Source organism: Fistularia commersonii, chromosome 17 (assembly GCF_037954325.1).
Source record: "Fistularia commersonii isolate RoL2024-O1a breed Wild chromosome 17, RoL_Fcom_v1.0, whole genome shotgun sequence".
In the NCBI taxonomy this organism is placed as follows: domain Eukaryota; kingdom Metazoa; phylum Chordata; class Actinopteri; order Syngnathiformes; family Fistulariidae; genus Fistularia; species Fistularia commersonii.
Window position 1 is genome coordinate 16,620,008 of NC_141300.1, and position 121,394 is coordinate 16,741,401.

A 121,394-nucleotide genomic window follows, 5' to 3' on the forward strand; every position below is an offset into this window, starting at 1 on the left:
GTTTCTTTACTTCTGTTCCTCACTCTTCTACGCTCTGGACTGTTGAGCCAAAGTTCTTGAAATCCTCCAACTTCTTGATCTCCACTCCCTGTAGACTCACCGTTCCACCAGAGTTCCTCTCATTCACACACATATATTCTATCTAGCCTTGATTCACCTTCCTTCCTCTTTTTTCCAGAGCCTACCTCCCTGTTTAGCAGCACGCTAAAGATATGACACCAATCAACTTGATGCAAAAAGCAAAAAGTGCTTTTTATTAGTGTTATATGACAGCATATTACTGCTGCAGAATTCAACAAACACTGTCTGTCTGAAAACATCTTACTTTTTCCAATAATTTGGTGGAATGGTTGCCTTGGAAGCTGCATTTCTTGGTGTTCAAAGCATTATAAAAATAACCTTGTTGGTTTTGCAGTTTTGCTTGCAAAATATCTGACTACCTGCGTCAGATAAGTCTTTGAATGGCCCATCTTGTTTGGTCACGGAGCGACGATTTAAACTCTAATCTTTCTACACCGCTTTACCTCTGGCTTCTGTAAATAAATATTTAGCTGTCCGTGTCTCATTGTAGACTTCTTTTATTGGCGCGAGCTAGCCGCTAGCATCAAACGTCTCAGTTCACGCAGCCATGTCACGGATCTACATGCTTGCGTCGTAACGTTTAAAAACAAAAGACGGCATTGTTTTCTTTATGAAAGCAACACACTTGTGTGACGTTACTGGAATAAATGTCCCGATTGACCTCACGCCGTGAAATACCTTCAGTTCCTACGGAGCGAAAGCAGCTAACGGACAGAAGGGGGTCTCGCGGCAGAGCGTTAACATTTTGTCCACAATTAGTCAGGAATTAGCTAACGGCGGAAAAAATAGTCCAACATCTGAAAGCTCATGGATTTTATTCCCACCAAGCAGAGCGTGAACGTTATGTCGGCTTCGCTCCCGCCGTCGTCCGTTTCGTCTTCCTCTTCTTCTTCTTCTCCAGCAAATATTTTAATATGTATATCGATAAAGTTCACCCTGCTTGGGAATGAGAACGTCTCCAGATGCCACGAAAACACGATCTTTTCATTTTCGCACGTTGTTCAGACGGCCCGGCCCGCATTATATTTTCAGACCTATATTTTCCGACATGATTATTCTGTTCGTGTCGCGGGGCGGACTCGGGCAGGGAACAACACCACCAAGACTAGCATGTGTGCGGATGTTTTATTTTTAACCATGGGATGCCGGGGTCTTCGCAGGGTCGGGGTCCGATGTTACACCGGCCGGCTGGGTCCGGTCGTAACGGGGGTCGTTGGGCGAAGGGGAAATCCAGGCACCACGGCTAGGTCCGGTCGTGGGGATCCACAGGGTCAGGGTTGTTGGGCAACCGCAATCCCCCGGCACCAGGCAGAGCGTGCCGCTGCCCTTTATAGAGATCTTTATTAGCGGCAGCTGGTCGCTGCTGCAGCTGGCGCCGATTCTTAATTTGACCCAGCCGCGTCTCCTCTCGGTTGCCGAGAGGAGATCGTGACGGTTCGGGAGGAACTCGGACTCGTGAAGCGAAGAAAGCGCCCGAAGTAGGCAGACTTTTCGGTGTTTGTCGGGTAACCTTTTACAGCAAGACGGTTTTTCACCACAGCCGACGTTGGAAAAGTCAAATGTCGGCGCCGCGAGCTGGTTAACATTTCGGTTTCGCTCTTCCGCCCTGAAATTTCTATCTTGTTGCGGCGCTGAGTTTTAACATTCTCTCTGCTTATTTTTCTGCTTTCACAGCTGCTGACGGGTCTTCACTCGGCGAATCACAAGGCCGCAGGCAGAGACAAACAGCCATTCACCCTCTCACTCGCAGGTCATATAGAGGGTTAATATTATAGCGAGTCACAAATGTCAGGGCGCTTGTATTCTGTGTGATTCTGGGGTCGCTGGGAGTTTTGTGAGTTTTGTTTGGGCTGCAATTTTGTTTTTTTTTTTTTTTACCTGGAATTGAGCTGGAACAGTTAGTTTTATTGCAGGCTTGTGGCCAAAAACAGCTATCACTAATTAAACGGATGTTTTACCGTCAACCAGGTTGTTTTCCGTGAATAAAACGGGGAAAATTGTGCCTGGAAGAATGAAAAGAGTGGATGTTGTATGTCTCCGTATGATATTTGATCAAAGTTAAAAGTTGCAGGTCTCTATATGACATGTAAATGAGATTTATGTCTCTATATTATATTGAATGAAAGAGTGAACGGTTGTATTTCTCTATACGGAAAAGAAAAACACACGCACATCCGCTACCCAGTTAGTGATGGTTGGTGAAAGTAGTTTTGAAAAAATCTGCACACCACAACTGCTCCAAAAAGAAAAGCTGATTTACTTTGCATGTAACATGAAGAACTTATTCCCACATGCATGACATTTCGAGCAAAACAGCAAAACATGGGTTCTTTCTCAGACGCTCACCAGAGACGGACACGATGTTCGGTTCTCCAGTAGAAGCATCTGAGGAAAAGACAAATGTTTTATATTACATGTGAAATAAATCATCTTTTCTTTTTGGAGCAATTTAGATGTGCGGATTTTTCAACACGCTACTTGTGTGTCTCTATATGACGTGTGAATAGTTGTAATTCTAACAGTTATAATGTCCAAAAAAAAGGAAATAAATATGAATATAAATATAAATTGAAAGGGAAGACAGAAAAAAAATCCATGAATAAATAGACAGCAGTAAATAAAGAAATACTAGGAGCTGCTGCGACAGGCAAAAAAAATAAAATGTCTCCAAATGACATTAAAATAAGGATATGGATACACTTTATTGATCCCCATTGGGGAAATTCTTTTGTCACAGCAGTGAAACACTATCAATAAATATGAATATAAATATAAATAGACAATTAAAAGATACCATAAGAAATCCACAAATAAATGAGAGAGAACAGTTTCCTCTGGGTTTTCTGGTTTCTTCCCAACGTCCAAAAAATGCAGGTTAATTTGGAAAATAAGTGAATGAATATTTGTTTTTTCTACATATGCGACCGTGCCAGATGAGAAGCGGCAGAAGATGGATGGATGTTTATATGAGATGTGAATGAGAGCGTGAAAAGTTGTCTCTCTTTATATGTGGAATGAATTTCAGGATTGTTCCTCTGCAGTTTTATTTTGATAAAGCCCTGGACCGACAGGCGTCGAGGTGGGGAATTAGAAAAGAAAATGAAAATGTAGATCCGAGACTCCGAGGCGACGAACATGTCCGACGAAACTCACGTGCAGCTATCGCACATCAGTCAGACGCCTTCCGTTTAGTATTCAGGCGACAAAGCAACAGGCGGGAATAAAAATAAAAATAAAAAACCCGAAGCGCTGATTATTCACCCGGCGGACTCATTAACCCGCAGTGCTACCTTGTGTTTACAAATCAGCGCGTGGAGTCGAGCGCCGCAGCTTTTGATCCCGCGGAAACGGGATACATTTAAATAGATAATGAGGATAGATTTTTCTTTTTTTTTTTTTTTAAACTTAAGTTACGTAAATACCGGAATTACGTTTATGTTTGATTGGGCTGCGGGCGTCCAGATGTTTCCTCCGCTGGTGGGCTGCAATGCGTGGATTCTTTGAATAATTTAAATAAACAGATAATCCTTGAGTTTTTCAAGGGAAGTGCATTTTTGATACAGGGAGTGATGTGATTATTAAAAGGATATATTTATTTCACTGTGTTTAGAAAATACATTTTACCCCAGTGGTGCAGTGGTCAGCCTATAGTACATATAATGAACAAATGAATGGATGAATGAATGAACTTTACCCGGGATTTTGTAAGAAATGGTCAATAAAGCAGGTTGTGTTGACGAACTGTCAGACGTCAGCGCGTCGTGGAAAAGATACTGGAGTTACTCAAACTCCCAAATCACCTGGGAGACTTGTTTCAGCACGAGATATGGATTTGAATTCATGTATTCATCATCTGTACCTCTGCAGCCAATCACAGCTGGCATATGTGCAAGGGGCGGGGCTTAACTTTGACCTGTCAATCACAGACATGATCAGCACCCATTAAAGAATAAGAATAAGAATAAGAACAACTTTATTTATCCCGAAGGAAATTGTTGTGCCAGAGTTTCAAGTAAAACATAAAAATAATAAATAATAGTGCAAAGGAGGGTAAATAAGAAATACAAATAAAACTATTAAGTGTCATAAAGTATTTAAGTTGGTGAACTTGTTGAATTTATGTCAAAATCTTCTTTTCTCGGCAACTGGTCTTGAATTTCTTCACTCGAAGACGTTTCTTATCCGAGACGCTTCTTCACGTCTAATGATGCGATGACCATCGGTAGAAACGAGGTTTAAGGGGGATTGTTATGCTAACGGGGCGCTAACGGGAACAAAAGAGCAAGTTTTTGGGATCACAGTGATCCCTCGCTGTAACGCGGTTTACTTTTCACGGTTTCGCTACTTCACGGATTTGCATCGTGCGTTGTGTTCTGCATTCTGATTGGCTAAAAAGTCCCTCCGCTTCTTCTCTACCTGTGCGTCAATAACATTGCAGTTTAATATGTACACGTACGTAAAACAGCTCGCCGAATTTACATTAAGTACGTGCAAATTCTCTTGCAATTTCAAGTTTCTCTAAAACCCATAATGTTGACAAAACGCTCTGGACCGACAAAAGGCAGCGGAAGATGCTATCTATCGCAGATAAAGTTAAACTTCTGGACATGCTAAGGGAAGGTAAAAGCTATGCGGCTGTAGGTCGGCATTACGAAATTAATGAATCTTCCGTTCGTTCCATAAAGAAGGAAGAAAAAAACATATGGACGACAGCAGCGATGTATAATAGAGTATTTAATTGTATAATAATTGTAAAAAAAAAATAAAGGTTTCTACTTCACGGATTTTGCCTATCATGGGTTCTTTTTGGAGCGTAACCCCCATGAAAAACAAGGCTATACTGTACCTGGATTGGAAGGTGGAAAGTTAAACCCAAGGAGTGAAACCTGTTGGATCACATGAACTGAGGCTTTTGATGTTTTCCTGGTTTTTTGGAGGGTGCAGAAGGTCCTGGTCCACGTATGGTCTTGGTTATCGATGGCAACGACGCTATACGTTCGCGAAAGGTTGCCTCTGAAGTCCCCTCCTCTGTTCAGAGATGGTTTCTCTATTTTGACAACGATGGCTTCTTTGACTTGCAGAACAATCCACTTTTCCATTTACACCTTGACCCGCCCAAAACCCTGGCAGAAAACTTCCCACAGGTCATTAAAAATGAAGAACCCTCTCAGATGAAGGGTGAAGCGTCTCAGAGCGAAGAACTCCAAGTCCCCTCGCCGACAAGACAAGAATTCACCTTGACCTGGATGACCGAGAACCTCCGCAGACTTGCTGAACTTCTATGAATATACACTGCTCAAAAACATAAAGGGAACACTCAAAAAACACATCCTAGATCTAAATGAATGAAATATTCTTATGAAATACTTTGCTCTTTACACAGTTGAATGTGCTGACAACAAAATCACACAAAAATGATCAATGGAAATCAATTGTATCAACCCATGGAGGTCTGGATTAGGAATCACACTCAAAATTAAAGTCCAACTTTGATGTAATGTCCTTAAAACAAGTCAAAATGAATCTGTGTTGCTTCCTGAGTGGACACTATGATTTCACACAAGTGGGATTGACTTGGAGTTACATTGTGTTGTTCAAGTGTTCCCTTTATTTTTTTGAGCAGTATATATATATTTGTTCTTGAGAAGAACTCCAGCGCCGGCTTTCAGCTGAGTGACTGCACGTCTTTGTGAGGGAGGAAATTGGGCAAAGAAAAACCTTGACTGCAGGTGAGCCAGATGACCGTTTCCCAATGCAGAACAAGGTTTTGTTGTATAATTCAAATGTTTTTGGGCCGCATCTGTGCTTGGGATTCTGCGAATGCAGCCGCAGAATCCGCCTGAATCCCTAGATCGGGCCCCGACCAACATCGGGATGAAAACGTGGCGGAAAGCGCCGACGATGTTCAGACCCGGTTGTTATTGTTTGTGTATTTTTCCACGTCGTTGTATAATTCATTTTCTTCGGCTGTGATATTTCTGCGTTATTTTCAGTTTCTGTCTCATGCCGTGAGGCTCTAATAACCGCATTGTTGTGGAATCTTCACGGACTGATAGTTTTTTTATTCCTTCCATGTCACCCTACACTTTGTTTACTTTCCACAGAACATCATAATATCACCGCAGTCTCTTTGTGAGGAACTTAATTGGACATAAATTACTCCTTGACTGGCGTCCCCTGTCACATTCAGCGAGATTCTCCGCCCCGGATTAGGTTTATTATCCCCGAAATAAGGCCTCGCCTCATTACACAAGCACAGAAATACAATTTCAGAAAGAACAGACATTTGATCACAACTCATGTTTTTACTATTATCATTACCAGGCTGTAAAGCAGTGCCCTTTTTCCAACAAGTAGTAATAAAGAAAGAAACACTTTTTTTTTTTTTTTTGGTGTTCTTCCACATCTCAGGACGATTTAGAGATTCATGAGAGAAAAAAAAAAAAAGAAGATCTTCGAAAGGGCACAGCTTTCATAGCGGGAATGCAAATGGCTCTCGTGGGAATCGTGCAAAAAATAATTGAGGCCACTGAAAAAATGTTTTACGTCTCCCGGATTCATGAGGTAAATCTCGCGCTGAAAGTTTCTCCGAGCGTTATAGAAACGCCGTCTCGGCATCCGTCTCTGTGCTTGTCGTAGTCCCGGAGGGTATAAGCCTTTTTTTTTCCTTCCCCCTGTCTTATCTCTGTGCGCGAGGCTTTTGAACCGACGTTCCGGTCCAACTTGGAAACTTTTTGTGACAAACAGTTTGCAGTTTTGCGAAATAAATGATTTCACAGGTATGTTTGGGTCGCTCAGCGCCTCCTCAAAAAACACTTCAAAAAGAAGAGAGACGTTGATGCTGAAATCAGTTCATTTGATTGAAGTGTTTGTTAAACGTGGTCTAATTACACCCCGCAGTGAACAAAAAGGAAAAAAAAAAGACAAATTTCCATCGCTGACCATTATTGTTCGATACAATCTCATTGCAAATTGCCTTAATCTGGCTGTAATAGCTGCTTAAGCGCGCACAAATAATTAACACATAGCTTTGCAGAATGTGTAGACGAGGCCCGGCTAATTATTTGAAGCTTCATTTCCGTTCCGCAGATGTGACATCTCCCCCTCGTTGTTGGTTTATTTTTCACGCTTTCGAAGAATGTCGCAACAAATATCCCATGCAGCCATTCTGAGGAGCCCCTCCCTCTCCCCCTTTTCTGCAACGAGCATACATGTCTGGCCCCTCTTTGAATCCCAAAGGGACGCCTAATTACTTGTTGCTTTCGACTGACTGGCAAGTGACCTTGAGATGTCATTCCGCGGCCTTTCTCTGAGGTCTGCTTTCAAACGGGGCCGAGTTGAAATTAATATCCGAGTGAACACAGCATAGATGTTTATCACAAGTCGCTCGCGCTCCTCTAGGTCGCAACCGCTTCCTGTTTTCCCTCTTTGGAAATAACCAGGATTACAGTGGTGAAATGATTTGAGTGATTTTTCTGATGATTCCCCGCCTTTGTAAAGGTCAAGAGTCGAGGATTTATGGTCAAGGAGGAGACTCATTTTCGCCTGCACCTGCAGAGACACCTGGAGAAATTTTTCAATGTTCATGAAGAAAGGTATGCAGATATTACATACGTGCGTGTGCGTGTCCGATGCTTAGTATTGAACGTCCATGTGTGCAAAACACTTCACAATGGAAATTCTAAATATTTCCCGGGTGTTGCGTCAAAGTAGGAAACGAACCTGCCTCGCTACGTTCCCCCCGTGCTGGTTATTAAAAAAAGATAAAGGAAAATAGAGCGAGAACAAAGGGAATATTTACGGGGCTGCATGTTTGTATTACTTTAGCACGCTTTGAAATAAACACTTTGAAAGGAGCTCGGCACCTGGGACTCGTGAAATGTCACGCGAGGTGGCCCAGTGCCATTTAACACACGCCAAAAACGAAACCCGACATGCCTTCGGCGAGCACCTTGCTGCTGATGCAACTCTGGGAACCGGCTGCCAATTTCCAAAGAATGGGTTCTGACATTTGCCGTCTCACTGATAGCAAACTTGATGAGTATGTACACTGAGGCAATTTAATGCTCTGTCACACAAATTTGGCATAATTTATTGTTCACGGGTTCAAGAATCAGGTCTCATTACGCGGCGGATCTTGATTGCAGGTCTCAATGGTTCGGATTCGAAAATTAACATTTTCAGAAATACACAGTTGCAGAAATACACCCTCTGACCATTATCTACGCTGGTAATCCTGCACTCGCGGTTGCAGGAGCCTCTACCAGCTGTGATAAGTTGGGAAGCAGGTTCGCCTCGGACCCGTGACTTGTCGATCACAACGCCACATCTAGAGACGTGCAGCCATTCACTCACTTATCCTCGTCACAGAATGACATATGAGCATTCACTACCTCATTCACGTTCACATCCCCACATCCACGTCCTCTACACAAATACTGTATGTATTTAATTTTTTGTTCACGCGTTCATGCAAAGGTTCACTCTCATTTAAACAGAAGTATTAACCCTTTCATTCAGCTGTCATATGGAGACGAACAACCAACCTCTCTCACTTTCACAAATAGGGACAATTTAGGGTCAGCTGCATGGTTTTGGACAACCGTGGGAAGGTTAATTGGTTAATTGATGAATTGTTTTCCAGCCTGAACACGGATGGACAGTCCTATCTCACGGCAACCGGGGACTCTAATGGGAGCTCTGCCACGAACGCTGAAATTAAACCAAAATTTGGAGTCCTGAGAGCAGCTTCGGGCAATAAAAATCAAGGGACGCTCTCATGCTGCCCCCTGTAGTCTCACACCTGTAACTAGAAATGTGCGTGAAAATCATCCAAATATCAAATCAAGAGCAAACTCTTGCGATATTTATCACCCCTCTGTGTTTGTTCCTAGTCTCGCAATATCTTGAGAAAACTCCTGTTCACCCTGCGACTTCGCAGCTCTTGTTATTGTTGTTGTTGTCGTCACGTTGCCCCTAGCAACCGGTGACGCGTCGGGTCCGTCCTCCAAAGCGGTCCGGCTCCGCGGGTCCGTCCGCATAAACCGTCCGGGTGGAAACAAACGTTCCCGGGCTGTGAGGAAGAAAAAGCGTGGCGGTGCAAGTTTGGAAAGTAAACGCGAAAGTGGTGTTCGGTTTCAATTTAAATGCTCAAAATAGCTGGCGGGGTATTTAAAACGAAAAAGGGACGAAGGGAACGCCCACCGGAGAGCGGGGTTAGCCGTGGTTGCCCCCCCGGCTACGGAGGCGTGACTGACGCCGGCTCACAAGGAACAACCTGTTCTCGGCTCGCCGCGGTCATGGAGGCGCTGGGGGCTTTTCTCAGTCTGAGCCAAGGAAGAGACCGACTTTTAAGGCGAGTTTATTACTTCTATTAGCCGTTAACTCGGGAGGGGGATCCGGCTTCGGACGCCGTGAACCAACGCTCGAGTTTTGCAACGCACGCGCTCCCTTGGAGGGAGGGTTTGTTACTTTTTATTTTTATGATTTTTTTCCTTAAATGTGTCCTTTTAGGGCCACCCAGTACGCCTGTTCGCTTTCCGCGCACTCCCTCCGGGAACACCCGGAGAGCAGGGACGTGGTGGAGAAGTTCCGGAGCCTGGAGGCCAACGTGAGCGCCGGCCGGAAACGTGAGTTGAACGGATGACGCTTTCGGGCCGGAAGTCCACCGTGTCTCGCGCTCTATGTTTCCTGTCGGGTGTTTTTATTTATTGAGTGATTGTTATATCGACGGCCGGAATGCAAAAAGTCTTATCTGCAAATTTTTAGATTTTGGGGTTTTTGCAGCGAATGGTGAGAAATCCCTTTCTTTTGACCTAAATGTCACATGACAAAACTCCCATGTGCACAATGAAGCAGAAAAACGGAGGAAAAAAATCTGCATTGTCAGTGTTAAAATACATGCTATGTATTTTTAAATTATAACATAGAAATATAGTCTGTAAATAAAGTATTCTTGAATATCTTCAGAATGACTATTATTGAATATCTGTGGAAAATTTCATTTCATAACAGCTGCATGTGCAATATTTTTTCATACTCTTGTGCGCTCCTTATCTTTCACCTGGTACTTCAGACCTTAAGACACTTTATAGTCTTGACTTGTTACTTGGACACTTTATAGTTTATTTGTATTTCTTATCCCCCCCCTTTTTTTTACAATTTTTTACAATTTTCTACTATTATTTAATCATTGTTATGTTTTTCTTGTAACTCTGGCACAACAATATCCTTTGGGATAAATAAAGTTGTTCTTATTCTTAGTCTTACAAAGACCATACTATAATCAAATGAAACGTTTTTTTCATTTCCTGAAAAAAGTGTTTTTTTTTCAGATTGGAGGTTTTGCATTCCAGCCATTGTTACACACACACACACACACACACACACACACACACACACACACACACACACACACACATATAATATATATACATATATATGTATATATGTGTATGTATGTGTGTCTCTCTCTCTCTATACATATGTATATATGTATGTAGTATATGTGTATATATGTATGATGTGAGTGAGTGAGTGAGTGAGTGTGTGTGTGTGTGTGCGTACATATATATATATATATATATATATATATATATATATATATATATATAAGAATACACCTTTGTACCAGGGGATTATTTTAGTGATCCAACAGAAAAAGCCAGTATTCGATTCATGTCTGTCGTCTGAAACCACCAACTGTTATTGAAAATGGAATAATAATATTTAGACATTTAATTTCATCCAAAACTTATGTGTTGTAGTGTGTCAGATCAGGTTACAACAATAATTGTTATTTTTAAAAAGACCAACTGATTCACACGATCAAACTTAGTGGTGCTTAATGCATTATGAATTTCCACAATGGGGATCAATAAAATATTATCATATATATATATATATATTGAATGTGTGGGAAATATAATGTAAAGTAAGCATGCAAAAGTAAATTTTCCACTAGTTTGCCAACAATTTATCATTTTACAAAAATACACTGTGATTATTACGTCCACTCGTGCTCAAGCTTGCCATGAAAAAGATCCTGCAAGTGTTACCTGTATAAAACTGACTCTAATCCTGAGGTATTTAAATTAATAAAAAGATCACTGATATCATGTACATGATTTAAAATGAATATAGTTCCTGGTTTAACTGGTACTTTACCAGTCCTTTACCAGTCTGGGGATTTCAAGGTGAATTTCTTGTGGTAAATTTTTCCACAGATTTTTTGCAGATTTATCAGTAATTTCAGGCTCAAAAATGACATACAGATAAGTTTGTGTGAATGTGTGTGTGTGTATTTTTAATTAAAGAGCGTGTGGCGCCGTGCAGCAACAAGCCACTTATATATCACATCACTACCCATCGTACGCCCGTCCTTATCTTCTAGCATAAGTGTGGTAATGACCTGTGCCACTTATTCTAACAACCTCAAAAACTCTCATTATCTCACAGAAATCTTTTCTTTACAACCAGAGGGAGTGGGGTTGTTATCCCTTTGAGTTTTGACCCTTGACACGTCTATCGCCAAGACACATGAGCTCATACGGCGCTGCCTTAAAGCACGGCCGGGCAGTAGAGTCTGTCTTGATGCTGTCGCAGCCGATCAGGTCACAGAAGTAGGTCAGACTCTGCTGGAGCAACACTTAATTTTCTCCTCTGAGGAAATGCAGCCACGGGGTGCTCCTGGTCATTGCAGATAAAATATACAGAGGGGTGTCACTCTTAAAAGAAAAAAAAAAAAAAGGGGAAAAAAATTATATATATACATATATTTTTTTTTTCACCTTTATATATATATATATATATATGTACACACATGTATATTATATACATATTATATATACACACATCTATATATATATATATACACACATCTATAAACATACAGTATATATATACACATAAATGCTACATATATTCTTAACTTTTTTTATAATTTAACTTTATTTTTATTTATTTATTTTGATCTTCACAGTTTTTTTTTTTTTTTTTATTTGCTAATTTATTCATTATTTTTATATAAAGTTCTGTTTCGAGTGTTTGATTCTCCACATGAATTCATCCAAAAAAATAATGCGATTCTGATTCTGAAAACTCACTTGCTACAGCAACTTGCGGTTGACGTGCGCGGGTGTGTCGAGCAAGCCCAGAAAGCCGGACATGAGCGTATTTTTGGGGAAACGAGACGGGAAAATAACGAGATCGACATGTATTTTCAGTCTTATTAGGCCGCTGACATGTTGTTTTGGCATCTCACACAGTCAAACTGCTGTTCTAATTGCGTATTTTCTCCCTCCTTTGTCAGTGTTCAGGCTGGGAAATACAATAAATTCCATTGAGGCTGCTAAGCGAACCATGAAACTGTCGGACCGAGTGCTGTGCCTGAGCCTGACCGTGGCCCACATCAACCGCGCCCTCTACTTTATCTGTGACAATGTGCTTTGGGCTAGAAATGTCTGCCTCGTCCGCGGCATCGACAAGGAACGGTGGAGCACCACCGCCACCCGGTGTTACCTCCTGTCGCTCGTAATGAACCTGACCAGGGATGCGTACGTTATCGGCCAGCTGATGGCGCAGCGGGCCGGGGACCGGCGCTTCAGACAGGAGGCGGAGTCCCATCTCGGGGAGAGCGCCGACGTAGCCGAAGTCGTCTGTCCGCCGCTCGACGTTTTTCTGTTTCTGCTGCTGGACAGCCTGAAATCGCACCCGGCCGTCGCCCTGGATACGGTGAAGAACATCTGCGATCTGTTCCAGCCTTTAGACCGGCTGGGGATCTACGAGTCGAACCCCGGGGTGGTTGGGTTCTGCGGCCTCCTGTCCTCATTGCTGGGGATTCTAACCCTCGTCCGACCCAAGTTAAAACTGAAACCGTGAAAAGGCCGGTGCGAAAGCAGCGTGGCGTCGACCGCCGGACACTAATCTAGGTGTTTTCGGGGGCCGTGCAAAACTTCCGTGCAAACTTCGAGCGGTTACGAAAAAGGGACGAACCCTCAAATTCACGTAGGAGCAAATCGGACGTTACTTAACCGGGCTTTCGGTCGTCGCGCCGACCTTTTCAGGGACGAGTCGCAGTCATGTGACCTTACGACATGCGTGTGTGTTGATTCAAGAAAATTAACAAGTAATGGAATACTAATGAAAAGGGTTAATATTTTAACAGTAATCAACTGTATGCACAGTTAGAAATATCAGCTAGAGTCCTGAAATAGTTGTACCTCTCGGGGGAGGAGGGTGTTTGTATTTCTCTATCTCGGTGAAAGAGATCATTGATGGGCGGCCGGTACGGGACAGAGACGTCTCAGAACGTCTTCTTTTTTTATCCTAGATAATTATTTACAGCCTCTTCTCAGAACGTAACCTGGGTGGGGTTAGATCACTGATTTACACCATTTGTAAAATCGCTAATCTTAGTTTTGCAACAATAGCGTTTTAAGCACTTTTGATAGAAATTTTTTTTTTTTTTTTTTTTCCAGTTGTGTCTGGAAAAACTATCATCTTGGTGACAGAGAGGGCTGTGTTACATTTTCATTTTGCTTAATTTTAAAGAATAAAACTTGAAATATGTGGCTAATAAAGTCAACATGTCTTATTTGAAGAGCAGACTCCTCCGAGCACACGGATCGACCTGTTGATTATTCAAACAAGAATAACTTGACATGTCCAGTTTGCGTATCTGTCATTCAAACTACCCGCTTTTTTAGGTAAATGACGGCGCCATCCCTTTGAGAACGGAGATACTTATTTAACAATGTGTCCAACAATTCCATATTCATGTTTTGAAAGTGCAAAGCAAGTACTGTCATTCACTTGATCAAGACGCTTCCACTGCCCTCTAGTGGTACCATTTGGAACAAGAGCTTTTATTTTCATTTTGAATGAGACAACAATACCGATGTTTTTTTTTTTTGCTGTTATTGTCGTGACGATTCCGGCAGAGCGCCCGCCGTCTTGTCATGGGAGCGAGCAAAAAAAAAAAAAAAATTGCAAAAAAAATGTCGAGTCTTCCCTTTCGCCACACGTTTGTATTGTACTGTGTAAAGAATGGGCCAACTGTGCAGCGATGAATCCCATATTTGGAAAAAAAAAAACAAACAAAAAATGAACAAACAGAGAGAAATAAATAATAACATTTGTTCTCCTTGGTAGAACGATCGTAGCCGACGACGACGTGTTTGATTTCACATTTGCGATTCTCCGATATTGACCGAGCCCCTGCATACCGAAGCCACACGGATAGATTGAAACCTGCTCGGACGCAGGAAAAGTTCAAGGAGCGTGACATATTCCAGAAAAACAACAAAATTTGATATGTCCTTGCCCATCACCAGGCTTCTGATATCACCCTTATAATTAAAAGTAAAAATTAGGAACAAAGTATTTTGACTAGTGGCAACAGTGTGAAACTACTTATTTTATTTTTTTTATATTGTTTTTTTTTTTTTTCCCCTCACTTCCCTTCCAGTGGGCCGATGCCCGGGGCGTGCAGGGAGTCCCTGCCGTCGGGTTCGAGAAGGCACCTCCGGTTGTGGCTCACTGGAAAACCCAATAGCACTTAGGACGCGCACACACTCGCCCCGATACTCGTCTCACAGAGAATCACACACTCGCTGATAGCATTTAGCCGCATTAATTTTAGCGCTGCGTCGATTTGCTTTTTTTTTTTTTTTTTTTTTTGTGATATCGGTCCGACGGACGTTCGCACCTTAATATTTAGTGCTGTGAAGAAAAAAAATAATTAAAAATAAATTATCTCAAACAGACTTTACAGTTCGTTTAAATTACAAATCATCTGTTTATATCCATCGATATCCAGTTCCAGCACAACAAGAATACTGACTTGTTTTATCTATTGTTTGTTAGCTTAGCCGCCCGTCTGCGGATGATGTTGCAAGCGCCGAGACGCTGGTCTTTTTTTTTCCTGGGAACGCCAGCTTAACGTGCGACAGTAAGGCCGTCGGTTATTAGCGTGCCGTGAAAATTTACCGTTTTCTCAACTCGGCGGGGGACGGACGGCGGACGAGCTCCCGCCGCGGTTCATCCAACAGCGAACAAGTGGGAAGAAAAAACAAACAGGAAGAAAGAGAAGAAAAAAAAAAAGCACAGATCAGGCGATGCAAGCGCTACCCGGTAGCTACAGATGACCTTTCAATACTTCGAATGGCACAGGTCGAAACTGATAGCGCTCCGGAAAGGGGCTTCCGGTATCTTGAAAATGTTTGATGTGTGTGTTTTCGTGTGTGAACGCGTTAAGGCAAACATTAGCTTCGATTCCCAGTTTTAAACCTGCTTGGAAAAAGCGAGAGAGGGAACGCGGTGGTTCTGTAGATGTTCCAGCCTGGGTACAGGAACTACCCATCGTCCAGCGGCGCGTCACGTTTTTCACACTGGTTTGACCCGATTGACCCTCGGGAGAAGCTTCTGTCCCGGCAGCGTTTAAAACACAACAAAAAGTTGACGTTCGGCGGAACGCCGCGTGGATTCCCCGGCGTTCGGCTCCGTTGAGGACGTTCCCGAAAGCCAGAAGAACATCGTCCGACAGAGGAACCCCTTCCCCCCCCCCCTCGCTCCCGTCACAGGATTTAACAGAAAGGCAATTGGCGGTAGGCTACGTGTGGGCGGAGTCTACTTCCGAGAATCGCAGAGGGCGCGGCGGTCGGCATTTCTCAGAAATGAAACCGGGTCACGGCGGAAAGATTCCCGGTTCGCGAACGCTTCACAATCAGCCGGTCAAAGGAACCGCCGCTCCGGTTTGCTACCTGTGTTTGTGATCCACCAGGATGATCCTCTGTGGGTCAGTTAAGGCCTACGGACTTTTATGAGTGATACAAATGTTCGCGGGGGGCCGTCGTCGGCTGACAAAATAACCGGATTTCTTTAAATCTCAAATAGATCCCTGCAGCATCTTTCCCCCCTTTTATGATTGTACCAACAATTTAATACTCGCCGACCTCGAGTTCGGCATGGAGATGAAATCAGGAAGAAAGGGTGGCACCCCAACCCAAACCCCAACCCACCCCAAAAACAAAAATTTCTCTCACCCGTTCATCCGGCTGTTTCTTTTTTTCCTTTCTTTTTTTTTTTTTCTAACCGCAGAACGGCGAACAAAACAGCGATATTTAGAACGGCGGCGTCTGATCACGAGTCAGTGGTCTCGCCCCCCCCCCCCCCCGCCGCCTCCTTCCAGGGCTCCGCTAAGGAGTAAAGTGATTGAGCGACGGCGGGACCCCGCTGGGCAGTCTTTGGGTCCCGCTGCGAGTCTTTTGGTCGGTTCTGAACAGGCTCCGCCCCCTGCCGGCGGGTCAGGAGGAGAGTTCCTGCGCTCTGTCGTAATCCGTGATCAGGCCTTTGATATGCGACAGTTTCTGATGGAGGTACTGGCAACGCTTCTTTTCTTCCCGGTAGCCGGGAAACTTCTGGAAAAGATGAGAAAATGTACAAATGAGCCCCCGGCGGGATATTTACTTTTCTCCAGGACTCTTGTGATCGTGGGACACGTTTTGAGTTTGCTGTTTCCCGACAGTTACATGTATTCGTACGTAAGAATCAGTTAATAATATACTGCTCAAAAAAATAAAGGGAACACTTGAACAACACAATGTAACTCCAAGTCAATCCCACTTGTGTGAAATCATAGTGTCCACTCAGGAAGCAACACACATTCATTTGGACTTGTTTTAAGGACATTACATCAAAGTTGGATCAGCCTGGAGTTTGTTTTTACACTTTCATTTTGAGTGTGATTCCTAATCCAGACCTCCATGGGTTGATACAATTGATTTCCATGGATCATTTTTGTGTGATTTTGTTGTCAGCACATTCAACTGTGTAAAGAGCAAAGAATTTCATAAGAATATTTCATTCATTTAGATCTAGGATGTGTTTTTTAAGTGTTCCCTTTATTTTTTTGAGCAGTGTATAAGTAAAGCATCGACTCTACCTTCGTTCACGGCACGAGGAATAACATTTCATTTTCTTATATATTGAGGTCAACGGTTTGAAGAGTAAACACCCGTTAAAGTGTTGTTTTTAGACACTTTTGCACTTTTTACAGATCCATAGAAACTTATGTGACGTAGGTGATAGAATTTATAAGCCGTGGCTTTAACTTAATGCTACTTGCGGACTCCGGAGCGCCATTTTTCAAAACTATCGTTGTCACCGGTCAGCTGTTTTCTTCCGACAATAATGGACGGCGAGTAAAGGTCCAAGTTACGCAACCGAGGGGCTTCCAACATTTTGACCAAAATAAACAGCGGGGTTCTTCCCGAGGCGGTTCTCGGTCATCCGGGTGAATTCTTGTCGAAATCTTCTTTTCTTGGCAACAGAAATCCAAGTCCGGTTGCCAAGACGAGAAGGTTTCAACATGTCAACCTATGTGTTGGTTCATGGTCCTTGCGGTGGTTTGTTTTTGATTATGGCGCTTAAAATACACGTGACACCGGTCCCTTGATGCAAAACTACAAGGTTCCCGTGGACGAGGAACCTTGTTAGGTCCGTTACTGTTCTTAGAACTTCTCTGTTCGAAAAGCAGCTACAGTGCAAAAAGGCCAGAGCGCGGTGGAGCAAAGTGTTTAGCAAAGAAGAAATGATCCTTACTTTCTTATACTTTCGGTATTTTTGTAGAATTTGGTCTTCCATAAGCTGTGAAGATTGTAAAAACGAGAAAAGAGAGAAATTAAATAAACCGTCGACGGGATTGGCCGGCTGCGTCGGTGGGGGGAAGGGGGTTCGGGCGGCACCTTGTACTCCTGCGTTCCCGGCGAGAGGGTGTTGATCTTGGAGCCCAGCTGAACAAACATCTCGGTGATGGCCCCGATGCGGTCGTGCAGAGCCCTGTACTCGTCGTACTCCGAGCAGAAGTCGTCGTTGTACTGCTGACGCTGCTCCAGTGCTGTAATGGGGCTGTATTTTCTGAGAAAAAAGGGGAAAAGAAAAACAACCACGCCTGTGAAAGGGTGTCGTTTTCCCGACCCTCCAGTCGGCGGCGCTGCAGGGCAGTTATTCGCCCGCCACGCCGAGCTGCCGCGTGGACCAGATGTAAAACTGGAAGACACAGGAATTGTTTTCCAAGGCGTTTTTTTTTTTTTTTTTTTTTTTTCCCGGAATATTTTCTCGACGCTCATCGAGCCGTGTGTTTTTTACTTCCTTCTATTTATGTGAAGGTTCTGCAGCAGAATCCGAAGCCCTTCCATCACTGAACTCGCACGTGGACCCTGCAGGAAGAAGACCTTTCGGGAACCTGCGGATGCGACTATCGCAAAAAGAAAAACAAAAATACGTGAAAGTCTTACATTAGATAGTCCGGCAGGTCCTCTTCCGCCGTCCGATTGACGGCCGTTTTTTCCTCGTCGTGGTCTGCAGGACACACACACACACACACACACACACAATGTTAAAAACAGGTGAAAGCAATCCGTCACCGTGGACATCATATCAAGGCCGGTGGCGTCGTTTATCACGGCGAGCGATAAAAGACGCGATACTGGGGAGTTTGGGAGGGCGACCGCGTGACCCGACCGTAGGTCACCGAGCTGCTCTGCTGTCAATCATCAACCGAAGCGACGAGCCGGTGGCCAGGGAGTGTGTTACAGTCATAAGAAGAATGTGTCCGGACATAAAAAAAAACGAGTAAAAATCCAAATTCGGTCTTTACGGGTTTCCGCAGAGGGAGTTGTAACTCAACCGGGAAAAGGGGAAAAATGCGTTCTCCTCTCTCGCCGTCCCGGTAAACACTATCGAAAGATTTACGGTCCGTCTGGCATTTACCTTTCAGATTTTCCTGGTTCTGCTTCAGGTCCGGACTGGTCTCGATCCAGTCCGCCTTCCGACGCTCCCGCTCCTTCTCTTTGTGCTTTTTGGACCGCTTCTTTTTGTGCTGGCCGTTAGCGAGCTGCGGGTCGGCGCACGGCGGGGCGTCGGAGCGCTGGGGCTCGGGAGCGACGGCGGCGGGAGGCGGCTCCGTCCTCTCCGGCTTGGGGACGGCGGACGCGTCGTGGCACTCCGTCAGGTGATTGGCGGTTTTGTCGAACTCCGTTTTGACGTGCGGGCCGGGGTTCCCGTGATCGAACAGTCTCTGTTTTTTGGGCGTCTGACAGCTGGACGGGTCGGAAGGCAGCGAGCGTTTCTGCGGGGAAACGGAGAGAACAATGTTTTTGGCGGCGCTCCCGCTTTCGGATATCATCCGAGTGCACCTTCGACAGGAGCAAATGTTTGCTTCGCTTTTAAAAACAGGCGAAACGGGTAGCGGGACGCCGCGCACGTGCCAGATAGGGAAAAACTCCGCGGCGGCACGTTGTCTCTCCAAAGAGCCGACGATATATCGCCGAAAGGAATGTTGTCGCGTCGTAAAAAAAGGATTCGCTCATGACGTCGAGCCCAAATAGCGCACGGAGGAAAGTCGTTCCGACTTACCGCGGGGAGGCTCTTGGCGGGACTGAGCTGCGAGGGCGAATCCCCCGGAGCTTTGTGGAAGGAATGGTTGGCCTGGGGACTCTTGAGCTGGACGCCGTGGAGGGGCTGCAGTTTCCTGGAGACGGACGGACGGAGAAAACAGCGTCGTCAGCCGGGAAGAAGACGAGGCGGCGGACGTGCGGTCGGTCATCGCTGGTTTTGACGTGCGCAAAAAAAAAATGGCGGATTCTTGTTTTGGAAGGCCGTGCTCGTTTTGCGCGTCTCCCCTCCACGCCGATAAGATCTCCACGCGGCGGCGGGAGCCAGAACAATGGCGGAGGGTTTAATCTCGGCGGGACCGAGCCCTCGCCGCGCGTTTAATCTGCTTCCTACAGCTCCTTCCTCACACAGGCGCTTCTGCAACACACACACACACACACACACGCGTCCTCCCTCAGCCCTCGGGGTCAATTTCCAAATTAAGTTTTCAGCCGTTTTTAAATTTAGATTAAGTAATAATTAGCGCTCTGCCAACAAACGCGTGTGTTTTTACTGGGAAAATCCTGCGTGGCTCGCGTGTTTACTGGCGGGGGGAGGAAGCGTGCAAGGGGGCGGAGCTAAGGGTGGAGGGGGCGGGGCTAGGGTAGGCGCCCGGAGAAAACCGCCCCGAACCTTCCATGCTAATGCTATTTGGCGACGGGAGGGGGGAAGGGGGAATATTTTCCTCCCGTGCTTTGAACTGCAGTCCAGAGAGCCGAGAGAGAAAGACAGGCTCGGCTTTCCGCGTGATCACAGAAACACCGGCGCGCTAATGCAGCCGCTCGCAGCCGCGCCAGCGCCGTCACAACGCATCCGTCAGCCGGGCCTTTTTTCCCCCGCGCCGCCTGCCAAAGCACGCCGACCCGGGAGAACTTTGGAGAAACACGTCGGAAATACGCTCGCCCGAGCGCCCGCCGGCTGGGCGGACCAGGCGCTCGGGACGGTTAGCGCCAGTTAGCGCCAGTTAGCGCCGTCGCCAGATCGGGGTCGATTTCAACAGATGGTATTTTCTCATCTAAATCGCAGCTTCGCCATATTAGCCGACATGTTGAGTTGAAACGCCACCGACCTGATGAGGAGCCGGTGGACGAGCTGCTTCTCCTCCTCCACGTAGCCCGGCCAGTCCTTCTGGACGTGCCTGTAGAGCTCGTCCTTCAGAGAATAGCTGTGGTCCTTGGGGTTCTGCTTCGCGACCTGAAAGCGTCGACAGACGAGACCCGCTATCAGTAGAGCCGCAGAGCTGGGGGGGGGGGGGGGTCGGGGAGCCTTTCGGGAACCTTCGCAGCCCGGAGGGGTCGAGATTATTTTTTTTCTACTCCAAACAGTTTCACCCCGCCCCTGCGCCACCAGATCCTGCAGATACGACCCCCACAAACCCCCTCCCCACCTTCCTTGAATCAGCCGCTTTCAATTCTCGGGCTTTAGACGCCCCACCCCTCGCCTATCAAAACACAATCTTCCCCAAAGATAATTTAGGCGCAGCTCTAATTACAGTTACCACTGGAAGCACTGGCTCCGCTTAGCGATTAGCATGGGACACCCAAACACTGCACAGGACATAAGCCCAAAATACACCTACTGGTATTTCGCCGCCGTAGTTTACACGGTCTTTTCTCGGTGGTGTAATTCAAAAATGTCTGCCGTTAAAACCAGTTTATTGAGCGACTCCAACCCGCTTACTTAGCATTTGAGCGTGCGCCGTCTTGCTAGCCGGTGTTTTCGCTCGCTCACCTCATCCAGCACCGAGGTCAGGTCGGTCTTATCCTTGGGACCGGCCCGTTCCCGCTCCAGCCACAGCAGCAGCTCGGGTTTCCGGTAGGGTTTTAAGGCCAGGAGGTGAATGACGCGGTCCCTCAGGGGCCTGTGCGCCGCCGCGCCGGGAACCAGGCTCCTCTTGTTATTCGGGGACTGCTTGCTGCCGCCGTCGGAGCTCGACGCCGGACCCTGCTTCCTCTGGACCTTCACGCACTTGCCTACGACGGAAGCGCAGAGACACATCGCCGTGGTTTCAGGCCAGGATAGATAAAGACCTGGTAGAAGAAGCGACCGCGTGAAAAGTCCAGAATTCCAAAATATCGACCGTATCTCGTAAACAGCCGCGTCTCCCGGTTTGTGTATGCAAAGCACGTCCCGAAGTTATTTTTCAGACCAGACCCGAGCCGGACCGCGAGCCCGATAAATATTCATTTCTTCTCGGAACACCTACCACGTCCCGCGATCTGCTGTATGCGAAAAAAGCAATTTACATACATAAAGGCAGCAACGTGCGAGAAACGGCTCACACAGGATCCTTCTTCTCACGCCAACGCAAAGGTCGTCGGACCCGGGAGAGCCGTGCCTATAGATATCTACGGGCCGTAATCTCATTACCGCTTTAAGCCATACTTTGGAGGTTGCTACAGGTCGGAGACGGCACTCTGGCGGCGTACGAACCGAAGGGAAGGTGCAGAACTCGGACGTGGATTCCGGTCAACTATTTGTGGTTTGGACAAGATAACGGACCGTCTGGTTTTCATCGCTCTCTCTTGGAAAGATGTGCAAAGTACTCGGAGTCGTTGGTTCATTCATTATGTATCGCGCTTATCCCGCGTTCAGGGTCGCGGCGGGGCGGAAGCTCGTCCGCCGCCATCGGGCGAGAGGCCGAGACATTCAGCCGTGCACACGTCGTACAGAGAAATACAAACATTCGCTCTTATTCACGTGAAATACAGACATACGAGGCGTTCCGCCGTTCACCCTCTCCTATATAAACATAAAACTAGTCGTTCCAGTCATTCACGTCACATGTATACGTAAATTCCGTCATGGAGACGCACCTCGGCTCTCGCTCGTACTTTCGTTTTCTCGCCCGGAGACGCGGACTCGCCCTGGTTCAGAAGTCTGCGGTGAACCTCCTGCATGTTTTTAAACTTTGCGAGGAGCCCCATGCAGACACGGGGGCTACCGAGTCCTGCGGCTCCCGACGGAGAGCCTCTCGTGCCCCCATCTAACCTGTAGCTTTCGACAACAAGCGACGACTCGACCCAGATTTTTGACGATTCTTGGGAGTTAATGCGGCCTCTCAGAAGTCTGGAACCTCCCGAGGCGGATTGTGAAGATAGTTATTGTGACAGCAACGTCTCCGGCATGATAACCGGCGTGCTGTGCAGTTAGAATTTCGCCGTCGGCGACACAAAATGAACCGCGGCCACGACCCGGGTCGGGATTCTTCAAACGCCAGGTGGTCGAGAGTTTTTCGGAATACCGTCTCGCCGCTCTTCTTCTTCTTTTTCTCCCTCATCCGAACTTTTAAATCATACATTATTATCTTAATTGTGTACATTTTTTTCCCTGCGCTGGAACCTCTAATTTGGACTGGATGGATGGACATTACCGTGCCATAAAAAGACACTCGACCGCCGCAAAACAACCGCCCTCCGCTGCGAACGCCACATATCACGATCCCTTTTACCCCCCACTCCACCCCCGCCGTGTCCGAGAGCCGGGGACGGATCGGATAGCCTCTAATTTCGGTTTCCTAATAAGGTTCCCTCAAGCGGGTTCGAGCGCTCGCCGGCGCATCTTTGTCGGATACATTACACTTTCGGAGTTTGTTTGTTTTTATTCTCGCCGGAAACGCGGAAAAAACCCGTAAGCGGCGATCCCGCCGTCGTGCCGCCGCCACGGATATCCATTAAATTTTTCGACGCCAACGAAAAAAAAAAAAGGTCAGCGGAGACTTGTTAGCGCGTACTCCCGGACAGCTAAATGACATTAGCGCGCTAGCAGGTGAGCGTCACATCATGACTTTCGGAGTTTGTTTGTTTTTATTCTCGCCGGAAACGCGGACAAAACCCGTAAGCGGCGATCCCGCCGTCGTGCCGCCGCCACGGATATCCATTAATGTGTTCAAATCCGGCCTTGAGGCGCTGCTCGGCAAGGACGATACTTGAACGATACTTCCATTATCTCGTCAGGCCGAAGCAAATTCAATCCCGGCGACTTTAATTACATTTTTCGACACCGACGAAAAAAAAGGTCAGCGGAGACTTGTTAGCGCGTACTCCCGGACAGCTAAATGACATTAGCGCGCTAGCAGGTGAGCGTCACATCATGACGTCCGACGATTATTGGGGGGTTGAAATGCCGACGCCGGTGGCGGCGGCGGCTCACTTACTCGGCCCCGGTTTTATCTCGATGGCCGAGCGGCTCCAGATGTCCTTCTCCACCTGAGACATTCGCTCCCGCGTCGCCTGGTACGAGTCGTCGGTGGCGCAAACGGTGATCTTGTCCTGGATGCTGCCCTGGGCCTCCAGGTGATCCCTGCCCTCCCTGTGGGGGAGAACGGATGAGGACGCGTCGGGATTCCCGTCGGCTGACGCTTAGAAGCTCCAACACCCAGCTGACAGGATAACACGCAAATTCGTAAAGCGGTAAATTATTTTTTAGAGCGCCCGTCTTCGGAACCGAACATTCCTGGTTGGATTCCCGGCTCCTCCGAGCGTGTCGAAGTGTTTTTGATCTAACTGCCCCCCTGGAGCTCACGGTTCATCCAGGACGGTTCCATGCAAAGAAGGAATTTCCCCACAAGAGATTAATAACGTAAAAATTATTATTATTAAAAAGAACAATAGAAAATAATAAATAATGTGCACCCGTTTCTGGGGAGTAAAAGGCTAATTTGGGGCAAAATTACCCTGATTTATTTTCCTTTTTTTTAAATTTATTTTGGTCTCCTTTAATTTTTCATTTCTATTTTGGAAAATAAGGCTACAGAAACACCATCGAATACAGATTAAAAACAACCTACTGCTCACGGTTCCGTCCGTGGTGGGTAAATTTCAGAAAACGAATTTCCCCGCGAGGGATTAATAAGATATAAACTATTATAATTGTAGATAAATAGCTCCAACAAAAGCAAATAAAACACTCCCGAGCAGTTAAAGCAGCGCTAACGTCTGATTTAACCTTTGACCCCGCACTGCGCTCGGTCTCAACTCGTACGTGCCGCGACCGGGAGGCCGGAAACAGCGCGGCGCGTACTTACCCGGAGACGTACTGATGCACGCAGTCGAAGCTGGACTGCGGCTTGTCTTTGCTGTCGCTGGACAGGTAGAAGGAGAAGACCCGGAATCCATCGGGGGACTCGGGCGCCGGCGCCGGGATCTTTATGTACTACACGGAGAAAAAAAAAATGGACGCAATTAGAGAATAACTTGAAAATAGCTGCTGTAACGGGACATTTAAACTCCCACTTCCTTTCTCATAAAAATGTTTGCTGGATCCCCATCCCATAATAACCCCACCCTCAGAACTGCAGAGAGAGAAATCTCCGCTCGCCGCTTCTTCAATAAACTTGGCCTCAATAACACCGGCTGAAACGACGCGCTCCCTCCCAAAAGGTCAGGGACGGCGACCCGTCGCCCGTCGCCAGAGGGGTTCAGCCTGAAAGGCGACACAAAACAATAGTACGGTGGACAGCTTTTTATTTCCCCCTCTCTCTTCACCCTCCCCGTCATCTGCCGCCAACGGCTCCCTAGCAACGGACGGCTCCGGGTTGCCCGGTTACGTAAAAAAATGACCCGAAAACCCACTTCCAGTAAAAGGGAGCCGTTCGACGCGGGAAGTCGTTAACCGACAGGTAACGCGTTTTTTTGAAAAAGCCAACCGGGGCGCCGGAACCGCATCTGTGGTTCTACCTCCTAGAAGGGAGGGCGTTTTTTTTTTTTTGGGGGGGGGGGTCGGCTGGCCTAGATTCAGGGGACGCCCGGCGATCGTTCTCCCGCCTCGTGCGAAACGCAACCTCGGCTTTTCCTCAACCTCGTCGACACGCCGAATCCCGAAAACGAAAAAACAAACAGGAAGCGATCAGATGGACGCCGACCCTATGTGGCGATCGGTTATAAGTGATTGATTATGAGCTGACAGGCCGGGAGCCCCTGGCAGATGTGGCGGGCAGCAGGACTATAGCTGCCACAAATGCCCAGTCATGCAGCAAAGCCATAAGCAGTTTTTTTTTTTTTTTTTTCTTCAGCAGAGAACCAATGAGCGTCTCCTCTAGCGACACCCCTCCTCCTCCTCCTGAAACCCAACGCATGCCATTCACCCCACCCCCATCTGCCCCGCTACCCCCCCGCCTTCTTCCCCCCGTGTCAACACAAAACGGCAGAGCGGCCCACAAGGCCGCGGACATTCGAGACACACAGCTGACCATTAATTCTGACCTATTTACGTCTCCGCCGGCGCACACTGAGCGCAGACCTGCGTACGTTCGCCCCGGGATCGGCGCTAATTAAAAACCAATCCACCGTGAAGCCATCGGAGCCGGGAGGGAGAGACGAGTCCCGGCGTCTTATTGCTTTAAGAGAGCGACGCTCGACCGACGTCGGAGGCAACAAGTCCGCCCGGGGAAGTTGAGATCTCTATTCTTTTTTTTTTTGAACATTTATTATAACAGGTTCCTTAATAGAGTCACACACATTCTTACAAAACCTCATAACAAGATACACATTATACAATATTCTTTATAGGTCACTTATTTCCTCACTAGCAAGCGAAAAATAGAATAAAAAAAACAACAACAACAACAAAAAAAACACAAAAATAAACAAAAAACAAAAAACAAAACAAAAAAAAACAGAAAAACAGACAAACAAAAAAAAAAAAAACAAAAAAAAAACATCTAACTCAAATAGAGTCAGATAGTCAAATAGAGATAATATCTTCAACTCTCTAAATATTTTTTAATGGGTGCCCATTTGTCAAGATATAGGTCTGTCTGAAGTGGTAAGTTTGCTGTAATGCGTTCCATGCAGTTTACATCCTTAAGCCTCTGACGCCGCTGGTCCAGTAGGTTTGTGGGGTTTGAGCCAGTTTACTGGGATCATTTTATGTGCAATTAATAGAAGAACTCTAAGCGAAAACACCTGGTTTTTCCTTAAATCGCTCGTTGATGCTGCACCCATAATAAATCGCTGTGGATCAATGGGTCTGTTTAATTTTAAAATCTCACTTATTTGTTTTTTTTACCTCTTCCCAGAATTTCATCAGTTTAGGGCAGTCCCCAAAAAAATGTGGGAAAAGTCCCCCGTTATGCCACAGCCCCTCCTACACAGGGGAGAACAATTATTATCATAAGAAGCTATTATCAAGGGAGTTTTAAAATCCCTTATTCTTAACTTCCAGCTGAACTCCCTCCATGTTGGGCTGCTTAAACATTTTTGCCAGGGCAGATCTCTATTCTGCGCAGAGGAACGGCCCCGTACGTGCACAAACATGGCTTTCTCAAAGAGCCAACATAGCGCGATGTTTAGCATAGCAATAGCGCCACCATGTTCCACCCCCGGGCCCCTTCATGCAGCGTGAGGGTCCCTTTAGCCGCCGCGTTTTATTTCCCTGTCACTGCCCCCCTTCAACTATGCCAACGTGCACACTTCACATTCTAATTCTAATCAATGTCGCTAGGGTCAGACAGTTTAGAGGTCGCCCCCCGCCTCACACACACACACACACACACACACACATGTTTTTTTATTCCCGGCTTCCTTCTACGGCTTCATAACCATATGTCATTTAACTCGTGAGCTGCCGGTTCCTGCCGGCGCCCACGTGCTTTAGCTCCTCGCTAATAACTCTCAAAACAATCCCATCTTGACCCTTTTACGAGACAAATGTTGCGACGCAGTCGAACTCATCCCGCGTCGGATCGGAACGTCAAACGGTCAACTGATCAACGAATTAATAACCAATCATCAGTACACATATAATCACTTTATGAATTTTATTGATAAAATAATAAATAATAAAATAATAAACAATAAATAATACAATGATAAATAATAAAAGTAAAATAATAAATAATACAAAATAAATAATTAAAATAAAATAATAAATAATAAATAATAAAATAATAAATAATAAAATAATAAATAAATGTATTTATCCCCATGGGGAAATTCTGCAATTAACCCTCCACGGATGAACCATGAGCAACAGGCTACCAGCGTCGGGGGAGCAGTTGGGAGTTCAGTGCGTTTTTCAACAACACTTCGACACGCTCGGAGGAATGTTCGCTTCCAGAGATGATTCCTCTACCTCCTGCGCCACACTGCCCTATTATTATTATTATTTAATGATTACATTAATATTACTATCATGATGATGCCAATGAACACAACAATAACAACGGTTGCATGTCATCTCTTTGTTTAACAGCTATTTAACCGCACTGAGATTATTATTTTTGAGCAATTCTTGCATAATTCGAATTATAAACAGGTTTCGCCCAAAAGCGTCCGTCGGATGTTGGTCGAGCCCTACCAACCAGCCCACTGATCCAATAACCATACTAACTATCATGTAAATCACCCGCTTGTCAACAACGCAGCGGTTCAACAACATCGAACGACGTGCCTGTTGTTCGGACTGCCTGTATCCAAATATTGAATTAACCGCTTGATATGAAATGCCATTTGTCGTGAGAGAGCGATCAGGTGGACGTCAGCGATGTTGAACATCTAACCCAGGACTTTTTATTAGTAAACAAAGAAGCCCTGACGCTCAGCAAGCCGAGGGCAGACGTACAACAGCGCTATCTCTGGCAAAACAATTAGCCTTTACAGGAAGTTTTAGTCTCTCCAACCCCCCAGCCGACAGCAGTCGTTCTCATTTGCGATGGTCACGATAGGGCCGGTCACGCTTGGTTATCCCGGATGTGGTGAGTTGGAGAGCTGGATGGCTGGATGGATCAGGAACACTCGTTTTTGCTTTTTAGCAACACAAGCAAGCCGCCGGTCCGATGACGCCGAAGCCGATCGAAATGTGCCGGTTAACCTCGGACGGCTCGCTAACATTTACGGGCGAATGAAAGTTGGGGAGGCCGGAAACAAGTTTTGCCTGGTGACGCCAAGCTAGGCTACGTTACGCTGAGCTAACGCCACCCCGGTACTATCATCTGCACACGGGCCGTAAATAAGAATCGATTAAGTTAAGATACAAGACCATTTATAAACTCGTCTTTGTTTTATTAGCCAGCCGATGAAGTCGCCGGTGAAATTGGCAAACAAAAAGGAGCGGAAACACACTCCTTTTTGGTATTTCTGTGGTACTGGTTTTGGTACCGTCACTCCTCGCCAAGTCAGCTTTTGTCACCTCAACGCTCGCAATCCTACTTTCCCGGCCAGCCACGGCCCGGTGTCACCGCGCAATTCTCGAAATCTAGTTTCCTTCGTCTCGCTTCCTTGTCGGTAAACTAGCAGCAGGTTGATGACCCACATTCTGTCTAATTTTAGCGCTATAGGAAGTAATTAAAGACAATAACCCAACAGGTGATTAGGTTGCTAGACAGTAAAAACAGGAAGTCGAAGTTTCCCCTGCGTCACACCTTCTCATCGGGTTCTTGAGAATGTTTTCCATCCTGAATACTTCTACATGCTCAGGGTTGTCGTTATGCGCCGCAAATACTAAAATGCTCCAAGTTCCGGCTAACATTTCCGCGGCTTGTCTGACGTCAGCGCCGACCCCGGCGGGATCGGTGGCTTTCGCAACTTTGCGCCGGCTGGTTCGCCGGCTGGTTCACCGCTCCGGCCCCCGCTGTCGGTCCGGAAGGAGGCGAGGATACTTATGGAGATGCTGAGTCACACACACAAACACGCACACACCTCCGTCTGAGAAAAAAAAAAAAAAAACTCCCCAGGCTGCGTGAATGGGTATTTTTCCTCCCTTTTTTTTTTTTTTTTTTTTTTTTTTTTTTTGAGGGAATAAAACCTCGATCACAATTGCAAAGGGAGGTCAAACGCGGTGATACACAAACATGAAGAACCAGACGCTGAATCACCGCGCTAGAAACGTAAATAGGATGAGTCACGGAAAGTACACGCAGCACTCATAAGGTTTAGACGTCTTGCGTGAGGAAAACATGGACGCGACATTCGAAGGACCGGAAGCATCGGCTGTTATTTAAACAGAAAAGCTCAAAATACGAGCCTCCTCTCGCGGGAACCTTTTTAATTTTGCATTCTCACCGGCAAGAAATGGACCATGATGGGGACCAAAGCGTCTGCGAGGTGCATCTTCGTTAATTTTTTTTTTTAACTCATGACATGAAATAGTAACAGAAATGTCAGAGTGAGAAAACAAAACAAAAAAAATCCAAAAAAAAATCTAACAGTCCAAAACTCTTGGAGTCAAACCTTACTATATAAGTAAAGACAAGGCAGGTGCCCATTGTTTAGTATAGACCAGGGGTCGGCAACCCGCGGCTCTTTCATCTTTACACTGCGGCTCCGAGTGGCTTGGGAAAATAAATATAAATATTTGTGTTAATTCCCTTTTTTAGTTTTTAGTTCTAAGTTGGAAGATTATTGTGATCTTGAAATATTAAATAAAATTATATTTATTATTTTTCGCCGCTCAAAATAAACGTCACACTCGCGGAAGCCGGTAAACCCGCCAGCCCGTAAAGTCCCGATTTGCAGATGCTGTGCGCAGAAGTTCAGGGGCAGAAGTCCCATAAACCAGGTAAAATAGATATTTATCAAGATATTTTGCAAATATTTATTTTTTATTGTTTACTGACACAGTGGTTTTTTTTCCCGATTTATTTTTAAAATTCAGGTCAAGGCTCCGCTACACGCTCTGAAAGCACTAAGGTTTAATTTTCTCTGTAATACTTTGTGAATTTCAGAAGCAACACACGACACACTTATTTATACAAAGTGTAAAGGTAATAAAAATCAACATATACGGTGGTACCTTTTTTTTTTTATTTTAGACATCAAAAAGTAATTGCGGCTCCCAGTGTTTTCTTTTCAGAGGAAACCGGGTCCAAATGGCTCTTTGGGTGTTCCGGGTTGCCGACCCCTGGTCTAGATAGACTTCTGAAGTCTTAACATTTATGTAATTGGTCCATCTGGATCCACTTTTTGGATCCATACATTACGCGAGGTGCATCTTGAGCGCCACAGCAGTTCGCTTACTCCAAACTCATTTTGGTCAACAAGGGTTACTACCCTCCTGCGTCGTAGCAGGCGAAGGGAGGTCGAACTTAGACCTCTTCGTCGTCCCATTTCTCAGCTGACTGGTGACCGCGATCGTTTTCAAAAGGTGCTCCGCGCTCTGCGTGAAGTATCTGCTGGTGGACGTGGCTTATGAGATCCAGCATGAGTCACATGAATTCTTGCAAGAGTGTAAAAAGACCGTTGTTTCAGAGTTGGAGCTCAAATAGTTCACGGAGCTGCGCTCTCTGCTTTCTCAATGCAGCAAGAAACAGCCTCATTCCTGAAAAGTTCCTAGGAACTGCAAAAAGTTCCAATGAAGCTACAAGCACTTTCTCCAAATCCTCAATCTGTGTCTCGCAATTGAAATAAACCTCTACTTTTTTCATACGTTTTGAGAAGTGCAGCTTCTACAACGATGCGGTTAATTTATGGATTTTATTTTATGGTAGCTTCCTGACGCTAACAATGTCACAGTGAACAAATGAAACTGTTTTTGCAACCCGCTTGCATTTAAGATAATTCTTCAGATCAGCTATTGTGAAAAAGACAAGCAGAAATCTATTTGAAAAGCGACTGTCTCAGAAAATTAGAATATTGTGATAAAGTTCTTTATCTTCTGTAATGCAATTAAAAAAACAAACATTACTTTTTCATGATATTCTAATATTTTGAGATAGGATTTTTGAGTTTTCTTGAGATGTAAGCCATAATCAGCAATATTAAAATAATAAAAAGCTTGCAATATTTCAGTTTATTTGTAATGAATCCAGAATGTGTGACATTTTTGTTTTTGTAATTGCACTACAGAAGACAAAGAACTTTATCACAACACTCTAATTTTCTGAGACAGTCCTGTAGAGCTGCTGCACGGAAGTTCGGCATCTGTTGTGAAAAAAGCATTTATCGGTAGTTGGTAGATGTTAGCATCATGATGTTATGATGTTAGCATCATTTATTTAATAATAAATAAACAAATGGGAAAAAAGCATTTATGTTACGTATTGGTAGTTGGTAGATGTTAGCATCATGATGTTAGCATCATTTATTTAATAATAAATAAACAAATGGGAAAAAAGCATTTATGTTACGTATTGGTAGTTGGTAGATGTTAGCATCATGATGTTAGCATCATTTATTTAATAATAAATAAATAAATGGGAAAGAAAGCATTTACGTCACGTATCGGTAGTTGGTAGATGTTAGCATCATGATGTTATGATGTTAGCATCATTTATTTAATAATAAATAAATAAATGGAAAAAAAGCATTTACGTCACGTATCGGTAGTTGGTAGATGTTAGCATCATGATGTTAGCATCATTTATTTAATAATAAATAAATATGGGAAAAAAAAAGCATTTATGTAACATTTCGGTAGTTGGTAGATGTTAGCATCATGATGTTATGACGTTAGCATCATTTACTTAACAATAAATAAATAAATGGGAAAAAAGCGTTTACGTTACATATCGGTCGTTGGTAGACGTTAGCATCATTTATTTAATGAAATGTTTTCAATAAAATCTTTCCTGTACCATCTTGCGTTAATATCTGGTGTTTCAACGGGGACACCTGCGGCTTCTAGACAAGTGCGGCTTATTTATGTACAATTTCTTTTTTCCTTTAAAAATTTAAAAAGGTGCACTCTATAGTGCAGAATTGACGGTAAATAGGGCAGAAAAAAACGCTGCGTACAATCACAACATCCGGACAGGTCAGCGACCAGCCACCGGCCTCACCCACTTTCTGCTTTGAATCAACCCTTGAGTACTTTTATTATTTATCCGACGTGTTTCCGCCGTGACCGGCAACCACACATGGCTTCCGACTTAATGTTGACATCCGAGAGCCGCCACCGTCGAGTGTGTTGCGCTGGCGTGTGTGTCCGTGTGCGATAGGATCAGCCGGAGACCCCGGCAAAGCCGAATTCCAGCACGAACAGGATTCGGTTTCCTCGTCGACTTAGATTGCGGTCGATTACGCGACGGTTTCGGCCAAAGTGCAACCATATGATTCCAGATGAAGGAGCGGGATAACTTTAGCCTGCCGTAGCGCTCGCTGGGATTCACTCCCAGATGACCGGGGAAATTCGGAAAAAGGCTGCAGGTGCGAGAAGGAGCGAGAATGTTGCACTTTGACAGGCTGAGCCGCTAAATGGCCAAAACATTGATACCTTGATTCACGAGTTTAATTCCTTCCATGACTCAATTTGCTTGTTTATCAAATTGAATTTCGTCATTGAAATGAATTAAAATGCTATTAATCCGTTCCAGCCCCCTGGGTTCTGTTGCTTGCTTTTAAATAAGAAAAATACACCTGATAAAATAAAGAAAAAAAAATATTTTTTTGTTATTGTATCCACCTTGAAAAGCAAACAAAGTTGGGGGGATTTATTTGACGCTTTAACTTCTTCACTTACTACACACATGAATTGCTAAATGTTATTTCATCATTAAATTTTATTTAGCAATAGAGTAAACCCTGCTCCTCTTTTTAGAATAAAAAAAATTTAAATATTAATTAAAAATGTTCAAACCGTCCCCGACCGGCTTCAACTGTCCCTTCCGATTCCTCGTCCGTTGACATGCCGCACATAATCGCCGTAAAAGTCTCTCCGTCACCGTATTTCACCGACAACAACTTCTCGGTCTCTTCCACGACACGCAATCATGTTTTTCCAACATTTTTCATGCACTTCATGGCCAAAGACTTCGACATGTAACACAAAACGAACAGTATTTCGGGAAACTCGTAAGTTGAGGTTCGGTCGTCCACTGTCACAGGTGTGCACTGAAAAATCATGCATGACAAAACGCATGGTCTGATAATGTCCTTATAAAACGCATTTTTAAAAGTGCTCATGTTGGATGAGGTCAAAACCCCAGCGTTCCTCGCTATTTTAGCAAAATAGCTTTGCTAGTTGTGTTTTTTTCTCCGCACGCTAAACATCTGCAAGGAAAGTCGAGACGTCCGGTGGGTAGAAGGCGAGTAAGCCGAGGCGCCCGCTTCCCTTCGGTTCTGGTATTTGACACGGCCGCGACTCGCCGCGACCGTCCCGGCGTCCGTGTGCCGACGACGGCCGCCATTGTCTCCTCATCCGGGGCCGCTCAGCCGCCGCTGCACGCCTTTTGTTCTAGCGTCTTCCCCCCACGGTGGCCCGTCGGGCCCCGGCCTGGATTATTCATGAACAGCGGGGACGTGTGGCTATGTCACTGGGGGTAAAGGGAGGGATTTGGGGTTTGTTTATATATGTGTGTGTGTGTGTGTGTGTGTGTGTGTGTGTTGGGATGGCGGTGGAGGAGGAGCGGGGCTGCTTTCCAACGCCTCCTGGTAAGTCCACCAGGGACCGTCTTCCTTTCGGAATGCGCCTCGTTACTCAGCAGAGGGGGTTGTGGGTGGGGAAGAGGGGGGATGAGCAAGTGTATGAGCGCCTGATCCCCCCCCCGCCCGCCAGCCCCCTCACACTGGTGTGTGATCGCACTCGCGTTGTGCACGCCAAGTTTAGTTAGCGCTTTGCTAGACGTGTAGCTTTGCCCCTCGCGGCCTTGGGACGGCCCCACTTTAGGCTCACGTTTTTTGTTTTATTCCGCCTTTCCGTCCAAGACGCGCTCCCGGCAGCAAACCCCAGGTGGATGCGGCGGCTCCTCGATCGGCGCGAGGGGGGTTGGTAGAGGCAACACAAGGAAAGTGAAAGAAGACGAAGAAGAAGAGAAGGAGGAGGAGGAGGAGGGGGATGGGGGACGGACGAGAGGAACGGCGAGGATGTGGGGATGGGCAACTGTCGAGCCCACCCTTCCACCCCTCCACCCTTCCAACCCTCCACCCTTCCAACCCTCCACCCTTCCACCGCCACCCCGCCCCCCGCTCTCCCCCGAGGTGCTGCCTGTTATGCCAAGAAAAGCAGTGGCTGATCTGTCAACCTCAACAAACACACTCAAGCTACGCCTCCTTTTTTTTTTTTTTTTTTAAATGGTATACAACTTTGCCCTTGAATTAAAAGGAAAGTACCATTTTTTTACATTTTTTTTAAAGTATGCAACTTCACCCTTAAATTAAACGGAAAGTACCATTTTTTTTAAGAATGCAAATTAATTAAACAGAATTAAACAGAAAGTACCATTTTTTTACAATATTTTTTTAAGTATGCACCTTCGCCCTTGAATTAAACGGAAAGTACCATTTTTTTTACAATTTTTTTTAAAGTATGCAACTTCGCCCTTGAATAAAATGGAAAGCACCATTTTTTTACTTTTTTTTTAAGTATGCAACTTCACCCTTGAAATAAACAGAAAATACAATTTTTTTACAATTTTTTTTTTAAGTATGCAACTTCGCCCTTGAATTAAACAGAAAGTACCAGTTTTTTACATTTTTTTTTTAAGTATGCAACTTCGCCCTTAAATTAAACGGAAAGTACCATTTTTTTAACATTTTTTTTAAAGGATGCAACTTTGCCCTTGAATTAAACGGAAAGTACCAATTTTTTTACAATTTTTTTCTTTTTTTTTTAAAGTATGCAACTTCTCCCTTGAAATAAATGGAAAGTACCATTTTTTTACATTTTTTTTTTTAAGTACGCAGCTTTGCCCTTGAATTAAACAGAAAGTACCATTTTTTTACCTTCTTTTTTTTTTTTTCGGAAAGTCGATACCAAACAACAAAAGCACTCGCCAAATTGTAATTTCCTGTCAATGGATTCCATTCATTGAAGGTCCTAACTGGCGTGATGATGATGGGTGGGGGGGCTTGAAGATCACTGATTCACCCCCCCCCCCCACGGTTGATAGTCCTTTCCCACAAATCATTCGGAGAGCCGCACAGCACTCCCATTACCGGACGCCCCCCCCCTCCGCCATGCAGGAGGCGGTCAGTAATCCTTTAACAATTCACAGATTGTGTGTGTCAGAAAGCATTCCCCTGCCCGATTAACTTGCTGCTGGTGGTGCTGTGGACTCAGAGAGAGCGCGGAAAATCCAGAAGATACGTGGCGGCGTGGAAAAATGTGCTGGAATTGCCAAACGCACGGGAGATAAAGGTGCAGGCAGAGCTCCGGCGTCCCCCCCGCCTCCTCTCCGGGGTTTTAAAAACCCCCTCCTGTAAACAAACGCGGCGGCCCGGCGTGCTCACGCCGTTGCGAAATCACCCGCGGTCCTGTTTCGCCGCATTTTTGAATGAAAAAATAAAGAGTCCGAAGCCTCCGAAATATTCTCCGTCGTTGCCGACAGAGGTCTCTTTTTACCCGGGTGACCTTTCGGAAGGTGAACGTTGCGTAATCCTGGCATTTTTGTGTTTCCCAAAAAAAAAAAAAGAAGGTGCGGTTTCAAGGTTTCAAAAGCCTCTTCGACGTGGAGCCCGTCTGTAAATCATCTTAATGATATCTGCACTGGATCCCGTCCAGCTGTCTAGACGAGGGTTACTTCTCAGGGGTTATGTAACAGCGAGCTGAAATTAAAAGGCCCTTTTGCACAAACAGAATAAAAAAATGTGTCATATTACAAAAGTCCTCCGCGTTTGCGTATCTGTCCGGACAAAGTAGTTCACGCCGTCGAGATAAACGCAGTTATTAGTCTCGACGCACCTCCGTGCGAGTACGCTTGATGCAAAAACATATTTGTCTGAAATAAAGTGTTATGCAGATGATGTTGTGATCTGCGCATGGAGGGCTGGAGGTTTGACCTGGGAGGTAAGGGACGCATGCGTGGGAATCAGAAGGTCCGGAGCGTTAGATGTTCAGGAGGTCGAGCCAGATTGAGATGCTTTGGATGTGGACAGAGGAGAGATGGAGAGGTTTGGAACTGCAAGGCAGGAGGTTCTAGAGGAGGACCAGGGAGGAGATTTATGGATGGAGAAGAAGAAGATGTAGAAGGCTGTTGCAACTGCAGAGGGGAGCAGCGAAGGAAAGGACGCTTCTTCCAGTGCGTATCCATCAAACCATCATCTCCACGGGGCGATGGAGATATGGAAGTTTGCGGACGTGATTCGCTTCAACAGCGGATTCGAATATTATTAATATTAATATTTTTTCCACCTGCAGCATCCACTTCCTGGATGTTGTATTTTTGCTTTGCTAACGGGGAAAACATAGTGCTGCTAGCATGTCAGCGCACTGCTGCTGCACGCACTGGCTAGCCGGCTAATACCATTGATTCCTGTGCTCCATAAACCACACACACACACACACACACACACACACACACCAGGTGCCATAAAAATACAGCCCCAGTCATTCTGGCTTTCTTGGAAACCTCTTGCACATGGAGTGAAAAAAAAATAAACACGCTGTACGATCCGCCGCCTCGGCGTAAAAACACCGGGGGGGGGGGGGGGGCTTTTTCCTCTTAACACATCTGGATGAATAGATTGGCGTGTGCCCTTTCAGGAAGATGTGGGACAAACCCCCACCGCCGCCGCCGCGGGTCCACCGGGAGAGGACAGCTCTAGAAACCGCATTCCTGTTATTGTTATTCTAATTAGCTTGAAGGGAGGAAGGGTGGGTGGGTGGAGGGAAGTGGTGATGCGCCTACGTGAACGCACGGCAGAAGCCGAGCTGGGGCGGGTCGGCGTGGGGTTCGAGTCGGAGAGGCCCCTGGCGTCACGGGGTAAATGGGATAGTATGCAGGAGGGGCCGCAGGGGGCTGGGCCTTCAGAGAGGGTCTCTCTAAAGATGGATTCGCCTTGTCAAACTGCAGCCAACGGGTGCACAAGAGCATACAAGTCACCTTTTACAGTTCTCAGAACCTTTCCAGGAACCAGGCTGTTTCTCCTCAGATTTGGCCAGCGTAGGACCTCCATCTTAGCCCATACTCCGAGGCTTCCGCAGGAACTCATGTGAGATAGCTACTCGGCCATTGGTGGAACTCATAAGTCGGCAAACCAGATACTTCTTGTTTGCTACAAGAAGTATCTTGGTTGCTCCAAGTTGCTCCACGTCCCGTGTTGAAAAAAACTATCGCGGTCACCCGTCAGCTGTTTTCTTGTGACAAAACGGAAAGCGTTCAGGAACGGACCGACGAAGAGGACCGAGTTCTTCCACCCTACTAGGCCACAGAGATGGTTGTAAACATATTTTCACAAAATGTGTATGATTTGTATGGAGTACGCTCACGGCGAGGTCATCCAGGACGTCCGCCTTTGTGGAAATCTATCATCTCACATCTAAAGACTAGTTTTTAAGAGTTTTGAGTCTCAACCTAGTCTAAGACCGTGACTCTTACCGGGTCACTATTTACAAGACGACAATTAGATTCTTTCTGCATTTTTTTCCCCGCCATGCAATGTTTTCACCGGGTATTTGCAGCGCCTCCGCCATGTCACTCCACTGCTTTTCCTTCTCCTCTTGTGAGAGATGACAACGTAGAAGCCGGCCAGCTCCACCATCCACTCCTTTCCAGACGCTCCAGACGTACTTCGACGTTACCGTTCATCCATACCATCGTCACTGATTGTTTGTCTACCGGATTTCCTGTTTCCACTTTTGTTAAAACCCGTCTTTTGGGTGTTGATTGTGTTACGTCACCTGAAAGACTCGTGACGATATCAAACACGTGTGTTGCTGTCGTAAGCAAATCCACCTTCTACTTAGCGGTCGAGATGACGGGAGCGCGATGCGACTCCAGAAAAACCTCCATGACTTTCAGTTTTTAGTCTTCGACCCTGAGAATCATTGGTCGTAAGCCCAGCATTGGTTGCACGTCTCGGACCTCAATGCCTGCGAGGTCGGTGGCTCGTTCCAGAGGGCTTTTCAGGAGCTGGCTAACAACGGCGAAGCGGCGCAGGGAGAAGATAAAAACAACCCGACTGATTATCCATGGTTATTATTCCCTCCGTGGTGGCGTCGCTTTCCACGTCTTCTTCCTCTGCGGGGGTTTGTTTTTAATTTTAGTGCCTCAGGTCCAGGTTGCTGTCCTACCCTGCTCCCTTCCTGTCTGTCCAGAAGCAAAACTTAAAGGCTCCCGTCAGGAGAGACCAGTTGCTGGAACCAAAACTAGCGCCGGATAGTTCTTAGAAGGACGGACGGGTCACGGAGGCGTCCGATTAAATGAGAATAACGCGTGGCGCCGCTTTTCTTTTTCCTCCTCGTCCTCTGGGTGAAGGCGGCGCCCGCGAACAGGCGGTGCAGCCGGCGCCGGACGGAGGGGGGAAGAAGCACTAGGATGTCAAATTCCTGGCCATGGGAACGCAGACCGACACTCAAATATATTCCTTAATCCTCCGGGATGATTTCAAAGTAATCCACAATCTAATTCTGTCGACTTTCACCAAGCTTCTCTCTCGCTCTCTCTCTCGCCGCCACCCCCGTTTCCTTAGCGTTGCGTCACATTCGCCGTTTTTGTTTCTGTCTCTCCGTCTATATCTGGTCGCTATCGATCAAAACCGTCATGTTCTCTCGAACCCCGAGCTGAAAAAGGGGGTTTGACCGGATTTACAGGCAGGGCTCCTGTTATAATTTCCGAATCTGACCGTCTGAGGCCCCGGCAGGCCGGCGTCTTCGCGTCGCGTGATTACAAGGCTGGCGGAGGATTTACAGCGCCGAGGGCTGCGCGCCGCAGGGTCGGAGAGAAAGGCCAGCGGGAAACCTCAGCGTGCTATTTCTCGCCGGGAGCCTCCCACCCCCTCGGTGCCGTCGTTTTTTTTTTTTTGAAGAATTCCTCTGGTTTCCGCGGGGAGGAAGCGCGACGGCGGCCTTCTCACGTGCCGCGCGTGACCTCTTGAACCCCTCTAGAAGACACCAACTGGAACCCGTGATCGGCGGAGGTTCTGGGGTTGCATCCAAGCGATGCTGCACCTTCAACCCCTTTCAAATCGCAGACACAGATACTGCTCATCCTCGCAGCCTCTCCTTGGATGCCAGACTGCCACGTCCCCCCCCCCGTCCCCCCCCGCGGACGGCTTAATCCCCACCGCCACCGATGACTGCAGCTCCCTCATTAATACCCAATCGTCCGGGCCGGGAGGGGAGGGATTTTTTTTTTCGTGTGGGGGTGAGTTGAATTCCGCAAAGCAATTTGAATATGTAATGCGCCAGCTGAGATATAATCACCAAATCCCATTCGGCGATTAAAGCGCACTTAAATTGCACTCACTTAACATTGCTCCGCTGAACGACTCCTCCGAGCGGGTTTAATCCGACGCTCTTCTCCCAGACCCTTCCAGCCCCCATCTTTACATGCGCGGGATCGCGTTTTCAACATTCGAGTGTTTCTTGTCGCACGTACGGCGTGGAAACCCTCTACTTTGCCGTCCACTGTGCTTTTGGGTAAACATTCTTATGAATATGAACGATCGATTTAAAAAAAAAAAAAAAAAGAAATCAGTACTCCCTCGCCACTACTGTATATCAGATCTTTTTTTTTCCTTTCAAGAGACAACAGGCGGTGGGGGTTCCCGGGGTTCGCCGGCTTCCCTCCCTCCCCCCTCCCGCCGCTAACAAAGCCTCCCCAGTTGCGAGCCTGACCCAGTAACCTGGCTTGCAGCCTGGGGGTTGCAGCGCGGCCCCCGTCTCGGGGCTTCCAGGACCCGCGTCAAGCGCACAGGGCCGCCATTTGTGCGCCGGGCAGTCGCTCCTGTCAGCTCCTCCCGTTGGGAGGGTTGGGGGATTAAGAGTTACTTCTTTTTTAGACCCGGGGCCTGCGGCGGGGTGGATGCTGGATGTGTGGTGTGGCGAGCTGGACGCTGGCCGTTCGCAGGAATGTCCTCTCGCTTGTTTTACCGAGTCTTTCCGCGTATCGTTCACCCCGGTGTCCGCCGGGGCGAACGTTTGTTTGAGGAGACGAAACGGGCCAAAACAAAGCGGTTACATCATGTTCACTTTTCATATTATCAGGGCGCGTTTTCAAAACAAAGCACCCTGCCTTTTGCAAATCGCCTTCGGACGTTCCGACTCGGAAAAACGCCGGCGGACGTCAAACCTTTTCACCGAGCGAGAACGCAAACACACTCGTCGGTTCATCCGTTCATTCATGCATTCATTCATTACCCTGCACTCGGGGTCGGGGGATGCTGGAGCCGATCCCAGCTGTCATCGGGCGAGAAGTTCAGCGGGTGCTGCTCGAGCACTGGGACGTACATGGAGACGTGCAACCATTCACCTTTTCATTTACGTCATATTATGCAACCATTCACCCTTTCATGGACATCATATTATGCAAACATTCACCCTTTCATTCACGTCATATAGACATGCAACCATTCACCTTCTCATTTACATCATATTATACAACCATTCATCCTCTCATTTACATCTTATTATAAAACCATTCACCCTTTCATTTACACCATATTATACAACCATTCACCCTTTCATTCACGTCATATTACGCAACATTCACCCTCTCATTCACATCATATAGACATGCAACCATTCACCCTTTCATTTACATCATATTATACAACCATTCATCCTCTCATTTACATCATATTATGCAACCATTCACCCTTTCATCCACATCATATTATACAACCATTCACCCTTTCATTCACGTCATATAGACATGCAACCATTCACCTTCTCATTTACATCATATTATACAACCATTCATCCTCTCATTTACATCTTATTATAAAACCATTCACCCTTTCATTCAGGTCATATTATACAACCATTCACCCTTTCATTCACGTCATATAGACATGCAACCATTCACCTTCTCATTTACATCATATTATACAACCATTCATCCTCTCATTTACATCTTATTATACAACCATTCACCCTTTCATGTGCATCATATTATACAACCATTCACTCTTTCATCCACATCATATAGACATGCAGCCATTCACCCTTTCATTTTACATTAGACGAGATTAGATTCAACTGTATTGTTACGACGCATGGAAGGATGTGAAGTAACTAAATGCAGTTAGCATCTAATCAGAAGTGCGTATGTACAGAATGTGCCGTTTTTACAGATAAATGCAGTATTAATGAGAATGTGCCGTATATGTGCCGAATGTGCCAGGATCAATCAATCAATGCAATTTTTTTTTTACAGCAAATGCATGTAGAGGTGGATGATTATGTGCAGATTATGTACAAATTGGTAGTGATTAGCATGATTTAACAGCTGGAACTATAAATGTGCAGATGTCTTATGCAGTAACTTCCAATTTACACATCATACAGACGTTCAGCTCTTCATCTTCTTATTCACATCATATTATACAACCATTCTCCCTGTCATTTACACATCATATAGACATCCAAGCTTTCACCCCGTCATCACGTTATAAAGAGACATACAACCGTTCACTCGTCTTTTACGGATACATTCATTCACCCTCTCATCGACCAAAGCCCACCGACGGCTCGAAAAGCAAAAAGATGCCAGGTTTCATGAGTGAATTGAACAACCGGTACAGAAACAGTTCTTCACATGCCGTGATTTTACCCGTCTGACCCACTGGACTACAGATTTTACTAATTTGTCCGCTAAGCTAAAATGAGTTTGACGCCCCGCCGCATACAGTGTGTGTCTCCCGTGCAGAGCTGAGGTCGCCCACCCGCGGGTGTTTGACCCCTCTGATGCGGCTTTTGAAAATAATTAAGAACTATTTCATTCAAACGGATTGTTATTCTAGTACGTTCGTTTTTAAAATGTAATTCTGAATTTGAAGAGGATGGCGATCCTGTAACATTTAAATAAAACGTGGTAAAATATTTTCGTCGCTCTTTCCGCACGCGTCAGCACATAAAGAGAGGACGCCTTTTTTGGTTTGCTACGATGGATAAATAATATTTTTATATTTATATTATTATATTTAATTGACATATATATTCATAGATAGACATTGAGTACTTTGCTTAAAAGTAACGTTCAACCCAATGTCTTTTTTTCTGAGTTCAAAATATGTTTTTACTTACATTTTCTCTGCAGTTGTTCATTGATTTTTAAAAATGCAACACATATTTTGTTTATACATAGCATAAAAGCAAAAAAAAAAAAAAAGGAAAATGTGGCGTGCATTCATTTTAAATTTCAAAAGACGTACAACTGTTCACCTTCTCATTCACACATTATATCGACAGACAACAGTTCACTTGAATTCACGTCATTTAAAGATCCATCCATTCCTGATGTAAAATAAATGTAACTTCTCTCAACGTTAAATAACTAATTTAAATCCAAAATGTTGACCATGTTGTTGTTGCTGCTATTTATTCGTAGATGTCTTGCTATCTTCCGTCTTCTGTCTCTCTACTTATATTTATATGCATATTTATTTTCCTTTTTCTTATTTGTTGACATCGTAACTGTTGCTGCTGTGACAAAGGAATTCCCCCAATAAGTTTATCTCATAAGATAAAATATGTCATATCTTATCTTATATCTATATCTTATTTTATCTTATATGCATTTCTTGAATCAGCCTTCCATCCACATCCACTTTTCTCTCCCTGGACATTTAATATTTATGTATTTGTCGCATTGAAGTGGATGCGCTGCGATCTAACGGTGGGATTTCGTCACTTCGTACGATCGGCACGAATTGTGCAAAATGTAGTTTATGGTCAACGCACGCGTCTGACGGAGAATCGGAAATAACACAGCGGGTCACCTTGTGGTTTCCACATGTGGTTTCGACATACAAGCGTTCACCCTCTCATTCACAAGTCTCAAAGGACCTCCTGGCTGTTTTTGGACTTTAGCAACAAACCGGTCCTGCAAACCAACCAGGGACTTTCTCGCTCGGTTAGTTACGGATCTTCACTTTGAAAGCTGAATCGTTCGGGTTGAACCAACGTCGGGGTCACCTCACACACCCGTAGCTCTCGGCGCCCCCCCGAGGGCGAATGGAGCGTAGCGTAGCGTAGCGTAGCATAGCATAGCAATGGGTTCCCCAGACGCGACAGAAAGCGAACGCGGCTCTTACCCCCTGGCTCCCCTTGAAGCAGATGACGGGCTGGTTGGACAGGGACGCCTGCGGGAGAGAAGGGAGACAAGAGTGTGTCAGGACGGCGGGTACAAACTCCCCCTTCGACGTGGACGCGTCTGCTCGCCTTCGTATCTCCGTATCTTCAAGTCAGTTCAAGGGTTTGCTACTAATCTTCAGCGGGGGTGATTAATCAGTCTGCAGGCTCCAGAAAAACTTTGCTGGTATGGGTTGTTTGAGCGCACAGGGGATGTGTGTGTGTGTGTGTGTGTGTGTGTGTGTGTAGGGGGGGCACTTCAGCTGATTTTTCCTCTAAATGATTAAATGAGTAAAGGCTACAACGAACCCCCGAGGGCACAGCCAGCTCCTTCTGAAACCAATTATATTTCCTTAAAAAGGCGAAGCTGCGAAAGACGGCGCTGCCATCCCGACTCAAGTAACGTCCCGACGATTTTTTTTTTTTTTTTCTTATTTCTTCTCCCCGCTCCACTGATAAAGAAATATTAGAATCATAAAAAAAAAAAAGTCTTCTTCGCCGGGATCCAGACGGCGATCTGTTGAAGCAAACTGGTGATTGACAGCGCTCTTAATCTATTATTAACGAGCCCTGCCTCTTTAAGGCCGTTGTTCTGATTTGCTTCGCCGGCGTCTTTTTTTTTTTAATTTTTAATGAAACAATGCTTTTCAAAGATTGTTTGTGACACGATACAAGCACCCCCCTCCCCCTCCCTCGGGGCGAGAAAGAGAAAACTTGTTCGGGGTCAAAAGCGTCGGCTTGACCTCCACGCCGCCGCCGAGGGGAGCCACGATGTTCCTTATGAGAAACGAAAAGATGAAATATTTATCAGCGGCAGCAGAGGCGCCCTTCATAATAGAGCGGTAAATGTTGGCGGTCTTGAAGGATGGGGGTCCACGCGGAAAACCCTTTCCGCAAAATACCCACTCGTCAGCGCGTGAAACCTTACCTGCAAAAGGCAGGGAAAAGTAATCCCGTCTGAATAACTCCATTGTTTCCACATAAACATCACCCCAGATGTTGTTAATGGATTATAACGGCTTTATGACACAGTAATAAATGATTAATTAGTTGTAGTAGGGTCTTAGCGTTGCACTATGGGATTATAAATATTGGGATTAAGATATAAAGAAAAAAGATGCGCTGCATCGAGTCGTTTTGCTGTTTGTTTAACGGCAAACTCAAAAAAGGGGAAAGTAAACAAAGCGATTCACCCCCGAGCCATGGGAGGTGAGAATAATCATATCTCACCATTAGTCATCTTTCACACCAACTCGTGAGTCACCTGCGGTATTACGCTTTTATTGCAATTTTCTGTATCGTATTTTCTTGCTAATTATGCACGCCCTCAACAACAACGTTATTTTTTTTAAAGGATTCATTGGAAAACCCTGTTGTTTCTAGTGTGAACGTCACAGCCGCTTTGACCCGCGTGGATATTAAAAGTATTTTTCAAAATTGAGTGCAAATGCGGTAAGAAAACAACGATAAACGTGTGAGCGGGTCTTCTTTTTCGAAGGTCCGGGGCTCCTGAGGACAGAGTTCTGCCAGAGCCACGCTGGGAGTCCAGCGGTCTGAAACTTGTTTTATTTTTATTTTATTTATTTATTTTACTTTTTTTTTTTTTCCCCCTCAGGACAGTCTTTTGACTCTGGAAAAAAAAAAAAAACTTTGCAGTAAAACTGCTCCTGTCTGAAGAAAGCTGTCAGGCTGTGTGTGTGTGTGTGTGTGTGTGTGTGTGTGTGTGCCCCGATGGAGTTTTACTCCGCTTCACACACCGCTGAGCCCTGGAGCCCGACTGCCGTCCAGCCGCGGAACAACAATACACAAGAACCGGGCGGAGGTCCCTCCGGGGACCCGGCGAGGACCCACCGGGAACCGGGGGACCCGAAAGCGGACCCACCGACCCCCCCGCGTCCGGGTCTGCTTCCGGTGCCGCCGCCAACACGCAGAAAAACAGATCCGTTTTGTTTTGACGGCTGTGTGTGCGCGCTTGTGCGTGTGCGTGCGTGTATCTAGTGTGTGTGTGTGTGTGTGTGTGTGTGTGTGTGTGTGTGTGTGTGGTGGGGGTCAACAAAAATGAACCTTCAGCTCCAGCCATTACTGCGTCTTATGGGAAGCTCCGCTTCAATAGTAATAATAATAACAATAATAATAATAATATCAAAAGGCAATAATAAACTAATAATAATAATAATAATACATAAAACACCCATTTTTTCAAAGTAACCACCGCTCCGGGCTTAAACGGACCGAGTTTTTTGTTTTGTTTTTATTCCGGGACCCGGAAGTGGCGCTTTAAATCCACCCGCGGCTCCACAATAACAAACAAACAAATAAAAACAAACAAACAAACAAACAAACAAACAAACGACAACGATGGACTCGTCGGTTTGCAACTTTTGGATCATCGTTTGTTTGCTTGGGTTTGCAGGACGCGCGCACACGCACAGTTTCAAAACAAGATCTGCCCCCCCCCCCCCCCCCCCATCCCCACCCCCACGCTCGAAAACAAATTTCACGGGTGGGGGTGAGCTCTGTGTGTGTGTGTGTACGTGCGTGTGTGATCGTCTACCGAAATCCCTTCATTCATCACCGTCCATTGAAGTGCGTGTTAGGATTATTTTCTAATTAATTATATAAAATCCATAATAAATTTGATTTTTTTACACTTGTTTTCTTTCTTTTACTCCTTTTATAGCAACAACCGAGTTTTCCTGGATTTTCCTTTTTTTTTAACAGTTCCCGGAGTTGGGAGGCTGAGAAAAGGAAATACACACACACACACACACACACGTATACACATATACCCATACACATCCACACGCACGGCGTGCACAAAGTTGCGCGTCCTCACCTTGAGGTTCTGGTAGGCCTCCAGGGTCCGGATGGCGGTGTCGGTGAGTTTGACGTGGAAGAGCGTGGGCTTCGGGCGGCTGCGGTGTGCGCGTCCACAGCGGAGCCCGTAGCGCCGCTCCTGCCTCAGCGCTGCCATTTCCACGACTGGACGGCTGAGCGCGACAGCCTCCACCCACGTCACGGAGCGGAGGGGGCGGGGCCTGGACGCGCATGCACGCTCTCTCTCTCCCTCACACACACACACACACACTTCATTTTTTTTCTTTTATTATTTTTTTTTAATTGTCACCGATAATTATTATTATTTTTTTTATTTCTGAGAATGAGTCTGAGAATGAGAAAAAGCTTTTTTTTATTTTTTATTTTTATTATTATTATTTTTATTTTTTTATTGAACACAGATAGCCTAAACAAATATACATATGTACAAATAAACATGGCGAGGTAGAATCGAATGTCAATGAAACAACTGGGGATGAGGAAGCAAAGGATAGAAGTTAAAGTTACAATTTATAGTTTATTGTTTATTTTTATTTCTAATTCTGCCTTTTTCCTTTTATTATTTATTACTGTTATATTTTCTGTAACTCTGGCACAAGAATTTCCTTCGGGATTAATAAAGTTGTTCTTATCTTATCTTATCTTATCTTAACATTGTTAAAGGTTTGTGAGAAATGTTTAATGCTGGACGAAACAAAAATAGAAAAAAAAAATTAAGTTAATAAAGAGATAAATGAAATTAAAATTAAAAAAAACTGCAAGGGGATTATAACATGTATGTAACTTGGTGTTTCACAAGGAGTCTTAGACATCAAACTGTATATTTTTTGTTTTTTGGATTTTTACACGAGTTTTTATGGAATTCAAAATAGTTTATAAAGAACGTAAAATTGGGGAAAACACTTTTGCATTTTGTTTTTGTGAATGAAGAACTTGGCCAGGCGTAAAATAACATTGACACATACTTCATCTCATTGTTGCTTAAAAGTAAACCAAATGTTGTGTCATCTTTTGAGAAGCAAACTGGTGACGATGGAAAATTGTCTTTAACCCATTTTTGAGTTTTAGCCCAAAAGCCCTGTACTTTTAAAGTCACACACTTTAAGTTTCAGGTACTTTTTTTCTCCACTCCTTTTCCGGGTCACGTCGCCGAATTTCCAGGCAGGATTTATTTGCTCGGATTTATTTCTGACCCAGTTTCTCGTAAATGCGTTTTTATTTTAATTACGCCGACGTGCAAACTAATGAAAACGTGGTGAGATAATAATATTAAGTTATTATTACTATTTTTAGTCAGAATCAGAATTGCTGTATTCGCCTAGTCATTCTGCAAGTACAAGGAATTCGGTTTGATTGATGGAGCTAAATTGACATATGATATATAACAGGCATTAAATAAGTGAAAATAATTGTGAATTATGAATAATTGTGATCATTGTACTATTACGATGATCACAATTATTATTCTCAGCAACCCCCAAATCACACAGAAAATAAGCATTAACATAAACATTAACATTTGTGACTCGTTACTTTATCATTATAAGTATTATTGGCCTCTTGTTACCGTTATTAGCATTATTAGAAGTAGCAGTAGCCGCAGCCTCAGGCGACCCCTGAAGGGAAAAGCCCAAAGGAAAAGAAGTAGTAGCCTATATTTATTACTATCATTTTCATCCTAATTATTATTAGTTGTATTGTTGTTTCAGCTGTTACACAATATTAAAAATATATAATTATTATAATGTAAAAATGCATGTGTACCTTCAGGCTACTGTGCAATGTTGCAAAATCACTACTATTATTGTTGTTATTAGTATTAGTAGTAGCAGCGGTAGTAGAAGTACCTGTTGAAGTAGCAGTCGTAGTAGTTGTAGTAGTATTATCTATGATAAATTTATATATAATCATAGTAATTCAATTGATACAATATTTCTACAGTTTGTACAGTTCGTACTCCTTCTAATACTAATAATAATAATTATAAATGTTTTTCAATTCGCTGGATCTGCAGACTAATGAATGATATGGCAAGATGTTGATAACTATTATCAACTTTCAAATTATTTTTTATCTTAAGTAAATGTACAGTCATTCTAAATAAATGACTACTGCTACTACTTCCCTACCACTCCTGTTTGTACCACTACACAACTACTACTACTTTATTTGCAAATCATTTTCAACCTATATTCAGTTGAATACACTCCAAAGATGAGATATTTAATGTTTAAACTGATAAAAGTTTTTTTTTTGCAATTATTTATTCATTTTGAATGGAGGAGCCGAGAGCCTATGGAGAGCCAAAGTCCATTAATTAAAAGAATAATAACAATAATAATAATATTAATAAATAAAAACAAATTGCATGACCTAGATGAATACCATGTCATTCACGAGTTGACGGGTGCACATAAAAATGATTTTTATTATTAATAGAAATAGCAGGACAAGTATTCATAATCATCAAAGTAATATAGTTTATTGCATATGGATTTAATTATAAATAATCATTTTGCTGTACATGCCATACAGAAGTCTACAAATTCCAATTCCAATGCAGTTGGAAAAAACAAATGCAATTCATTTTCAACCAATATTCAGTTGAATACACTCCAAAGACAAGATATGAAATGTTTAAACTGTTAAATTATAATGTTTTTTTGCAAATATTCACTCATTTTCTATTTGACGCCTGCAACACATTCCGAAAAAAGCTGTGACAGAGGTATTTTTACATCACCTTTCCTTCGAGAAACAAGCTTTCTCACTCCTGCTTCATGTACAGCTTCAGTTGCAGAATGTGGTTTGGCATTGTCTTGCTGAAATAAGATAAGATAAACATTATTGATCCCTCTGTCACAGCAGCGTAAGAGTTATATTATCAATAAATAAGAATTTATTATAAAAAGAGAGAGAATTAGAAGACAACAAAAGACATCCACAAATAAATAGATAGCAGAACAAACAACAACAACAACAACAACAACATCAAGGATAAGAATGGACAATAGAATGGAAAATATGGTGACAAGGATGGGAACATAAACAGAGTGGCAATAAACAATGATAAAAATAAATAAAAAGAAGCTGGATGCGAATGGGCCGAAACCAACAAGGGTGAAAATAGACGCCGCTTGTATCTTTCAGCATTAAGCTCACAGACGTGCACAGACACATTACATTACATTACATTACATTACATTTGGCAGACGCTTTTATCCAAAGCGACTTACAATAGAGGACATAAGGACTGCAAATACACTTGCAAATACAAGATGCACAGGAAATATACAGAACAGTAAGCTTGGGTTTGTTTTTTTTTTGACAAAGACATACACAAACGTGTACACACACACACACACACACACACTGCATAGACACACCCAAACCCAACACAGCCTTCTGAACTTTGCGCTGATAACAATCCGGACGGTCCTTTTCCTCTTTGGAGGACATGACGTCCATTATTTCCAAAAACAAATGTAAACGTAGACTCGTCAGACCGCAGCAGAGACGGCTTCAGATGAGCCGGCGGCGCTTCCGGAAGTTGTTGATGTTTTTATTTTATTTTCTTGTTTACACAAAGATGCCGGTTTTTAATGCCGGACCGTCCGAGGGATTCGGCGTTGGTTTTCAGCCTCGCCGCTCGTGCACAGAGATTTCTCATCTTTTGCCAGTATTATGGACTGCAGATGATGAAAACACTAAGTTCGTCGCACTTGCACGTTGAGAAATGTCGTTCTTGAACTTTCACGTGGTAACTTTGCTTGTGAACAACCGAGCCTTTTGAGGATGCTCCTTTTATACCCAATTCACCCGTTAAATATTCCAAACAGGTGCTTTTTGAGCTTTCCTCAACTTCCCCGGTCTTTTGTCGCTTCTGTCACAGCTTTTTTAGGAACGTGTTGCAGGCATCAAATTCAAAATGAGTGAATATTTGCAGGAAAACATTACAATGTACCAGTTTGAGCATTTCATATCTTGTCTTTGGAGTGCATTCAGCTGAATATTGGTTGAAAATGATTTGCAAATCATTGTATTCTGTTTTATATTTTTCCAACTTCATTGGAATTGGGGTTTGTAGACTTCTGTATGGCAGGTCAAGATTAGTATTTTAACTATAATGATTATCATCAGCAGCGGCAGCAACTTTCTAATGATTATTCATGATAAATCAATATACATACAATAACGGTGATCACATCACTGCTATTACTAATAATAGCTTTTTAAAAACGACGCACTTGCAGACTACCGTCCGAAGTGATTATTTATAATTAAATCCATATGCAATTCCATAAATTATTACTTTTATGAGTATGAGTAGCTACTATATCTGTTAATAATAAGAATGACTTTTTTATGTATACCTGTCGACTCGCTAATGACATGGTATTCATCTAGGTCTTGCAATTTCTTTTTATTTATTATTATTATTATTCTTTTAATTAATGGCTGTGGCTCTCCATTGGCTCTGGGCTCCTCCAGTCTGCATGGTTAGCATTTTGCACGTCAGTATAGGTGTGTCTTCGTGTGTGTGTGTGTGTGTGTGAACAGGTGAACAGGAGCAGCGGAAATACCTGCAAGCACTATATAAGCTCTATTTCTATTTGCATATACAGCACCAAACAACACTCTTTCCAGTAAGATAACTGACAGAAATCCAATATGGATTTATGCGCAATGGCGTCTGCTGACCTTTGGCTAGCCTAGCGCTAACTGTTAGCTTTTTCAAAAATAAAGGTGAAAAAAAATCTGTGTACCTGCAGAATAATATGTGAATAATCTATGTATGGCAGGTTTTTATCATCGCTGTTTTTATTATTATTATTGTTGCTTTTTCTGTTCCTTCATGCTATCACGCTATGAACTATGACGATGCTACGATCTTGGGTTGAGCAAATATATAATAATATACATATATAATGTCATAAAAACACAGTTGATGTCAAAAATGCGGATGTTTTCGTCCCGAGCTCAGCTGTGGATGTCTGTGTCGCACCGAGGTTTGAGAAAAATCTGCACACCAAAAATAAAGATAATTTATTTAATTTATAGTACAAAAAACATATTCTTGCATGACGTTTTGAGCAAACAGAGGATATGTGTTACCAAACATGTTATTGTGGCGCCATTTTTAAAGGAAATTTTTCTTTTTGCACCTCTTGTTCGATATCATGCCATATTAACATTTTAACATTGTGAGATTATCTTCACCATTTTTCGAGACCAGACCCTCGACATGGACACTTTTCACATCTGTACAGATATGGAAACCAAAATATTCTTAATCGTGTGGTTTCAGCGTTATAAACGATATAAAATATTGAATATTTTCATGGGAACCAGCACGCGTCTCCAACTGGGCAGCTTGTTTTTTCCTTTTTCTATCCCGATGTCTGGTGTTATTATCAGATGGATGTTTTTAAAAAAAACAAATAAATAATAATTCTAAAAAAGCAATATAAAATACCATGGCAGTTCCCCAGACCCAATGGCGTCTTTTCACAACCTGGATCTTCCGTCTTGCGTCCTGCTCCGCTAACAAAGACGGATCCGGGTTCAAGATAAGATAAGATAAGACAAGATAAGAACAACTTTATTTATCCCGAAGGAAATTGTTGTGCCAGAGTTTCAAGCAAAAACATAACAATAATAGATAATAGTAACCACCAAGCGGACGGCATTTAAACGCATCGCGGCCGTCCGGGGCAGCGCCTCTTAACTTAATTAAGGTCACGTTGCTGGATGACAAATCGGAAAACGAGGAGCGGAGAGCCGCCGTCGAACCCAGCCCAGGTCCACGCATGCCGCAGATGTTTCTGCAGCCGTGTCACAGAGGCTCAACCTGCTGGTCCACCAGGCTGAGGAATTTATTTTTCTATTTTTTTTTTTTTTTTTAAGTCGTGAAAAGCGAAGAGGCCGAATATTTACTTTGTGAAGCGTTTATTCGATTTATTTTATTTTTTTGTGAAAACCTCACTGTGGTATGAAAATCCGTTGTTGACGAGGCGAAGATAAAAAAAAAAAACAACAATATTAAAAAAAAAATCTCAAATGCAAATCTCTGGAAGTCAGATTAAGCCGGATCTCAGGAAGAATAAACTCCTGATTCGTGCGTTTTCACTTTCAGTTCCCAAGAGAACAGCCTTTTTTTTTTTTTTTTTTTTACCCCAAATAAAATAAAGATTAAAAAGTTCACACCGGAGGATCTGTGACTCAATCGGCTGTTTTACCTTCATAAATTTCACTTAATGGAAAAGTGTAGCGACGGGCGAAAAGTGAAAATAAAAACCGCGAGCGTCGTCGATTGCATTCACGGAAAGCGCGTTCTGGGGCACGACAGTGAAGTCATTAAGAAGCTTACAGACGTTCTGGCAGATTAGGTTTTTCTCTTCTAATCCGTCAGATTACCGCCGCACAGCCCTGCTGCCCGAGAGCGCTTTGTCGGGCGGCGCACTTTCTTTACGTTGATCATTTTTTTTATGTTGTCGTTCTCGCGGTTTGCCGTCGCCGGATCGCGTAGAGCGGGGTTGTTGGTGAGGCGGCGGAGGGGTCAGAGTTCACCGGAGCTGCCGGGACGGCGGCGGTTGAAGGCGGGCTGATGAAGCCGGTGTTCAGGGACGCGTTCCCGGTTGGAATTAATGAAACACCGCCGGGATTTTTCTGATTATTGCATCATGGGCCAGTTCCGGTGTTTCCGCTCGGCGTGAGGTGGAGCAGGTCGGTCGACGGCGCCGTGACCGCGGGTCTCGCCCGCCGCTCTCCGCAGGGAAATGAAGACGTCTTGCGAGGAGCCCGAGAAGCTCCCGTCGGGAGGGGAAGCCCTCGGAGGCGCGGGGCAGGAGCCGCCGCCCGGCGGTGAAAACGACGGGACCAAGGAACACAGGAAGCTGAGGAAGACCAACAGCTGGAAGATGGTGCGGTTCCAGGATCCGTCGGAGGAAGACGACGTTCCCGAGCGAGACAGCTCGGCCGAGAGCCTCTTCCCGGATCACGCCACCGAGGAGTGGACCAGGTCCGGCTTCCAGGAGCTCTTCGCCAAGGAGGACTGGCAGGACCTCACAGGTGGGTCTGAGCGAGTCGGGACTGTCTGTCGATGAGGTCCAGAATCAGGGCTTCGCTAACCCTGGAGCAGCTTAAGCTAATCCCGCCTTCCACCAGTTTTTTCCTGATTTTTTAAAATGATTTTTTCCGATTTCCTGTCATTTTATGCCCCTTTTTTTATCAAGCCGTTGTGATTTATCTTGATAATTACGACCGATAGTCGCGACCCCTGCCGGTCACGGTGAAATTCGTCGCATTTCATCTCGGCGCGGGTGTTCCGGCGGCGCTAATAAAACGCGAGCGAACCGATAAGCGCCGCTTTTCACGAGAGCCTTCTCACGAAAGAGCAAAACGTGATCGGAGGAGATTGAGGTCGGCGTGTTCGATAGCGGTTTTTCCGATCGCCGAACAGACGGCGGATTAACCCTCCGCCCTTCCCGGTGACCTTCCCCGCTCTCCCGCACGCAGAGGACCGGCTGCTGAGGAAGAAGGCGCTGGAGGCCGGCGTCCCGGACACCCCGCGCCCCCGCTGGGGCCAGGAGGTGGCGGTCAAGATGCAGTGCGTCCTGGAGGACCGAACCGTGGCGGAGAAGGACCGCAAGCTGGTCTTCGTCATCGGAGAGGGAGACGTGAACCAGGTTTTCACCCGACGCCGTCCGCCGGGGTTTCGCCGCCCGCCGAACGTGGAAGTAACGCGCGGTGTGTGTCGTCCGCAGGCTCTGGAGGAGTGTGTCCTGTCCATGCAGAGGGCCGAGGTCACGTTGCTGCTGGCGGATTCGCGGTACGCTTATGGACTTCTGGGAAGGTAGGGGGATTTTTTTACCGTTATTTCGACGGCTCTGATTTCGTTTATTCACGCGAGTGATATCAGGCCGGTACCTGTTGCCGTGGCGGCGGCCTGGTTATCCAGCGGAGCGAGGTTAATGAACCGTAAACAGGAGCAGATGGCTTCCTCCTAACGCCGTTCAGACGCAGCCAATCAGGGCGGGGTTGGGAGCCTCTCGGCCAATGGGAGGCCTCCTCTCACGGCCAATGGGTAAGCTTATAACCGTAATGCACTAAAGAGCCAGTAAACACAGGTGAGATTGGCGCGATGGCGATGAAAATCTTTGTTTGAAATGGCATGTTTACTTTAGATAAGGTTACCGTGTGAAAGCTGACGCGGCGGCCCGTGGCAGCGGATGAATGATTCAAGTTGTGGAGGATAAAAAAAATGAAAAAGCCAAACCCAATCGTGAGTGATCTAATCGGTCGATTAGAAACTACCGATAACCTGCGGAATATATCGATTTCTTTAACTTCCGGATAAGCAAATATCAGTTGTAGCGCGGCGTGTAGCGCTGGCATCTCACCACCAGAAGGTTCCCGGTTCAATTCCGACAGAAGAGCTTTTCTTTTTGGGTTCTCCACGTTCTCCCGCGAACTCAAAGAAACCAGCGGCTTTGAAACAAGAGGCGAAAGTCGATGGACTCGTAGGTTTTTTTTTCCGAGAAAACAAAAGCAAAAGAAGAACCTGTCCTCACACCCAGCGAGGCTGCGTGGCATTCAAGGATCAGGAAGAAAAAAATGAGTCAACGTCTGAACGCCACGGCCGGGTCACGCTCTGAACCGCCGCCATTTTCGTTCTTGTCGTGAGACCGTATTGTGAACGCCCTGTGCATCATCGTGTGTGTGTGTGTGTGTGTGTGTGTGTGTGGGGCGGAGGCGGCGGGAGTTCGGTTAATGATTGTTTTGATGCGGCTGATTAGGCCTGTGTGCCGCCGAGCCAAATTGAAGGCTGACAATCAGGGCGCCGTGCCTCGGCTTATTCGCCGCATTTTATATTTTACTCCCGACTCATTTCGTTATTCGTCGAGACGAGTCGGAGATGGCGCCAAAGAAACGCGGCGTTCACGCGACAATTCCTGCGGTCCAAACTTAGAGGAGCATCCGGAGAGTTTCAAACCTGCCTGTTAGGACGTGATTCCAAAACAGTGTGAAAAAATACAAAAAAAAAAACAGCAATGTGAGCAAATATGAGGAGTTAGCGCTTCCACCTCACAGCAAGAAGGTCCCTGATTGGATCCTGACGACGCCAGGAGGTCGACTGGAGATCCTGTCTTGTCCGGACTTGAGCGAGAGGGCGAATAACAGATAAATAACAGAAAACTCTGGAACGTCGGCTCCCTCCGTGTAAAATGCGTCGACCGCCTCGTCCGCCGCCGCCGCCGAGAAGTAGCGCTGTCGTCAGCAGGTCATTATCTGAGCGCCGGAACACCTTCAACTCCTCCGAACCCGAGGCCAATCCGTAGCGTGTTATATCCGCCATGGAAACGGAGCGGGGACCTCCTCGGCGTTGGCCAGCCGTCAGCGGCCGTAAACAGGAGCCGTGGCGGCGGCATACTTTTACTCAACACGCAAAATACTGCGACGCCTCAGCGGGGAGGGGGGTAATTAGACCGCCGGGACGTGACGTCTCTAAAAATACCCCGGAGTGAAAAGAAGGTGTTTTCCCTCGTGGTTTGGAACACATGTGTGTGATTTTTTTTTTTTTTTTTTTTTTTTTCCCCCGACGGCCAATCAGGATCCAGTCTCCGGAAGCCGGCGAATGTTTACAATCTTTCTGTGAATATATATTTATTAGCGACCGTAATGCTACTTGTTTTACACGCTTTTCGGTTAATTTATGTATTTTTTGGGGCTAACGAGCTTCATGCTACCAACACATTTAGCCTCGTCCGATTAGCGTGAAATTCCGATGCCGTTCAATTCCGACATTGAAGAGGCCGACTTCGCCATAGAAAACGGATGGACTTCTCCTTCTGTTATTTATTATTAATAAGCTGTTCAGAAAAAATCATTTCCAGTCCGTTTTTGTGGATGTTAAAGCTATGTTTTTAATTAAAAGTAAAAAAAAAAATGTTTCTGTGTTCCTCATGTTACAACATGGACACTTATGGCTTGTAGACGAGTGCAGCCTCTGTATGTACACAAATTTATTTAAGAATAAGAATAAGAACAACTTTATTTATCCCGGAGGAAATTGCTGTGCCAGAGTTTCAAGTAAAACATGATAATAATAAATAATAGCAGGAAATTGTATGAACAGTATAAAAAAGGGGGGAGAATAAGAAATACAAATAAAACTATAAAGTGTCTAAGTGACGAGTCAAGGCTATAAAGTGTCTTAAGGTCTTTAGTACCAGGTGAAAGATAAGGAGTGCACAAGAGTATGAAAAAATATTGCACATGCAGCTGTTATGAAATGAAATATTGCACAGTTACGAATATATAAACAGATAAATTATTACGATTTACTGTGAGTGGGTGAGATTTTTTTTTTTTATGGTTTAAGATTTTGAGATTCCCCGCGTCCGAAGGGAGAGGAATTAAAAAGTCCTCTGACAGGATATGCTTATTTTTAACCGGTGCGTCTTATATTCAGATGCGCTCAATAGTACGGAAAATACGTTAGCATGAGAAAGCCGTCAAACCCTGATAATCGCACGCCAAACACCCTTTTTTAACGGAGTTGCCGCGGCAACCGTCATTCTCAGGCTCTCGGGGAAGGAAAGGAAAGAAGTTGAACAGTGCGGGAGTTGGAGGGGTCGGGATCCCCTCGGTGTGATTACGGGGGCGAAAGGCCGTGACCATTGGCTCGCATCGGGGAAGGGGCACGTCCAATCAGGAGAGAGCTCGTGAACACCTGACCGGGGAGGTCACGGCCTGCGGGTGGGCGGCGGCGTGGCCGGATTTGACGCTGACCCGTTTGGACGTAAAGGTTAAAAGTGACTCTGCGTTTTGTTTTTGTTTTTGGTTTCGTTTTGCTTTTACATAATCGTGGCGACGCGTCCTTCGGCGAGGACATGAACGCGCTTCGCCGTCGCTCATCGGGACAGAGGCGTCCATTCACCGCCCCCGAAATATCAGGAAATAAGCGATTAAATCGAATTATTTTCTTTCAAAAGAGGGAGGCCCGGTCGGAGAATCTCCGGCAACCAAAAGAGACAACAATGGCATGCCTATTAAAAAAAAATCCGCCGGTAGAAACGTCTGCACATTAAATCCAATTTTCTCTCGTCGTCGCAAACGACGTTTCCATCCGGCTGGAATGTCATCAGATTACAGAAGGGAGGAGGAGAAACCAGGACGCCGTTTTTATCTGCCGATCGACCCGCACGCCGTCGCCGTAAATAAAACCTTCAATCGGGCGCAGATGTTGTTTTCGCCGCCAAACCCCCCTGGACTCGGAGCCGGCGGACTCCTCCGCAGACTCTGAGGGGAAAACCATTACCGACTCTCCACGAAGCCGCGAACTCTCTTTTTATTTTTTTCCTCGGCGAGAGGCCCGGAGCCCTCATCCAGCCAAGAATGCAGGTGCAAAAAAGGTATCGGCGGCATTTCTCAGCGCAGGCACGCAGAACGGGCCGAGGGGACGGCGGGACGCGTGATCCTTTCGAGCCGCCGATTGCGAATATCTGATAAGCAGATGGTCGTGCGTGAGTTTCCCCTCTTTCTCTCAGGCTCTTATCGCCCGGCGTCACGTGACACTGGCCAGAATCGCCACTTCTGCTTTTTTTTTTTTTTTCTTTTTTTTTTTTTTTTTTAGGCAGGTAAAGCATTGCACGACTGATTTAAAAAAAAAAAAAAAAAAGGTTGTTGTGATGTCCGGTCGGTGAGCGGGGGCGGCGGCGGCGGGGGGGGGGGGGGGTTCCCCTGTGTCGCCGTGGAAACCCATCGGCGTGACCTTTGAGACGCCTCGCCGTGGAAAACACAATGATGACACTGGACATCCCCTCCCTCCCCGGGCGCTACCAGCTCTTTTGTGAGCGACGCCAACGAGATGCTCATTTCTGTGTGTGTGTGTGTGTGTGTGTGTGTGCGCGTGACAAATGCATTCCCAGTTTGTCATCAAGAGCGGATTACAGCAGCTGACGAAAGCTGAACTTTTGGCTGCGTGGTCATGTGACACAAACAAGTTTGACTCTCTTTCCCAGAACACACACACACACACACACACACACGCAGCACGCTGCAGGCCGAGGCCACACCCAGGCCTCACGCTGCACGAGCATGCCCACAAGTACCAACATTAGCCGCACGCTCCAGATAAGATCGGACGAGTCACGCGCTTTGCTTTTTTGTCGCCAACTCCGCCCGACGCCTTCGGGAGAAATCGAAAGCGAAGACGAAAGAGAAAAGCTTGGTTTGTTGTTTGCGGCGTTCGGGCCGCGCATGTGAACCTTCAACCCCTCCTCCACACACACACACACACCCACACACACACATCTAATCTCCCTGGATATTTACCTTTATCCTCCTGTGAGCGGGCTTATCTGTAATGGACGCAGCTGCGGGTGTAACGCAGCACTACCATCGGTTACAACTTCTGGTTTTCCATGAGCGGGGGAGTGGAGGGAAGGGAAGGGCATTTCGCCGGGCAGGAAATCTCTCTCCGGGTCTGAGCTGTGCTTTTCACCGCAGCAAGACAGCCTTTGGAGAAACGTGGATCTTGTGCCGTTTGAATTTTCAGTGTCCTGTTGAGTTTTTAGAGTTTTGGTTTTTCCCATATCGCCCTCTCTCTCCTCGGCAGTTCAGAGCGTTAGCCATCTCGCGCCGACCGCAAACCGCTCCCGTCGGCTTCTACCTGGATCTCGGACGTGAACGTGTTAAAAAAAAAAAAAAAAAAAACAGGAAGGAAAAAGAAAAAGGAAAAATGGGGGTAATAATCATTGAATGAGTTGATGTTTTTTTCATGGAGGCTCACCAGGTTTGTTAGCGTCGCTAAACGTCTGTTTATGGATTCTGTTTATTGATGAAAAAGAAAGAATGGAGGTTTTTTTACAATTTCCTCGCCGGGTTTTGCCGATGTCGCCGGAGAGTTGGTGTCTTTAAGCTGCCACAAAGAGAAAGACTGTTCTTTCTAGGAACGAGGTACGGGGTTCTGCACGGGTCAGATCCTGTGCCTGTTTCAAATCGACTTTCGTCGCTACGCGGACACTATGCTATGCTACGCTACCCTTAGCTTCATTTGCCTTCAACCCACGGATGGATCGCAGGCACATAAACCCGGTGCCTGTCGCAGAGACGAAGATGTTGAGGTTCTCTTCGGGGGTGACCAGGACAGATCGGATCAGGAATGAGTCCGTCAGAGGAACGGCACATGGTAGATGTTTTGGAGAGAAGGTCAGAGAAGCCAGACTGAGATGGTTGGGTCATAAACAGGGAATATATCTGTAGACGGATGCTTGTGGAAGAGCAAAGGGAAGATTTATGGAGGTGGTGAGAGAAGATATGAAGGTAGTTGTTGTGAGAGAGGAGGATCCAGAGAACAGGGTTAGATGGAGAAGGTTGGTTTGCTGTGTTGACCCCTGAAGGGCCCAAAGGAGAAGAAGAAGAAGAAGAAGATAACCATTACATGCTATATTTAGGCAATTTCGAGGGTTTCATAGCATCATTTGCTAGCCGTTCACTGCAAATCCTGCATGGCGGGCACGGAGGTTGTGTATCACCTGTTGCAATGAACCCATAACTTTGGTCGGAATCTTGATACTTTCTTTTAAACGCAGCTTTTCTTTTTGCCGGCAGTCTGCAACGTTTCTATTGTCTCATTTATTGCAAGGGCTAGCTTGTGCTAGCTGATGTGTGAAATGGCGCGACAGAGTTCAGTAAGGCGAAGGCGGAAACAGTTTTTCAAAATAAGATTGGGAGGGTCTAATGAAGGTCTTGTACCAAGAAGGATTTTCTTTGCCGACCGGTACCGTTGCCATGGAAACCTTCAACCCTCTCATTCACACGTCTTGGCAATTAAGAATCTCCAATGAATTTTTGGCATATTTTGGATTGTAGGGGGAGAACCCCAAGAAAACCTATATTTATTGTCACCATTGTTGTTATTATAATTTTTTATAATTTTTTTATTTTTTATTTTTATTTTTCTTGTTTGGAGTTTTATCTACTGCTTCCGTACTGTCTTTAATTTAATCACATTTGCACCTGATTTAGTTTATCTACTGTTTTTTAATCTGTTATGCCAATTGTACTTGCTTTTAGTTCTATCCACCCCCTTGTACTTTTTAATTTTTAATCTCATTTTTTACTTGTTTGGAGTTTTATCTACTGCTTCCGTACTGTCTTTAATTTAATCTCATTTTCACCTATTTTTAGTTTATCTCCTGTTTTTTATTTTGATCTCATTTTATTGTTGTCCTGTGCTCTGCTTTGCTTGTAAACTTGTCGACCCTGAAAATGAGGGAGACCTCAGTGGTCTTACAAGTATAAATAACGGTTATTATATTATTATTATTATTATTATTATCACTATCGAAGCAACTTATAGCACAATAGCACAGCTTGAAGCTTGTAAGTTGCCGAAAGCGATGCGCAGCATCCACGTCGGCAGCGACCGTCACGGCGAGCGTCACGCTGCCGCCGTGACGCGGTAATCGTTCACCCGTCCGCGCCCGACTATTGTCGCAGTTCTCCAGCGCGAGAGCGCAATGAATCAGCCCTAATGATTGTTTTACGTCGCCGACTTGAACCAAATCGAGTTTGCCACTGTGAAAACAAACGCTCCTCCCCGTTAAAGATCATCTCGGGAAACCTAAAAATACCTCGCCGGAGGGATTGCGTCGATCTGCATTGGAAATCTGTGGCGGCTATCTCGGCCTTTACCTCCCGCGTGTGCGGAAAACAACAATAACCCGCCGCTGAAAACACGTCCGCCGAGACGCGACGTCGCCCGGTGTTTGACAGCCCGCCTGCAGAGCGCGAGGGACGCACGAGTGAAATCCACGTGAGGCCGGCGTTCCTGACCCGCCGCCGTCTGTAAGAATCACCCGCTCCGCTGAGACGGCGCCGGGCCGGGGAGGACGTCAGCGTTTCCTTTTTTTTTTTCCTTTTTATAATTTATAATTCATGGAATAAAATATGAGAACAGCTGGATCATTTTGAAAGCCGGCGTGTTTCACAGGTGTCGGCGCAGATTGAGGCGGTCCTTCCGGAATTCGCAACAGGTCGCCGGCGTCCAGCGGTCGGACAGATGCGTGTCACCCGTTTCACAATCGACGGCCAAATCGGTCGCGTTCGACAAGCGACTCCAAAGAAATACTTGTGGCCGAGCTCGAACCTTCACAAAAGCCAGATAGAATTTTTTGGAGACGTTTATTTTATTTCCATGTTGCCTGATAGCAACACGGATGTGTGACATTTCCGTGTAGAGCAGGTCTGGACGACAACATTTGACTGATTGACAGAAACCCGACATTTCCCCATGAGCAAGCGAGGAAGCTCGACTTTTTCCTCGGACGGCCTTCTGCCTGAAAGAGAGAGAGTCAGAAGGATGGAAAGGAAGAATGTGATGAGATTTGGGAGTGACAGGCACAAATAATCTCATACTAATGAGTCATTTCTGGACTATTGGGCGCACCTGAATATAAGCCGCACCGGCTCAAAGGGGTTTGGCTTGTTGTCTCTCTTATTCTTGGCTGTCCCAGCCCGCCCATTTCCTGCCTATTTTTATTTATTCTATTCATTGCTATTTATTTCTGTCACTATATTGTTGTTTAGTTCTAGTTATGTATTTTTCACCCTCACTGTCCCTCGATGTTGCTCATTGTCATCCCTGATCTTGTTGATTTATTCTTGTTGTTTTTTTTTTATCTTGCTATCTTCTGTCTTCTGCCTTCTATTTATATTTATATTTATATTTATATTTATATTTATATTTATATTTATATTTATATTTATATTTATATTTATATTCATATTTATATTTATATTTATTTCCTTTTTCGGTCATAACTGTTATACTGCTATGACAAAGGAATTTCCCCTCTGGGGATCAATAAAGTACATCTTAAATAACTAAATCAATCGATCTGTACACATTTAGGTCGCAGGTATAGGCCACAGGTGTCCACGTTGTAACATGAGATATTTACACGGACTCATTGTTTGTTTTACTTTTAATTAAAGACAAAGCGGTAACATCCACAAATGCGTACTGGAAATGCTTTTTCCGAACAGTGGCCGTAACACGGCTGATGAAAAAGAATAATAATTTTTTATTCCCGCTTTGTCCTCCTCCAGCTTCTTCCGTGTCAGAACGGAATAGCCTCGGAATTTCATGAAAATTTCACTGGTCCGACATGATGAGGCTAAATCTTTTTTGAAGCGTGTTAGCCGCGAAAAAATCTATAAATTAGCTGCGTTGTTGTTTAAGCTGCACAGTGAAAGAAGTAGCAGTACAATACTATTAATAGTGCTAATAGCTACATGCTAATAGCTGGCATGACCCTGGTGGACGCATGGCAGGACCTACAGGAGGTAAAACCCCATCGGGTGAAGACAGGAGCTGACGATTGTTCATCGATTAAGAGCAAGAGAAGTGAGAGAAGTGCATCATGGGATATCCCTCAGCAGAGTTAGTCTACGGCAGCGTGACGAGGGGCTAGCACAGCGCTAAGGTGAAGCCTCCACAAAAACAAAGGTTTTAAGCCTCTTCTTCAACAGAGAGAGGTTCTCCTCCAAAGCAAGAGCTCCGAATCAGCTAGCATAATAATCCTCACCTTGCCTTTCAAAAGAAATCAGCTTTCACCTCCTACTCAGGCTCTGCCTTCTGCCTCGGCTCTTCTGAATTCGACAATCCGCATTTCTGGATAAGCTTCAATGAAATGCATTCAGTCTCGGCCGCGATTGGTCGATTGGTCACCCGTCACGCCGACGGACAATTTGGTGTCTTCGGTGTTCCTGCCGGTTGTGTTTGGACGTTCGCAGGACGACGGGTAACGCAATTAGCGCATGACTTCACTTAGCGGTCTTCACTTTGGCGTGTTCTGGACTCTCGGGTTCAATCGCAGCCTCTTTCAGCTCACGGAAGCCGTTCCTGGCCCTCCTTCAATCCCAGGACCATCAGGTCGCACTTATCATTCTTGGCTCGGAGAATTCCCGTCGTAACAGCGGTAGCGGCGCGGAGGGCAAAGGACTAAAGCTTCCTTATGGCGCGTCTTCAGCCAGGCTGTCCAGCGACAACAGGCGCCGAGCGATCGAAGAACCGCCGTTTGATCATTTGTATCTCCGGCAAACTAGAAGCAGATGGGACGAGCGATTGGCGAGCTTTTACTCGCTGACACGTCGCCATTTGTCGGGAGCGCCACGTTCTGGAGCCCGATAAATCCGTCAGGACCGGAAAGCGGCCAAGATTATCTCACCGCCGAGATACCGGTTTCAATGCGCCGATGAACGGCGAGAATACGAGGCGCCGAAACGTCCCGTAAACTGCGCTCGCGTCTCAGAATGCTTTTCTCTGAACGCGCTTCGAGCCCGGCAGGGGGAACCACATCTTTTATTTTCTTACATTTGGCTCCAGGAAGGCCTGGTCCTGGATGTCGAACAGATGTTTTATTTCAGCCGGGAACTGGCCGACGTTCATCCAGAGTCAGCGTTGCATCAATGTCAGCTATGCGGAGTCCGTGCGAAACCGGATTATTTTGGTTACTTCACCAAAAGCTAACGAAATAGCCGCGTCGGCTGTTGTAATAACACTTCCGAGGACATCTATGTCGGCGTTGGACGTCCTGGCTTTTCATCGTGGTCACCCCAAATTATACTTACTGTCACCCCGACGTCCTCGGTGGGCTGAGGGTTTCCCCTTCGCATGTTGCGGTGGTTAGCGCTCCCGCCTCGCAGCCAGAGGGTCCGTGGTTGGATTCCACCACGGGAGGTCTTTTCTGCGTGGAGGCTCCACGTTCACCCACGAGTCTTCGCGGTTTCCCTCCAGGTTCGTACATGTGTGAATAGATCGGGCCAGATAAGCAGAGGCAGAGGAAAGATTCCTGTCAAATGTTTTATTACCAGAAAACCCAGATCAAACTGTCACCACATCCCAAAAACAAAACTCGCTTAGATATAAACAACCACGCGGAGGGCGTAAACACACCGAGCAAATTCAAACACTCAAAAATAACTAATGAAAACAAAGCAAACCTACTGGACGGAGCTACATATAGGAGGTGGTCAGCACCTTTACCACGGACTCCACAAGCACGGACGACGATGTAACAGTGACGTATAAAGGGATCGAACGTGGCCGCCTCCGTCATCCTCATGACGCGCGACATGTTAGACCCGACCCAATTACCGGGCCGGAACACAACAAACGCTCCCTTTATCCTCGACGGCACCCGATGGGACCCGTCAGCAGCAGGGAACATCATGAAAAGCGAAGCACCTCCGACCCGTATGCTCCGTTCCGCCGTTCTGCAAAACGAATTGACTCATACAAAGATGCTAAGGCGGGAGAAAGCGTGCGGTCCGTCCACAAGTGGTTGGATGTCTCTATTTGACTTGTGAGAGAGTGAATGGTTGCAACTCCCTGTGCAGAAAGAGTGAATCGCTGTTTATACGTGAATGAGAGGGTGAATGTTGCGTGTCTTTATGACGTGTGAATGAGAAGGTGTTTCTAAATGGGATTGACAGGCGTCAGATCCGGGGTGAACCTCGACTCTCACCGGGTGACAACCGGGATATCCTCCGGCGCTCCTGCAAGCCCGACGTGTTGCGGGGACATTGCAACTTTCTAACGGGTTGTCTTCTTCGTGCACGTCGGTGGTGGAAACCTCAACTCCAGTTTCCGGTTTTCCGGAACAAACGCACGCCGTGGCTGCCGGAGTGCAGACTGGCAGCGTCCTCCTGAGAAAACAACCCTGTCTGTGGAGGGATTTGAGGTGACGGGGTGCTGTCCTGGAGCGGGGGGGGGTGTGTGTGTGTGTGTGTGTGTGTGTGCACGAGTGCGTGCGTGCTTGCGCGCGCGCACGCATGTCTGTGTGTGTGTGTGTGCATGTGCATGCGTACGTGTGCGTGCCTGAACGAGAGACTGCAGACGTGGAGTGTGACTCATCTCGCCTCAGACGTCAGCGCTCCATCATCAGTCATTTGCACAACACACACACACACACACACACACACACACACACAATAGGGGCTTCCAGAATATTCCACTCTAAATGAATGACTGGCAGACTCCCACTGACATCCTCCCGGCAGAATCAAAATCAGATGTGCAGATTTGAAGCTTAAGGGATTAACTCGGCGGATCTCATTGTAATGAAACAATCTCGGCCGTTTGACGGCGCTGATGGGATTAGTTACACTCTGGTAATTTATAATATTGTCATTCCAGATGGTGAAGGACAACATAAGCGAGCCCGGCGTGGAAACAGAGTCTTTCTGTTCGTTTTTTTTTTTTTTTTTTTTTTTTTTGCGCCGCTGGTCCTCGTCGCTCCCCTTAACAGCTCAGGGCACGACTGGATGTCGCACCTCGCCGTCCTCGTCCTCCTCGACTTAATAAGTCGTGGGTTCAGAGTGTCGCTATTGATCGGCGAGCAGAGCCGCCCACCGACGAGAGGAAGCCGCGGTTTCGTCTGCGAGATAACACACTCGGCGAGGAACCAGCGTGACGGAGGGGTGATAAAGATTTTTTTTTTTTGCAACTTCGCCGACGCGACAGAGGCCGCACATGAAAGGTGCATCTCCTTTCATAATCAGCGAGGCCCTGCCGCCGCCGCCGCCGCCGCCGCTTGTTGTTTGTTAGTTGCCAGATGATACCCAGTAAACGCTGACATTTTCCACCGGGACTTTATCTGGTTTCGCCACATGCCTGTGTGACAGCTCGGACTCAGAAGGCAAATTAATTTGCGATCGGTATCTGCGTATGACATTTATTCCCCCCTCCAGATCGTCATCGGAAATAACCTGCGGAGGTGGCGGCGAGGAGGGACGGCCGCCGGGCTGAATCACGATCAAAACGCCGCTGACCCCCCGCGGTCTTTGACCCCGAACGCGATTTCTCTTTATTCTTTTCACGTGCGAAATGCTAACCGGTGGAACTTTACTTTCAAGCGGCAGCCGCTGCGAGGAGGAGGAGGGCCGGGTCCAAGAGTCCACCCTGAACCGGAAATGAATCCTCATTTTAACGGCGCGGCGATACAATCTCGCATTTATGTTTCGCCTTTACTCGGCTGGGAATCCTTCATTCATTCATTCATTTATTATCTTACCGCTTATCTTGCACAAAGGGCAGTGACATTCGGTTGGTTCACGGCTGGTGAGGCACTGACTTCATCACGAACAGATTTACAAACATATGAACCCTACAGATTATTTTATTCACCATTTGATTGGCTGCAGTTAACAGGTTATGTTAAAAATCTAATTTCAGCTTTCTTCACGCATACAAACTGTAGCGCCCAAAAACATCACATTTAATGTAAAAAAAAGTTATTATGGTTTTAAGTCCACGCAAATCCAAATCTAGAAAATTGTCTAATATGCAATCCTCCAGGAAAAAATCGGACTTGCTAACTCACTGTATTCTGCGACCGAGGAGTCGCAACAAGAATCCCCGAAACGTGAGCGCCCTCTACCATGAGGCAGGAGAACTGCGTGCCTCACTTAGTGGCTCTTCGAAGCCGTTTTATGATCACTCAAAACAAGAAACACGTAGCACTCATACAGTTGTTGATAAAAAACATGGAACACATTGGAAATGTAGTTCAAATAGTGTTAAAACCGTGTAAAAGTGACATACGGAGAGACAGCAATACGGTCAGAGCATGCCAGCAGTCAGTCATCACTTCGCCATCTGTGTTGAGGCTCAACAGTCTGCAGCCTCACCGCACGACTCTTCTCAGTATTTGAACAGGAAGTGTGAAAATCCAGCGATTTGAAATAACATTATTATATGTTATATTATGATAATAATATCTGATAATATGGTAATAATGTGTGTTGTATGTAGCTCAGTGTTAGATTGCATGCATCGCATGTATGAAGTCCTGGGTTCAACCCTGGCATCTCCACTGTAAGTCGCGTCGGATAAAAGCGTCTGCCAAATGACCGTATTGTAATGATCTAAAACTGGTTAAATTAAAAATACCTTTATACTGTAAATCATAGATAAATATAACTATTTCATTCTTTTTTTTTGTTGTACATTTTTTTTCTTTCCAAGATGGGCAAGTGAGGCAACGGCCTCCCCTGCCTCCACCTCACTGACTCAGGGTCATTGAGAAGCATGCAACCATGCACCCTCTCTTTTGCATGTCATTTCGAGACATCTAACCATCATACAAGCATTGACTGGTTTGCACGAAACCTGTGAACTGGTGAGAACATGCAAGCTCCATGCAGAATCAGGGACCTTTTTTGCTGTGAGCCGGACGCGCTAACCGCTAACGGGAGCTGCTACCCCGGGCTAGAAGGCTCCTCTCGCCCACGCTCTGCCCCCAGCCAATGAAAACATTTTAAAAAACAAAGCTTTGAACTTTTCGGGAGAATTATTCCTCCGGATGAGTTCGAGGATCAAAAAACCGGGCTGAGATTTCAGTTTGTTGCATAAGATGGAATCCAACTCTCCTCGTCCTCGTCTCGGATTCAGGCTCTGTCAAACAACGTCATTCATTCAATTTGTATTTCAAGCTTTTCCCCGCCGGGATGTGGAAGAGACGGCATTAGATAGCACATAATATGTTAGATTACGAAAGGAGAAGATTCGACATTGGGAGTCCTCGGAGACAGCTAATCGATTTAGCCTTTGGCTAAAAAAGCACATTAGCTAACCTACATTGACCCTAAAATAATGACCCTAAATTGACCAGATGTGTGAGTGAGTGTGTGAATGTTGTGAATATACACACAGATGTGTGTGTGTGTATATATATATATATATATATACACACACGTATATTATATATATCAACGTATACATATACATACATGTATATATACCTGTGAGCATGTGTATGTGTGTATATACATATATATGTATGTATATTCACACATACATACAGGCATGTACACATGGCTATATATATGTATATAATGTATATATATATGTGTGTATATTTTCAAATTTAAAAACGTATAGTTTTTTTCATATGTGTACACACACATATACAGATGTATGTATGTATATATATATATATATATATAGCCAGAGAGCCAGAGAGGGGGAGAGAGAGAGAGTGAGAGAGAGATCCTAAATTGTCCAGATGTGTGAATGAGTGAGTGTATTTCTGGGTCTATATGTATGTATGTGTGTGTTTAAATATATATATTGATTATATAGTTTTATATATATAACTTTATAGTTATATATAGTCATAGTTAAGTTATATTCTTATTAAGTTATATATACGTAACTATGTATACATAGACACGTATATATAGATACGTACAAACATGTTTGTGTGTATATTTCAAATGTATATATATATATATATATATATATATATACAGGTGTTTATACACACACACACATATATATACATATATATAGAGAGAGACATTGAAGAGACCCTAAGATGTTGAATGAATGAGTGAGTGTGTGCTTGTAAGTGTGTATGTATATTTACTATATATATATAATATATAGGCTTGTAAATATATATGTATATATATAAACCCCAAATTGCCCATATATGTGAAAAATATATTAGAAAAATAAAAATTACTTTTTCATGATAGTCTAATATTTTTGAGATAGGATTTTTGAGTTTTCTTATGTCAGCCATAATCAGCAATATTAAAATAATGATAGGCTTGAAATACTTCAATTGATTTGTAATTAATCCAGAATGTATGACATTTTTATTTTTTTGTCATTGCATTACAGAAGATAAAGAACTTTATCAAAATATTCCAATTTTCTGAGACAGTCCTGTATATAAGTCTTATATATTAGTAAGTGTCTATATGTATGTATGTATGTATGTGTGTTTGGGTATACATATACTGTATACATATTTATACATATATGGACACATGTATATGTTTGTACGTGTAAATTATTTTATGTGTGTGTACACATATTCATGTGTTTATATATATAGTTACACACACACATATATATAAATATATATATAAAATATATATATAAAGACACATAAATATGTTTGTATGTATATGTTTTTAAGTGTATATTTATACATGTTTTTATAGATATAAACATACACAGGCATATATCCACATGCACAAGAATATATATATATATATATATTCACACGTACGTCTTATGTTTTCTATAAATATGCGATTGTATAAATTTTCATATATTACAAAATATGTTCACGTTTTGATATTTTTATATCACGCGTATGTACATACGTAAATATATATATCTATATATATATATATATATACATACACACATAAATATGAGTTTGTGTATATATATATATATATATATATATATATATATATATATATATAAAGACCCTAAAATAACCAGACCTTTGAGTGAGCTATTGAATGGTCGGATGTTTATAAATCAAACGTGTGAATGGAGATGAGATGAGAACAACTTTATTTATCCCGAAGGAAATTGTTGAAATGTCCTTGTTGAATGGAGCTTTGTCTTTATAGAGTTAATGTTGTGATGTTGTGTCCACGTGTGGGCTTCTGATTGGCTGGTAACCAGTATAGTTATAGGCTGAAAAAGAACCAATGAATGAATGAATACCTGTACGTATAAATATAGCATAAATATATTTACACACACACACACTTGTGTATATATAATATACACACATATATATATATTTACACACACACGTGTATATATGTATGTACGTATATATTTGTTCTATTTATACATATATATGTATGTATATATACATATCTATATATATGAATATAAATATATGCAAGTTTTATATACATATTTATGCGTATATATTTTCATTATATATGTATATATATATATATATACACCTCTTTGTATACATATACATGCATATATATACATATGTGTATATACTCTCACATCCATCTATCTGCCTAGCGATCCATCTATTCATACACAACATATCAGTTTATCTATCCATCTCCCTCTCTCTACATATATATAAATATAGATATATATATAAAACTTTCATTCTATAAATGTCTTGCACGGGCTCTGATTTATCAAGGTTTTCGTAAAAAGCCAGCAGCTGGTCGCTCGCCTGCGGTGTAAGATTGGATTCATTTGCTGCAGATTCCAGCGGGATCCCGCGGAGCCGCCGAGCTGCGTCCGATCCCGCCGGCCCGATTCCATTCCTCCAGGCAAGAGTGGGGGAATGAAACCAAACGGACGCTCTTGGTTCGCCCATCTATAAGGGGGAGGCTGTTGTTGGTGTAAATTAGGCGTGGTGGCAGCCGGCAAGTGAAAAACAGCTGTGACGTCTCACCAGCGCCCGGGATTAGAGCTAAGCTCCTTTGCGCGGCTGCGCCGGTGTGGCGCCTGCCCAGGAGTCAAAACACACACACACACACACACACACACAGGACTGACACCGGCAGCAAACCCCTTTTCATGGCTTTAAAAAAAAAACAAAAAAAAAAAAAAACAGACACACAACCAAAAACAAACAACCTCCCAAATCCTCTTACACGAGAAACGATCACACAGGCTGCACATCACATTTATTACGGTGTATTAGTGTACTATCTGAGGGTTGTAACCATAGAAACCGGCATGAAGTGCATCATCCCTGGCCTTTCCATCATCTAGAGTGGGGAGCGTGACGTCAAAGTGAGCGCTGTTTTTCCCTCTGAGGGTTTTTTTTTTTCTTCTTTCATTGAGCGCGCCGATGGGTCCGTGTGCCCCCCCGCCGCCGCCAACCCACCTGAACAAAGACGTCTGCAGGGAGAGAGCGTATGAATTAAATCCATCGCAAACAGGAGGAGAACAGCGGTCCTCTCCGTTTTTATTGCTTCTAATCCAACGTGTCTCAGACAAACAGGCTGTTATGACACGTACATTCATTCGCTCATTATCTAGACGGCTTATCCCGCACTCGCCGTCATCGGGCGAGAGGCCGGGTGCAGCCGAAATAGACATAAAACTATTCACTCACTCGTTCATTTATAGACAAACAACCATAAGCTCTTCATTCAGATGCATCGAGCCGTTCGATACGTGTCAAATGGCGACACGCAACCATTCATTCAACTATTCATCCATCCAAAGCGACTTACAAAAATTGCAATTCAATATCCGAAGTAGTTGTTATTCACGATACCAACTAAATGAGTGTGACATAACACATTACACGCTTATGACCACTTGTACAAACAGATATATTACAAAATTCTAATGTAATAACATTAATGTGATAAATACTGACTATTAATGAATAGAAATGCTGGAACATAATAGCGAGGGAAGAATAGCGGCTGAATAAAGATGATGGCGATGATGTATTTTTGTTTTTCTGACCGGTTCCGCCGTTCCAAAACGCTGGTTTTTAAACATTTCAGCGTAAAATTAGGTGACGATCGGCAAAACGTCATATGCTAATAAAGTCATTGATGTCATATCAAGGGATTGATAAAACATAAAAATGTAAATATTACATTAAAAAAAAAAAGCAGATGGCTTTTTCCTGCTGAGCAGGAAGTTGAGGTCAAAGCACCTTTTTTTTTTGTTTGGTTCGGTTTTGTTTACACGCGAAACATCTCATGCATCGTTTCCAAGGATTTAAGGTAAAACGGGTAAAGTGTCAAGACAAGTTTATCACACACGCATTACTTGATAAATCCTCATCGTGCTGAAACGCTCGTGTTCGTCTCAAGACCAGAGTTGCAGGTCGATGTTTCGCCTGTATCTCCTCTCGGGGCTAATAAGACCCCGGGGGCCCGTTGGCCGCAGTAGCACGCCGGCGTGGCGCTAATCACAGATGACCCGAGTGACACCGTAAACCCGGCGGATCTGTCAGCGCGCTGCGCGCTCGGATTACACTCCACAGGTCGCCTGCTGCTTTTTTTTTTGTTTTTTTTTTTTTCTCCACACACACACACACACACACACTGACAACAACAGAGGTTTTAACACAATTGTTGTGAGCGTTAGTTACCGCGCTACGCCTCCCGCCTCGGGAAGACAATAAGCTGCCGGATTTTCAAACGTGCCGAGCGGGAGGCGACGAGCACGTGCGACTCTCCCGCTCGCTTTGCAGCCTGACTCTTAAAAAAACAAAAAAAAAATAAAATAAAAGCATTTAGTTTGTGAAGTTTGTGAAGTTTGTACAGGTGAGATGACTCATCCGAGCAGCCGTGACCTTTGCGAGCGAGGAGCTGCAACGTGGGCGCTTTGGGTTGTCACGATAAAATAATCTACATCTATGAACTTCAAAAAAAAAAAAAAAGAAAAAAACGCCTGTAATTATCCTTTTTAAATGTGTCATAAGAACCCCACGCCTACGTATTTCTTGAAAATTCAAAAACAATATAGTGAATTATATATAAAGTTGAATCAGAAAATGGTTTTGAAGTCATGCCAGTTCCAACTTAATGTTTAACTAGGAATCCCCTGTGGGCCTATTCATCATTCCTCTGACTCACCTAAATTAAATAAAGGATAAATAAACACAAACTAAAGACGCTTGTGGGTTTGGATTTGGCACGCTGACAGAGAACGACTCCAGATCAATATTTGAATCGAAGAGAAAAGATGTCGCTACCTGCCCGCGCGCTCGGCCGCCCGGCGTTTGCGGTAAAGCGCCCAGATGCGGGTCGTGGTTGTAGCGGTTGTTTTGTTGTTGTTGTTGCTACAGCACATATGAGGGTGTGTTACTGCCTTTGGCAGACGGAGGCAGTAAAATGGAGGGGAGGACAGGAAGTTATGCGCGTTATGAGCGGGACCCCGGACCCAAAGCGAGCACGTCTGAATGCGAGCGCGCCGGCTTTATGTCTTTTTTCCACTTTTTAAGCGATGGCCTGTTGCGTCGGCTGCTAATGAACAGGAAGCCGAGGCGATTACGGGCCGCCCCGGAGGGCTCTGACTCGCTTTCATGACGCCCGCGCACGCGACACGTGTTGGATTCGCGGCCTTCCGCTGGTCTGTTTCCTGTCGGTTCCCCTCGAACCCCGCGCCCCTCGCTGCGGGACATTCAGAAGCGACGGGAGAGCAGGAAAGGCTTTCTGAATCAATTGAGTCACTGAGTCCAGCACCTATTTTCTGAGTTGGACAACCTTCTTAGCTATTGAGTGATTTGTTTGTGAAGTTACTGAGCGACTTGTTCATTTCGCCGGTGAGGAGGGATCCTCCGAGCTACTAAGTGATTCGTTTGTTGAGTTACTGAGTGAGTCGTTCGTTTTGCGAGCGAGGAGAGGTTTTCAGTAGAGATTTGTTCATTGAGTTGGTGAGTGAGTCGTTCATTCTGCGAGTGGGGATGGCTACTGTGAGCTACTGGGAGATTCGGTCATTGAGTTACTGAGGGAGTCGTTCACTTTGCGAGTTAGGTGGGTTATGATCTCCTGGGTGATTCGTTCATTGAATTAGTGAGTGAGTCGTTTGTTTTGCAAGTGGGATGCTGCTGTGAGCTACTGGGAGATTCGGTCATTGAGTTACTGAGGGAGTCGTTCGTTTTGCGAGTTAGGAGGGCTATTATGATCTCCTGGGTGAGTCGTTCATTGAATTAGCGAGTGAGTCGTTCGTTTTGCAAGTGGGATGCTGCTGTGAGGTACTGAGGGATTTTGTCAGAGTTACTGAAGGAGTCTTTCGATTTTGTGAGAAAGGAGGGCTTCTGAATTACTGAGTAAGTCACTGACGTACTCAATGTATTGAGTTGCTGAGTGGGTAAATTGTTTTGTGATTTAGGAGGGGTACTATGATCTACCGGTGACTCATTCATTGAGTTAGATAGTGAGTCGTTCGATTTGCGAGTGGGGAAGGCTACTGAGGGAAAGGCTAATGCGAGTTGAAACAAGAAACCAGAACAGCTGCTCTGAAATACACTGGTATACTTGATATACAAATGCAGTCACACAATAGTGACATGTTTTGTCTCTTAGCTCGCAGCAGCAGCAGCAGCAGCAGCAGGAGGGACGAGGAGTCATGACTCATGAGTCGGTCAACTGACTCGGGTTTTGGACAATTTGTTGACGACTGGCAGGTCGCTAGTTCAGAGCCCCAAAAGCCAGCCGCCGGGGGGGGAACTCACGCCTCTGCGCTTTCACTTTTGCAAGCTGGTACATATTTTGCTGACAACACGTGCGCGAAAGCCAGCGAACGCTGCTGCGCTCATTTCACGTGAATAATTCAAACACCCAAAAGATTCCTCTCTACGGCAACAAGAGGTACAACTCGTGAGCGTCGACCTGGCACTTTTCCTATCTGTGAACTTTGAGATGACAAACAGGCGTAACGGCCCCCGAGGCTGAGTTTTCCCCGCGCGACGAAGACGCCACCGCTTTCACGTTAAAAAAAAAAAAAAAAAAAAAAAAACCCAATCACGGATTGGAAGTGTGGCGGCTCGGGGTGACTGTCGGGCACTGCCGGCGGGACACGGTGTTATTATAGCTGTACGTGCTCGCGGTTGCATAACACGCAGCTTTCAGAATATTGCGTAACAATTCCAGATAACAGCAGGGAAAGTGTGTAAAGACCCGCGACCCGTTCAGGTCGGCCACGCTGTCTCTCAGTTTAGATAACGGCCGGCGTTCCCCGGTGCAATGCGAGGCATGCGCCGCTCATTCTTCATGAAAGCGTCGACTGTCTGCGTTTCCCGGCGCCCCTTAAACGCCTCTCACACAAGCTCCGCTGACGGCCTTCTGATACTTCGGGCTCCGAAACCGCCCCTGAGTTCGCCAGGGATCCCCAGGGATGCTGGTTTGACGCCGCAGGTTTCCAGAGAGTGCGGGTGAAAAAGGGTAAAACGATACCGCCGGCTGACACCGGACCCCGGGAGGCTGCCGGTTCTCCCCGGCTGACAATAACCGTGTCACCAATCCGGCCCGTCTGAATAATTCAATCAGTCGCCGGCCGGCGCAACTTCTATTTATACCGCTCTACAAAAAAATAAGGCCAGGAGGTGGCAGCACATTGGGAGGGAAGGGTTGTATGTCTCTAGATCAGGGGTGTCACAGACGGCCACATGTAACTGTATAAATGAAGCCAAATGTGATATAAAATAAATGTAACTCCTCCTTCCTGTTAAATAACTCTGAATTTATTACTCAGTCAAATCCAAAATGTTGCATTTCTTGAAACAGCCTTCCATCTGCATCAACTTTTCTTTCCCTGCGCATTTCGGGATGATTTGTATTTCTCAATTCCACTTGTTGATGTGGCTACACTACCAGCTAATGGCGGGACGCCGTCACTTAGCGGGTCACATGATCGGCATGAAACGTCGTTTCTGCACGTGTTTGACTTATTTCAAGACACTCGAGACATTCTTGCGGGCCACAGAAAATGACATAATGGGCCACTTTTGGCCCGCGGACCTTGAGTTTGACACATGTGCTCGATATCAGTGGTCGCCAACCTTTTTATGGCCGCGGGGAAAGGGGGCGGTACGCGTAGATTGTTTATATTGCGACTATAATAATAAACGTGAATCCACTGTGTGGATTCGCCTTTTCCCCGTTTGAAAAGAAACTTTCCGTCCGACGTCTGTTTTTTACTCATGTCGCTAGCTGTGGGTTACGTTACATTCGGCGCCCAAGAGACCGAGATGTAACCGAGAGATTCAGGTCATTTTTCAAATAGATTGTTTAGACTCAGATAATAAATCCAATGGAAATAATTGATAATTTCTTGTGCCAATTGATCCACGGACAAGTGCCAGTCCATGGATCGGGTGACCCCTGATCTACAGGACTGTCTCCGAAAATTCGAATATTGTGATAAAGTTCTTTATCTTTTGTAATGCAATTAAAAAAACAAAAATTACTTTTTCGTGACATTCTAATATTTTGAGATAGAATTTTGGAGTTGTCTTATGATTTGAGCTATAATAAGCAATATTAAAATAATAAAAGGCTTGCACTATTTCAGTTGATCTGTAATGAACCCAGAATGTATGACATTGTTGATTTTATAATTGCATTACAGAAGATAAAGAACTTTATCTCGATATTCTAATTTTCGGAGACAGTCCTGTATATGATGTGAATGAGAGCGTGAATGCTAACATGTCTATATAAGCGGCTCCCCACCACCAGGATAAACCAACAAGAAAATAAATGAATATTTGTAACATTCAGCGAAATCTACAAGGTAATCCTGGTGTCAACAGCGACTCGTATAAGCATATTAAATAAATCTCTGGCGAAAACAACGATAAGAGACAGTGTACACTAAATACGGTGCAGTAACAGCGTAATAATGCAGAATCCTCTGTAGGATCGGGGCTGAGGGTGTTATTTTCTGTCTGGAGTGGATTTACGCCATCGTTCTGCCTGCGTGGAAAAGCAGGGCGACTTTAATTTTGAAATACAGATATAAGGGTTTAACATGCCCATCCGATCCCGGATGCCTTAACAGAGGCGGCCGATTCGGACGAGTCCCGAGGCTCAGATTAAAAATTGCGAATTCCTAAAACAAGTCTGTCCGGCCCCGACGCGGCCGACGCGTCCCGGCGTGGATCATCTCTAATCCACGGCGACCGAGTCGACCCCCAGTATCAACCTCTGAGTCACGTCTTTCTTTTCAAACGAGTCCTGATGCATCTTATTCAGATTTTCAAGTGACTCGAAAATCTCAATGAGATTCACCTCTTGAGTAACTTGCCTTGTCGTGATGGGAGCCAAATAATTAAAATCCAGACGCCCCCCCCCTCCCCCCCCCCCACTCTTTAATAAGCCCAACACAGGCTTGTACAAGTTTCAAATTCTTGCCTGCTAAAAATCGAGCCGTTCTTAAAGGTGAGGAACTTCTCCTCTAGCCAGGGTTTCATCTCGGCACCATGGGATCGTCGCCTGCAGGTTGTTGCCACACCTGTTTGCGCAGCCCAACGTTTCAGATCTGGTTGTTGCATTACGCCTTTCACTGCTGCGGGCAGTAACAGCCTCCCCAAGACCAACGAGTTCGGTCTTGATATTGTAACTTTGAGAAATTATCTAGAAATCGCGGGCGGGGATCCATCAGCCGTAAAACGGTTACATTACTACGGAGGTTACGAAGACTGAAACTCTCCCACCGACCTATTGGATGGAAACGACTTTATCGGAAGGGTCGGACTTGGATCGGGTTCCGATCTCATTGAATAGCGAAGGCGATTATTCACTTCATCAACATCCCGTTGGTAATAAACTCACGAGTTAGTGTTTTTTTGCACTATAAGGCACACTTAAAATCTCAAAAATCGTCAAAAATGTATGAATTCTTGTTGTGCTGACTGACGTCCGACCAATTTTATGTGTCGCTCTGCGCTCAAATTAAATCTGTCCAAATGTTTCAGTGCGACTTTGGTAAGCGATCAAGCCGCTCCGCTTGATTGGTTGTCGGAGCGTTCCCACCTGACGCAGGGACGTCGTATGAAAGCGGGTCCTTGGTTGAATATGGGTTGCAACGTCAGACAGTTAGATAACTAATCATGTCGTGCTGGAATACAACTCACACTAACTTCAGGTGTCCGCTATCGCTGGCAAACATAAACCAATCAGAGAACGGTACGTAATGCGCTTAACTCAACCACTTTTTGCAATAGCAGTATGGACTGCGCTTTAACACAATATTAGCATACATTTGTGTTTACGAGGACCTGCAAAGATGGCGCCTGTCAAGAGACTTGCTTACAAAGCAGAATTCAAATTCAAGGCTATCAGTCCCGCAGTGGACGATGGGAACAGAGCAGAAGAATTCAACATTAATGAATCAATGGTACGAAAGTGGAGGAAGCGAGCGGGTGAAGTGCGCTAAGAAGAACAAACAGTTTTCCAGGGAACAAAACGAGACGAATGAGGTGAATAAACTTTAACTAAACTGTTTTTTTTCGCATTAAATACCGTATTTTTGAAATCATGCGGTTCATAACGTGGTGCGCCTTATGTATGAAAATCATCCCATTCATTGATATGGTGAAACAAGTCACCTGGTTCCCCGAAGACTCTAAATTGTCCGTAGGTGCGAACCAGAGTGAACACTTCGGGTGTTTTAAAATGCGTCCCGGTGATTGACGCCAGGTTAAGCCCCGCCTCTCGCCCCAGGGACAGACGGGATTGGCCGCAGCCAAAACGCCCAGGGTTTCCACACAGAGCACGGATGTCACCGCTTGTGGCGATATTTCAATTTCAAAACGTTCAAGCATCACACCCTCCTCTCTCTCCGCGCAAGGTATCAGGTTCACAAAGGCTCACAAAAGATATTCAAGAAATGACTTGAGGAAAAAAAAGGGAGCTTCCATCAGAACACGCTCTTTGCACGCGTGAGGTGGGAAAATGTCACACTCATGTTTGCCGTGTCTCTGCCAAAGAGATCGCAGCCGAGGGGGGTGTTTGCAGGCCGACTTTATTATATTTAACTAGGGGAAAGCAGGAGCGGTGGGGACGCAAAGCGATTAAAATAATAATAAAAAAAAGGGTTCATATCTGTGCTTACCGAGCCGTGTTTGTCCATGAAGCTGAAATATCAGAACAGAAATATCGAAAAGGAAACAATATTTGATTTGATGCTTCAGTTTCCTACAAAGTCAGCGCTGAAGAACTAGTGTTACAATACTCGCTTACAGATATTAGCGCGTGTTAGCCCAAACATGCTAATGTCATCCTTGTTTTTATTTTCCTGTAAGAGACTCCGTTTGTTCTCAGGGAGCCCGATATTCCTGCCTGGACTCCTCTGCTTTACCAACTCCAGCTGCTGGACATCAGGGACAAACCGGACCCGCTGATGCTGCCCATGGCCGACCGCATCCGCATCGGCAACCAGAAGCGCGAGCGAGGGAACTTCCTCTTCCAGCGGGAGGAATACAGCATGGCCGCCAGAGCGTACCGCACGGCTCTGGATGTGCTGACCACCCGCGGCGCAGGTAAAAAAAAAAAAAACACCGCCGGCAAGGTCACGAATGCTCACAAACAAACCCTAGAAAATGGAAATATGACGCCGGTCTCAAGCCAGAATGATGTAACCGTCTAAGATATCCTTTCCAACCCGACGACTTTGCTAATTGCGGTATCAGGATGCAGAGCTGCCGCAGTCTGAGCGCGCACATAATTTCCTTAATTGTTTTGCATAATCATAGCTAATCAACTTTGGTATTATTTCCGCCGCCCCTAATGGCGTTAATTGTTGATGAGGCATAAACGGGGGCCGGAGAGGCCAACGCTAGCAAGTCAAGTTGAAAACACCAACCGCCTCGTAATGCGTCAATGAAGGCCGGGGAGCTGGACGGCGAACGAGGAGACGAGTTCATCGGGGCATCGCAATCACATCATTAGCCCGGGAGAAGGCGTTACTTAGAACTTGAAATAAGGACTTTATGTAATAAATACAGTCGGCAACACGTGCCGTCTGTCTGGCACTGCAACTGGAGGTTGAGGAAAGAGGAAGATTGTCCCTGCTGCGTCAGCGGGAGAAGGTCCCGGGTTCGGTTCCGATGGATTCCCTACCCTTTAAATACAGGCAGCGGGTTCTTTGGAGACTAAATTGAGTGTGTGATTGATAGACGGCGACCGGTTGGACTCGTGCCATTGACAGGTGAGGTGTCGAGGTCAAGCTCCGCCCCTCCCAGCCCTGTATATGATGAACAAAGTGTAATATTTACATTTTGATTGACATTTTTTATTTTGATTAACCGGTTTGATTTTCCCTGAAGTCCCTCGCCGTAATATTACATTACATTGCATTCGGCAGACGCTTTCAAAACCACCTCAGGAACAGGTCCAGCATATCTGACCGAAGTGATAAGACCTTATGTTCCCGGCAGAGAGCTGCGTTCCTCTAATACAAACCTACTAGCAGGACCTTCTGCTCGCTCTAAGCGATCTCAGGCAAAACTGTTCTCAGTTCTACTACCTCAGTGGTGGAACAAACTTCCGGAAGCAACCAGACTAGCATCATCTCTCTCAACCCTCAAGAAACAGGTAAAAACTTTTCTCTTTCAGGACTTTTTACTGCACTGATGCCCCAGATCAGGTTAGGCAGCAAGTTAGGCTATGCAGTGTGTGTGTGTGTACATATGTGTATATCTTTGTCTAAAAAAAAAACAAAAAAAACTCACTAACCCCAGCTTACTGTTCTGTATATTTCCTGTGCATTGTGTATTTGCAAGTGTATTTGCAGTCCTTATGTCCTCTATTGTAAGTCGCTTTGGATAAAAGCGTCTGCAAAATGCAATGTAATGTAATGTAATGTAGTTTTATTTAATATTAGTTTTATTTTTTTATATTTTAAAGTTTCAAGAGCCTGCTTAAAACAAGAATCATTCATTTGAGATCAATAAAAAATAAATCATTTTATCTTGAGATAAAAGGTCCAAGGCGGTGTGTTTGTGTGTGTGTGTTTCCATCCCTTCAGACGGTGCTGAGGGCAGTGTGGTGGCGGAGGAGGAGGAAGTGCGCGACTACAGAGTGAAATGTTTAAATAACCTGGCCACCACTCATCTCAAACTGGAGCAGTTCACGGAGGCGCTGCAGACCAGCCGGGACGTCCTGGCCCTGGAGCCCAACAACGTCAAGGCCCTTTTCAGGGCGGGAAAGGTGAGGGCGGCGCCGACGCTGCGGTGTCACGTGACCCCGAGCTGCCACCTGGATAATGATGCATTTGTTCCAAACTGGGATGACGTTCAACCAATGTTGACAAACAAACAGTGGCTTCCGTTTCTGTTTTAATTTTGGCCTCCTTCATCTGGGCCTTCGCTCTCCTGCAGCTCCTGTCGGACGCGAGCGAGTACAAAGAGGCCATGGAGCTGCTGAAGAAGGCCCTGAAACTGGAGCCTGCCACCAAGGTGAACAACCAATCCCGAAAAACAATCGCTCAAAATTCTGGTTTTCTAAAAACAGGATCGTGCGTGCTGGAATCAGAAAAAAAAGGCGGATTCCGACTTCAATCTCAAATATTTAGAGCGAACAAAGACTAAATTAGGCGTCACTCAATGATTTTACTCAAAGTGCTGAGGATATCAGTCGAGTGCCACCTGGTGGAAACCAGAAATGGCACTTTTTATATCCTCTTCCTGGCAGGTCCACCACATCCGCCTTCAACCCTAAAGAGATAATGCCGATACTGATACAGCGACGCGTCATGTTTGCTGTTCACGCTCATAAAAGCAGACGTCGAAGCCGTGCAGCTCCCGAGGCCAGAGGAGAAGCAAAGCCCGTCCCGTTTGTGGCGTTTTGTTTATTACTCGGCGACGGCTCTGGCGAATCGTTTTGAATCTGGCGGTCTGCAGATGTGACCGCAGTGCTCGGGGTCGCCCGGAAAGCACGATAAAAATAACACGGGCCGGAGCTAAATATTGTCGCCCCCGAAGCCTTGTGCTGCGAAGGAGGCGAAAACGCGAGCAGGGGAAAAAAAAAACAAGACGGCGTCACCCTGATCCGTTACTACGCCGACGCTGTGCAATTACTACTCTGAGCTCATCAAAGCAAAGAAAGCAATAAATGTTATTTTAGCGGCGTAAAGTCCAGGCTTGAAAGCGGGAGGGATTCTGATGTGTGTGTTGTAAACAGCTGATGGAAACGTCTCCGGTTTCCCGGTATTACAGTGACCAGACCTCGAGGGCACGTCGCCACTGTCGCAAACACTGGAGGACCCGTCTGGTCTAGACAAAACCAAAATATCCCCTGCTTTGGTAATTACACCCTTGTCTGAACGCTGGTCTGAACCAAAAAAATAAATAAATGAATAAAAAACAGGGGAGGAGTTATTGCACTGCTGACTGTCTGCGGCGGGGAAAACAGAAAAACACAAAAGCATGCCGTCGAGGCGCGCTGAGCACGATAACAAAGTCGTGTATCAATTATTTTCACGCATTTCCTCAAAAGTTACAGCCTCCACCGCTCGCGTTTTTTTTACGCAACGGCAGTCATGGCCTCCGTTGTGGGGACAGAAACGCACAGGAGGAAGAAAGGGAAAAGAAAACACCTCCACCTGCTGCAGACGAGCGTCAGTCTTTCAGACCTCTGCTCTCACCTGCTGGACATTCTCTATATTACAGCTAGAAAAGCTGTTAAAAGCGAATCCAAAATCCACTAACCCCTGCTCTGCATCTCTTGTCGGTGAAGGCCATTCACGTGGAGTTGTCTAAGCTGGTGAAAAGGCAGTCGGGAGGCAAAGACACCCAAGAGTGGAGCGCGAAACCCGCGGAGACGCTCGGAGACGCGGCTCCCTTTCTGCTTCCGTCCAAGACGCCGCCTGTAAGCATAGATTTGCGGAAACCTGCCGGCTCGGATGGGGTTCTCACCTCTCCTCGGATAACCAGTCTTTGAATCGCCGCAGGGGATCGCCTGGAAGCTCATCCTCGGCGCGCTGCTGGTGGCGCTGGGCAGCTTGGTGACGTCGCTGGTTCTGACCGCCAGAAACTGATCGGCGGCGGACGACAGAGAGCGGCGGCGAGTTCCCACCCGGTCGAGTAACACGTCCTTCCCGCCTGAGAGGCCGGCGGGATTTTAAAGGGATCCGGGTTCACGGCGCAAGTATTGGCGGGTTTCCGCCGATGTGTGTGTCAGAAGCGACGGCCGACTCGTCGTGCAGGAGTCTGTTTCTGCCAATTTATTTGTTTGTTTTTTTTTTAAAAAAGAAAGACAACAAAGTGCAAAGGTGAGACTTTCTGCTGGAAATACAAAACATTGGATTGGCGCTAATTGTAAAACTGCTAATAAAATATACATCTTTTATACAAAAAGCAATTCTGCTCTACTGTAGCGCCTCTAGTCTGGATTACAAGCAGATGATGGTTTTTGTCCGTTTATTAAACAGTAAACATTATTTGACTGCAACTGCGGAGTCACTGTCCTTCATTCAGCCCGTGAAATAACTTTACCACCACATAAATATAAAATCTAACGTACCGATGTTTGCAGGCATTTACGCACCGTTCAGTTAATAAAAATAAATCACATTTTATTCAGGATTTGAAAGTGTAAGGATTAAATATGTTGAAAACCGAAGCACGATTTAAAAACTATCACCAGAATAGAAAAAACAAAAAAATCCTTCATTGCTTAAAAGGAGAGATTTCCGCCTTCCTCCCTCCTCTAGAGTCCACAGCATCCGTTCTTCTGGTTGCTCTTCGACAGCCTGACCCGAGAACCCGACTGCCGCCTCAATTTGACGTTCTTCTTAACTTCCCTGTGAAACGAGGCATCGACGAGAATAAGAACGGTCCGGAGGGTTTTCGGGAGAACCCCCGCCCCGCCCCCCTCTGCGCCGCCTACCTCGCCAGGTGAAGCACGGCCTCCACCACGTTGGTTCCCTCTCTGGCGCTGGTTTCGCAGAACAGGGCGCCGTACGTCTACAAATAAAGGGTTTTACCCGGCTGCCCGTCGGAAGCCGGACCGGATCACGCGTGACGACGACGCACCTTGGCGAGCTTCTCCCCGTGCGAAGCGCTGACGCAGCTGTCCTCCGGCACCTCGCCACGCAGGTCCACCTTGTTGCCGATGACACACATGGGGATTTTCTCCTCGGTGGAGTCCTTCACCCAGAAACAGAGGTGGCGTTCGGACCTACAGTGTGAGCTTTGGGGGAGGAGGGGAGAGAGAACGTCTACAGATACCTGAATCTGGTCCACCCACTCCCTGACGTTGAGGAAGCTGCTCTCCGAAGTCACGTCGTACAGGAGTAAAACTCCGTGGGCTTTGCGGAAATAAGACCTGGCGATGCTGCGAAACCTGCAGGGAAGAGGAGTAGATTAGGAAGCCTTCCCGCTGCTGCCGCCACGTCCTGGAAAAGCTCAGTGTGAGTTAGACTGTTACCTCTCCTGTCCGGCCGTGTCCCATATCTGGAGGCTGGTCTTCTCTCCGTCCACAAGCATCCGCTTGATTTGGAAATCCACGCCTTGCGATTAAAATGAAAAGGATTTACATTTCCAGGTGTGTGTGTGTGTGTGTATTATGCAAGGTTTGTATCACCCACCCAGCGTCGTCTGGATGTCTCCTTTGAACTCATTGAGCGTCAGCCTCAGCAGGAAGCTGGACTTCCCCGACCCGGCGTCTCCAGCGAGGACCAGGCGGTACATCGGCGCCGGCTCCTCGTCCTCCTCGATGTCGGCCTCTGACGGCTTCGCGGGACGGAAGGACGGACACGAAACCCACGTCATAAAGAAATCGTTCTTTTTGCCGGACACGTGGCTGAATACGGCCAAAATGTAACCAGGTGCTGAGTCATGACTCAGTTTCCATGGAAACAGGCGACAGCACCTCTACTAATTAAGTCGTGTGTCTGACAGCTTCACATCGGTCAAGATAAAGGCGAGGGAGAGAGCCAGAATAATAAAAAAATCTTTCAAAACCAAATAATACGCTGCCGTAAGTGACGCGACTCCCTCTTCGGAGGTCACGTGACCAACCGGCTGATCTACAGGATAGCAGAGGACAGTTTCACATCTTTACTTTTGTGGAAAAGGCAGACAGACGTCTTCGCAGGGACGACGCGAAGGAACTTCTTCTGCTCGGGGTCACAGAGATCGCCGCCTCGGATTTGACTTCCGATATCTGTCACGGATGAGAAACAAAAAAGGATATAAAAAGGACGGAGCTCGGTCGCACGTTGGCATTTTTTAATCGGATCCACGATCGGACCTCCAGCTCGGACGGCGCGCAGGAGTAGCTGAGGTGAAGGGTTTCGGCGGAGCCCCTGCTGTCGTCGCTGTCGTAGTTGCTGCCGAAGTCCTCGGTGGTGTCCATGGCCAGGGAGACCCCGCTGTCCAGGTACCGATCGGCCCAGGACGCCACGTGGGAGTAGGTGGCCTTGCTGGAGCAACGACAGGCACGCTGGCTTTATCTGCGGCGGCTGAATCCCTCAGAGGCCTGCGGAGAGTCACTCACCCGAGGTGGTTGAGCGTGCTCTGCCGGAGAGGCTTCATCCTCCGGGCTGGAATTTCACTCCGGGGAGACGGCTGCTGTGCACACCGGAGACACTAAACCTCAGCACGGTCGACGAGTGAGCGAGTCAGTCCCCGCTTCAATCAGGGCCACGCAGGAGACCTACCCGCCTCTTCGCCGCCACCGCTTCGGTCGCCAAAGCCGAGCGCAGCCCGTCATTACTGTCATACAGCTTCTTGTTCATGTCCCTGAATCAAGCGGGGGTGGAGATACAAGACAAACGTCAGGTCCGTTCAAGTCCGGGCCGAATAAAAGCACGTACGGGGTTTTCGTCCGCCGGAAGAATATTTGACCTTTTGTAAATTTTTGAGAGGAAGCCGACGAACGGTACAAGTTCATTGATTCTTCTGACCGTGAAATCTGAACAAATTCAAAACGGGCCGCTTTCGCTTGCAGGCGCTCGAAAAGCAAAAACTAAATTGACTCGAGAACTTGACGAAACCGCGGGATTCCGGAAATCGTGAAGATAGCAGTAGAACCGAGCAGTTTCGCCACACAGCTGGAGGTGCAGCTCGACTGAAAGGAAACTTCCTCTTGTCCCGCTTGCAACAAACTCTGCTGACGGTCTTAAATATCTGGGCCATGATTTCTGCAAACTCACTCTCTGAGATTAAGTTTCTGGTTCTCTGCACACCAAAGACCTCGTCATACGTTCATTACCTCCATCGCGGGTTCAGTTCCAACCAGGAGACCAACATCAGTCTGCTGACTGACTGCTGACGGCGGCCGGCTAACAGGAGCCTGAACTACTTACACATGACACATCTAAATGAAATATTATAATTAGCTGCAAGTCAGACTTACTGGAGGACCTGAATCTGGTTGGAGTAGGACTGGTACTCCAGAGCCATCGTCCTCAGCTCCTCTTCCTCTCTGTGGAAGAACAAGAAGCTCATTAGGGACTGTATTTTGGACATCATGTTGTCGGCAGGGTGTGATCTTCGCAACCGCGTGTCACCTTTGGTGCTGAGCTTTCTGGTCGGCGTACATGTTCTTCAGCCTGTCCATCTCGGTCTGCAGGACGGAGAAGTCTGTCTGGGCTTCTAGCAACGACACCTGCAGCCGCTCGTTCTCCTGAGGCGAGAATTCGAACGCCCGACTCTCGGAGCAAAGTGTGTAAATTACAAATAAAGAAAAAAAAAAAAAAATTGAACAAACCTGCATGAGGTTGGACATCTGTTGGTTCAATCTCGTCACCTCCTCCCTCGCGTGGTTGAACTCAAAATCCTCTTGGCTCTTGGGAAAAAGAAAGAAATGCATTTCTTCATCTGTTTAAATCAAACAATATTTTTTCAGCATTTTTTGCAACAAGGTTTAAGCTGCTGCTTAAACCATTCAAGAAAATGAATATCACCAATTAAACAATAGAGGGTTCAATGGGAGTGGTATTGTTGTAACACACAAGATGAACCAACAAAAAAATAAAAATTTCCTCTGTAATTTCGTTTAGGCTGGATATTGTTTTCGTGCCTTCAATGATTTTACAAGATGCTTCTAAATATCAGGTGATGGTTCAAGCCGGTCCCTTTGGTGCAGCTACAGATCTATTATCGCTCTAACCTGCTGCTGGAAACATCACTTCAGCTGTTATTCTGAGGTGCTTCCGTTCATCCGTTCATCCGTTCATCCGTTCATCCGTTCATCCACGGACCCTTCAGGTACTTTATCTGCACCCAACACTGATCTCACTTTGGTTGTCAATCAAACGTCACCAGGTCAAGTTCTGCTTCCTGTCTCTTTATGGTTTTGTTTTTTCCCCCCCGACTGTTTTGACAAATGACTTTTGCGGTGGTGATTTTATTTATTAGCTCAGCAGCCAGCACAGTACGATAAAGCCTTATTCACAGTATCGGATTTCAGATCTAACTGTATATTTGAGAGAAGCTGAGAAGCTAAATGTGATTCACGCATGTGCATCCTCTCAGCCACTGTTGGGTGAAAACGGTAGTTGTAACTCGTCCCGCCCGTAGAAATTCATCGCTCGAAAATGTGAAAATATCCGTCTGGTGCGCCACAGGGTTTCCCAAGTTATTAAGCCGGGGCGCCACACGAAGGCTTTTATGGCGCCTTTCGGGTCCTGCGGCTTTTTCCTTCCCTCTCCACTTTCATAGTGAGAGGAAATATTCGACGCTGTCTTAGCGGTCGGTCGGCACTAGGTGGAGGGCGAACAGCTGAAGAAGAAGAAGAACCTTTAGAAGTCTGTCCACGGTGGTGTGCAAGTCGGCCACCTCGTTCTCATGCTTGGCCTGCATTTTAGACATAGTTCGCTCCATTTTCTTCCGTTCCTGCAAACACGAAACCAGAGCGGTCACAGGTGCCTGCTGGCCCGGGCCTTGAAAAGAGGCTTTCATCTGGTTTTACAGAGGCGCTCTGTGCGGCACCTCACCACAAATATACAGGTAGCTCACAAGAGGCACTGAAAACATGCAAGTCTAGGGACAGAATGTGTCTCTTGGCCGTGCATTCAACTGATCCGCAGCAGGTCATGAGGAATTTCCGCAAAAGCCAGCGATTCAGAGTTCCGCCTCAAACGCTCACCTCGGCCCTCACCAGCTCCTCCGTTCTGCAGACCCTGCGTTGCATGTCGTCCTCCATTTCGGCCAGCTGACTGCTATTCATGTCCTCGACTCTGTTTGGACACAAATACGTGCTCGGCGTCTTTTTCGGCAGCCTCGACAGAGCCAGTTCGAGGGGAACTCTCCGAAATGAATATCGGGGGCGGGTTAGGATGCGCCCGGCGGCGGCGGATCAAATCTGACCGCGGTGCCCTCGGACACGCCGGAGCGCCACATTCCACGGTGTGTTTACCCTGGCGTGCATATTCTTCACTAAAGTGTGTTCCAAATATTTCAGATGGTGGTGTATTTCACAGGGTCATCACAATATGAGAGTATCATGTTTAAGTGTGATTTAAAAAAAGAGACGGTTCACGCACAGGCAATTCTTCCTACTTCCTTGAACATGGAATGTTACCTTTGTCTGCCTCGTCGCTGCTAAAGCATAGAAATCAGGTTCGACGGACCGTATCTTCCTTCATGAAAAGGCTGCAGTTTGGTAGTTTGGTAGTTTTACATCGACATCCGCATATTTAAAAACACATTGTCGAGTTCTTTTTGTAGAATTTACTGTTCCCTGTTTTTGGCCCGACTGTCACAGAATAAAAGTTAAGTTATAGCTTGAATGTAAAAGTATGTGAACGAAAGACTTCTCTCACACTTTTCAAAGGTCTCTTAAAAGTTAAACCCGCCTTCTGTGATCTCCTTCTAAGACGGGAAGTTCAGCAAAACTCCATTACTAAAAAAAATAAAATAATAATAAAAAAATCCAGTCGCAAAATGGGAATAGAGATATTTTTAATTTAAAAAAAAAAAGGATGGGCGGCGCAGCGGTTAGCACTTCCGCCTCGCAGCAAGAAGGTTTAATCCCGACTTTGTGTGTGGAGTTTGTAGTTCTCCTTTGTGTCTGCGTGGCTTTCCTCTGGGAAACTCCAGTTTTCTCTCACAGTCCAAAAAAACATTGGAGACCCTAAATAATGACTGAGGATAAACGGATGTTTGTCTCACATGTGATCAACCGATCACAATAGAGACTGAATGAATAACTTAAAGCATGACATGGTCATTGCATTTGTATTTACATTATCTTTCTAAAAATTCCCACGTAGCACATGTTCTTGCGCGGTGACAGAGAAAGAGTATAGCGGGTTTAAAAGTTCCTGTTTGACCTGCTTTTGTCAGCTGGACTCCCTTCTTATAGGCGAATGGTATCTCAGGGACGCCGCGCACATAGATCTGCGGTCAGGCCGACATTGGATATCAATAGATAATCAATTGGTGAATGTGTCGAGATCAATAAATCCAGGGTTTCTCAACCATAGCACTGTTTTCAGGCCACACGAGGGCAGCGGTGGGCAACCCTCTGCAATTTTTCAAGTTTTTTTAATTATTCTACATTTTCTGTTAAGTTCTGTTTTTCTTCTATAACGGCAATGGAGTTTATCCTCCCCCTCTCTTGCTCTTTTAAAATGTTTTTCATGCCTAATTGATGCCTTTTACCTGATTTTTTCTTGACATGTCAGTCTCCTAACAAAGGTGGTACATTAAAAGTTTTAATGCACTGTTTATGCAAGAATCATGCCTGCTGTGCACACAAACTAGAATATTACGATTAAAGATAATCACAAGAAAGAGAACAGAGTGTTTCTCTTCTCATACGTCCCAAGGTGAATTCTATCCCGTGTTCTGCAACTGCATTCCAAATTTCAGGATACGTCTCACCATTTTTAAGTGCTTGTATTGTTAGACGATATTTAGGAAATAAATACATTGCCCAGCCCCTGAGTAAAACTCAAAATAAATATTCAAGAAATATTCAAATATTCTTTGCTCGTATTCATAAGTTTTAGCTTCTACATCCTTGGAAAGATAATAAGAGAAGAAAAAATGACGCCGGTATTTGATCTTACCGTTTGAGATTCGTCTCCAGCTTTTCACACTCTAGCCTGTTGTCTAGGCTTTGACTGATGAGTGACTGGATTATTTCCTCATACTGCTGGAGGAGCTGCATGTTTGCAGAGGAGTGAATGGCCTGGTAAAGGTCAGACAGCTGCTCTCTGAGACTGTGGACGGAGAACAAATAGTCACAAAACCTGTACGTCCTTGCCTTAAAAACAAAATAGTTCATGAGCTGAATTTGTAAAAAGTCTTTTTAAAAATTCTCAATTACAGTTAATGGTGCTGGATAAAAGCAATGATTTACAAAAGGATAGAAAAATTAAAAAAAAAAAAAAAAAAAAAAAAAAACATTGGGGAATTTTAAAAGAATTTCTGGACGGTCTTTCCTTGATGATGATGCCGTGTTTCTTTTTCTCATTTTGCAATACATATATATGTATATACATATACATATATATATTTTTTTTTCCCCCTAAAGCCTAGTTGAATGCAAAATGGTCACAAATATCACCTCTAAAGTCAAGACATTCAAAGAATCTATTAGTATCCTGATTAAACAAACATGAGGCTTAAGCAACTTTACTTTTTTTGGCCCAAAAAACCCTCAAAAAGTGAAGAATAACAAAACAGCACGAACATACTGAAAATCATTGTATTACATTATAATGAGAATTATATACTTAATAAGATCCGTGTTATTTGAGTGACATACCTTCATAGCAACGAGGCGCTCCAGTGCCCCCTAGCGGTCAAACGTGGTATGACAGGCCAGTGTGGGCTTCTGCCGGCATTATGTTCTAATACTATTCCATATTGTCTCTCTCAGACGAGCAGAACTTAAAATTAAATATTTTTTTTTTTAATTTTGCGTTAAGTTTGTCAAGTGACTGGGAAGTGTGCGGGAAGCCGCATGAAAAAAACAAAATTACTTGGCGACACCGCCCCGGCAGCCGGCTACTTAAAATATATATATATAAAAAAAAAAGATCTATGTATTTTATTTACCTCTCCGAAAATAGGGACTCCGCTTCCATCCTGGCGCAGAAATCCCCTGAGAGACCGTTGTGGTTGGCGGACGAACCGGCCCCGAAGGCGGTGAAGTCCATGTTCTCCGAGACCTCCCGGAACCTGGAGGAGAACTTGCTATAGTCGATGAAACCGTCCCCGTCCGCGTCGAACTCGTCGAACAAAGTTTGGACCTGGGTCTCCGGGACGCCGAGCTCCCGACAGACCACGGTGAAGTCCTCGAATTCAATCATACCGGATTTGTTGGCGTCACAAGCGGAAAACAACCTACGGAGGCCGGTTCGATCCATAACTTTTACGTTGTTTTGTATCTTTTTTTCCAGGGAGACAAAAAGGCACTATTCAACAGGAGAAAAGTGTAACGGTTGAGGTGTTCCGGTATCACTGCGCCCCGTAGCAAATGAGAATCGTCAATTGGGCCTCGCGCGCCTTTGGGAGCCGCTGATTGGTCGAGAGTTCCGTGCTGGTGGGCTTCACCCGCATCCCACCTGGAGCCACACGGGAGCGACTGAGTATGCGCAGTAGCAGATGCGGAAGTACTACTCGTGAGCGTCATGAGAAGTTTGTGTTTGCTTTCTAGGTGTGTGAAGTGTTTATCACACACACCTGCGGTGTGTGCAAACTGTTTCGGACTCCACCTCTAAACACACACACACACACACTGCAGGAAATCGGTAGACGTGAAAGTACAAAATCTGTTCGAGCTTTATTTGGAAAAAAAAAGGAGAAAAAAATTAAAGTGCTTTTTATGTACAATACAAAAAGGAAAACAACAAAATACAGTGATGTATGATACAAAAAATTACAATTCAACATTTTTTTTACACTGGCAGCTGAATTTACAAAATATTTTGACACCTTTTTTTTTCATTTTTTTTTTTTTTTCAAATTTACATGTGAGCGACTTGCACTGTCACAAATAGAAGGCCTGACTATAGTGGTTCATCTGAGAGGGCAGACAACAATACTTCCACTGTAGTATTCGAAGTACAAGCAGATTAGGCTCAAATGAAATGTAGATCTGTTCCTACCTTTTTTTCTTCTTTTTTTTCTTTTTTTACCAAGTCAACACCATTGTATTTTTCACTTGACCGGAAACAGCCCATTTTATCTGCTTGGAATAACAGTCAGAAGCGTAAATATTCTCCACTGTATGGTGCTGCAGTGCCATTTACAAAAAAAAAAAAAAGATTTAAAAAAAAAAAATAAAAATCTACGCTCGTCTTTGCTTGATATACGAGAATGAGCCAGTGGTTATTTGTGTGCTACACTTCAAGAATAAATTTTTCAGTCCCTGAAGCCACTGTAACAAAAATAAAACATGGGCACATACCGTGCAATGCTGACAGTATTATATCACATGAATTCACCCCTTGTTTTGGGAACGTGGCCCCTCCTGTCACATCTACAGTACTTCACCGACACCCCAGCCCTGTCACCTGGTTTGTTTATTTACCCCCATGAGGCACATCTATTATCAATTATTGATTCAGAAGGCATGTGATCCACGTCAATTAAAGGCAGATTTGATATCAGATCCACGACCTGCGTCAGGCTAAGGCTTTTCCCCCCTGCGTCCTGTGCAAATTCTGCGCAATCTGAGACAAACAGATTTTATTTTTTTCCCCCCGCCATTTGTGAAGTGTTGCCATGGCTTTTTGTGTGTGTGTGTGTGTGTTTTTGTTTCTCTCGTGAGACGTCGCAAAAACAAAAACGCGGATCTCGAGATATGAGTTTGCGCTCAGGAAAAGATAAAGACTCACCGGTTTCAAGAGACATGTGAGAATGAAAGTTATTGCTCGTATGGTCGCGTTTTTGAAACCGTTTTGAACGCCCATCTGGTATTCAATCATGTATAAGTCAAGCATATTCAGACGCGTTACTAGAAATCAGGTCACGAGTAGATTCACCCCCCCGGGGTTAAAAGAATAACTGAAAAATGTCTGTCAAAACGTTTGGCCGTGTATTTATTTTTATTTTCTAATTCTCCCCGTCTGCAGTCGACGATCGACGCCATCGTACAGCGTCCCGTCCCCACCCCTCTTTTATTCTTGTGATTGCTCAGAGACGCATCAGGATGGCAGAGGCCCCCCCCCACCCCTTTGCATACATAACAGTTAGTGGAATAAGAGCAAGTGTGTTGAACGAGCGTGTTTGCGGTGCCTGTGGTAAAAGCGCCAACACCTTTTGTGCTTACTCAGACCGGAGGTGAGGTTCCCCCCCAACGCCCTCCGCCCTGCATTCACTTCACTTCACATTATGTGCGTTGCATAGACTGCCTAACCTCATGAGAAACAGTGTGAGAACACCTGGAATGGGCTTAAATTCCCTTTGTCACATTTGGTGAATGGAGCTCCTGGCAGAAGCCGGGCTCCCAGAGAAATATTGTTTTCATTCACTAATAATACAAAAAAAATACATATCTATCTGTGTCAGTCTTTAGTTATGATAATATAATATTCTGTTTTTTTTGTTTTTGTTTTTGGTGTGTAGTGATTGAGGTGTTTGAGAGTTTCTACAAGTTTATATATATTTTTTGGATGTGGTGATATTTGTGTTTTTTCTTCATAAATAGCGAATCCCGAAACCGCAGCGCGGGCCCTCTCAGAAATGCCGCCCCGGTCCAAGTTACGTCCGGGGTCCAAACGGCGACAGAAGAAAATAGTAGTTGATCGCGAACGGAGTCTCGCTCCAGAAGGTGGCCGGGAACTCCCGCTCCGGCGTCGGTGTGTGTTCTGGTGTGTTTGTTTGCCTTGCTACAGTACAGTACGTAGTGCATAGCCTCAGTGAGGACAGGATGATAACAGATAACGAAAAAAAAAACAAAAAAAAAACCACTTTCAGCTCCAAAGCATCACCTCTGAGTTAAAAAATGGACGGATCGAGAGGCGGCGCGTTGAGATTCGATCCCAAAAAACGCCACGCAAGCAGACACCTTCGCGAGGGAGTCAGATTTCAGCCGCCAAATCTGACGGAAATGTTCATTTGAAGAACCCGTTCCGCTCGGGGCAGATTCATTGAAAGTAACACAATTATTTTTTTTGAAACGTTTGTCCCGGCGAAGGCCCGCGCTCACAGAGTGACCCTCTATTTACATTCGGTTCCTGAAAGCACCGAAGGTCCGTGATGGAGGCAAACCGGGTGCGCGTGACGGGGGACACGTGGAGAGAAAAAGTACATGGAACCACAGGAACAGAACGAAAAAGAAAAAGTGCAAAAATCTGTGTGATGAAACGTCCCGCGCGCGTCTCGGAGCGCCTTTCCCGTCCGTCCGGAAAACGAGTCTCCTCGCGTCGGCTTCACACGATGGAGTCCTTGATCTCCGACCCCAGTCGCACCCGTGGCCGCGGGCACGTGGGCGAGATCTCCACGTGGCTGTCCTTCAAGTTCAGAGGCCTCTTCTCCGATTCGGAGAAGCTCTTGCCGTTGTCAGGCGACGGGCACTCGTGCGGCGGAGTGCTGCAGATGTAGTTGTCGTTGAGGGTCTGATAGCCCTTGTGGTCCGACGCCGGCGGCGCCACCGTGCTGCCGTTCAGCGGCAGGTTCTCGGCCGGCTTCGCGGCCATCCGGGGCTTCTTCTGCTGCATGTTGGGGCACTCGCCGTCCTTCAGCATGGACTTCATGTGGTCGCGGTTCCTGTACACCACGAACAGCGAGAAGACCACCAGGGAGAAGGCCAGCAGGGAGCACACCACGATCAGCTCGTTCCAGTACGTCTTGGTGTTGACCTGCGGGGAGCGAGCCTCGCCGGGCAGGATGACAAACTCGTCCTGGGAGATGAGCGGCGTGCGCGGGCGGCCCGTCAGCGTGCTGCTCTCCTGCTTGGCCTCGCCCCTCACGCAGTAGTTGGCGAGCAGCTGTCTGAAGCCCTCCTCCACCGACCAGCACTCGTAGGTCTCCTGCCTGTCGGCCTGAGCGACAACCACCAGCCCCCCCTCGGGGCTGGGGTAGTGGAAATGACCCGCGCTCTCGCTGAACTCCCACCGCCGCTCTGCCAAATTGGAGCGCAGCTTACAGGGCAGCACTTTGAACGTGTTGGCCGGGATAACAATCGCCTGGCACGGTGAAATACCTGCGGACGGAGAGCGTTTAGTCATACGGTGCGGGAATAAACAGACCGGGCGTCCGTTAAAGCTCTGCGGAAAATACGAGCGTGCCGGATCCGTGCGATACATCGACCCCTTTCATGGTTTGACGGTTGTTTCGGATGTTTTTTCCAGCTTTAACTTTACGGCTGAACGGAACAAATTGAAGAAAAGCGAGTTACAATTGTGATTCGTCCGTGTATTTATTATCTGTGCTGCACGTGGGGGTGCTTTGAGCCTATCCCTGCTGTCATCGGGCGAGAGGAGGGGTTCACCCAGGACGGGATCCAACCCGCTGTCGGAATTGAACCTTCGTCAAAGCGCTAACGGAAAACACCTCGTTCGAAAATTGTAATCTGCCAGAACAACCCGTGCACGACGGAGGGAGAGGAATTCACTCACGTGCGGCGGGGGGCTTAGCGAACCGCGGGCTGACGGCCTTGTTGCAAATGGCCGACGTGTCCGCCTCGTCCACGTCCTGCTGCAACGCACTGCAACACATATTTCATCAGAGACCCGACTTCGACCCGTCATCACAGAAACGCCCACCGGGACGGTTGACGTGGATACGCACTTGCCGGCTTTGGTCCGTCTGACGTCGACGCACTGCCTCCCGTTCCAGGCGCAGTACGGGTCCCTGGAGAGGACGCACTCCCCGCAGCTCTGATAGTTAGTGCAGTTCGCCAGCGGGACCTCCACCAGCTCGGAATAAGAAGAAACGTACAGCCGGCCCTGCGGAGGAGGGACGGCAAAAGGGGAGGGATCTGAGTTCGTGTCGGTTCAGAAGGAATTTGCGGCGCTAAACAAAGCGGGGCGGCGGAAAAAAGACAGAACATGGATTCGGGACGTGTCACAATTCCAGCTGCCGAAGCCCCCCGGAGAAAGTCGGGTGTAATTAGTTCCTGTAACACGAGTTCTCCTTTAGGCTGCGACGCTTCACGGCCCGTAGAATCTCTAAACTGCCAATAAAAACGCATTTAGCCCGTTATCGCTCCTCGGCGGGAGACTTCGACGGCAGGCGGCGGCTCACGTTTGCCGAGTCCAGTTCCATGTGCAGCACCGGCCGGGCGTTCGGGAAGAGGACCATCTCCTCGATGATGTGCATCTTGTTCTTAACGTTCAGCGCTTTGTGAAGACGTCCGTCGTCTGGAACGGGCAGGGCAACGTTGAAATATGACGAAACGCTGGCGCGTGTGTGTGTGTGTGTGTGTTCGTCTACCTGTCCCGATGAACAGCACGTCGTAGGTTTTGCCCGCGGCGCGCACGTGGTGGACGGCGATCTGCGTGTAGCGGATGTTGCGTTTCAGCAGGAGGGGCTCGCTGCGCAGCATGCCGTCCATCAGGAAGTGATCTTTGACGAAGTTCAGCACCCTGTCGGGCATGTGGCGCGACGACAGGACGCCCCGACTCCTCACCGCGTTGGTGATGCACTGCGGAGGCGGACGGCAGACTCGTCACGGCTCCGCGTTTTCTTTATTCGTGCTTTTCCGTGAATCGAGCGGTGACGCCGGTGCTCCAGCAGAGGGCGGCACGCCGGTACTCACCGCACCGGGCCGAGGCTCCGGGACCGGGTGGTTGTACGTGTACCACTGCTGCGTTTCCCTGTTGACCTCCCGGTAGCGGCCGTTGAAGGCCTCCTCCACCTGGTCCATGGTGAAGGAACAGACGGCAGAACTTCCCGAAGCTCCCTTGTACCTTTTTTTAATGAGAAAAAAAAACAACAAAAACTCAACAAATCAGCAGCGTAGATTGATCCCTTTCTCCGCACTCGGTGTCCGTGACAAAATAAAGGGCCAAATAAATCAATATAATAACACCTTACAAAAGCAGCTGTTTCACCCGGACGCCAAAACCCAGTCCGACTAGAAATAAATGTAATTTCACGCTCGATAAATAGAAGTAGCATCTGTGGCGAGCTGTAACTGAACACAAATCATTTTATTTTCCTTTTTTATTTGTAGTTGCAACTGCATCAACTGAGGGGACCAATAAGCAGAAACGAAAGGGTATCTTCTGCGCTTTTGATCCTAAATCACATCTATTTTTCAGATTGGTTTATTCATCGCTCCAGAAATCTTGACACTTTACTCGCGCCCTGTTTAGCTCTCGTCCGACATAGAAAAGTGATTTTTTCCAGCGCTCGTCTGCCAGGACATTTATGGCAACAACAACTCCCCGATGCGACAGAAAGTGATCTAACATTTTTCCTGCGTGGGAGAGAAAAGAGCTGCGGGTCGCCGTTGTTTTTATAATCCGCCATTCACCAGAGCTCTGGTAGAGGAAAATAGTTGAAATCAATTTTCCAGAACCAAAGTGACGGATCCATTTCAAGTGTGCCACATCTGGACTTCTAAATCTCCGCGAAGGTAAACACGACGTCTCACCACTGGGAGGTGAAGACCCCGTAGAAGATGGTGTTCCTCCAGTCCTCGGGGCTGGGCGTCAGGACGAACATGTCCTGGATGATGTTGAAGGGGAAGCCGTCGTCGGGGAGCGAGCACAAGAGCTGGGCCTTCAGGAAAGTGGTCCACTTCTTCTGCAGGACCCTCTCGCCGCCGAGGTCTCCCTGCGACACGGGACGGCGTGAAAAGAGACCGTTATCCTGTCCTGACAACCCAGACCGCGACGCGATAAGATCCGAGCGGCTTTTAAAAGGCATGGAATAATAACGGGCGCCGCGTGGTTTAAATAACCGCGTGCGGGGAAATGAGGTTACGTCTGCTGGCTTTCGCGACCCGGAAAAGTATGTCGCGTAAAAGGTGAGGTGGTTTGGCGTGACTGAAAAGCATCGACCTTCAATGGCTAAACTGTAATGAGCGAATCGGCCGTGCCCGTGACACAGATACATCCCGCGGCGGCGGCGGCGGCGGTGGCGGCGGCGGGCTTCTGGGTCACTGAGACTAAATAGATCACCACAGCTGGCTCAGATAATGACGCGGCGCTTCGGGGCGTCTTTTTAAGATGAAAAGAAATTTGAAAAAAAAAAAAGGATGCGTTTTGGCACGATCTGCGGTCCAGCAGTTCGACCCGCGACCTCCTCGATATGCTAGCCGATTCGGAGGTCGCGGGATATTAAATCCCGAGCGTCACTACGAATGCCAAATACCTGTACGGCCTTTTAAACCCGCCAATCACGAGGATTTAGCGTTACCATGGATACACATGGAGCGATGAAGTGCTACAAGATAGCCTCTCTTGGTTATTCAAACGAAGCCTAGCGCTACCACTTAGCCCGGCGTGCTCGCACACGCAGGCAGAATTTCTTCTGATTTTTTTTCTTTTTTTCCGCAGGCCGAGTTAAAAGCCTGATCCCCTCAAACAGTCGGTTTCGGCGCGACCAGCTTAAGACACTCCTCCGTGCAGAAACCTGTTCTGCAGCGAAACCAAGAATAAGCGTCCCGCTAAGACGGATCTGACTTGGGAGAATAAAAGAACAGGGACGTCTGGAAAGCGTCGACTGCGCCGAATAACGCGTGTTAACATTTTAAAGAGAAGCAGGGGGACGGAGGAATAACAAGGATGTTATTCGTGAACACGTCGACCCATGTAGATAAAAACCATACACAGAGCATTCCTGCAACGTAGATCCCTCCCTACCTCAAATGACTTCGGCGTAATCAAAGCGAATGCACCGCGTTCATTAAATCCTTGTCGGTGCATCTGTTCTGGAAGGCCGCTCCAAAAGCGACACGCAGTCACGGCTCCCCTTTTTTCCCGGGCAAGAGAACAATCCCCGTCGCCGAGAACAAATGCGCGCTTTAGGCAAAATGTCTTTTATCATCCCCGCAGTTAGCCGCCCGATGAGGTGGAACTTTGCGCGCTTTAGAGCTGAATAAATAACAAACGGCGAAGGGGAGACGGGATCAAACCTGAGAGGGGACTCGCGGAAATCACACAGCCCTCCGAGCATCCCCGAAACATCGCTTTGTCATGTTTTATTCTTTGCAAATGTGTTTTTTTTTTTTTTTTTTTTTGAAAGGGAGCGGGGGATGGTGGGTATCAACCACCGACACATGAACCAAAGCCAGGCTCCCCGTCGTCACAGCTGCCATCTGGCACCATGAAAACATGAAATAGTGCTTACATGGAAGTGGATAAATAAAAATGCAGGGAGTGTCGGGAGCACGAGAGCGGCCCTGTGAGTCACGGCTGGGGCCGCAAACAACTTTGGATCTGACTCACACACACACACACACACACACACATAGACACACCGTGGGCGGCGTCTTTCCTTATCTGACAGCTGGGTGGCGGTCATGATAAGAAAAGTTAAAAAAATTCTATCCCTATGCAGGAAAAAAAATGCACATTTTTAGGCGTGGACGGGTTTGAAAAGGAAAAATTGTCTCTCGGCCGTCCCCAGGGGAGTCGTCATGTCCTCCCCGAGGTGAAGTCTCCGGGGGCGGCGGCGGTAAACCGCGTTTTTTGTTTGCGCGGAAACAAGCGGCGGTTTGATTTTTTTTTTGCACTGCGTAGAGAGATCTAAAAAAATAAATGAAAATGATGACTGCTGTGTTCGGGATGAGCTGTTCTAAATACACTACAACTGGTACGACGAATTTAAAATCATTTTCCTCTCCTATGAAGCCCCAAATGCCCAGGTGCCAGCAATTCATTTTTATTTTAGAAATGCTCAAAACCATTTGGGGTAAACTCATGATTAGCGCTTGGCTAACCCATTGCTAGCCTGCTGAGGGATCCCATGATTTCATGTCGACCTGAGTTGAATTTCTTCGGAATTGAAGAAGCCTCTGGGATGAGGCGCGAAACGTGATTCGAGCGAAGAAATTAAAGCCCGGTGGCGAAGACGAGAAGATTTCGACATTCGATTTTCGATTCACCACGACCCGCATGACTGAGAAGCTCCTCGATGTATTTCTCTCATTCCACATCCCATCTGCACTCAGTCCCTTCTTCAATCAATGCTAGTAACAAAATGCTAGTTTTCTCCCAAGTCCTCGATTCTAAGAGAGGCGTGGCTTGATCGACTGCAGCGGTCCAGCCAGTCGCTTGCCTTTGTTTCTTTTATGAATATTAACGCTATTATTGTATCAGGCCAGCTATTAGCAGGTAGCTGCTAGCGCTACTGTTATCATTAGCGTGAGATCACTGGTGCCTGTTGCTCCCAACCCATTTGAGCTCGGATCTGTCCAAGAGCGCTTTGTATTTGGTTTCTGTGATCATGTTTCAGAGTGCAGTCCAGACCTGCTCCGCACGGAAAGTGTCATCGGACAGTTTGGCAACAAATAACAACCCATCCTCGCTCCCAAAGCGTCCACCGCCCGACGAGATGTTAAACTTCCCTGAGCGCAGAGCGTCTTGATTTTTTTTTTTTACGCCACCCCTAGGAAGGGGAAAACGTTTCGCCGCAACAACTTTAAATAGTATCATTTAACTCTAAAATTGTTCTATGTCCACCTTTGCACAACATCGTATCCATCGTATCAACCTGCAACTAAGAATAATTTTATTTACATTTATGAACATAACCATGCTTGATGGTTTACTGGAGTAACTTTCACAAAGCAGGATGATTGTTGGCAATATTCGGCACGTTTTTCACTGAAAAACTTCATCAGCTTATCAGCGTATTAGGGGTGTAATGTCTTTAATTCATTTGGCTTATTATTACATTATTAGACACAGTAAACACACCGGTCACCGCGAAGCGAGGTGCCACGTATGCTTCGTCGTATTTCCTCGTCTTGGCTATCGGGTGATTTTCCTTTGTCTCATTATCTAAGTCTCTCACCGCCTTTCTTATCGTCCCCGTTAAATATTTTTCCATGGTGTCTCTTCAGGGTTTGTTCACTGTGCTTCATATTTCCTGCTCCGTGCTGTGTGTACAAAATAAAACCTTACATTTTTTACATAATTTTTCCTGTAATTCATGAAATTATTTGATTTTATCATTTGAAATTATTTACTTTTAAATTAATCAAGCGATTAATTTATTAATGGATGAGATTAATTCGATTAATCGTCAAGGTTTTTTCGAAAAGTCAAGTTGAATTTTCTCAAATAAATGGCCGAAACTAATTTCAGTGTTATCGGATGATACGAACTCCGCTTTCATTTAGGTTAGGTTTAGAAATAGATACATGTTAGATAAATGTTAATGTAGACATGACACTCCAGGTTCGTTGAAAAAAACGACGAGGATTGGTTGCCGATGCGGAGGATCGTCTAATTTCGGACGTCAGTGGAGAAGCGGGATTTCTCATTCATGACAGAAATATGTGGAAAATCCTAACTCCTCTTATATTTAGGTTTGCTTTAGAAAAAGCTCCTCCTATTGATGTAGACATGATGCTCCAGGTTTGACAAAAAAAGCACTGTCTGTATGTCACGCTAAGGGAACCTTCACATTTCGTCAGCCGGTTGACGCATCGGGAGTGTGGACGGGTTCCAAATAAATAAAATCGGATTATTTCGAGTCGGTTCCTGGCTATTTTTACCGTTTACCTTTAAAGCTTCACTCACCTTGCAAACGCGAGCGATGCGGGACACCACGGTGTTGTCAAAGAAATCAAACTCCTTCCCCGCTTCGCTGAAGAAGAAGTAAATCTTATCGTCGTCGCCCATGAGGTTGCCCCTGGGCAGGCTCTCCTGGATGTAGGCCGAGCCGACGAAAGCCGGGTCTGAAGGGGGGAAACAAAAAAAAACAAAAAAAAAAACAAACGCGAACAAGACGGTGCGTGTGAGAATCTCTTCCCTGACGTGAAGAAGATGAAGTTAATCCCGAAAAAACTTTCAAGTGAATCCCGACGCCGTCGCGGCAGACTTGACACTGATTAAGGTGAGCTACGGAAAAATAAACAGGAACTCCGCGGAAAAGACGCGACAGCCGTCGCGCTCTGGCGGCAGCTCAATACCTTGAAGCCAGTTCAGTGAGTTTTCTGTTTTTAGAGAAGTTCCCTGGCTCAGGCTCTTGTAAATGATGGGTTCATTTCCTTGGAAATTACTGACGGTGCCAGTGTACAGCACTCCATCTGCAAGAGAACGAGACGGAGCGGCGTAATCACATTGTTCACCGCAAGGGAGAAAGAGGGCTTCTGCGTCACATAAAAAAATATGGATAATAAAAGCCAGATGCGACGTCTCTTTTATCTTCACCCGACCTGTATTATACACCGTATTTTCCGGACTATTGAGCGCACCTGAATATAAGTCGTAAAATTAAAACGCCGCAAAAAGACGGGTAAAAATCAACTAGGAAATCTATGTGCTCTATCTATCTATAGGCCACAGGTGTCCATGTTGTAACATGAGATATTTACACTGAAACATCTTTAAACTTTTAATAAAACTCATACCGGTAACATCCACAAAAACGTACTGAAAATGCTTCTTTAACACAAGGAAAAGTCCATCCATTCGTTTTCTATCCCCGCTTCGTCCTACTCCAGGTGATCGCTGTCTTTTAAAAAATATATTAAATTCGTTTTCTTCACAGTCGGAATTGAATGGCCTCGGAATTAGCTCCCTGATAAATCCAAAAAATTAGCCGCAGTGTTCAAAGTGTTTTAAAAAAGTAGCGCCTTACAGTCCGGAAATGACGGTAATCATCAATATAATTCCACAGGGTTTCTTTTGATTGGAAATTATGTCAACAAAGCCGGCGGCCATTTTGGGACCTACCAGCAATGATGGCGGTGGACTTGTACTCGGGGTTGTAGGGACAGCGGCTGCGTCCGTCTTCTGCAACCATCTCGCCAGATTCGCTCCGGACGAAGGTGAAGTCAGCAATTTTCTAAAAAAAAAAAAAAAAAAAAGTCACAAACACACACCGTATATCTACTAAAAGCCAGCCTGTAACCTGCTGTCGGTCCACCCCGCTGCGACAAGGTGCAATTTTGGCTGAAGATGAAGCCTGAAAATGTGCTTAAAACCTTTCCTTTTTAAAAATGCTAATAGTTAGCAGATAACCTAGCTCTTGGAAACGCTGCCATAAGCTCTCTTTGCTGACGGATATCCCATCATGCCCTACTTTCCCTTCACCGATACATAACAGTAACCTCAAATATTTAAGCTATTGTTTCATCATGTTAGCTATTAGCGCTACCTTTATCATTAATATATGATTATTTGCGCCTTTTCCTACTAACCACCCCTTCTCTCTCCCATCATACGCTACTTTTCCTTCACCAATACATAATAGTAACCTCAAATATTTAAGCTATTGTTTCATCATGTTAGCTATTAGCTCTACCTTTATCATTAATATATGATTAAGAATAAGAATAAGAACAACTTTATGTATCCCGAAGGAAATTGTTGTGCTAGTTTCAAGTAAAACATAACAATAATAAATAATAGTAGGAAGGAGGGAGAATAAGAAATACAAATTCAACTATAAAGTGTCGATTATTTGTGCCTTTTCCTACTAACCACCCCTTCTCTCTCCCATCATGCACTACTTTCACTTCACCGATACATAACAGTAACCTCAAATATTTAAGCTATTGTTTCATCATGTTAGCTATTAGCGCTACCTTTATCATTAGTATATGATCATTTGATTCTTTTCCTTCTAACCACCCCTCTCTCTCCCATCATGCACTACTTGCCCTTCACCAATACATAACAGTAACCTCAAATATTTTAGCTATTGTTTCATCATGTTAGCTATTAGCACTACCTTTATATAATCATTTGCGCCTTTTCCTTCTAACCACACCCTCTTCTCTTTCGCTCTCTATTTCTACGCCAACCCGTTGAGGCAGAAGGACGCCCACATCGAGTTCGGATCGGTGAAAGTTTCCTCTCTTGCCCGTGGCAGGGGATCGTCGAAAAGACCGTGGTTCCGACCTGCTCTACGTGGAAAGTGTCATCGGACAAATGTGTTGTGATTTGGCGCCACATAAATAAAATGTGACTCGACTTGAGATCTGGATGGCACGAGGGAGGCCTCCGACGTACACCGAGGAGAGGACTGGAAACTTGCTCGCACAGAAAATCCAATTACATGCATTAAACGATTTGATCCATTTCCCCCCATCGCCACGGGGGGATAATAAAATAATGCTAATTAAATCGCTTCTATGAGTCGCAGCCGGGGCGGCGGAGCGAACCCGGAGAGGAAAAAGCACCAGATTGCTGTGGTTGTTTCGCAGCGACGTGATAAATAAACATTACGCACGTGTCCCGGCACTTTCGTCCTTGCCGGCCAATAAGCGCAGAAATTTCTCAAATCCTCTTAGAAACTGCTCTCAGCAGGTCGTCGCGACGGATGTACATACTTACTATGTAAGCACAGATGGGGCTGAAGGCGTACGTCCCGCAAACATACAAATGAGTGCTATTTAGGCGTAGCAGAATCTTGATGTAGTTCAAGCAGTCCCTCTGTAACGGAAACACAACGTGATGAAACGAGTCAACAAGCGGCGTTAGCTTTAAAGCTAAAAAGAAAAGAAATCTAAATGTGTTTGATGAGTGTATCGAGAAACATGAGCAGAAACTGGCTCGATTTGTTTTTATTCTGATGTTGTCTTTCTGGATGGCGAGTCCTAAGTTTGATCGGCTGAATTGATCTGCAGCGCCGGCGCAAAGATCCAATCCCGCCAGTGGGTCGGTCTATTTGTCCTGACGAGGACTCCACCCGCTTGTATTAGCAAACATTAGCATCCCGCACGCGCACAAAAGCTAACATTAGCGACCCGCGCACGCACAAGGCTAACATTAGTGACCTGCGTGCGCACAAGGCTAACATTAGTGACCCGCGGGCACACAAAGCTAAAATTAGCGACTTGCGCGCACACAAAGCTAACATCAGCGACCCGCGCGCACACAAACATAACATTAGCGACCCACGCGCGCACAAAGCTAACATTAGCGTTGAGATGGTAGGGAAGGGTGGAGGTGCTGAGCCATAGGCCAACTCCTTCAACATTTTGGTTTATACGTACACTTTATACTACAAATAAAAGTGCGATTAACATGTGCTTTTATAGTAATCTTCCCTGGAATTCATTAATCATTTGCTTTTATTATTCGAAATGATTTACTTTTAAATTAATCTGATGATTAATTTATTAATAGATTAGATTAACTCGATTAATTCATTAATTTCTTTTGAAAAGTCGTGCTGAATTTTCTCAAATAACCAAAAGTAATTCCATTGTTATCGAATGAGTGTCAAACGTTAAACATCCTGCGACTGCTCTCCGCATACGAGACGGACATTCGCGCAGTTCGCGAGGTTCCACGCTGCACAGAACGCCGTGAAAAATGGAAATCGGAGGGAGGAAAAGGTCATTGGAAAGGTAAAGAGGAAAGAAAAAGGAACATCCATTGTTGTGAGATGGAAAGTTACATTTGGACAGGAAATTTCTAAAACGCTCTGCCCATTTCCAAAGTTCCTTGCAATAATAGTCGCACGTGTGTGTGTTTGTGTGTGTGTGTGTGTCGCCTCTTCACCTGCAGATCTTTCCCTTTAAAGCTGCACTCGTCCCTCTTGTTGTCCGGAGTGGTCCAAGTGAGCTGCGGGAGGGCGGAAACAGAATCAAATCAGGAGGCTGATCATGGAACCCGAGGTAACCCGTCATTCCCCGATTGCGACGCTCTCACGTTTCTCTGAAGCTTCGCCGAGCTGATATCGGTGAGGTTGAGGGCGAAAAGCGCCTCCCGGGCGCCCACGTACAGCATGTTGTCCTCTCTGCTGAGCAGGACGGCGGTGTAGTTGAAGACCCTGCCGGTGGAGAAGCTCCTGGTGGTCCTCTCCCTGGCGTCTTTGCGGGAACGAGAGACAGAGGTGACGTTTTCAAATGGCGATCACATGGTGCGTTCTGGACGCCGAACGGGGTTTTACATGCAGGAAAGACCCTTCATCGTGCAAACGACTAGGTTTCGCGCATAAAATCACGGAGCATGATATCCTGAAAGGCCAGCGACTTCTTACTAGTTATGAACTTCACCCGGTCAGCGTGAAATCCTGGGGTAGCGTTATCTTAGCAACCCGCTTTTCAGACAAGGAGGGATTCCAACGCTCGGGACTTTTCACTTTCATATCGCACTTTACTGACGTGAGAATCAAAACACGGCGTTAGCGGCAACCCGCGGAATTCTGCCGCGACGACAAACGACACAAAACCGAGTCACGACACGGCTGAAACGCGTGAAATGTGATTTTTGAACAGATCGCTATCGTTTTATGACATCACTTTTGCACAAACACGTGTGTTTGCACGGGTGGATCAACTCTCTGAATGTGTCGGGACGTTGCAGCAAAGAACACCGAGTGTCGGGGGTCAGAAAAAGGAAAAGAGAATTCCTCGGATTTCTCCGAAACGCAAGCGAGCGGTTTTGTTCCAAAACACATTAACACCTCCCGACCGGAGCCACGGGTTAAATCATCAACTCTCCTAATCGCCGCTTGAGAATCCTGAGCGTATCTCGGCTCGGCGGCAGCCCGGAGGCCTTCTTCTCCGCTGGCCGCCGCGCTGACGGCTCGCCTTAATTGCGTGCCAGCGTAAACAGAAGCGGGGAGCTGATGGAAACTTGAAATGACTGGAGCTTCAGGATGGAGAACTTCTGCTCCCCGCAAATGCGAGCGGAGAGAAAGAAGCTGGAAAGAAGCGACGCAGAGGGTCGGTCCTCCGACGTTGTTTATTTCTAAGATGGGATTTCGCATCTGCCAAAATATCGCTCTGGTGTGATTCATGCACCGAGCGCCGCTCTCATACTGCAAATCTTCCAGGCCAGGTGGGCTTACGCTGCAAAACACATCTCGTGCAGTAAATCCCATGCAGGTTCCCTTGTCGAAAGTTTTATATTCAAATCATTTGCATCTTTAATAGAAAACATGACATCACGCTGCACATGTACTAATTCTAGCATTTTGTGAGTGAAGGGCTGACTTTTTGGGAGGCGTTTAAACGACACAACCTTGATTTTTTTGTCTTCTATTATACATTCATTTGTTATCTACTCCACTTATCCTGCAGTAGGGGTTGCCGGGATGTCGGAACCCATCCACGCTGTCGTTGGGCGACGTGGAACAACCCCTCGCTCATACGTCCGGGAACCCACGCAGACACTCGGAGAACGTGCACGCTCCCTGTCGGACCTTCTGACTGTCCTTTAAGCATTATCTCGTCTCTACGTGGCAAAACCTAAAAAAAAAAAAAAATCGAAAGGCTTCTCCGCAAAGCCTATTGTATGACGGTTTTACAAAATAACACACTCGAACCGAGATCATTCCCTTCCCTGCACCTCCCCGGAAATTCAGAGCACCCTTCCATCGGGGAAAAGCGTCCCCCTCCCCCAACCTCCGCCATCTGCCTGAAATACTTTCCATACGGCCCCTTGACAAAAATAGAAAATTCAGTTTCACTTCCAATCTGTAAGGCCGACCCAAACGAAACCAAGACGGATCGAGAACCCCCGTTTTCCGCGACCCCGGGACGCCCAGAACCCCGGGAATCAAACCCCGGATTCGGCCGGTAATGATTCCAAATCGCTTCTTGACGTGAAACTTGATGAAAGTAGAAGAAAGCGCCGTTCACTTCCTCAGACTTGTGACAAGCAGGTCAGGATGCAGAAGAGACGCCCGGCAACACGGGCGACCTGATGTAACCTCACCTCCAGAGGTAGACAGACTTCCTTTCCACGGGGAAAACCACGCGCTAATAGCGTCCCATCGCCACGGCAACGGAGAGAGAGCCTTTATTACAGTTAAATCTGTCCGTGAAAGCGCGAGAGGCTGCACCGACCCGGCGGGGCCGTCGTCCCTCCTCCCCTTTTCACTGTCATTACAGGATAAATGCTGCGCGGCAGTACCCCGCCCCCCCCCCCCCCCCGACCCGCCCGACACCCCGCAATTAAACACGGCGACAGACCCCGAGGCCGCAGCCTCCACCGTGACGGCGGCTCGCTGGGATTTTCGCCAGAGAAGGATATCTGCGCAATTATTCCCCCGGCGTGCTCGGCCTCCGTCGGGGCCCCCGGTTCGGTATCACGGCGCGTTTGCGGCGGCGCTACGTTTAGCGGCTCGGGAAGCGCCGATTGTCTTCCGCTACGGAGGTATCGGTTGATACGTCGTCCCCTCCGAGGGGCGGCTAATTGTTAAATGCTCTATAAACGGATTAGTGAACGGATCGCGGAGGCGAGAAGTCGCAAAGAGGCTTTTTGCTTTTTTTTTTTTTTTCCCCGCCAGCCGTGGCGGCTCAGCCGTGGATTTGGGGTTTGCGAAGAACTGGCTCGGATTCCCCCCTCTTGGCGCGGGAAACACCACGGAGACTCACGGGAGGGTGTTAAAGTGGGATTGTTGAAAAAAATTACAGGAAGCTGCAAGTGGAATACGCGCGGGTTCCTTCCAATACCTCGACTTACAAGCGCCCCGACTCGTGAGTTGTCGAGATACGACCCGTCGCTCGGGTTCATGAAGCGATGTTTAAAAAGGTGTGTCGCCCGGCGCTGGGCAGCCCAGAGGAAATAGTGGTAAAAACAAGCTAGGAGTGCGTAGAAGTTGTTGGTGGTGAGATACTGTGACCGGGAGAGACTTTCACATTTGGTGTTGCAGAAGTCCGAAGAGTTATTTAAAGCCGGTCGAGGACGGTTTGATCGTTTTTAAAAAGAGGAGCCGTGTTTAACCATATGTTTAACCATAACGTGTAGCAGCGGGTGCAGGTAACATTTAGCGGTTCATCATAGCATTAAGTGTTTAGCGAGTAAGTGAGGTTAAGCCACAGAGCACCAAATGAAAAAATCAGCATACCTTCAATAAAACCAATTAAGCCCTTTAAATTCTCTTCTATTTTCTATTAGTTTCATAATGTTATTTATGAAGTCCATTTTTCCCATTTTAAACGTTACAAAACTGTGGGGATGCGACGGATTAATAGCGTTTTTCATTCATTTCAATGGGGACATGAAATTTGATGTACAACTCGGTCACTTGCAGAATTAAAGTCGTGAGTCAAGTTTCCTCTAAAATCTATTTGAGCGGATTTGCAGTGTTGCCTCACAGCAAAAAGGTTCCCAATTCTGACCTTCCCGTGTTCTCCTGCGTGGATTCTCTCCAGGTTCTCCATCGCCCTCCATCACTATGATTGACAGGTGACCCTTCCGACACGTCAAATATCAGCCATGAATGTCTATACCCTGTATTTTGATCATATGTCTTCATGTCAACAAGGATTCTAGATGCATATGATGCCAATTTCTATTTATTTCTATTTTTATTTTCCTTTTTTGTTCTGAATTTTATTTGATTTTTATTTCTTTTTTTTTTTTTATTTTCATTTCATTTTCTTTTTATTTTACCGTTGTCACCTTTATTGTTTACATTTTTATTGTTTCTTTTAAATCTGTATTTCATGTATATGAACACATCTGTATGGCGTCCTTGAGTGTCGAGGAAGGCGCCTTAAATAAAATGTATTATTATTATAACTTTATTAAATGACAAAGGAGGTGGGACATGGGGTTATGCGTCAATGATCCAGGAATAACAAAGAAGTCATTTGAGCACTCAAACTTGCAGCGTTTCGGTCAGTAATGCATAAATATTACAAATTACTTTTAGACGTTCCTGTAAAAAGGCAGTTGCCGAACCTCAGTTTGCTGAAAATACAAAGACATAAAAGTTTTACAATAGTCGCCCGCTCGATCGCAGGTGCGCGTCTTCAGTTCAGTCGCTTTGCGATCATTTGAGCCGACGTTGACGTTGCCAACGACAACGGGCTCTGACACAGTGCTGAGACCGCAGAAGCAGGCTATAAAAACTTCTGGAGGTCAAACGCCGTGCACGCAGTTACCCACAAACTAATTTGCGTATCCCTCTTGAACTCGCCGTAACCTCCGGCTGCGCGTACGCCGCAGTCTCCTGAAGAATCCCCGCTATTGTTGTTTGACCGTCTGAGGTGGATTCCTGAGGGGCCGCCGGCGGGGGGGGGGAAGAGCGGCCCCAGAAATGCGTCGGCGGATCGGGGAGACGGGACGGGTCAGAAGAAGCACTTAAGAGCCGCCGATATCTGCCGGAGCGGCGGGGACCGATTGTCGGAAACGCCTGCCGAGCGGCCGTCGCTCCCGAAGAAGAGCAAACATGCTGTTTTATACACACCGCAGAAGTTCCTCTTTATGCTATAAAGAACAGATGGCCGCTTGCGTTCAAGTGCGCCACCGGACTGAAGGATTTATTCTCCCGCTGTACCAATATTAAAACCGTTATGATCCGAAAACTACATATGGCCTGTCCATGTGACCGTAAGACATGTGGCTCACGACAGTAACAATTTAAAAAGGTTACTTTGAGCCTCAACAAGCAACCGTGAAAGACCACTACTAACAATAATAATAATACATGGGATTTATATAGCGCTTTTCATGACACTCAACGACGCTTCACAAGTAAAAACAAAAGGAACGGAACATACACAGAGTTATTGGGAAGAAGTCCATAATTGCAGAGTGTGGCGATGAGCGCCAGTCCAGGGACGAGCTGGAGGAGCTTCGCCGGTGTGCAGCTGAGTGTCGTGCTGCTGTGAGGAGGCAAGTGTTGGATCTGGATGTCGGAGATGGATTTTTGGTGGAGGGAGAAATGATGGAGCAGGAGGAGCGAGAAGATTTCGGCCGATGGAAATGCCGTCTTGCTAGGCGCCATCGGGATCCGGAGTTTCGGGAGGCTAGCCGGCTAGCTAGCCAGCCTGCTCAGGTCGCCGTCGGGATCTGGAGTTTTGAGAGGCTAGCTAGCCAGCCGGCCGGCTCAGGTCGGCAAGCTAGTTTGGTAGCTTGCTGGAGATTGTCCAGGTGAGCCTTTGTCTTCGGTTTGGTTGATTGGTTGGAGAGCGGGAAGCGGCAGCCAAATGCGCCAGCGTCCTCCCGCCCGCCATCTTGCCAAAAATACTCACGAGTACCTTCACGGAGAAGCAAAGGTTCGGACGAAAAGGACGTTTGGACGCTTTGGGTTTGACAACGACATGTCGACCTTTGAGTAGAGTTTTGGACGCGGCGACAGAATATCGTCGGTTCGAGAGACGGCAGTTCGATCGGTAACAAAGAGGGGCGTCTTCGTCGGTTCCTGAGCTTCTCGGCGGATCGACCCCCGGCAGCCGTAAGCCGTACCAGATCGTTGCCATTATTATGTAATTAAGAGTCATTTCTGCAAATGACGCCGCTAAATGGGCCCAAATACTCGCCTCGGCCGGCCCGCTAATCTATTTGCAGGGAGAATTAATTACACCAGGCTTAAGCACTTTTTGCAGCCGGCTTCCAGAGGGGTCTGCGCCCGAAGAGGACGCGACGATAATTAAGAGGCTGGGAACTTCCCCGCCGGAAAGGAACCGCGGCGTAATCGCCGAGATCCTATGCGGATTCAATCGTCGCCTTTATCGGGTCTGAGGGCATCTCGACTTCACTTAGACGCCCGTTCCTCATTTACAGCGAGAGGTAGAATGTTGATGAGCAGCACCGAACGGTGCCGGTCACCGCTTGCGAGTTTGCGAGAAGAAAAACGACCGTGTCTTTTTATTGAGGTCAAGAACGAGCGCAACTCATGACGGGGTACATCGTGATGCCCCACTTCTGGTCGTGGACGGCCGGGGGGAGAAAAGGTGCGGTCGCTAAATGGGATGATGGATGGGAGTTTATCAAACGCATCCATTGGTCGCTGTCAGCGAAGAGCAGGATTAAGAAGGAGTGTCGATCGTCAGAGTTCTGGGTACGTTCCTGAATGTTCTCTTCCTGTAGACCCCAGATCGCGATAAACAAGCTCGGGCGGTGATCCCGTACTTCTGAGTCGATTTGGCTTCAGGCGGCGCAAAAACATACTTGGGTGCCGTTTATCGATGAAATGAGACGGTTTGGAGTCAGACGTGGAGTTTAGATTTTAGTGGCTGCTTTTGCTGAGAGTGCAAAATAATATTTTGGGAGGGAAATAATCTGCCTTTTGTGTGCGCGCAAACTATCTGGTTTCCTCGCCGGGCTCGACAGCGTTTCTCTGGCTCTCTCTTTACAGCCGCCTGTGCTCGACCCGACCTGGGGTTACAATAGCCGCTTTCACTCTCTAGGAACTTTTAAAGGTCCCTAGAAGCTTTTCGGGAACTCGAGCATTTCCTCACGCATTAAGACAACATAGGAACTGGTCCCAAAGTTCTGGTCCCACGGTTTCATAGGAACTCATAGGACGGAGGTGTTCGGTGCTTCTAGTGGACCACAGAGCGCCTTTTTAAAAACTATCCTGATCAGCGGTTGGTTGTTTTCGAGTGAGAAATGCTCCGACAAAGACCGTCCAAGCTCTTCTGGGCTGAAGGACTCGCAGAGGAGCATCAACTTTTTGGCCATAAATAAGCGCAGCGTTCGCTAAGGCCAAGCAGCGCAGAAGATAAGCTAACTCTCGGCACGCAGAACATGAGCGCTGTGGCGACCTTGGTCTCATCATGTTGTCCACGTCGTTTTCCTCTTCTTCTCTGAGGTTTGACGCTCATGTCACACCGGTGCCGACCATGGTTCCTTACTCCCTTTGCTAACGCGAAACCAAAAGGTTCCTCCTTGAGTCCAATTTTAACCGTTCATTTCTAAGACCTTTTCCGTCCAAAGCGGCAAATCTGACAATTCTATTCAATCACTGACTTGGGTAGACTCATCCCAATTGCTTGATCAGGCTGCTTCTCGCGCAATGCAGGGGAACCAAATAATGAAATTAGCGAAATGAGTTGCCGTTGTCCAAGATAGTGCTGCTAGCTAGCCTATTGGTGCTTTTCCACTCCACAGTTTCGGCAAGACTTGACTCTGTGTGTCCATCAGGGTAGATAACCGGTATCCTTTCCTTTCTTTGCAGCCCCTCGTGTGAGGTCCCAAACGAGCCGATGCTAAAACTCAAAACTTTCGAGAGCACTTCATGTTAGCATAGCCGCTCCACGGCTACAAGCACAATTCGACTGCCACCGTTTCAATTCTGCTGCCTTACCAAGTCCCAAATCTTCAGCTTATTGAGTAAGAAGCGGCCAATCGGGACGAGGCTCCGCAAGTCAGCGGCTGGCTGGAATTGTGGAGGATTTTAATAGTGTGCCAAAGTTGGGAGGGCTGAGCTGGGAGCAAAATCACCGGGGACGTGGAGCGGGTTGACAGGAGAGAGCGAGCGCGCACAAAACCGAATTCTGCTAACAAAATGCACAAATTTACGGACTTTAAGTATAACTCGGCAAGCTAAGAAGAGAGATACAAATACAACTCCGTGCTTGGATGCCGTGTTGGACACAGCTGGTCGCAGAGAGATATGATATCGCCATCAGTAAGAACGTGAGCTAGCGGATGATGTCGCCAGGTGCGTTGCTAATCATTGCATTTGTGCAGTTAATTTTACCACATGTACGCAACTCACGATCCGCTCTCCCATAATTTAAGAATTCCAGTCTCAAGCCACGGCTGATTATAGTCCGTCCATATCGCCGCATCGCCCTGCCCTTTAAAACACCATTTAGATGCCGGCGAGAGTCAAACTGCTTTCGTATCTTTATCACCGCTACTGTGCTACATCTCCTTCAAAAATATAGGCCATATTGGAGCACCGCGTAAATGATCCAGAGGAGCTAATAGAAGCTACCGCCGGACGGGGTAATTGTGTTGAAGATATAACCTGGGAGCATCTGGAATACATTTATACAACACGCCCAGAGGTTTCCATTTCAACGGGAGTCTCGTGAGGCGAGCCGTGCACCCGCCGCCCGCATGGGGAACTCCTCCGGTCCGGTCCCGTTTACCAGATAACTCATCCGCCATACCTCGCCGTTGCTTCGGTGGCAGGAAAACGAAGAAGAGAAAAGCTGGAAGCGCTCCGGGGGGGGCGGAGGAGGAGCGCGAAGCCTCGAAAGAGATCCAGTCGGTGATTAGATTGATCGCGGAGGACTCTGCTTTTGTACAAGTGTCGGGCCGCTGCACACGTGGAAGCTAATCCATTGGTATTTTCGCACTTGTGATTTTTTTCCCCCCTGCATAACAGCGTTTTCTAGAGTCCAACAACTACATTAGTCAATATCTGAGAAGAGTTCTAGAAAGTCAGGCTCGTATTGGGTTCCAGGAACTAACCTTTTATTTTTGCATTCTCGCAGAATAAGCGTCTGCGACGTTCACGCCACAAACTCTGCTCCCACAGCGTTCGCGTTCTGCATGTTAGGAATAATAACCCTGGATTATCAAGTGAGTTTTTATCTTTATCTTATCCTGCACCGCTTTCCTCCATATGAGGAACCTCATTGTTTGCTGACCCTGAGCTTATTTTGACCAAATTTAAATGTTCTGCCGCAAGCCGCATTTGTCTCTCTAGTTAAATTTATATCCATATTTATTTTACTTTTTCTCGTATTTGACATGAGTGTGACGCTGCTGTAACTAAGTAATTTCCCTGATGGGGATCGATAAAATTGACCCTTCTGAGGAGTAGGAAGCCAGAAGAGCTTGGACTTCTTGGTCGGTCCGTTTCTCAGGTTCTGTGAGAAAACAGTGACCATGATTGTTTTTTTAAAAGTGGCGTCCCACGGATCGCAAGATGAAGTATCTGGTCATGGACTTATGAGTTCCACCAATCACCACGTACTTAGGAGTTCCTAAGAGTTCCTGTGGAATCATAAAAACGGTTCCAGGAGCTGCAAAAAGTTCCTCCTTTGCAAAATGAGTCCCGTCCTGCGTGCGTCTCCAGAGCTTTGGATATTTCCACCAGGACAGTGAAATCTCAGAGCTCTACCTTCCGCCCTGTGCAAGTGACTGAAGCTGGAAATACAACTGTCATTCCTGGTTTCCGTAGAAAGCTCTTTTTCTTTCTTTCTTTCTTTCTTTCCACCCCTGCCTCGAAACTCAAAATAACACTTAATCCTCTCTGCGCGCTCTTGGATGTGTTCGCCTGCAATCCAGCTCTGGTTCGGCAATTTCCTGGCACGAAGCTCCTTTGCGTGAAGTTCATTTTCCAAAAAATAACAAAACAAAACAAAAATGAAAAATCCTTGGGTTTTCCAACCAAGAACCTAAGGATTTATGAAAAAGAAAAAAGCAGTGTAAAACTTGATGCAACAGCACCTTAGCGCTCCTTAAAAATCAATCATTTCTACCTCGGCATAACTTGTCGTTCTCTGTGACAAATTATTTGTCATTTTTTGTACTTTTGCACCCTGCTTCTTAGAGTAACGCTATTTGAATGTGAAAGTATGACAGTATTGACAATAAAGCTGATGTTGCCTTTTGACTTAACATCTTTTCTGTATTTCCTGCATTGTCAAACGTTTCACGTGCCAAAACAGACCAAAACAGACGTGTTTCTACATCACCGAGGGCGTCTTTCCGAGCATCCGGGCCACGAGATCCGACCGAATGATGGGCGGATTTCATGCGTAAACTTTACGCATGCAAATGCAAACATTTGGGTTGGTCTTTTACGGTAACTACAAATAACATGCAATGTATATGCATTTTTGTTTTTACCGCAGCCCGGCTGAATTAGCCACTCGCAACCGAGTGTATCTTCAGCTGCGGAAGTGAACGCTGAGGGAAATGAAACCTGCTCTCGCACCTTCGGCGAGTTCCCTTTCCGTCCATATTTATGTCATTTGAATAACCTCAGAATTGCTGTTTAAAACTTTAATTATAAAAAACCATCTTGCCAAACTGTCGGACCATTTTATGACAGCTTGTGTGGGAGTGATTTGCTATCTGGTGTGTGTGTGTGTGTGTGTGTACTGTAAGTTGAGAGAGGCCAGGCTATAAAATGACATCCCATGCTATGAAATATCAAGGAAAATGTGACCGGGTATGGAACACATCAAGAGTTTGGCACTGAAATAAAGTATCCATTCATTCCGGGACGTGTGGAGCTTAACAATCCTCCGCTGAAATAGTTCTCCGGCGAAGATAAAACCAGCCCCATCTCCATTTGGTAATAATTTAATCATCCGGCGTGATGCGGCGTCGCTAAAATTACCAATGACCGGGCTGGGCTGCGCTCCCGTGCACTTCAGGGACTCGCCGTGACCCTTCGCGACCCCGTCCTGGATGCAAATTTGACCCGACGGGACCGATAGGCTACCTCGGCGCTGAAGAAGAGCACCAGGTGATTTATGTCCGGACAGACGGGGAGGCGGCGGCGGAGTTTTTCGAGGAGTGCGGCCATCGGTGATCTGCCGCCCTCCCGCCCCCACAGACCCGGCAGGGGTGCCCACATTTCTGGATTACGGAGCGCGGGTATTAGCGCATCTTACAACCTGCCGCGCTTAAATCCCCCGTGTTAAGACCGCGGACAAATACGCCTCGGGGTGAAAACCGTGAAAATAAAACGCCGTCGAGACCATTTTCGCTAGGATATCTATATCGTCACTATCGGTCATACAAGTCCTGCAACTAGGAAAGCTTTGCAGGTATACTTTTTGGCATGTCGGCTGTTCGGCTATGTAGCCGTAATAAAATGCGGTTATCTCACTTGCCTGCGATGCCATTCTGAATTACTTAGGAGTTGTTGAATCAACCGGCGGAGACATAGCACCTTTTGAATAGTTAATAAAGCATCAGCCGCCGCCGCCTCCCTCGTGCCCGTGGGCACGGCCTCTAAATAATAGCACGACTGTCCACAAACGCCAGGTCTTAGAGGAGATCAACAGGCAAAGACTGGCAGCGTAAACGGCTTAAAGGTGTGTCTTTAAATAGTGTTCAACATGTTAAGCCATTCGGCATGGCCCGCATTAGAGGCTGGAACAAAGGAGGAGAGGGGTGGGGGGAGGAAAAAAAAAAAAAAAAAACAGATGCGGGCTCTACTCCCCTGAACCCATGATCCGTCCTGATATGTGCATAATGAGAACCAGACAAGTGTTCGCACCGTAACACATACAAATCCCCATTCATTATTCATGGAAGATTACCCTCTTCATTAAGGCGGAGGAGCAAGAGGGAGGGCTCCAGGTCTGCAGGAAAAATAAAAAAAAAAAAAAAAAGATGTAAGCGCCGGGGGTCCGGGGCTCGCCTGCGAGGCTGAGCTAACCGGCGAGCTAACCGGCGTTTAAATGGGACAAAGGCGACAAGAAACAATGAGCAGACCGGGCGGTTTCTGCTGAGTAAAGTTCAGGTCCCCCCGGTGCGGCGGCTCTGCGTTTTTGCCGCGATGCCGTCGACGCAAAGTGACAAAGCCCCTCTTTCCGCGGGAGGCTGGGAAATGTCAGCGAGGCAGAAAAAAAAAAAAAAAAAGGAAAAAAATACCCAGGCCGGATGACTTCTGTCGCCGGGTCTCGTTTAACCTTCAGAGACAGGACGGAGCACGCGAAGCCACCGAGAGGCGAGGCTGGAGGAAACTGGATGCAGGACAAAACTCGAGGAGAGGCGACAACTCACGATTGGGTTCAATCGGTAACACGAGGCTGGCACTGCGGGACGTATACTTTCTACAGAAACAGTCTACAAGATTTCTTTGTTTCTGTTGCACCGACCGCAAAATGCTAAATTAAACCGGCCTGTTTCTGCTTTGTTTCTGCAGATCAGCGACCGCCATTTCACCGGCTTCCCCGCGCATCTCCCCCCTCTGGATTTTCAGGACTTCGGGGGATCTTCTTCTTCTTCTTCTTCTTCTTCTTCTTCTTCTTCTTCTTCTTCTTCTTCTTTCGGCTTTTCCCTTCAGGTGTTTCCACAGCGAGTCAACTTTCTCCATCTCACCCTATTCTCTGTATCTTCCTCTCTCACACCAACTACCTTCATATCTTCTCTCACTACGTCCATAAATCTTCTCTTTGGTCTTCCTCCAGACCTCCTGCCTGGCAGCTCCAATTCCAGCATCCGTCTACCAATATATTCTCTATCCCTCCTCTGTCCATGACCCAACCATCTCAGTCTGGCTTCTCTGACCTTCTCTCCAAAACATCTAACATGTGCTGTTCCTCTGATAGACTCATTCCTGATCCTCTCCATCCTGGTCACTCCCAAAGAGAACCTCAACATCTTCATCTCTGCCACCTCTAGTTCTGCCTGCTGTCTTTTGGTCATTGGAACAGTTTCTAGTCCAAACATCATCGCTGGTCTCACCACTGTCTTGTACACCTTTCCTTTTAATATGGCTGAAAGTCTTCTATCTCTTGGTACCCCTGACACTTTTCTCCAGCCATTCCAACCTGCTTGGACCATCTCTTCACCTTTTTTCCACACTCTCCGTTGCTCTGAACTGTTGACCCTAAGTACCTGAAATCCATACGGACGGGAAACGACGTTGAAAACGCGCCGATCGGAGTATAATCGAGGTGACTGAGAAAGCTGTCAAAATAGATTGGTTAAAAAAAAAAAACAAGCGGCAGCATAGTTTTATGGTTCACGATGAAGCAACTCTGATTATCTGACAACAAACAACCCAAAAGGAAAGTCAGCGTTTGCACAGAAGCAGCCCGGTCGGCTTTTGCATCTTCTGCGAAGGGAGTCGGCACTGGATCTCAAAACAAATCTCCCTCTCAAGAGAACGCCGGTCCTCTCAGCGACCGATTGATGCCGCTTGTTGTGAAACGCTCCGCTACGGAGGGCCGGCGGGGGCCGCTGGTTTTGTTAGCGCTGGCAGGTGAGAGAGATTACCTGTTGCTATCGCGGCTCTACATGAGAGAACATGCAAGCTCAGGCTGGAACGAGCGTCTGGCTGGTTCTGAAAAGAAACCCCCTCCGCAACTGGTAATTTGATCGACCGTGAACGCGCCGGGTCACCGACACGGCCTCCGGGGAGGCGGCGGCGAAACCAAATCACTCGTGGTTTAATTACCGAAAGCTCGCCGCGATCCCGTTAACAACCCGCGTCTTTCATTTTCCATAATAAAGCAGGCTAAGTGTTTTAATACAATCGCTGCCGCTCGGGACAAATAATGCTAATTCGGCAACAGCCGCGACGGATTCAAAGTTCCTGAAGCAGTTGCAGCGTTGCTAAATTAGCTACACTCAGATTGTTCGAGTCCTTGCTAATGGTCTGGTTAGCGATTTGAAGCTCTGCCGGCATGTGTGTGTGTGTGTGTGTGTGTGCAATCTGGCTTTGAAACCGCAAGGTGTGAAAGCGCTGTGTAAGTTGAGGCCGTTTCCCATTTGTCTCCAGGAAACACATAAATACACGGCGCCTCGTGAATATTTCAGACGGACCCGTGCGTTTCGCTATGACAACCTCTGCGGCGGCGCAACCCATCCCGCCGCGGAGTCGCGTTTGAAGAATTCATAGCGGAAGCAAACACATTTTCACCGATCTGAATCCTGCTCGAGAGGCTTTGACATGAAGACTGAATGGTTGAGACGTTCGACGAGGACGCTTCTATTCTGACTGAAATGACCGTGAAGTGAGGAATATATACGATCAATAAAATGCTCTTGAATGCATTCTCGAATACCAAGAAGTGCATTTTAGCCGCGTGGAACGCAGACTGCCGACAGACTGGATGGCGAAAGCCATTGTAGGAGCTTTTTGGGTGAACGGCGATGTTCGGTGGAACTCGAAGCGTTAAACGGCACGACGAAACTGTAAGTCATCCTTCATATGTGCAATAGTTCCATTGTTTTCTGTGCAATAAATGTAAAAATGACTACATGTTATCATATACGTGTACTTGTAAATAAGAATAAGAATAAGAACAACTTTATTAATCCCGAAGGAAATTGCTGTGCCAGAGTTACAGAAAATATAACAGTAATAAATAATAAAAGAAAAGGCAGAATTAGAAATAAAAATCAACTATAAAGTGTCTCAGTGAAACTATAAAGTGTCTTAGTAAACAGTGATAAAACGATAAGTGTCTTAGTAACAAGTGAGGTAAGGAGTGCACAATAGTATGATAGAAGGGAAAATTGTAGTGTAGCTCTTATGAGATGAGATGAAATATTGCACAGTTTCTGAATATTGCACAGTGAAATGGAATATTGCACAGTTTTTGTTTTTTTTAGGTTAAAGATAGGTTTTTATGGTTGCCGGCGGCTGACACGTGTATATATGTTACATATATTTTTAGATATTTTTACATACATTTAACTTAATTTTTATTCATTTATTTCCTGTTCTTTTTATTTTATTTTTATTATGCACAATTTTATTCTTCATTTCTACTTTGATTCTCCCCCACTTGACTCTGTAGCAGGAGCTGCTTTCACCAAAAAGGCAATTTCCCCCTGAAGGATTAATAAAGTATTCTGATTGTGATTGTGATTTCTGGCCCGCGACGCCACAGAGGGGGTTCCAGGGCTCGCAGAGGGACGTAAACATCTTGGCCAAGAGAAGTCTGGGGGGGGTTCTTCACGCAAAAAGGCAGCAGAGAAGATAGAAACACTTCAATCCATCTGATAGTCCGCGATTATTATTACCCGCCATCGCTGTGGCAACTTTTCTGTCCGAAAGCGGCTAATATCATCATTCAGAGGTCACACAAAGCTAGCGTGAACCCGCTTCGCTGGGACGAAATAAAGCAGCGGGGATTTGCAGGATTCTAGTTCAGTGGTTCTTAACCTGGGTTCGATCGAACCCCTGGGGTTCGGCGGGTCAGTCTCAGGGGTTCGGCGGAGGTCAAGACACACATTGGTGATGACATCACTGGCCGCAGGTGATCACGCTACATAGCTCGGCCTATCCAGGGATTTTGCCGCGCTCAGTTGTAGTAACTTGTGACTGTCGCGATGGTACGTCATGTGATTTCTTTCTTAATATCTTAATCCCTTCATATTAATTATGTCGGGCAAAAAAAGAAAGCGGTCGGAAGAATACGCACAATACGGATTCACATGTATGACGGAACGTGATTGGAATCGATGTCCTAACTGCATGATTTGCAAAGACAAGATGAGCAATTCCAGTCCAGCACCGGCAAAACTAAGGAAAGGCTTCCTTCAGCTGCATGGAGATGGGAGCTACAAGAACATAGCGCTTGCTGAATTCAAGGTGAAGGGAGCCAGATTCCATGAAAAGGCTCCTCTGCCTGTTCTTTGTACCCATCGACGAAACGATCCTCCATCCAATAAAGAAGGGTTCGGTGAATGTAAAACAGGTGGGGTTCAGTACCTCCGACAAGGTTAAGAACCACTGGTCTAGTTGAAACCCAATGAGATGCGTGACAATAAACCGCAACGATACATAAATGATATAAAAACACTGCAATAAATGGCGATCAAGCGAGGCGGGACTTACTGAAGGCGAAGGAGAGGCGCGGGGTGACGTCGCTCTCCGCCGCCGCCGCAATCTGAAAGCAACAGAGGAGAAGAGCGGTGCAGGCTGGGAGGCAGAGCCAGGCCATCGTCCACATGCCTCCTCTGAACCGGCAGCCGACTTGCAGGAGTTGCCTTTCACTCTGGCGGGGAGGTCATGAAAGCGTCTCTTTTTGCCTTTTTTTCAGGGAGGGCGTTTTATTTTCTTTGCTCCGGCTCGGGGCTCCGTGAATGGAGGGCCTATAGCGAGGCGGGAAGACGGCGAAGGCGCCTCGGGGTTTGCGGACGATCCCGCCGGCGCCTCGGAAGCGGGGACGCCGTCTCCGCCGGTCCGAAGGCAGCGCCGCGGGTCCTCGACACAGATCTGTGGACCAGAATGAAGACACATCAGCACGCTAGATAAGCTAATTAGCATTAGTGAGCTGACACAGGTTTAATAAGCAACCGATTTGATGGGAAATTAAAACCTTCTCCCGGCCGCGATCGGTCACTTATTTTGTCTTAATGAACGGTTCGAGGGAACCGTTGTCACGGGAACGGAAACTGATGAATGTCATTGACGAGAAAAGCAATCGACAGATGAACGCGTAATTATAATTACGATCACACGATCGTCGAAATGCGCGAGAATGGCTGTTGG

At 46.0% G+C, this 121,394-nt stretch overlaps 5 protein-coding genes across 12 annotated transcripts; 2 read left to right on the forward strand and 3 right to left on the reverse strand.

The window, feature by feature from the left end:
* The first annotated feature begins 9,103 nt into the window (after positions 1-9,103).
* pex11a (peroxisomal biogenesis factor 11 alpha) lies at positions 9,104-16,923 on the forward strand. Its single transcript, XM_086162744.1, has 3 exons — positions 9,104-9,436; positions 9,595-9,710; positions 12,392-16,923. The coding sequence occupies exons 1-3, from the start codon at positions 9,228-9,230 to the stop codon at positions 12,958-12,960; spliced, it is 894 nt and encodes a 297-aa protein (XP_086018870.1). The 5' UTR covers positions 9,104-9,227; the 3' UTR covers positions 12,961-16,923.
* LOC147225373 (RNA polymerase II elongation factor ELL) lies at positions 13,926-46,396 on the reverse strand. Of its 5 annotated transcripts, none has more exons than XM_086162740.1 (12): positions 46,238-46,395; positions 43,365-43,412; positions 24,542-24,669; positions 23,672-23,826; positions 21,247-21,488; positions 20,585-20,709; positions 19,498-19,612; positions 18,853-19,210; positions 18,378-18,441; positions 17,826-17,997; positions 17,683-17,727; positions 13,926-16,499 (listed from the first exon to the last, which is right to left on the reverse strand). In XM_086162740.1, the coding sequence occupies exons 1-12, from the start codon at positions 46,373-46,375 to the stop codon at positions 16,386-16,388; spliced, it is 1,704 nt and encodes a 567-aa protein (XP_086018866.1). In that variant the 5' UTR covers positions 46,376-46,395; the 3' UTR covers positions 13,926-16,385. The 5 variants fall into 5 exon arrangements, with proteins under 5 accessions (XP_086018866.1, XP_086018865.1, XP_086018867.1 ...); XM_086162739.1 differs by having other exon boundaries at positions 21,247-21,545; XM_086162742.1 differs by lacking the exons at positions 13,926-16,499; positions 17,683-17,727; positions 17,826-17,997 and adding an exon at positions 18,146-18,299 and having other exon boundaries at positions 21,247-21,545; positions 46,238-46,396.
* A 5,723-nt stretch (positions 46,397-52,119) lies between these two features.
* Positions 52,120-82,964, forward strand: fkbp16 (FKBP prolyl isomerase 16). Its single transcript, XM_086162749.1, has 8 exons — positions 52,120-53,310; positions 53,758-53,927; positions 54,006-54,094; positions 78,844-79,061; positions 80,549-80,730; positions 80,901-80,978; positions 82,258-82,389; positions 82,472-82,964. The coding sequence occupies exons 1-8, from the start codon at positions 53,019-53,021 to the stop codon at positions 82,556-82,558; spliced, it is 1,248 nt and encodes a 415-aa protein (XP_086018875.1). The 5' UTR covers positions 52,120-53,018; the 3' UTR covers positions 82,559-82,964.
* An 88-nt stretch (positions 82,965-83,052) lies between these two features.
* Positions 83,053-91,103, reverse strand: rasef2 (RAS and EF-hand domain containing 2). 4 transcript variants are annotated; one of them, XM_086162748.1, is made up of 17 exons: positions 90,537-91,103; positions 89,543-89,695; positions 87,616-87,706; positions 87,267-87,362; positions 86,236-86,313; positions 86,036-86,151; positions 85,882-85,950; positions 85,184-85,265; positions 85,021-85,091; positions 84,775-84,946; positions 84,586-84,687; positions 84,110-84,254; positions 83,950-84,031; positions 83,751-83,865; positions 83,556-83,669; positions 83,410-83,486; positions 83,053-83,323 (listed from the first exon to the last, which is right to left on the reverse strand). In XM_086162748.1, exons 1-17 carry the CDS (start codon positions 90,845-90,847, stop codon positions 83,230-83,232), a joined length of 1,968 nt encoding a protein of 655 aa, XP_086018874.1. In that variant the 5' UTR covers positions 90,848-91,103; the 3' UTR covers positions 83,053-83,229. The 4 variants fall into 4 exon arrangements, with proteins under 4 accessions (XP_086018874.1, XP_086018873.1, XP_086018872.1 ...); XM_086162747.1 differs by having other exon boundaries at positions 85,021-85,094; XM_086162746.1 differs by having other exon boundaries at positions 86,036-86,313.
* Positions 91,104-91,412: 309 nt separating this feature from the next.
* Positions 91,413-121,118, reverse strand: sema4ba (sema domain, immunoglobulin domain (Ig), transmembrane domain (TM) and short cytoplasmic domain, (semaphorin) 4Ba). Its single transcript, XM_086163537.1, has 14 exons — positions 120,738-121,118; positions 105,212-105,372; positions 105,062-105,124; positions 103,889-103,987; positions 102,284-102,395; positions 101,518-101,634; positions 101,126-101,283; positions 97,027-97,208; positions 96,187-96,337; positions 95,862-96,072; positions 95,673-95,788; positions 95,217-95,374; positions 95,045-95,133; positions 91,413-94,629 (listed from the first exon to the last, which is right to left on the reverse strand). The coding sequence occupies exons 1-14, from the start codon at positions 120,850-120,852 to the stop codon at positions 93,857-93,859; spliced, it is 2,505 nt and encodes an 834-aa protein (XP_086019663.1). The 5' UTR covers positions 120,853-121,118; the 3' UTR covers positions 91,413-93,856.
* Positions 121,119-121,394: the final 276 nt, after the last annotated feature.

Excerpts from the sequence above, each read along its gene's own strand:
- pex11a (XM_086162744.1), top strand. The coding sequence starts at position 9,228 with ATGCTCAAAATAGCTGGCGGGGTATTTAAAACGAAAAAGGGACGAAGG. Across the intron at positions 9,437-9,594 it reads GGAAGAGACCGACTTTTAAG|GGCCACCCAGTACGCCTGTT; the intron begins GCGAGTTTATTA and ends GTGTCCTTTTAG. Across the intron at positions 9,711-12,391 it reads CGTGAGCGCCGGCCGGAAAC|TGTTCAGGCTGGGAAATACA; the intron begins GTGAGTTGAACG and ends CTCCTTTGTCAG.
- sema4ba (XM_086163537.1), bottom strand. The coding sequence starts at position 120,852 with ATGTGGACGATGGCCTGGCTCTGCCTCCCAGCCTGCACCGCTCTTCTC. Across the intron at positions 97,209-101,125 it reads GCATCGCTCGCGTTTGCAAG|GGAGACCTCGGCGGCGAGAG; the intron begins GTGAGTGAAGCT and ends CCCGTGTCGCAG. Across the intron at positions 95,375-95,672 it reads TGGAACTGGACTCGGCAAAC|GGCCGGCTGTACGTTTCTTC; the intron begins GTGAGCCGCCGC and ends CCTCCTCCGCAG.
- LOC147225373 (XM_086162739.1), bottom strand. The coding sequence starts at position 46,375 with ATGGCAGCGCTGAGGCAGGAGCGGCGCTACGGGCTCCGCTGTGGACGC. Across the intron at positions 23,827-24,541 it reads GTGCATCAGTACGTCTCCGG|GGAGGGCAGGGATCACCTGG; the intron begins GTAAGTACGCGC and ends TCTCCCCCACAG. Across the intron at positions 16,500-17,682 it reads AATACCGAAAGTATAAGAAA|AAGTTTCCCGGCTACCGGGA; the intron begins GTAAGGATCATT and ends CATCTTTTCCAG.
- fkbp16 (XM_086162749.1), top strand. The coding sequence starts at position 53,019 with ATGAAGACGTCTTGCGAGGAGCCCGAGAAGCTCCCGTCGGGAGGGGAA. Across the intron at positions 79,062-80,548 it reads GCTGACCACCCGCGGCGCAG|ACGGTGCTGAGGGCAGTGTG; the intron begins GTAAAAAAAAAA and ends CCATCCCTTCAG. Across the intron at positions 80,731-80,900 it reads CCCTTTTCAGGGCGGGAAAG|CTCCTGTCGGACGCGAGCGA; the intron begins GTGAGGGCGGCG and ends GCTCTCCTGCAG.
- rasef2 (XM_086162745.1), bottom strand. The coding sequence starts at position 90,847 with ATGGATCGAACCGGCCTCCGTAGGTTGTTTTCCGCTTGTGACGCCAAC. Across the intron at positions 84,688-84,774 it reads GCGCGCCGTCCGAGCTGGAG|ATATCGGAAGTCAAATCCGA; the intron begins GTCCGATCGTGG and ends CATCCGTGACAG. Across the intron at positions 83,866-83,949 it reads GACACGGCCGGACAGGAGAG|GTTTCGCAGCATCGCCAGGT; the intron begins GTAACAGTCTAA and ends TCTTCCCTGCAG.